The 122,099-nt window shown below is 44.2% G+C and overlaps 2 protein-coding genes across 6 annotated transcripts; one reads left to right on the plus strand and one right to left on the minus strand.

Moving 5' to 3' along the window:
* Positions 1-23,325: 23,325 nt before the first annotated feature.
* On the minus strand, positions 23,326-44,802 carry pih1d1 (PIH1 domain containing 1). Of its 4 annotated transcripts, none has more exons than XM_052043021.1 (12): positions 44,754-44,802; positions 43,044-43,110; positions 39,930-40,089; positions 37,429-37,495; positions 34,907-35,092; positions 34,496-34,557; positions 32,389-32,470; positions 28,675-28,771; positions 27,891-27,941; positions 27,294-27,384; positions 24,233-24,376; positions 23,326-23,851 (listed from the first exon to the last, which is right to left on the minus strand). In XM_052043021.1, exons 3-12 carry the CDS (start codon positions 40,008-40,010, stop codon positions 23,816-23,818), a joined length of 897 nt encoding a protein of 298 aa, XP_051898981.1. In that variant the 5' UTR covers positions 40,011-40,089; positions 43,044-43,110; positions 44,754-44,802; the 3' UTR covers positions 23,326-23,815. The 4 variants fall into 4 exon arrangements, with proteins under 4 accessions (XP_051898981.1, XP_051898980.1, XP_051898983.1 ...); XM_052043020.1 differs by lacking the exon at positions 44,754-44,802 and adding an exon at positions 43,233-43,343; XM_052043023.1 differs by lacking the exons at positions 27,891-27,941; positions 44,754-44,802 and adding an exon at positions 43,233-43,346.
* On the plus strand, positions 43,281-95,322 carry LOC127585506 (aldehyde dehydrogenase family 16 member A1-like). Of its 2 annotated transcripts, XM_052043017.1 has the most exons (17): positions 43,281-43,485; positions 45,655-45,757; positions 47,346-47,472; positions 48,507-48,685; positions 54,010-54,087; positions 59,679-59,863; positions 61,147-61,299; positions 63,064-63,261; positions 64,019-64,117; positions 67,494-67,630; positions 67,836-67,941; positions 68,813-68,973; positions 69,066-69,233; positions 71,022-71,226; positions 77,226-77,411; positions 82,148-82,273; positions 92,101-95,322. In XM_052043017.1, exons 1-17 carry the CDS (start codon positions 43,390-43,392, stop codon positions 92,272-92,274), a joined length of 2,481 nt encoding a protein of 826 aa, XP_051898977.1. In that variant the 5' UTR covers positions 43,281-43,389; the 3' UTR covers positions 92,275-95,322. The 2 variants fall into 2 exon arrangements, with proteins under 2 accessions (XP_051898977.1, XP_051898979.1); XM_052043019.1 differs by lacking the exons at positions 43,281-43,485; positions 47,346-47,472 and adding an exon at positions 45,141-45,261.
* The last annotated feature ends 26,777 nt before the right edge of the window (positions 95,323-122,099 follow it).

Consider the following 122,099-nt stretch of genomic DNA (forward strand, 5'->3'; position numbering starts at 1 on the left):
ATCCTGTAACAATCCCATTCTTATTGTCCTCACTTTCCCATTAACTGCCCCGGAGTCCACCACTCGCCCATACATTGGGGATGATTTACAGCAGCCAATTAACCCATCAATCCGCACATGTTTGGGATGTGGGAGGAAACTGGGGGAAACGTACGCGGTCACAGGGAGAACGTGCAAACTCCACACAGACAGCGCCCAAGGTCAGGATTGAACCTAGGTCCCTGGTGCTGTGAGACTGCGGCTCTACCCGCTGTGCCACTATGTTGGGCTTAATGCCCCTGTAAGTTGCCCCTGATGTAGGTGGGTGGTAACAATGATGGGGAGAATAGGTTACAGGGGAAATTAGTAGGGGAATGGGATTGCTCTGTGAGCCAGCATAGACCTGATGGGCCAAATAGCCTCCTCTTATGTCTTAAGCAAATATGAACTTTGCAGAGGCAGTTAATACTCGACCCTCATACACATGTGGCACTGGATATAGGAATGTATGGGGCATACAAATGGTACCTTGACAGAGATATCAATTAGGTCAATCTGTAGGTAAATGCTCGATGATGAAATGATAAAATTAGATACAAATTGGAAGCAAATCGATTTATATGTAAATGTTTAGTGAGATCAGTAGAAATAACTGAATAGTTGTTAGAAATATGGGTGGAATAAACACAGAGAACAACAGGTAGATGGACAGAGGTGGTTTCTATTTATGTACATGTTACTTTAGTGAGACTTTTCACCCTGCATTGTAAAGACTTGCTTGATTCCTTCCAGTCCTGAGTTCATTCAGTTGCCAGTGAATGTCTGTGAGTGTGCGTGCTCCCTCAGCTGTGGCATTTCCCATTCGTGAAATCCGTCACCTGAGGTATCTGTCTTGGGAAGAGGTCTGTGTGGATGCATATTAATGAAACAGCCTAAGTATACCATGGGCCGCTCATGTGTTGAATGACAAGTGGGACCAGCCACCGGTCTCAAACCAGTCAGAACCCAACATTGTGAGAAGATTGGGAGTTGAGGAGACAACACCTCGTCCATACCCTTAGGCATTTTCGGTTCCATTTTCAGGATGGTCCAAGGCCGAGGAATTGGCTCAGGCCTGGGTTGAAGCAACAAATACCATCCCAGCACCTGAAGACAGAGGTGTAGGTATTACACGAGGTCAGTCTGCCAGGATTTCAGGTGCCAACTCTGAGTGGTGTGACCACCTTTACAAAATGGTGCAGCATTTTGTGCTGAAGCAGTGGAACCGGGGTGTTTGTGGTGATGCATGGGGGCTTGAGCAAACCTGAACCGTCTCCCCCTGAAGCTGAAAGTCAAAACTACTACAAATGCTGGAAAGATAAATTCCTTTTGTTCCCACCTTCTCTGCTGCCTGGACCAACTTGTTTCTCTTTCTCTCAGAGCTGGCGCAGGGTTCCTGACCCGTCACATAAACTATTACATTTGCTGCCTGACCTGCTGAGTTTGTCCAGCAGTTTGTCCAGTTTCTGTTTCTATATCATATTGACTCAGTTTTTATTGTTCTACATGAACCACACCCTTGCCGTTAATGGTATACAACTGTTTCATGAATGGGAAATGCCACAGCTGAGGGAGCATTTGGAGCAGGACCTTTGAAAAGAGGTGAGTCTCTGTGCCTGAGCTGCTGAGTTTCATCTTGCAAGAGTCTAACGAGGCACATTTACAAATTGTTACCAGTTGATTGGCTGATTAACAGCAGCAAATAAAGGTAAGGCAGGTATAAGCAGAGTGGCCATTGTGGGAGTGGACCAGTGTTGGAGAGGGGAGCTGAGGCTCTGGCTCAAGTGGCTTCAGTGAGACGAGGTGAAGGTGAATCACTGGTAAGTTCCTTCCTTTTTTGCTTTGGTGTTCCCTTTAGTGCCAGTAGTGAGAATGGCTCTGGGGTCAGTGGTGTGTTCAGCTTGTGAAATGTGGGAGTTCTGGGAGACATCCAGTCTCCCTGATAACTACATCTGCATGAGGTGCATCCAGCTGCAGCTCCTTACAGACCATGTTAGGGAACTGGACCTGCAGCTGGATGACCTTTGGCTCCTATGGGATAATGAGGAGTTCATAGACAAGAGCTATAGGGAGGCAGTCACTCTGAAGCTGCAGGAGGCAGGTATCTGGGTGACTGTCAGAAGGAAGGAGAATAAGCAGGTAGTGCAGAGAACCCCTGTGGCTGTTTCCATCAATAACAGGTATACTGCTTTGGATACTGTTGGGGGGAATGACCTACCAGGAGCAAGCTGCAGTGACCAGGTCTCTGGCACTGAGCCAGGTCATGTGGTGTAGCAGGGAAGGGTGGAGGTGAGTGGCAGTGATGGGGGATTCCATAGTAAGGGGGGCAGACAGGAGATTCTGTGGATGTGAAAGGGACTTCCGGATGGTATGTTTCCTCCTGGGTGCCAGTGTCAGGGATGTCTCGGATCGGGTCCACAGCATTCTGAAGGGGGAGGGTGAACAGCCAGAGGTCGTGGTACATATTGGTACCAATGACGTGGGTAGGAAAAGAGATGAGGCCCTGAAGAGGGACTAGAGCTAGGTAGGAAGCTGAAAAGCAGGAACTCAAGGGTAGTAATCTCTGGATTGCTGCCTGTGCCAGTGAGGGTAAGAATAGGATGATTTGACAGATGAATGTGTGGCTGAGGAATTGGGGCAGGGTTTCAGATTTGTTGATCATTGGGATCTCTTCTGGGGAAAGTATGACCTGGACAAAAGGGACCGGTTACACTTGAACTGGAGGAGGACCAACATTCTTGTGGGCAGGTTTGCTAGAACTGTTGGGGAGGGTTTAAGCTAGTTTGGCAGGGGGGTGGGAACCAGAGTGAAAGGTCAGAGGTTGGTGCATTTACTGTACAAGTAGATGCAGAGTGTAGAAAGGCTGAGGAAGGACAGGCAGTTGAAAGGGCAAAATTGTAGTCAGTTGGATGGGCTGAAGTGTCTATTTTAATGCAAGAAGTATCAGGAACAAGGCTGATGAACTTAGAGCGTGTGTAAGTACGTGGAACTATGACGTGGTGGCCATTAGAGACTTGGTCATCACAAGGACAGGACGGGCTGCTGGATATGCTGGAGTTTAGATGTTTCAAAAGGGACAGGGACGGAGGTAAAAGAGGTGGGGGAGTGGCTTTGCTGATCAGGGACAGTGTCACAGCTGTAGAAAGGGAGGATGTCCTGGTGGGATCGTCCACTGAGTCAGTGTGAGTGGCAGTCAGAAATGGTCACTCTATTGGGAGTATTCTACAGACACCCCCCCCCACCCCCAGTAGCAGCAGAGACACTGAGGAGCAGATCAGGAGGCAGATTTTGGAAAGGTGCAAAAATAACAGTGTTGTTGTCGTGGGTGATTTCAACTTCTCTAATATTGATTGGCACCTCCTTAGTGTAAAGGGGATAGATGGGGCAGAGCTTGTTAGGAGTATCCAGGAAGGATTCCTGACACAGTATGTGGACAGGCCGACTAGAGGACAGGCCATACTGGACCTGGTACTAGGCAATGAGCCTGATCAGGTTTCGGGCTCATGAGCCTGTTTGAGTTCTTTGAGGATGTGACAAAGCACATTGAAGGTAGAGCAGTGGATGTGGTGCATGGATTTTAGTAAGGCATTTGATAAGGTTCCTCATGGAAGGCTCATTCAGAAAGTCAGGAGGCATGTGACCCAGGAAAACTTGGCTGTGTGGATTCAGAATTGGCTTGCCCATAGAAGACAAGAGGGTGGTGGGAGATGGAGCATATTCTGCCTGGAGGTCGGTGACCAGTGGTGTTCTGCAGGATCTGTTCTGGGACCCCTGCTCTTTGTGATTTTTATAAATGACTTGGATGGGGATGTGGAAGGGTGGGTTAGTAAGTTTGCTGATAATACAAGGTTGGTGGTGTTGTGGATAGTGTAGAAGGTTGCTGTACATTACAACAGGACGTTGATAGGATGCAAACCTGGGCTGAGAAGTGGCAGATGGAGTTCAACTCAAAAGTGTGAAGTGATACACTTCAGGAGATTGAATTTGAAGGCAGAATACAAGGTTAATGGCAGGACTCTTAGCAGTGTGGAGGAACAGAGGGATCTTGGGGTCCACGTCCATAGATCCCTCAAGGTTCCCGTGCAGGTTGATAGGGTTGTTAAGAAGGTGTAAGGTGTGTTGGCCTTCATTAGTCGGGGTATTGTTCAAAAGCCACGAGGTAACATTGCTGCTCTATAGAACTCTGGTCAGACCTTAGAGTATTGTGTTCAGTTCTGGTCACCTCATTATAGGAAGGATGTGGAAGCTTTAGAGGGTGCAGAGGAGATTTACCAGGATGCTGCCTGGATTGGACAGCATAGCTTATGAGGATAGGTTGAGTGAGCTTGGGCTTCTCTCTTTGAAGAGAAGGAGGATGCGAGGTGACTTGCTAGAGGTGCACAAGATGATGAGGCATAGATTGAGTGGACAGTCAGAGACTTTTTCCTGGGGCTATTACAAGGGGACATAATTTTAAGGTGATTGGAGGAAGGTATAAGGGATGTCAGGGGTAAGTTTTTTTTAAACAGTGGTGGGTGCGTGGAATGCACTGCTGGCAGAGGTTGTGGGGGCAGATACATTAGGGACATTTAAAAGATTCTTAGATAACCTTCCATTTCTCTATCATTCATGTGGCTATCTGGGAGGGAAGGGTTAGATAGATCTTAGAGCAGGATAAAATGTCAGCACAACATCGTGGGCTGAAGGCATTACTGTGCTGTTATGTTCTACAACAGACCAAGAAGCTAAATGTGCTGATACCTGCCCCCATGAGGCCAGTTTGACTCATCCTATCACTGACATTCCCACATTCTACACATCCTACCCCCACCTCTCCTACTGAACACTAACTGGCATCTTTCTCTGCCAGTTCTAGTGAAGGGACCTGAAATATTAACTGTTTCTCTTTCCACAGAAGCTGTCTGACCTGTTGGGTTTTCTACAATTTTCTGCTTTTGTCTGGGATTTTCAGCATCTGCATTTTTTTGATCACTGGACAGCCTCTTACTGAATTTTGCCCTGACAAGGGCAAACAAAATTGTGAGCTCAGTGTTTCACCTTCCTTCCACTGCTCCCTACTGATCTCTGCATTACCGGTCTGCTTTGCTGCTTACGGGGAACAAACGAAAGTGCAGGGGCGGTGTTTGAGATGACTTTGCCTGTTTTAGCCTCAATGTTTTCAAGGTCACACAGGATGCTGGGAGTTGTGCAGTCACATTACTCTGCAGAGCTTAAGTGCTCTTCAGACACCTCCCTTGAGACTCTAGATTTAGAATCTGTGGCGGATCCAATTTTGCACTGATCCAGTAAGGTGTCACATTTCCCAGGATTTTTTTTAACATTTTGTGTGGTTCTGCTTCCCTTCTCTCCTATAACTGCAGTCAGTCATGTACTGAATCCCTGGAAGGCTGCAGTGTAACTGACACGGGCTTAATGATGACTGAGTATTGATGTGATAATGTTACAGGAATATCAGTTTCACTGGAATGGCCAACATATTAACAGGCAATGAATATTAGGGATTTGCTTTGTTAATTCAGAGGGAGGTGAATTAGGAGATCCCATTAGGGCTGAGTTAAAGTGCACTTATGTTGGAAATCAAATGTCTGCTACACTCAAAATCAATATTTATGGAACATTTTGATATTAAGCATTATATAGATGGTGGAATGAGTTACAACATTAAGCTTTCGTCTATGATACAACCAGATAACTGCCCTAAATACATTTTTTTGTAACAGGAAAAATATCAGACAATTTCCAGAGCTAACCCAGCTCCTTCCCAATCCAATGTCTTGCCAGAAACACCTCCAATAATTTATCGAGCCCCTGTTTTCCCTCTGCATCAGTGAAGCTCCTCGGTAACTGATCTTGCTGCTCACATTACCCTTGTATGTGGGCGTGTCCCACCCACAGCTACTGGCTCCCTGGAAAGTCATTTTATTCCTTCTCTCACCTGATCCTTCCACTATCACAAGGAATCCAATAGGAGGATCACCGAGAGTCTGACAGGAATTCACAACTAGCTGCTTCATCTGAAGGGAGGTGAGAACGTGGACCTCACTCCCACATGGAATGGATGAACTGAGTAGTTTAATGTGTTTAAGGGGAGGCTGGAGGTGAAGGGAATAGAGGATTGTGTTGAATGATTTGGTTGAGGAAAGATGGAAGGAGGATTGAGAAGAGCATAAAGGCCAGCACAGACTGGTTGGGCCAAATGGCCTTTGCTGTATATCCGCTGTGTTATCAACAGTTGCCCCATGGTAGACAACCAGTGACCTCCCTGAGTCGCACGGCTAGGTTGGCAATAGACACTATGGCTCAGTTGGAAACCATTCCTCCAACCTTTGCAGCCGGCGTGATTTCTCCTGAGACGTGAGCAGGTAACCTTGGCTGCTGCTCCCGGAGAGGGAGGCACGGAGGGACTGCAACACTTGTCTGTGGTCTCCCTACAGATGAGATGTTAAACTGACACCCCATCTCCCTTCCCAGGTGGACAGTAAAAATCCCGCAACACAAAATGAAGAACAGTAAGAGTTTCTTTCATGGCCCAGCCAACAGCTGACATGTCTTCAGTCACTGGTGTTTGTGGGAGCTTGCTGTGCCCGAATCGGTTGCCACTACATTTCCTACATTACAACAGTGACTACACTTCAAAAATTGTCTGTGGAACATTTTGGCATTATCCAGAGGATCTGAATGGCTCTATAGAAATGAAAGTTATTGCTCTGATATTTAGAGGAATCTCTTGCAGATAGGTGTGGTGATGTCCTGCACATGGGCCATCATGGTTGGTTGTGGGACAAGGCTGGTAAGGAGGCCAAATTATCCAAACTTCCACAGTGAAGCAGAGTTACCGTGTCTGGACACCAAATAATCGGGGATTTTCACAGCTGCTAGAAGTGCTGATGTGGTGCCCCCTCCACCCTCCCAGTCTTTGGGAAGAGGGGACAGCTACAGTTGGAAAAGCTGTGTTGGGAAAAAGTGACAGAGAAAAAGGGTGATGAGGGGTCTTTGATCTGGAGTGTTACCTGTTTTGTTTCCCACAGATGCTGCCTGACCTGTCATGGAATCACAGAAATGGCCCTTTGGTCCATCTCATCCATGCTGGCCATGATATCCATCCATGCTGATCCATTTCCCTGCATTAGGCCCCCATCCCTCTACACTTTTCCTATCTAAGTACCTATCCAAATGCCTTTTTGGATGTTGTAACTGTACCCTCCTCTCCCACCTCCTCTGGCAGCTTGTTTCTCCCCCCCCCCCCCACCACCCGTGTGGAAAAACCTGTCCCTTGGATCTCCTTTACATCTCTCCCCTCTCTTAAACCCGTGCCCTCTAGTCCCAGACTCTCCTGTCGTGGGAAAAAGACTGACTCTCAATCCCATCTCTGCCCCTCATAATTTTATAAAGCTCCACAAGGTCACCCCTCAGCCTCCTCCATTCCAGTGAGGATAGACCCAGCCTGTCCAATAACAACATCCCTCCACTGCAGGCAACATCCTGGTGAATCTCTTCACACTTTCTCTGTTGCTGCCACATCCTGTCATGTGGTGCCCAGGACTGTCCACGATACTTGAAGTGCCGTCTACCCAAAGCTTTGTACAGTTGCAACGTGACATCCCAACTCTTATACTCAGCCACTCAACTGATGAAGACAAGTGCTGAATGCCTTCTTCACTACCCTATCCACCTATGTCACCACTTTCAGGGAGCTGTGGACTTGTACTCCAAGGACCCTCTGTACATCAACGCTCCTATGGTCCCTGTCTATGTCCTACCAGAATCTGACTTTCCAAAGTGCATTACCTCACTTGTCTGGATTAGATTCCATCTGTCACTGTTCTGTCCAACTTTCCAGCTGATGTGTCCCACTGTATCCTTAGACAACCTTCACTATCTATGACTCCACCAATTTTCACGTAATCTACAAATTTACTGATCAGACCACCTACATTCTCATCCAAGTCATACGTACACCACAAACAGCAAAGGTCCCAGCACCAGTGAGTTGGGAGATTCTGTGCTGCTTTCACTGGGTTTCCACACGCTCCTGTCGTACAGACTTGAAGTTTCAACGTCTGCTGACACTCCTTCCTCCATGCTGACTGGTCCACGGGCCAGTTTTTTTCTGAGCAGACTTTAAGGCATTTTCTTTCTTTGGGGGGGAAAACTCTTGTCATGATGGAGCCTGGAGAAGAATGCCAGGTTCTGGTGTCAGCCAGAGAAAATGAAGGTGACAAAAGGGAGATAAGATAGAGGGGGAGAGAAAAGGGAGATTGTTCTGACAAGGGGTCACAGACCCAAACATTAGATATTTATCTCTCCACAGATGCTGCCTGCCCTGCTGAGTTTCTAGTGTTTTCTATTTTTGTTTCAGATTTCCAGCATCTGCTGTTACCTTGATTTTCAGATTTTTAAGGCTATTTGGCCATTGTGTAGGGCCCAACTGAGGCCTCATTCAAACATGTTTATTTTTTAGATTTCTTTAGTGACATGTACATCAAAACACAGTGAAATGCATCTTTTGCGTAGTGTTCTGGGGGCAGCCGCAAGTGTTGCCACTTTTCCAGCACCAACATAGCGCGCCCACAACTTCCTAACCCGTACCGTCTTTGGAATGTGGAGGAAACCGGAGCACCCGGAGGAAACCCACGAAGTCCACAGGGAAACGTACAAACTCTTTACAGACAGTGGCAAGGAATTGACCCAAGTTGTTGGTGCTGTAGTAGCATTACACTAACCACTACACTACTGTGCATGATGTCTGTGATAGTTCAGGTATACATCTTGTCACTGACTATTGTACCTGGGATTGTGTCTGGTGGCGGGTAAGTCTGTGATGAGACCTTGGTGCAATAAGTGTAGACTGAAGTGGTCCTTGAACTTGGTGTCCAATGCTTATGTGCAGTGCAGGGACTAACAATGAAACACTCCATTGAACAGTGTTGGACAGGAGTGAACTGTTCCTTGACGGTTCTGTTTGGTAACTTATGAAGCACAAGTATTGTCCTTGGGGAGTTCAACTGGGGGAGTATGTCTTGTACTGCCAACCCGTGCCACAGGCACAAATTACACATTTACCGAATGGTTTTCAGGCGCCATCCACAGGAGACAAAAGGGATTGCAGATGCTGGAATCTGGAGCAACACACAATCTGCTGGAGGGAACTCAGCGGGTCGAGCAGCGTCTGTGTGTCGCGGTGGGGTGGGGGCGAGGAAGTGTTGACGTTTCAGGTCAACATTCTGCAGCAGGACACTCCAGCAGATTTCTCCTAGATAATAAGTATAGGAGTAGAATTGTCAATCAGACCATGTGGGTCTGCTCACATCAACTCAACCAAACCCATTCTCCTGTCTTCTCCCTGTAACTCTTAACCCCCTCACCAATCAAGAACTGTTCATCTCTGCCTTAAATACAACCCAATGACTTGGTCTCCACAGCCCTCTGTGGCAACAAATTCCACAGATTCACCACCCTCTGGCTGAAGAAAATTCCTCCTCAATCTCTGTTCTAAAAGAGATGTCCCTTTATTCTGAGGCTGTGCCCGGCTGGTCCTAGAATCTCCCACTGATGGAAACATCCTCTCCACGTCCACTCTATTCCAGGCCTTTCAGTATCTGGTAGGTTTCAATGAGATCTCCCTGCAGCTCTGAATCCCTCCCTGAACCCTGCCTCCCACTTCTCTCTCTTCTCTTCCCCCCCCCCCCCCCCCAGTGAAATGCAGGGCTGAGGTCTTGGATGCTAAAGACGTGATCACCACTATTGGAACAAAGCGAGTGAGGGGTAAATAAGGGCCCAGAATTGGAGCTGGAACATTTGGAGGCCTGAAGGGCAAGAGGTTACAGCAATAGGGCAGGACAAAGGACATGGAGAGGTTGGGTGGGAATTTCAGTCAGGCAGAATAATCGTGGCATTACCACACCTCAATGAAGTGCAGGTCCCCTTCTCTCTATCCTCCATTCCTGCAGTCCTTTCAAGACACTTGCTCTCCTCCAACTCTGGCCCTCAGCACATCTCTGATTTTGATTGTTCCATTGCTGGCAGCTGTGTTTTAGCTTCTGAGAACCTCCAAGTTTTTGTCATTAAACCCCCTTGTCTCCCTTTCCTCCCCTGGGGGACATCTCCAAACCCAAAAGCAATAAACCACAGATGCTAGAAAACTGGAACAGAAAATGATGAAAGATCACAGGCCTGAAACATTAATTTCTCACCTCTCTCATTCTCCACAGATGCTGTCTGACCAGCTGAGTACTTAGTGCTTTCAGTTTTTATTTCAGCATCTGCAGCTTTTGAATCTGGCTTCTCCACTCCTGGTTCCTCCAGCCTGAAGACCTGTTTCTTTAATTGTCCCATGACCAACTCGCTCACCTTGCTCGGTAACTCCTTGTTGTTTAATCCTTCCTGTCTTTCACCCTTTCACACAACTCCCTTCTTTCACTGCAGCTTAAACTTCACATAGTTTTGGTGAAACTAAAATGTTAAAACCCTGTTTTCCTCAAGATGCTGCCTGACCTTCTGGAAGTTTTCAGCATTTTCTGTTTTTATTCCTTTAAATTTACCACCATCTGATCTTTTGCATCAGAGCTTTTTGTTTGATACACTTCCCTGGAGCACTGGGGGATCGGTTTTATTGACGAAGGTCACAATATACAAGTTGTTGCTTTTATTCTTTCAACAACTGGTATGTTTAGCATTGGAAGATGGTAAATTTAAAGGAAGAAAAGCAAGCTGTGTTGCTTTTCTGAGATGCACTTTGGGGCAGTGAGATATGAACTCTGATTCTGTGCACTGTGAGCTCCATACACCGGGCGTGTGAGTTAGCAGCTCGATCAACCAGTATCCTGCAGGAAGGGTAAAACAGCCTTAAACCAGTAACTCCAGGCAACACTTCTGTTTTCATCGAACTCCTGCTCCTGATGATGGGATGAGTGCAGGAGGACCAGAGAGGCTTGGCTGCGTAGAGGAGGCCCTGCAGCCCATCATGCGTATCCTGGACATGCTCTACAACTTGCTCTGCAAAGACTCTGACTAGAGAAGAACAAGAAACAGGAGAAGAGGGAGGCCATTCAGCAAGATCATGGCTGCTTTCCTGCCTCAACACCATTTTCCTTCTCTGTGACATATCCAGCAATGTTAGTTTTGAATGCAGTCATTGCCTGAACATCCAAAGTGGAGAATTCCAAAGGTTCACCACCCCTTGGCTGAAGAAATTGCACCTCATTTCCCTCCTAAATGGCTCCTCAGCCAGGGGAAGCATCCTCCTGTACCTACCCTGTCCATCCCTCTGAGAATTTTACCCATTCCATTGAGGTCACCTCTCATTCTTCTATATTCTAAAGAGTCAAGGCTTAGCTGGCTCAATTACCCCTTGTGACAGACCTACCATCTTGGAAACCGGTCCTGTGAATCCTCACTGCACTCCCTCCCTAGCAAGTTTAATTTTTTTTTGGATAAGAAGACCTGATTGAACAAATACTCCAGCTATGTTCTCACCAAGGTCCTGTACACTTGCAGTGAACATACCTGTACAACTGCCTTTTGAAAGTTTTTAACAGATCTAATTCTACTGCCATCTCGGGTTGTGCAGTTCAGACCCCAACAGCCTCTGACTGGAAGACATTCCTCATTTTTTTAAAAATCCTTTTGGCAATATTTTAAATCCATAACCCCTGGTTACAATCCTCATGCCAACAGAACAGATTCCTCCCTCCTTGCCCTATAAAGACTTCATTTGGAATATCTGTGGTAGGTAGGATCATGGAATAGAATCAGAGTTTTACAGGACATTCAGTTCACTGTGGACGTAGGAGCTGGCAGATGTGGAACCTGAAGCAGAAAGCAAGCTGCTGGAGGAACTCCACAGGTTGAGCAGCATCTGTTGGGGGGGGGGGGGGGAAGGAATTGTTGACTTTTCAAAACCAAAGATGAGTTTATTGTCAAATGCACATATGTGTGTGCACAGGTGCAATGAAAAACTTCCTTGCAGCATCACAGGCACATAGCATCAGATGAGCTGCAGTCACAAGAGAAACATAAATTATACATTTCTTTTACAAGAAATAACACAATTAGAACAAAGTCCTGGTGGTGTGGGACTTCAGGCTTCTGTACCTCCTGTGCCAGCATTGGTGCAGGGTCTTGACCCAAAACAATTCCTCTCCCCCCACAGATGCTGCTTGACCTGCTGAGTTCCCCAGCAGATTGTTTTTTCCTTCAATCTACTGTACCTGTGCCGTCTCCATATAACACAATTCAGGCAGTCCCATTTCCTCGCTCATTCCCCATTGTCCTGCATTTACCTTCAAACCTTCATCCAATTCCCATTTGAAACTCACGGTTGAATCCCTGTCCATCACACTCTGGGGTCTCCCTTTCACCAGCTCTGCTCAAGGGAGAAACAGTCAGTTACCCCAACCTTTCCACATAACCAAGTCCTTTATCCTTGTTACTTTGCTCTGTACTCGCTCTGAGACCTAGATCTCCATCCATGAATGTGGTGTTCAGAGCTGGACACCATCTCGCACCAAACAAGAAGCTTGCAAAGGTTTCGTGTGAATGCTTTGTATTCAATGCTCCAGTTACAAAGCCTGTTTCCTCTCCTCTTTTCAAAGCCACAATCCAATCACCTCTAACTACGAAAATCAAAATAACTACAGATGCTGGAAACACTCAGCAAGTCAGGCAGCATCTGTGGGAAGAGAAACGGTTGACTTCTGAGTTCTGATGAAGAGTCTTTGGCCTTTGACTTCATGAAGTAGGCTTCATGATGGGTGAATGACATACTCCTGCTTCTGTTCCTTCAGTTCACAAGCTGGGATCGAGGGCTATGTTTGGACACTGCCCAATAGATGAGGAAGGGTCAAAGATGAGTAGGAACTCTGGCTGGTTCCTCCCACCCACCTATTGCTCAATCAGACACACTGTGACCAATAGCAGAATGGTGTTCAAACTGAAACATTGACTCTTCCCAGATGCTGTCTCACCTGCCGTATAGGCTAACTTTGGACTGTGACTCCAAAGCTGTCAGTCTCAAATTATTATTCATGTTTTGGTACAACTTGGTAGCTTCACCAGTTGAGTAATTATAAGGCCAGGCAGCAGAATCTGGGATTGTTCTTGTAGTAAAAACTGTTGCGGAGAGATTTACTAGATGCACAAGATCATCACTGTTTTAGATTCTTTAGGACAGAGAGAAACTGTTCCCATTAGTAAGTGGTTCAAGGACCAGTGGGTATAGCTAAAAAAATTGGACAAATGGGAAAACTTCCAATTTTCCGTAGGAAGTGTTTATAATCCGGAACTCTCTGCCTATAGAGGTGGTGGACACTGAATCAGGCAGGACCTTCAAAGGGGAATTGGGTAGTACTGACAGACTATGTGCAGGGTTGGGGACGTGAGCGATTCTATATGCATCAGAATAAACAGTGTGCGCCAGTGGGTTATCTCACTCTGGACAACACCAGAACTCAATCCAGTCCTTTCCTTATGCAAGTTTTAAAGCTTCAACGATTTGCATTTATTTTAGTTTCTTGAATGTCAGAAAATGTCCCAAGATGTTTGTCAGATACATTATTAGATAAAGCTGGATGCTGAGCCACATATGGAGGTATGCAGACAGGTGACCAAAACTGGGTGAAATGAGTACATTTCGTTCACTGACACAAAGGGGAGGTAGTTGATGGCAATGGGTAAGGGGTGGGAAAATGAGACTGATGGAGTTACTCTATTAGGAGCTGGAGTTGACTTGGTGGGCTGAATGGCCTCCTTCTGTGCCATAACAATTCTACTGTCCCATAACCTGTTTTATTCTCTCTAGATTTATTTTGCCTGATGGTGTTGGTGTCTGGAGTTCAGGCTGTGGCCAGTGCAGTGATAACCTCACCTTCAGGACCCATCATCTATCCCCACACACCAACAATTCCACTCAGTGAACTGTTTGACCGTGCTGCTGATATCTCCCACCAGATCCTCACCGACTCTGCAAATATATACAATGAATTTGTGAGTATATTTATATTGATCACAAAGTACTGTTTACAACATACCCAACAATCAAGTGCGTAGAGTGAGCAAGAGACTTGGCAGGGGTGCACATATGGATCATAGGGGATCGAGCCCTGGCAGAAGTTTTCAATATCCTGCAAAGAGTTTGAGAAGTTAAAAAAACAAAGATTATTGGTGTGTGGTGACAGATAAGCCCTGGGTGAGGATTCCAGTGAGAAATACAACTGCAAACTCAGAAGTATTTGATTGAGAATCAATGATGTGATCATTGAGAAAGAGGTCAACGTTGACAGTTGGTACTTTTTCTCCAGTAAAATATCCTGAGGTGTTTCACAAGAGTTGACTTAAATGTAGCGGTTACCGTAACGCTATTACAGCGCCAGTGACCTGGGTTCAATTCCCGCCGCTGTCTGTAAGGTGTTGGTAAGTTCTCTGTGTCTGCGTGGGTTTCCTCCGGGTGCTCCGGTTTCCTCCCACATTCCAAAGACATACAGGTTAGGAGTTGTGGGCATGCTATGTTGGCGACGGAAGAGTGGCAACACTTGTGGGCTGCCCCCAGCAATTCTCAGTAATGCAAAAAAAGACGCACTTCACTGTGTTTCAATGTACACGTGACTGATAAATAAACAACATCTTACGTAACATTGATATTGTGCCAAAGAGCCGGAGACTAGGGGAGATGGCCAGAAGCTTGGTCAAATAGAAACAGAAAATGCTGGAATCAGGGCTGGAAATATCTGTGGAAAGAGAAATGGGTAACTTTTGAGACTGAGGACCATTTATAAATGTTTTCTATTGTTTTCAGTTTCCAGCATCCGCAGTTTCTTTTGATTTTCAGCTTGGTTACACAGGTAGGATATAAGGAACAAGCTCAGTGAGATGGAAAGGCAAGGCATGGAGAAGAAATTCCTGAACTAGGGAATTGAACAGCTGAAGGCACAGCCACCAATGGCAATAGATCAGGATTCCACAAGAGGCCAGAAATGGATTTCTGAAGGAGGTGAAGAGGTAGGGAGCTCACAGGCAGTTGGGAATATAAATTTCACGCTAAGACCATCATTGGAATATGAAACATCACCAGCAGTTGAAGCTGAATCCAGCATGATATTTAAAAGAATTGGATAAACATTGAAGCATATTAATGGGTCCAAGGAAAATGCAAAGAAATAGGGAATTAACATGGGACATGTAAAGTGTTTCACTGCTGAGTGAACAGGAAATCTATACTTATACTGACACTTGCCCACCCACAACTCCCACCCTGCACCACAAACTTAGCCGTAAACCCCGAACCCAGCGCTGTGAATGCAATAAAAAATTCTATAATCAGTAACTTACTTGTTGCATCCATTCTCTGTGTCATTGACGGTACCAGCCCCCTCCACATCCCCCTTCCATTTCCAACCACCCAAACACCCCTCCTCTCTCCCCTCCCACATCACCAACCAGCTCCTTGACGGTGTCAAATGCAGCAATGGAGAATCCAATTCTACAGACTAAACAATATTTTTTTGGTGTAGAAAAGTTAATTTAGGAAATTTGGAAATAAACCCCGATTTAAAAGAAAATTGAGCTAATTAAAAAAAAAATGGAGCAGTCAGTAGATCTGCTGCCTCACAGCTCCAGTGACCCTGACCCTGACCTCTGGTGCTATCTGTGTGGAGTGCACATTCTCTCTGTGACCTGGCTCCCTCCAGGTGCTCTGGTTTCCTTCCACATCCCGATTTCGTGTAAGTTGATAGGTTAATTGGCCCCCGTAAATTGCCCCTAAGTGTTGTTTGTTGGATTGTGGGGAGAACAAAATAGGATTAGTGTAGGACTGGTATAAATGGGTGCTTGATGGAGAGTGCAGACACAATGGGCTGAAGGGCCTGTACTACATGATTCTATGACTTTAAAATTCTCAACTAGACAGAGCGTAACTACAATTGCCACACTGTTGAGAAACCAGAATGAAACTGCAAAGTTTAAATCAGACAATGTAAGCACGTGTCTGCTGTGGGATCGGTTGGAAGCATTCATATCTCTGAGGCAGTAGACGAATGGATCAGTCCCCACTCCAGAGATATGATCTTATAATCCAAGTTGACAGAGCAGTTCTAAAGGGAGCTTCTCAAACAGGCCCTGGGAGACTGCGGGGGACTTGCTCCCACCTGTTCTGTGGTGGCTGATGAAGCTCACTGGGGACTTGCAGGCTCTGCCCGGTGAGGCAGGAGGTGCTTGACGGAGCAGGTGGAATGGGGGAGTGCCCTTTCCTGCCACTTCACTGGGCTCTTGACTCAGTGGAGATGCTCCTCCATTTGGTTCAGTCATGGATTCCCATGAATCAGTGAGGATGTTGCAAATTTTCAGGTAGGCTTTGATAACACTCATGAAGCACTTTTTTTCTGTCCTGGTAATCTCTTGTTTTATGAAACATTACAAGGAGTGCTCCAGTCCTGGCTGTGGATCAATTGTCAGACCAATGACCTGCTTGTCTTGTTATTTGGATGTTAAAAATTCCAGGGCATGGATTTCTAATCTGGCCAATATATATCATAGAACGTAGAACAGTCCAGCAGGGGACAGGCCATTCAGCCCACAATGGTATATCGATGTTGATGCCAATTTATTCTGAATGCCCTTCTCCTGTGTATCATCCACATTCCTCCACTCCCTTCCAGCAAACTATTATTTGGTTATTATACTGGCTGCAGAACTGGTGGTATGTGTTTCAGATTAACCTGTGACTGAACTTTAAAAGTATATTCAGAAATTGCAAGTCTTTCCTTCGGTTTGTAAGCACTGACAATTAAATGCAATTCCAGTGTGAAAAAGGTTGTGAGGAGGTACAGGCTGTCAGGGAAGAGTCGTTTATAGATTAATGGTTTAGAAATTCTTTCTCTCTCCCCCAGACCCAGCATTACATGCAAGGGGAACAGCCCTTATTCAGAGCTTTCAACACCTGCCACATTGCCTCTGTGGTGACTCCCCGCAACAGGCATGAAGCATCACAAACTCGCGTGAGTATTTCTCCAGAAACGGAACTTGCAGGTTCTTTGAACTTGGATTTCTCACGGCTCCGAGCATGTGGCACATGTCACGGGTTGGCTGTTAGGACCAGGAATCGATCCCAGCGGTGAACAGGAATGGAATATAGGCAACCCCCACGTTACAGCTACTCGAGTGACGGAAGTTCACCCTTACAGAACTCACAAATCACTACCCAAGAATTTGAGACACTGAATAAAATTCATTCTCATGAGGGAGAAAAATAAATAACACATTTATTTTCTACTCTCGTTTCTTGAGGCATGCACAGATGACGCAGATCACGATACGGACTGTTTCCTTGGAACACAACTCCTCCTGTAACGTGGGCGCTGCCTGTGCAGCACAGCTGGGCCCATCTGCATCTGTCTGTACTCAATTGATACAGTGACATGAATTACCTGTGTCCTGGCATTTTGATGGCAAAAGCCTGGATACGACAAACCAAAGAACTTCCCCTGTGGTTTCAGCTCTGCAGTTTCCTTGGTCAGTTTCTCAGGGGGTCCACTGTGGAAGGGTAAGGCAGGGCTGAGACCTATTCTAGCCCTGCTACTTCCAGCTCATCCTCCCCCCCCCCCCCCCCCCCCCCACCCCCTTTCCCTTTTACCAACATGCAAAGTTCGATGATGTGACTTGGGTTTCTTACAACTCCCACCACCCAGTGACCTAAACCTGCCGGGCGGCAGTTTGAAAGCCTCCATTGGCCTCTGTGGCTAATATATCTTTCCAAGGCCCCTACATTGTGGAATACTGGTGGGATATTTGACAATGTAATCACTGAAGAGGTGATTTCTTTCCTCATCTTTAGGGCCAAGGTCAGTCTTACAGCACATGGAATCGAAAAGATGTAAAATTTGCAAAAGTTATGTATTTTTTAATTTCTAACGTTCTGTGTTTGACTTTAAGACTGAGGACCTCCTGAACATTGTAATTTCTATTCTACGCGCCTAGCCAGACCCTCTACAGTACGTGAACGCTAAATTCAGTGACGTGCAAGGGACCTCCGGCATCATATTGCCTCAGATAGTTGAGGTCACCAAGCAAATAAATCAACTCGCCAAAGGACTGAATAAGATAAACAAGCAGGTACAGTCACAGTGATGTGGTTTAAGGAAAAGATGATTAAAAACAGCACCTTCTGTGACCTTATGACTTTCCAAATGCTCTAAAACCAATAAAAAGATTTTCAGCTGCATTCTGTTGCTGCCAATTTGCACACAGGACGTTCCTGCAAACAAACTGTGGTAACTGACAGATAATTTAGTCCTTTTATAGAGCTATAACGGCACAGAATCCATGCTAACCATCAATCACTCATCTACAATACTCCCAATGGCCAGCACTTTGTCCGTAGCCTTCTCTGCCTTTGCAGTTCGGGTGCTCATCTGACTACTTCCTGCACATTGTGCCACCGCCCAGTCAGCGTGTTCCTGGTTCCATCCTCCCTTGGTGAAACAAGTCCAGCTCAGATCCTCACTGAACCTATTTTCATTTGATGGCCCTGGGCCTGTACTTGCTGGAGTTTAGAAGAATGAGGGGGGAATTTCATTGAAATCTACCAAATATTGAAAGGCCTGGATACAGTGGACATGGAGAGGATGTTTCCAGTAGTGGGAGAGTCTAGGACCAGAGGGCACTGCCACAGGATAAAAGGACATCCCTTTAGAACAGAGATGAGGAGGAATTTCTTTAGCCAGAGGGTGATGAATCTGTGGAATTTACTGCCACAGACGGTTGTGGAGGCCAAGTCATTGGGTGTATTTAAAGCGGAGGTTGATAGGTTCTTAATTAGTAAGGGTTTCAAAGGTTATGGGGAGAAGGCCGGAGAATGGGGTTGAGAGGGAAAAATAAAAATAGATCAGCCATGATTGAATGGCGGAGCAGACTCGATGGACTGGCCTAATTCTGCTCCTATGTCTTATGGTCTTATTTTCCTCTGTCCCCCAACCCTGAAACTTTTAGATGTGGGATAAGTATTAGCCAAAAGACATTTGAATAACTTTGAAAATGTCTCTTTGCAACACTTACTTCCAGTGAAGAGTGCATACTTGATATAATGTCTCATCGGAAAGGCAGCACCTCTGACAGTGTAGCCCTCTGTAGCACAGCTGGTAGATATGCCTTACTGCTCCAGCAACCTGGGTTCAACCCAGACCTGGGTTGCTGGCTCTCTGGGTGGAGGGTGCATATTCCCCCTCACCACATGGATCTCCCCAGTTTCCTCCCACACCCTAAAGATGTGTGGATTGGCAGGTTAATTGGCTGCTGTAAATTGCCCCTAGTGTGTAGGTGAGTGGTAGAATCTGGGGGGAGCAGATGGGAATGTGGGGAGAATAAAATGGGATCAGTGCAAGAGGAATGTTAGTGGATGCTTTGTATCCATTCTGGTGTCTTTCAAATCCCAGTGGCGTCATGGAGGGAGCAAACAGCAAACAACACCCCACCGTCCACTGTAATCTGAGCTGTTCTGGCTGTTAGTTCATAGTACAGCAGGAGACCATTTAGTCCATTGTAACAGTCCCAGCTCTCTGCTAGAACAATCCAGGACTAATCCTAACATCCTGAGCACTCCGTGATGCAAATGTCATCTGTGGTCAGGAGGTCAGTGCTGAGTCATTGGCCCATATTGCATGAAAGCAGCCCCCTCAGCCCACCAAGTCTGCACTGACAATCAAGCACTGTCACAGGGAGAACATGCAGTTCCACAGCAGACATCAGTATTGAACCTGAATCAATGGAGCCATGAGGCAGTAGGGCTAACCATTGCACTGCTCCTGAGTGCAGGGTAATTACCCATTTACCAATGAATTGCTTCTTGGTTCTACCACAGGTTGGGCAGCCCATTGGAGATGACCAGACATCACAATGGGAACAACCTTCGGCTGAGGATATGGATGGGATAATAGTGCAGCTGCACGACATCCTGTTCTGCTTCAGTTGTAACATGGACAAAATTTACACCTTCCTTAACTGCAGGTATTCGCCAAGTGCAAGATGCTAAAAAGCTAATTTGTGATCAGTACTGGAATTCTCATCCTACACTTGCAATAGTACCAGTTACAAATTTAACAACACAGATATGTGAAAAATTATGGATGGTTTGTTTAGTTAGTTCAGTCAATTTCCTCGACAAAGGGCTAAAGGGTAACTTCTGATGCCGATTGATGCAATATCCTCACCCCCCGCCCTCGGTCAGTTAGCTGCAGATTTTCACGCAGCAGAATCCGCACATTACCAACAGACAATATTCAATGTTCTGGTGTTAAATTGTTTTGGCCCTACCAGGTCTCTCAGTAATGACCTACCCTTTGACAGCTCACTCTCCACGGTCAGAGTATCAGATATTCTGTCCTCGATTATACACCTTGGCAATCTCCTAATCACAGAAACCAAGTCTATGACGTCTTTCTTCCCCTCCTTCACTTTTATAGTGGAGTATCATGTGCCATTTTCCACACCAACAGAAAACTGAATGGATGTCTTATGAGACAGGAGAGATGTATGCAGTGGAGGCTCCTAGGGAATCAGTACTTGGACCATTACCTTTCTTGTAATGGTGACCTCGACTTGGGTTGAATGAGTGTTACACCAGTCAGGACACAGTAACTGATTGATGCCACAGTTTTAAAAGCCTGCTGAAATTTCAATACAAGATATTCCCTAGCTGGTCCCACTCTCCTCACTGGAGCTGCCTACTCTATTCCCATCAGTATGTGGTCACTAGTTAACTTACTGATATTCCAGAGGCCTGACTAACAATTCAGAAACCCGAATTCCAATCACACCACAACAGCTGCAGAATTGAAATTAATAATGTGGAATTTGAAGAAAGTTAAAACACCAACCAGTCTTAGTAGCGACTACCATGAAAAAGACTAGATGGTTGCAAAAGCCCACCCAGGTCTCCATTGTCTGTCAGGGAGGACACCTGCCATCCTTGCCTGGTCTGTACTCCAGCCCCATCTCCACGTGTTGATTACTAAACCACAGAAACTCATGGTTGTTGGAGTCTCTTATGGCCACCCATCAGGATTTACCCTTTACTGATGCACTTTTAATCATAATCTGATTATGCTCAAGTTTATATTTTTAAGCTTTTATTCAACAATGCATCTATGGTGAAAAGGATGAAAATAAAATTTTGATGAAGCCAAATCTTCACTTGGGCTAAATCTTTAACCCAACCCACCTCGGTGCAGGTGATGCATTGTTACACTGCAGTTTGTTCACCTACTGTGTAACTCAGTGTGTGTGGATTTGAGAGCCATCACACATGGCAGCACAAAGATCAGGCCACCATTTCATTACAACAGTGGGGATGGGGTGTGCAGTGTTGTTGGAGACACCAAAGTTCCTATGGAGATTAAACCAAGGTCCAGCCTGCTTTAGCTGATGAATGTAAAACAGATCACAATGCTACTATCAAAGGGGAACTGTGATCATGACCTCCCTCCAGCAACACCACAAGATAACTCATTTATTTTCAACTGCCTCAGTTAATGACACTTCAAACATACATCTGCAGATGGAGACACAAGAGACTGCAGATGCTGGAACCTGGAGCGATGCACAAAGCGCTGGAGCAACTGTGGGTCAGGCAGGGAATGGACAGTTCCATGTTTCAAAAGCCATTTCCCTCCATAGATGCTGCCTGACCTGCTGAGTTCCTACGTTTTGTGTGATACATCTGCAGAGTAAGGGTCACTGTGTAAACCGTGCCCACCACTGAAATTCATGGTGGAAGTTTATTTTTCCATCCTATGATTTTCAGTCCATTTTAATTCCTCTTCAGGCTGTGCTGAAACTCTGCGCACAGACTTTCTCCGGTACCAAACCACGAGCATCAGACCTCTTCCTTGGCCTCCTGGCAAAGTAATGAATGGGCAGAACTCAGGACAGTACATCAGGGACTGGGAATAAATAAACCCAATGAATCAGCAGATGGTGCTGGCTTCAGGTACTCATGTGCTGGTGCTTAATATCTGGTTGGTTGTCTGAAAACCTGCATACCCAACTGTAAGGAGGTCTAGTTCATTCTCTCAGTTTCAGATCGTTCTATCTCAGTCCATGAACTTCCAATCACCTCATCCAAATTGAACAATGCAAGTCCCTTCGCAGTGAAGGGAGAGAGGAAACTTGCATTTATATAGCTTCTATCACAAGTGTCCCAGGATGTTTTGTTGCCAATGAAGCGCTGTCACTATTGTAATATAGGAATCCTGGCAGCTATTCATGCACACATTGAGGTCCCATGGACAATTATGTGGAAACGATGATTATTTACTTTTACTGATGATGAATAAGGGATTAACATTGGTCAGGAAACTGGAGGAAACCCTCTGGTCTTCTCTCAAAGAGTGACCTGGGATCTGTCTACATCTACTGGAAGAACAGGTGGGGCTTCAGCCTGACATCTCAGCTGAAAGGCCAGTGCAGCACATCCTCAGTACTGCAATAGTGTGCCAGACAAGAATGAAAATCAAAGAAACTGAGAATGCTGGAGACACTTAGTAGGTCGGACAATATCTGTGGAGAGAGACAGTCAACGTTTCAGGTCTCACACCTTTCATCAGAACTGGGATCTGACCTCAGGCTTGAAACAATAACTGCTTCTCTCTCCACACTCTGCCTGACCTGCTGAGTTCCCAGCATTTACTGTTTTTATTTCCCAGCCTAGTTTGTTGTGTTTGTCCGTGCAGTGGGTTTTCAACCCACAACCTTTCGACTGAAAGCCCCGAGTTCTCCCCACTGGAGCTGCAGCTGACATAACCTAACTGCTAATCATAACCAGCCCTTGATAAGAACACAAAAACAAGCTAACATCTAACTTACAAACCGTTGACCATTTAGCTGACAACACACTACACAGTTTACCAGCAGTTGAGATCCTTCATCTGAGTCCACTTCCCTCCATAGATGCTGCCTGACCCACTGAGTTCCTCCAGCATCTTGTGTGTTGCTTCAGATTCCAGCATCTGCAGCCTCTTGTGTCTCCACTCTACAGTCTAGTTTCTGTAACACCTTTATATGCAGACGATAAGCCTCAGAGAAGGATGGTGAAACCAAAAACTAGCATGTGCTTCACTCAGAGTCCTTGATAAACTTGCCCACAAGTTCACTCGCCCATTAGATTGATTGACAGAGCAAGCACAAACTTTGGCTGAACAATAAAACATTCTCTAATCCCTTACCAGTTACTAAGAAAAAACCATGAACACTATGAATGAAAGTTAAACCAGAACATCTTTTCCTACAAATAAGCACACAGCAAAAGTTTTTCATGTGGCCTTTTATCAAAATGTAGGACTCCAATGAACAGGCTCTGCTTAAAACCACGTCCTTGCTACAAAAGCAGGCAAGCCCGCTGTGCATTTGAACAATTAGCCAACATCTTGACTCTGAATCATTTATTATGAATGCAATGACAATAACACAGCACTGAGCACAGCCAATCAGCCCTCTGCTGTGAAATAGCTGACCAGCTCTGACAGTTAATATCTCCTGTATACGTAGGCCACACACCAGATGGTGGTCTGAGGCCATGGCTTGGGACAAGGGATGTAATAAAGGGCAATAACTCACTGGATCCAGGCCTGAATTTAATAAACCTATTTTAAAACGCAATTATGACAATGCAAAAATAATATGAAGTGAATGCCATGTCATTAGACTGGAAAGTGACACAACAGAAGTGCAGTGATGGTGAGCACATGGGAATGGAGAACAAGTCCTGGTTGTCTGCTCTTCATGAGTACTGCCGGTCCTGGAAGCATTCACGGTCTTAGGCAGGCTGCACCGGCATCGTTATAGTCAGAACCTGCCAAGAATGGTAGAGAAATTAATCTCTAGACTGGAACTTCATGCCTTTGTGATCATATATCTCTAGACTGGAACTTTATGTCTTTGTGGTCCTGTAAATTGTACCATATACTATGCACTAGAAGGAACAATTCACTCCTGACCGATAGTGCTTGTGTCTCTGCTAGGACATGTACATTGGAAGCAGACACCCAGGAACAGAAAATGAACCTTTCCTAACCAACACCACATCTTGCTTATGTCAGTGCTGTTTCTTGCTCGTGTATTTCAAACATAGAAAACTGTATTTTGATAGCCAACCCACATTTTTTGTGCGTGTTACAATCACTTGACTGTCAGTGTGACTGGAACTCTGCCCAAGTGATAGACTTTGCCTTACCCTGGTATTTCTGTTGAACTGAGAACCGCTTTCCTCTGGGGTTATGTTGTATGGGATGTAAATGTCGAGGTGATAAAGGTCTGGCCTGGCCCACAACACAATTCGGTCCTCTCCCAGGTCAAGCAGTAATGATCCTACTGAATCCTGCAACACAGAGAGATTTTACAGTTACGGAATTGTACAACACTGGAGCATTTTGCTTGTTGGTCTGTGGTGGCTCTTCAGAAGAGCCATCTGATTTGTCCCCATCTCAGCAGGTCAGGCAGAATCAGAGAGGTTAGCAGAGCCAACCTTTCAGGTAGATGAGCCTTCATCAGTATTGGGAACAGTTTGGGACTAAAACAAAACTTCTACATTGCAGAGAAAGTGGGGAAGGAGGCAGAGAACCTGTGGGGTGGTGGAGGTAGGTCCTAAAGACTTCTTTAGATTCTGCATCCAACACCCTAACAGGCAGTGCCTTCCAAATCCTAAACACTTGTTGCATAAGCAGCTTTTCCTTACGTAGCCGGTGTGTTTTGGCATTTACTTCCAACGTCCTCTGGTTACTGACCCTTCATCCACCTAGACCGTTTCTCTACCCAAACCCTTCACAACTGTAGAGACTACTTCTCTTCAAGGACATAAATATACAGTGCAGGTCATCTTTGCTTTTCCTTCCTCTCCTGAAAGTGTCAACTCTCACTGGGATACAGCTTCATGGGCATCAGTCACTTTTCAGTACTTAACTGGGAATTCCTCAGATTAAGGAGGTGTTGATGAGGCTCTATGGGGCACTGGTGAGACCTCATTTGAAATACTGTATGCAGTTTTGGGCCCCTTATCTTAGAAAGGATGTACTGATGTTGGAGGAGGTTCAGAGAAGATTTATGAGGATGATTCCCAGAATGCAAGGGCTTACATACGAGGAGTGTTTGTCGGCTCTTGGACTGTATTCATTGGAGTATAGAAGAATGAGAGGGGACCTCATAGAAACATTTCGAATATTGAAAGGATTGGACAGAGTAGATGCAGCTAAGTTGTTTCCCCTGATGGGTGAGTCCAGGACAAGAGGGCACAGTTTTAGAATAAGAGGGTACCCATTTAAAACAGAGATGAGAAGAAATTTCTTTAGCCAGAGGGTCGTGAATTTATGGAATTCTTTGCCACATACAGCTGTAGAGGCCCAATCATTGGGGGTGTTTAAGGAAGAGATTGATAGGTATCTAATTAGTCAGGGTATCAAAGGATATGGGGAAAAGGCAGGGAATTGGGGCTAGATGAGAGAATAGTTTAGCTCACGGTGAAGTGGCAGAGCAGACTCGATGGGCCAAATGGCCTACTTCTGTCCTTTCGTCTTGTGATCTTATGATATGTGTGCGTCATCCTTGAATATTACTTGACTATTAACAACTTGGATGACAGTATAGGTGTCATGATTAGTAAGTTTGTGGATGACACCAAAATTGGTGGCAAAGTGGACAGTGAAGAAGGTTGTCTAAGGTTAAAACAAGATCTAGATCAACTGGGAAATGGGCAAAGGAATGGCAGATGGAATTTAACTCAGACAAGTGCAAAATTTGGGATGTTAAACCAAGGCAGGACTTGCACAGTAAATGGTAGGGCCCTGGGGAGTGTTGTAGAAACAGAGGGATTTAGGGGTATGTACAAAGTTCCCTGAAAGTGGCAACACAGGTGAAGAGGGGGTATGGCACATTTGCTTTCTTTGGTTGGGGCACTCAGTACAAGAATTGGGATGTCATGTTACAGCTGCACAAGACTTTGGTGAGACTGCACCTGGAGTAGTGTGTGTAGTTCTGGTCACCATACTATAGGAAGGACATGACTAAGCTAGAGAGTGTGCACAAAACATTCACAAGTTGCCGGAACTGTTTCCCTGGAGTGTAGGAGGCTGAGGGGTGACCTTACAGAGGTTTATAAAACCATGAAGAGCATAGATAAGGAGGATGGTCATAGACTTCTTCCCAGGGTAGGGGAGTCTAAAACTAGAGGGCATAGGTTTAAGGTGAGAGGAGAAAGATTTAAAGGGAATCTGAGAGAGGGAGGTAGGTACATGAAATGAGCTACCGGAGGAAGTGGTTGAGGCAGGAACAACTCCGACATTTAAAATCATTTGGACAGGTACATGAACAGGGAAGGTTTAGGGAGCTAGGGATCAAACAGAGGAAAAACGGAAAAGCTCAGCTAGGCAACTAGGTCAGCATGAATGAGTTGGGCTGAAGGGCCTATTTCCGTGCTGTGTAACTCCATGACGTGTATCTTAGGTGAGTCAATGCTATCTTTTCCAGTCATACTTACCCTCACTAGCAGTGACGATAAATGGGAGCGTGGCTTAAGCAATGCAGGCAGATGGGTCTGGACCCCAAGTTTTCACCTGGACCCCAGTACCTCTGATAATGCAGCACTCCCTCACACTGAAGTAGAACATCTGTCTCAACTGATTAAACTGTGGTGTGGGTTCTTGAACCAACTGGCAATGGTAGTGTAGTGGTTAGTGTAACGCTATTACAGCGTCAGTGACCCGATTTCAATTCCGGCCACTGTCCGTAAGGAGTTTGTACGTTCTCCCCATGTCTGGGTGGGTTTCCTCCGGGTGCTCCGGTTTCCTCCCACATTCCATGACGTACGGGTTAGGAAGTTGTGGGCATGCTATGTTGGCACCGGAAGCGTGGCGACACTTGCGGGCTGCCCCCAGAACACTCTACGCAAAAGATGTATTTCACTGTGTGTTTCGATGTACATGTGACTAATAAAGATATCTCTATCTTAAGTAAGTTTTTCACTGCACCCGTGCACACACGTACTTGCGTATATGACAATAAACTTGACTTTGAACCTGTAACTTTCAGACTCAGACACGCGATTGTTCCTAACAAACACACATCACTAACTGGATGCAAGTGTTTTATGTGGGCAGAAGAGTCTATGCAGAATTGGCTCTTCACCAGCAAAGCTGATTTGTATAATCATTAGCTTTATTCTCACAATCTTCATCTTGGCCATGAAGTGCCTGAGTATCCCTCACCACCTCCAAAGTGCAGCAATCGGGAAACCTAATACTAACCACTTTTGGCAAGGAAATTTCTGCTATCAGAAAGCTGGGGTGTTGGTCTGCAGGCTCAGCCACTATCGTGTATTCCGGTTCCATGCAAGTACTGCCAGAACAGAGAGAAGTTCGTTAATGATTATACCAGAACACACATTCCTCACAGACATTCCAACCATGCTTACATGAAAACAAATCTCCAAATCCCAATGGAAGCTTTGGTACCTAGTGGCATTTCAATTACTTACTTCTAGTGTAAATTCACACAGCATGGAAACAGGCCCTTCAGCCCATCGTGTCTATACCAAACATCAACTACCCATTTACAATAATCCGACACTAGTTCCATCTTACTCTCCCTCACATCCCCCCAGATTCTACCACCCACCTACCCACTCTCAGCAATTTGCAGCTACCAACCTGCACAGCTTTATGATGTGGGAGAAAACTGAAGCACTTTGGGGAAACTCATGCAGTCGCAGGGAGAACCTGCAAACTCCACAGAGGCAGCATCCGAGGTCAGGATTGAACCCTGGTTGCTGGAACTGTGAGGTGGCAGTTCACCTGACAAGCAAACACAGTCTCCTACTCTGAAGAAACACAAATTAACCTTACCTTTCTACTTCTGATACAAGAGGCTTTGTGCAGCTTCCTGGGGACAAAGTGCTGGTGAAATAAAATAAGATGGCTTGTGTTTACCGGTTACACTGAGCTGGATTTTGATGCTATGTTTTTTAATCTTGATGGAAAAACAGAATATGCAGCAGTTGTAACCAAATTGTACAACCTTACCAATGGCTACTACTTTTCTCTGTACACTGTACACTGTCAGGTTATGGGGAAAGGGGGAAAGAGGGAGAGAGGGAGGGAGGAACCAACAAAAGCAAAATGGCCTTTTCTGTACTCTTATGATTTGCACAGAACAGTAAAATTCCCAAAATCCGCTAAATGACTGTTTGGAAATCCTGACAGTTTGGCATCTAGTTCACCCGGAGCTGATTCTCACAGTCCCTTTAAATTATCGGGGTGCCTATTCACGTTTCCACCATCCCCATGACACCTCTGAAACACCTGGGCCCCTTTTCCATTCTCCCCTTGACACACCAGGACCCCTGTTCCCATGCCCCCTACAGCACACCAGGTTCACTGGAAATGTTATTATGCTATTGCATAACATCTTAAAAAAAACTGAATTTAAAGTGTGTTGGTGTATTAATTGGAACAAGATCCAAGAGTCCAGAAAATCTGTCAGTACAGCATCACAAGCTTTACTGAAAGTTACTAAGTTTTATTGCACCGTGCTGTTTAATAATGTTATGCTAATGACAAGTGTTGAATCAAAAATTTGCTAAAGATGTGAAGGCTGCTATTGACACTGAGTTTTTTCTTTGTGCATTACCTGGATTTCAGTTCCTGGATGACAGGTTTTGATTTTGTTCTAATGTTCTGTTCTGTTACAGATCCCAGAAATTTCCTGTTTTTCAACATTCGCCATTCTAGAAAGAAACAAAAATGTTAGCAACTATAATAACCTGGTGGGAACATCTTTTACCACTGGACTCTGAGGTTAGACACAGATAATAAAGATCCCCACTGTCTGATGAAGATTGGATAGTACATTGGCTTAAGCACCAAGTTCAGATTCAGTTTTATAGGAACTGGAAATATGCCATTTCTTCCTTCAGTTGGTTAGACTGGAGTTCAGCCAGATGAAACAAGGTAGGTCACCAACACAGAGCACTAGTTTCACAAGTCTCCATTATCTGCAGACAAAGAGCAGTTGAAAGCAGCTGGGAGTGATTGTTTCTTGCTTCCACCTTGAATTATTTCAACCTAGGTCAACTTTGAAAAAGATTGAAAATGGCTTGCGTCTGCAAAGATGCAAAGTACAAATTTCCAGAGAAAGGGGGTGAGGGAGGTAATGGGGAAAATGTACCCATTTTGATGGCTGCATCAAGCTGTGTGTAGACTCTGGGTATGAAAAAAAATAAATGTCACTGTCGATCGAGATTCTATCCACCTGGTGTTACAAAGAATGGGCCTGATCATGATGCTGGGGAACATTCTGTTCAGTTGGGCGGTACCGTAGCTACATGTCCCTCATTGAAAAGTTTGTGCAAGAGAACACCTTTAAACACATCAGATCAGGCAGTGATCTGCACAATGTTCTTGGGTCAAATAGGAGAGTGTATGCTGCTGGGTGGGTTCCTGTGCAAACTGTCAGTCATTTGGCACAATGCTTCATTACCAGAACTTTCAAACAATCTCCAAGATTTCGCATGGCTCTTGACAAGATCCTTTATGCATAACCAAATTTTCAGTGGCACTGCACAATCTTTGAGGTGCCTGTGGTGGGGTTGAGACTGTCATCCATCTCCTTCTGGAAAGAGTGTTTGTCAAGAAGGCCTAGAAAGAGATCTGTGACTTTGCTGAGGTCCACCCCAAACAGCTGCTTAATTTGGACTTATGTGGGCTGTTCCCCGGTACACACAGAGACAGATATCAACCGTTTCCAGGTGATGAAAGATGTGCTTTGGTTAACCCTAAACTGCACTTCCAGTGCAAGGAGCTGTATGCTGAAGGCTACATACCAAGGGAAGTACTGAAGTTGGTGCAGCCACTGCAGAGGCTCAATGGGGAAAGGCCACTGTTGAAGAACCTGCTGTTATTGCACATCAAGAAGCTGGAACCTGTGTTAAAGTCCTTTAGACTTTTGGGTCATGGAACATGTGCAAAAAAAGAACTGATGTAATCTGTTCTTTTAGAGAGCTGGTGTAATCTAAACCTTGTAACCAAATGGAATGAAACATCTTGTGCTAAGAATGACAATCCATGAATTATCATTCATAGCACAAGATGGGGGGGTAGGGGACAATGAGGAAGGCTGTCAAAGCTTGCAGCGTGATCTTGACCAGCTGGGAAAATGGGCTGACACATAGCAACGTGGAATTTAATGCAGACAAGTGTGAGGTGTTGCACTTTGGGAGGACAAATCAGGGTAGGACTTACACAGAGAATGATAGGGCTCTGAGGTGTGCGGTAGAACAGAGGGACCTGGGAATACAGATCCATGGTTCCTTGAAAGTGGCGTCACAGGTAGGTAGGGTCGTAAAGAGAGCTTTTGGCATTTTGGCCTTCATAAATCAGGGCATTGAATACCGGAGTCGGATGTTAAGTTGGAGTTGTACGTTGGTGAGGCCGAATTTGGAGTATTGTGTGCAGTTCTGGTCACCTACCTACAGGAAAGATATCAATAAGCTTGAAAGAGTGCAGAGAAAATTTACAAGGATGTTGCCAGGACTTGAGGACCTGAGTGATAGGGAAAGGTTGAGTAGCTTAGGACTTTATTCCCTGGAGCGCAGGAGAATGTAGTGAGATCTTATAGATGTATACAAAATTATGAGGGGTATAGATAGGGTGAATGCATGCAGGCTTTTTCCCCGAGATCATAGGTTAGGGTGAAAGGTGAAATATTTGGGTGGCACGGTAGTGCACCCATTAGCGTAACGTTATTACAGCGCTAGCAAGATCATAGGTTAGGGTGAAAGGTGAAATATTTGGGTGGCACGGTAGTGCACCCATTAGCGTAACGTTATTACAGCGCTAGCGATCAGGGTTCAGTTCCAGCCACTGTCTGTAAGGAGTTTCTATGTTCTCCCCATGACTGCGTGGGTTTCCTCTGGTGCTCGTTTCCTCCCACATTCTAAAGGCGTACTTGTTAGTAGGCTAACATGGGTGTAATTGGGCGGCGCGGGCTTGTTGGGCCGGAAGGGCCTGTTACTGTGCTGTATAAATAAAGTTTTTTAATTTAAGGGGAATCTGAGGGGGAGCTTCTTCACTCAGTGGGTGGTGCAAGTGTGGAACGAGCTGCCAGCAGAAGTGGTAGATGTGGGTTCAATTGTAACATTTAAGAGAGGTTTGGATGGGTACACGGCTGGGAGGGGTTTGGAGGAATATGGTCCAGATGCAGGTAGATGAGACTAGGCAGGAGATCAGGTCAGTATGGAGTAGATGGGCCAAAGGGCCTGTTTCTGTGATGTAGTACCATGACTCTAATGTAATGTATTATATATTTACAGATTTTATGAATGGAGTTTATCCTTGTGGGAAAAAAATTGATTGAATAACCTGAGGAATGTCACACTTTAGTTATGAAGCTCCAGCAAAATGGTCACAGTAACCATCAATAGTGGATCAGCAAGTGAGGATTCATTTGAGGTTGGACCAGCAAGGAATATTAGTAAAAACCTCAAACACTGTCTATAAATTCGGCAGTGACAACACTGTTGTTGACAGAATCTCAGATGGCGATGAGGTGGTGTATAGGAGTGAGATAGATCAGCTGGCTGAGTGGTGTCGCAACAACAACCTTGCACTCAACATCAGCAAAACCAAGTAATTGATTGTGGACTTCAGGAAGGGGAAATCAGGAGAACACATACCAGTCCTCATTGTGGGGTCAGCAGTGGAAAGGGTGAGCAGCTTCAAGTTGCTGGGCGTCAACATCTCAGAGGATCTATCCTGGGCCCAACACATTGACGCAATCACGAAGAAGGCACTCCAGCGGCTCTACTTCGTTAGGAGTTTGAGGAGATTTGGTAAGTCACCAAAGACTCTTGCAAATTTCTACAGATGTATGGTGGAGAGCATTCTGACTGGTTGCACCACCGTTTGGTAAGGAGGATCCAATGTGCAGGATTGAAAGAGGCTGCAGAGGATTGTAGACTCAGCCAGCTCCATCACAGGGGCAACCCTCCCCACCATCGAGGACATCTTCAAGAGGCGATGCCTCAAGAAGGCGGCATCCATCATTAAGGACCCTCATCATCTGGAACACGCCTTCTTTGCATTACTACCATCGGGGAGGAGGTACAGGAACCTGAAGACCCACACTCAATGTTTCAGGAACAGCTTCTTCCCCTCTGCCACAGATTTCTGAACGGTCCATGAACCCATGAACATTACCTCATTATTTCTTTTTTTGCACTATTTTGTAACATATAGTAACTTTTATGTCTTGCACTGTACTGCTGTCGCAAAGCAACAAATTTCATGACATATGTCAGTGATAATAAACCTGATTCTGATCTTAAGGACAATCTAAAAAACCCACCTCTGGAAAGCTCCAAGTTATACTTGTTCTCTAATCCTTCAAATCCGATAGTCATAAAAAACTCCATGAAGAGTTTATTGTTCTGTATTAAAAAAAGTATCAAAGTTAATATTAAATTTCTTGTTCTATATTAAAAGACTTGCATTTATATAATGCTTTTCAAGAATTCAGGACATCCTAGCGTGCTTTACAGTCAATGAAGAACTTCTCTGCTTGCAGCATAGGAAAAATGGTAGCTACTCTGCACACAACAGGTTCCCACAAAGAGCAAAGCGATTACGGCCAGATAATCTGTTAGTTCAGGGATAACCACTGAGCAAGACATCAGAGGAGCTCCCCTGAAGGATTTTGCTATGTGATCTTTAAATGAGAGAGTAGGTAGATCTTGTCTCATTTGAAACTACCATGGCATACTTCACAAGTATTTCAATAGTAGCCAAGGATATTTGAATGCCTTGATATTTATGAAAAGTGCAATATAAATGAAACCTCTTATTTACCTTTCTCAGTATGTGTGTGCATTGATAAATCCCAAAATTAACCACTTCTTAATGAATCGCATCATCCATGCGGGACACTAGGCAAGTAAAAAATTCCCACCTAAGGGTTACAGTGTGCAATGGGAGGATCTAGTGTGTTGTCTGAAAGATGCATCTCACTGGTGAAACAGGCTGGTTAATCATGAAGACTAACATCTAAACTCACGTGATTGCACTATTTTCAAAATTGTGACTGACATCTCGTGGTGTTGCTGATAGCATGTCGGATCACAATGACAAGTGTACTGCGGGATGTATTGTTTGGCTGCAATGATACATTGATATTAAAGCACAGCACTCTGATGGATTCAAGCACTAAGCTTGAAGTCAGCCTGTTTAATTGCCGTTTGGTGGAGGAGGTTTGCATTTAGAAGATGTGTGTAAATTTGCAGCTCCAAGTGTGGAAAAGAGAGTCTCATTTCTTTGCTCTTGTCATGTTGCAGCTTGATGAATGCTCTGCAAACTATTGTGCAGATTTGCTTCAGGCGCAAACTATTGTGCAGATTTGCTTCAGGCGCAAACTATAAACTGTGCCTTCAGCTGCCCCTGGAACCTCACAGCCCTTAAAACCTAGCTCTCTGACCCAAACTTTCGTTTTCCCATGTGGAATGGTGTCAAACTTTGTCTGCCAATTTGTTCTGTGAACACCCTTGACAACTTCAAGGTGCTGTGAAAGTATAGCTTTTGCTGCTGACTTCTTCTTAATAAACCTTTTCATTTGTTATTTTGTTTATCATAATGCCAGTGAGTCAGTACTATATACATTGATGATCCAAGGTAGTCAAGAAGGGTGCTATATGAGGTTGGGTTATGTATACAGTCATTAGATTAGATTAGTTTAGTTTATTGTCATATACACCAGGGTGCAATGAAATTCCTTGCTCCGCGAAGCTCAGAGTAAATGTCGTACATGGTAATAACAAATACAACAATAAACACAATGATGAGCGCAGAACAGCAGAATGGTGCCAAGATTGCAGTGCAAACTGAAGCAGTGCAAACGGAAGTGCTGAAGTGACAATAATGGAATAATAATAGAGGTAGAACTAAGAGTACAGGAATATGGCAACACCACCGGGAAGGGACGTGAAAGAGCTGATTGGTTCAGAAGTCTGATAGCAGTGGGGAAGAAACTGTTTTTAAATTGACAGGTTCTCCTCTCCAAAGGACAAAGGTTATGCATTTGGGCTTTATGAGGGTCCCCAGTGGGATTTTACAACAGATTCATATAGAGAATCAATCTGTGTCAGTCAATGCGTTGGTCGTGGGGAAACAGAAATAACAGCAGCACATCCCAATAAATGCAGGGTTATTATTCCAGAAAACTGCAGTCAGTTAAGGATGGCGATATATAAATTCTCAGCCACTTACAGCAGTGAGTACACCAAGCTTGATTGACAATGAAATTTCCACTCTGGCAAGCTCTTGTGTTGAAATATGTGCAGCTATTCATAAATTGTGATGAACTTTGACCTCTGCGCTACTGCTTCAGCAGAATAATCATTACCCACGCATCAGTAAACTGCAAGCAATTGTGATACCTGTAAATGTGAATTATTATACCTTACCTGAATTTTGTTGTAAAACTTAGAATTGATAACTATGTCATATGCAGTACATCCATTACCACCTGTAAAATAAAAACAATTTATATCACACACAGCAGTTTCTTTCCTGATGTTATGCTGGCACACTCCTCCACTGTAATAGCTGCCCACTAGCACCGTGGCAAAGCTTATCGCGCAAGGTTAGATCAGGGCTGGCCACTGAGGCAAAAATACATCACTCTCCAGGTCCAATCTTGCCCTTGCCTGAAGGTGACAGTGAACTCAGCACAAACCAAGGGTTGACTCTGAAGTTTCCTTGAGCCGCAGATTGTGGCCACACTAAATGGCCGTATCCTACTAGCTGCTGAACGGAGAGGAGAGCGTTTGATCAACATCAACTTACTCCTCCTGTCCTATTGCACAAATACCTACTGTTGTCAACTTCAGCATGAGGTTCACCAAGGCTCATGGGAATCCTATATCCTGAAGGATCTTCTGATTCCAACAAGGTCACCAGGTCCTCTTCAGAGAGATCTGGTGGAGGCGGGATTTGATCGGATTTGCAAACGTTAATGAAAACCTTCTCACTGCTTCTTGTCTTTGTCTTCACACAGAATCCTGTGAAAAGGGATTTATTTTGTAAATTCATTTCATCAGTGCAAGCCACCTTCATGAAAAGGTTTCCCTCTACTACTGGCAACTGATTGAATTCCCAGCTCTAGAATTCCCTCCTCCTTTAAACCTACCTCATTCGCCAAGCTTTTCATCAGCCATTTTAAATAGCTCGGTGTCAAACACTGCCTGATGATGCATCTGTTGCTTGTTTTACTACATTAGTACCAGGTAAGTTGTGGTTGTTGTAGGTGAAACATACAGCTAGCCATAGGAAGTCTTTCTGCAGAAGCATTTAGCTGAGGGGAGGCAATGTTCTACCAATCCCATCTTTTCCATGAATCATCAGTGATTTCCACTGACAAGCGCACATGCACTGATGTTGGATGGCGTTAGTGGTATTGGTTCGTTCATGTAGAACATTCCCTTGGGCAAGATATCAGACAATACCCTTAGGTTGACCCTGGTTCGCTGGATTGCAGCATATCCTCCTAAATTAGGAAATTTAAGAGAATGCTCCAGAGACTGTAGCACAAATTTAGGTTTATATTCTAGTGCAGTACTAACAAAGTGTTGCATTGTCCAAGGCAGTACCTTTGAGGTGAGTGATTAACCTGTGCCCCTTTTTTTATGCGTGGTTGTAACACCATTACTTAGAGGAGCAAAAAGATTTTGCCTCAGTATCCCGTCCAACAGTTATCAAGGACCAGCATCACAAAAAACAGATTGTGTTATCACATTGTTGCTTATGAAGATGGCTGTGTACAAATTGGCTGTTGTGTTCCTTTATGGGACACATTTTAAAAAGCCTCACTCCATTGGATTTATGGGCACATCCAAAAATAGTGAATGTTTTGCATAGACCCAAGTTATCTTTCTTTTAATCAGTGTGCATGGAGCAAGAACTGAGCAAAGTGGGGTATCATTGGGAAAAGTCAAGAGAAACTTGAGGGCATGAAATATCACCCAGAATGGACTGGAATCTCTGACACGATGACTTCCCCATTCCTGACTGCAACAGAACCTTGCAAAACTCCAAGATAGAGGTCTGTTTCCACATGCCTGATGAACGCTGGTTAGGGAGGGATCTTAACTCTACCCTCATTCTATAAATGAAATTCTCATGCAAGTAAGAGCAGCAGCAGCCCACAATGCCCTCATGTCCATTAAATAGTACACACTAATACAATAGCCAAAACCAAGGGCAAACAATGGTGATGAGATTCATTAATATTAGATAACACTTGAGCAGCAGGCACAGCTACAGACAGCATATATATCCTTTTGAAAAAAGTCTTCCAGGAATCCAACTTGCAAGTTAAAAAGTGTTATTTCAAAAGATCAGCTGTTACCCTTTTTGTGATCTCCACATTCAATCAGACTAACTTTGCCTTATGTTATAATGTTCCATTCTTCTGAGATTAGAAAGAATTTAGCAACCCAGGTTTTCAATTAATTCCGAATTAAGAACTAGCTGATTACTTTTGGTGAGAAGGGTTAAAACCAACAATATATTTTCAAATAGTTGTCACAACTATAAGACACACAGCTGCCAATTTGCATACAGCAATATCTCACAGTTACAGTATTACTTCAATAATCTGCAATCTGATTTTTTTTTGGAAATTTTGATGGTTCAGCAACTGGCTCACCTAGTTCCAGTTCTTGAGCTCCCTTCCTGAGCTCCATTTAAACTTGCAGGGACCCGATTCCCATGCCCCCCCCCCCTTTAAATTGACGAGGCTCCCAATTCCCTTGCTCCCTCTACATTACTGGGGCCTTGTTTCCCTTGCTTCCTTTACATTGACTGGAGGCCTGTTTCCTGTGTTCCCTTTAAACTTACCAGGGGCCCAGATTCCCCGAGCTCCTTTTAGCCTCACCTAGTTCGCTGGGAAAAATCATACTACTACTTTGCAACAGCTGAATAAAAGAATGAATTAAAAGCGTGTTGGTGTTTACATCACAGTGATATTCAAAAGTCTGAAAAATCCACCAGTTCGGCGCCAACCAAGTCTCGAGGATGCTGGATTCTCAGAGTTTTACTGTATATGATGATGACAGAAAATTTGATCCCCAGTAATTTCCACATAAACATTGGCCAGAACACCAGGGACAACCTCCCTACTTCAGAATGATACAGGATCTTTATTGTCCACAAGAGAAAAGAAACTGTGCCTATATCTTTGTGTACATCTCTGGAGTGAGACTGCAGTCCACAACTATTTGCCACAGAAGTGACAGTGATTAGCCACTGATTACTTTTCTATTTGTTCGTATAGTAGGTTAACAAGGTTAAGTGCAGTGCACATGCCAAATCTGTGGATTTGTTTTATGATCCTTACCTGGCTGTGGTCTGATCTGCTTAGATTCCTGTGTTGTTGGAAGTTTGCTCTGCATCTCTTTTGCAGCCTACAGGGGAAAGAGAAAGCCAATAAACAAATGCATTGCAGCAAATAATAACAGAAACACAGAACGTCTTTAATTAAATATGGCACAGACTAATACAAGGGCTGAACTTGCATGTCTACTTTTAGGATTGCCTAGGGCGCCGTTGTTAATGTATTCGTTTTTTCCTTTCATTTCATTGTAAGCAAAGTCTCCTCTTTAAAAGAGATTCTAGTTACATTTCCAATATCTTGCAAAAGTGGCCACAAGTGTAAACTTCAAGAGTGAAGTAATGCAAATTCGTTAATGTAAGTAAAAATCCATGGCGTTATTTTGAAGACTATTTTAGAATGGATGGAGGAATATGTTCCTCTGGTACCTTACAAAACATTAACCTTTGACCACATCACCAAAAACAAAATGTTGCCATTAATATATTGCTGCTTTTGTCAGCTTTCTGTTCAAAAATTGCTTACTGTGTTTCTGTGTATTACAGCAATGCATTCACTTCGAAAATACTTCATCATCTGTAAAAGTATTTTGGTGTAAAGAGATCTTAGATATCTTTAAATGATAACAGTAGATTTTAGAGACAACTTTTATTAAAATAATAAAATAAGCCCTATATCAAAAGTTTTCAAAGTCTTTTATTATAGAAATAATTCAAGGCACAAGATATTGAAAGTGGCTACACAGGTAGACAGGGTGGTTAAGAAGGCTTATGGAATGCTTGCATTTATTAATCGGGGTATTGAGTATAGGGGTCAAGAAGTTATGATGCTTCTCTATAGAACTCTGGTTAGGCCGCATTTAGAATATTGCGTGCAATTCTGGTCACCTCACTACAGGAAGGATGTCGAGGCTTTAGAGAGGGTGCAGAGGAGGTTTACTAGGATGCTGCCTGGATTAGAGGGCATGTGCTTTCAGGAAAGGCTGGACAAACTTGGGCTCTTTTCTCTGGAGCGGCGGAGGCTGAGGGGTGATCTGTTCGAAGTGTATAAAATTATGTGGGGCATAGATAGGATGAGCAAACGATATCTTTTTCCCATTATTGAGCAATCCAACGACAGAGGGCATGCATTTACGGTGAGAGGGGGTAGGTTCAGAACAGATGTGAGGGGTACTTTTTTTTTACTGAGCAAGTGGTGGATGCCTGGAATGCGTTGCCTGATAAGGCGGTGGAGGCAAATTCATTGGGGACTTTTAAGGGGGGTTTGGATGGGCACACAAATGAGAGGAAAATAGAGGGATATGGGCATTCTGTAGGTAGGAGGGAATAGCTATGTCGGCACAACATTGTAGGCCGAAGGGCCTGTTCTGTGCTGAACTGTTCTATATTATATCTGACCCAGAAAGATCTTCAGCCCAAAACATTAACTTTGTTTCTCTCTCTACAGATGCTGTCTGACCCATTAAGTGTTTCCCATGTTTCCTAACTTATTTCAGATTTCCAGCATCTGCAGATTTTTTTGCTTTGAGATTTTACATCTGTTTTATTAAACCTACAATTTAGAGTCATCATGTGTTAACCTGCTTAAGGATAACATCACTTGGCACATCTTAAACCATTTTTGCATTCTTACTGGCTAGTTGTTACTGCATTAAAATCACATGAAAGTTTGAAATCCAGAACTAAAGTTCTTAGAACTGAGTAGGATAACTGAGAATATGGAAAACAATGGAAATCTGAAACAGAAACTAACAAAAAAATTGGAAGGAGGGAGAAAAATGCATTTAAACATCTCTTCTTCCAGTCAAAAACCCAGACTAACGTGTATTTCCAAGAAAAACTCCAATGATTTGCTATCCCATTGTTCTTAAATCCTGATGGTTCAGCATCTGGCTCCCTAGTTCCCACTTACACACCAGGTCCCCAGTTCCCACACTTCCTCTGGCACACCAGGGCCCCAGTTCCCATGCTCCCACTGACACATCAGGTCCCCAGTTCCCACGCTCCCATTGACACACTGGGACCCCAGTTCCCATGCTCCCATTGACACACTGGGACCCCAGTTCCCACACTCCCATTGACACACTGGGACTCCAGTTCCCACACTCCCATTGACACACTGGGACTCCAGTTCCCACACTCCCATTGACATACTGGGACTCCAGTTCCCACACTCCCATTGACATACTGGGATTCCAGTTCCCACACTCCCATTGGCATACCGGGCCCCTGGTTCTGGCGCTATCTTGAAACACACCTATTTCTCATGCTCCTTTTAAACCTGCCAGGTTTACTGGAAAATTTATTATACTAGTGGGTAACATCTAAAACAAAATGTGAATTACAAGTGTGTTTGAATATTAATTGAAATAACATCCAATAGTTTGAAAAATCTGCCAGTCTGGCACTACTGAAGTCCCAGGCTTGCCAAATTAATGGAGTTTGCTGTACATGGCCAAAGATGGCACTCTGCACAAGGTTGTGGGTAAGATGGGTCACCATGCTTACCTGGAATAGCAATTGTTCGTACAGTGCATCCTCTTCCTGCATCTCAGCTGAAAGCAGGCTTTTGTCTGTCGTCACTGCCATGGTCCAACTCGCAGAGCATGCAAGCTCCAGGAAGAACTCTCAATAATTGCCCAATGCGTGAGTATCAAACCCAATAAGACTGTCAATGTTTATAGGAAAAAGCACACATAAATAAAAGTTTGATGATCCTCTAGTTTGTATCCATGATGCATTACTCTTTTCTATTGAGAGTTGCGTCTTTGCTCAATGTACAATGCAAAAACAATGGACAGCAAGGAAGCGCTACTGTAACTGGTTCATCTGCTGGTGTTGCTAATGGCTCAGTATGATGTTTTTCTATTACAGTGTTAGCTTTTCTACTCTGATTATTTAGTATCCCTCTGCTTTGTTGTGGAATGTATCCCTGGATTAGCAGCTGCTCATAAATTCTGGAGAAGATGCCCTTGTAGATCAACAGTAGCTCAGAAAACACAGTAGCCTTTTATTTAAAATCATTTCAATAACTAAAATGGTCCAATACTGCAGTGATCTGGTTGCTGTCTCAAGAAGTTATGTAGTAATTAGGCAGGTTTGGATGACATACATCTAAATTAATGTGGATGATATTTATGCTGTTTAATAGACATTCTTCAACCTTTACTCATGTACCCTGTATAAAATCATAATACAGTGAAAGGGAAGATCAATGGCACAGCATAGTTTGTCGAGCAGAAAAACCTTGTAGTCCACCACCACAACATACAATTGCTTCAGTAACAGAGATTTTTGCCTTCACATACCCCCAGAAATAGGCTGAGCAATTCTTGTATCGTGAATTTTTTGATGTCACCTTTAAATTTAACCTTACTGATGTTAACCCTTTGCTAATTGGTTTTAATATTCCAGATCTACTTTTTCTATGCTGTTAAAATACATATTTGTGTAGGACTACTTCTTATTTAAGTTCATTTCTTTAGTTTTTTTCCCCAGATCATTCAATTCTACAAAACTCCTCAATGATCCAAGGTAAGAAACTGAGCATGGAAATTGCTGGTACAACCCATAGGGAACCAGTTCATTGATTATTAGCTTTTAAAATACTTTCATAAATCTTATTTCAAACATTCAATGTTTTTATTTTTGAGCCCTTCCTGGCTCTCTGAAAGCATGCAAACCTTCTTCATACATAGTCCTTCAGTGTTGACAATGACTTGCTTTCAGTTTTGTTGGCTCAAAGGTGGCTGCTGAGGCCAATGCAAGTCTACAGCAGAGCCAGAAAGTGCTTGATGGTGTGGGCAAGTGGGTAGTTTGGTGGTCCTTCCATTGTTTATACTAGGCTTCTATGCGTTCTCAAAGGGATGAAGAGTTCTCAACGCCACTGAGAATGTTACTTCACCACTTTGAGTGGTCATAGGTCAGAGATTTGTACAAATGAATAGGAATGTTATATATTTTTTGGATAAAGCTTTGAGAGCGTCTTTGAATTGTTTCCACTGTCCACTTGATAAACTCTTATCATGATGGAGTTTGGAATAGACTATCTGTTTTGAGAGTCTAGTGTTGGCGTGGGAGAGAATGCTGACATTGGTTTGCTTATCCTTCCAGTGGTTTTGGAAGATTTTGCAGAGGCAGCATAGGTAGCACCTCTCCAGAGTTTTGAGGTGCCTTCTGTAGGAAGCCTATAGAGCAGGAACACACAGGAGGGTAGGGATTAGTGATGCCTGCTAGACCATGAGCTTTCTTCTGGGGTTTCAGACCTCTTTTGTCAGATAGCCAAAGGCTGTGCAGACACGCTGAAGGTAATTTCATCATTTATGTCTGACTTCATTGCAAGGTGGCTTCTGAGATACAGGCTGTCGTCCATACTTCTAGAGTCTCATTATCATCAAACAGCAATGTTGTATAGAAGGGGCAGGTTGGCAGAGGGCCTTTATTTTACAGATGTTATGCACAAGGCCCGTTCTGTCATATCCTTCAGTAAGTGAGGCTATCCTCTAAATGTTGCATACACATGCATTGAGTGCATACTGTGGCTTGATGACTTGAACTTTGGTAACAATGGTTTTGGAGTGGAGGGGATATGGGTTGAGGGGTTTCTCGCTTGTCTTGTAGATCAGCTCCACTGCAAAAGGGACCTCCTTGGAGGGGAGGTATAGCATTACCATGCACAGGACTGAGAAAGGTGAGTGATGATGCAGCCTGACATAGCACCAATCTTCACTCGGCTTGGGTCTGCAGTAGGTCTGTTGGTGAGGACCATGGCTTGCTTGTCATCGTGTAACAGTCACCATAAAGAGGCTAATTTCTGTGGGCAGCCAAACTTAAGAAAGATGCTCCAATAGACCCTCTGGACCAATGGAGTCAAAAGCTTTCCTCAGATCAAAAAAGGCTACGTTGATGCTGCTGCACGTATTTACCAAGAAGTTGGCAGCATCTGCTCCTCACAGCACCCACTTATGATATCACCTGCAGCATCCACTCATTGCACCAGCCAGTTAGCAGGCAGCAGCCTGGGACAACCTGTACCCAGTCATGGCATGCAGCAAGCAGGCAACACCCAGTAAATGGGCAGCACACACTCTCCACACTATGAGCAAGCAGGTAGCACCCAGTATGCGGGCAGCACCCACTCTCCACACTAAGAGTGAGCAGGTAGCACCCAGTAAATGGGCAGCACCCACCCTTCACACCAAGAGTGAGCAGGCAGTACCCATTCAAGTCGGCTTCCCTGTCTTGTATAATTTATATTCTGTGTATTGTCTGTACTTACGTGCCTGCCACGCTGCTGCTGCAAGTTGTTCATTGTACCTGTACCTCACTGTACGTGCACACATGACAATAAGCTTGACGATACCAACCAGTGACCGGCCAGCACCCAATATATGGGCAGCACCCACATTTCACACCACCCAGTGAACATTCAGCACCCAATGAGTGCACTGCGTCCACCCAATGCACACAGTGAGCAGGCAGCACCCAGTGTGTACCCTGCACCCACCCAGTGACCGGGCAGCACCTCCCTTTCTGCTCCAGTGAACACCCCTCCCCTCCCCTCCCCTCCCCTCCCCTCCCCTCCCCTCCGCCCACAAAGCCGCTCCAACCGCCGGGACTCACCTGCCGCTCCTTCTCCTTGGCCCGGTTGCTATGAGCATCGCCCCATCTGCTCCCCGAGCAACAAACTCTAAAAATAAAAGGCCGATTAAAAAAAAATCAAATCTAACAAACCAGTCGTGCAAAGTATTTACTCTTCTTGCATCATAAGAATAAACCTATAACCAGAACAATAAAATTCAGAAAAATTACCAATCACTTAACGAGTCAGATCTCTAAATTAAACGGAACGAACTAAACGGGTGCTTTGCTCTTCTGTTGGCGGAAGAGTGTCGGATCGGGAGGTGGTCCCGTTGACCTTCTTCCGGTGGATGATTGGCGGGGGTCGCCCTAGCGACGGGGAGGTGTGATGGCTGCCAGCGCCGCGCCGCACAAGCCGAGTGTCGGTGACATTTTCAGTGACATGAGCTACGGAGCGGCCCGCGAGAGTCCCTGCAACGTGCAGGTCAGGCCGGGCGGCTCTCCATCCGCGATAGCCCGGGGCGGGGGGTGGGCTGCTCCTGGACAGGCCCGGGTCCGGCCTTCGGGCCGCTCCTGGTCACGTGGGGCCTGTGCCGGGGGGAGGGGGGGAGAAACGGGTGTTTGGGGGGGGGGGGTGAGAGATGGAGGGAGTGGGGGGTGGTTGAGAGAGACAGGAGAGAGGGTGGGGAGGGGGAGGGGGATGGAGAGAGAGAGACCGGGGAAGAGAGACAGTTTGGGGGGGGTGGGGGGTAGAGAGAGATAGAGAGAGAGAGAGACAGTGGGGGGGGGGGGGTGGAGAGAGAGAGACCGGGGGAGAGAGATGGGGTGGGGAGGAGAGAGAGATGGGGGGGGGGGGTAGTGCGTCCAGAAGAGGGAGATTGGGGGGGTGGGTCAGCATTCGTGGAGGGGAGGGAGGGAGGCGAACAGGGGAGAAAAGATAGACCAAGTGGGGGAGAGACGGGGAGAATTGGCAGCGGGGGGGGGGGGAGGGGTGGGAGAGTCAGGGAGGGATGGGGGGAAGGGAGGGAGGGGTAGTCTGGGAGGGGAGGGGGACCAAGCTGGGGGAGGGGTGGGAGAGTCAGGGAGGGATGGGGGGAAGGGAGGGAGGGGTAGTCTGGGAGGGGAGGGGGACCAAGCTGGGGGAGGGATGGGGAGATGTGGTGTGGGGGGGGGGGAGAGTGGTACTGGGGGGTAATGGGCAGGTGGACAAAGTAGGGATGGGGGAATCAGGGGACGGACAGAGGGAGAGGGCAGGTATGGGGGGGGGGGGGTGGGGGTGGGGGTGCAGAGGTTCCTGACCAGAGCACACGGGATGATGTGGTGCCAATAGCAACAGAAACTGCCGCACTCTGGGACTCTGCTGGGACAGAGCTGCAGTGTCAGGGCAGTGGCACTCCCCTGGGGCTGGTAGCCAGCTTCACATCCCTACTAGCCCTCTGTTCCTGTCTCCATGCAACTCTACTAGTACTCATTTCTCCAAGCCCCTGCACTACCCCTGTATCTGAAGTCATTCAGTCTCCTTTCCTCCACCCCCCACACTTCCATTCTCAGTGGGAGAGGGGGTATGGGGGGGGGGAGTGGGTATTAGAGCCCTGCCCTGGAGTTTAATCTCCACCCTGCCTTAACTCAAGGATCCAACTGTTTGACCACCCATTCTTGAGGACATTTCTGTTCCACTACAGTCAGTCAACCCTCTCGTGTGGTCTATTTGTACACTGGTTCACACTGTGAAATACCCTCCATTTATCTTACCCTATTCCCTCCCTCCATTCCTCAACTTCTCTCTAAAGACTTCCAGACCCATTCTCTTCAACCCTGCACGGCTGAGCCTCAGTTTTTGCTTTGCCATAAATTATTCTCTCTCTTGCCCTCCTCAATCCAGGTTATCCCATTAGTGGGGCGTCTTGCCCATTTTGCCCAAATTCTGTGAATAATATGTGAGTGGTGGATATGTGTACACAAATTGTGTAAACAAAATCGATCTTCACTACAGCAACATATCTGAAAGACCTGATTGACAAGGGAAGTTACTCAATCATCCCAATTCAGGGAATAACCTCGTCATAGTGACCTTGTTGTTTTAACTGATAATCCCTGATCAAGAGGGACCAATCACTAAGCAAATTGAAACGGTTTCATCGGGCACAATAAACCTCATGGAGGAAGAAAGTTATCTGTTCACTTTCTTTTTGCATCTCTGTTCATTTGTTAAAATAGCAAATCCTAGATTTTGGAATAACAGTTCCTGATTGTGGAGCTAGTATGTTGGATTTCCAAGAAGTGTACTTGCTTCTTCTGTTTTTTTTAAACTAAGACATGTCACTGTTCTAGTGGTCCGGTACATACATAGAGCGTGATCCTATGTGGCACAGCGTATTATAGATCATTATGACCCACTCCTTGCCTGGAGGTGGTGGACTTCCCAGTGAGGCATAAGGGAGTGGAAAGTGACCAACTTCACATCCATTCTGACACTACTTACTAATTCCTGTTGGAAGTGTGCGCATGTGCTTGCCAGTTGTAATTGCCACTTGGGTGAGGTGCAGTCGATGGCCCTGGGTGATGTAGAACAAGGTTTGGTTTCTAAGTAAGAGGACCCAATATTGGAGGCAAAGGAAACATCATTTCAGTAATTCTTGTTTTGTTCTATCAGGCTTGGCTGGATTATCACAAGCGGTGCTTTGGTCACTATATTGGAGGCAAATGGGTGAAGCCTGAAAACAGACAGTTCTATGTGACCAAAAATCCAGCTACTGGTAAGAAATGCATGTTTTTTCAATGTGGAAGTTCCGTCTTTTCTTGTTGCTGAAGACTATAAAAGAATATTCACTATCAGTTTCTTTCCTCCCACCTATCAGTCCCTACTGTCTTGGGTCTGTGAATCTGCAGGGGCTTGGAATTTCTTTGCTTCACAATGCTCAGTCCTTTCATTTGCACCGTTTTCTCCTTTTCTTCACATCTGGTGGAACTTGGCTCCTGTGCATGCATGTGGTAAAAGAGAATGGTTCACTTCCATTTGCCAGTGTGTAGCTCAAAGATGCCTTTGCATTGGTTTTAATAGGTTCACAAAACAGTAAAGACTCTTGATGTGAGCTCTCCTATGTGGGTAAAAGGGGAACAATGCAATGTCGTTAAAGCTGGTTTGAGAGTCAGCTCTTTCATATGGAATCATACGGTTATTCTTGGATTAGTAGACAGTAAGGAATGTGGTGATAATGTATTCTGCTTAGTAAAAAGTACAAAATGGATCGTGACTGCATTAGAAAATTGTGTGTTTAAAGCCCTATCCTAGTACGTGAGTACAATTCAGACAAACCTCCCAGTGCAGTACTGAAGAAGAGCTATGCTTTCTCTCATAATAGCTGTTATACGGATGAAGGCATGGGTGATGGTTAATGGGATCTTGCTGCAGGTGAACTAAAATTAATGTAAGGTAGAAGATGAGAGCCCAGCAAGAAGAGTAATAAAGTGGTTGATCCAGCAGGGAACAAAGGGCTGGTTAAGGTTTCAGCAACATAACCAGTGATTGAGTGAGGATCTTGAAAGAGCTGTCAGCATTGAATGAAGGAAACTGTCCTGTTGCTGGGTAAGTGTAGGACAAGGGTCTAGCATGTCAGGAGAAAAGTTGGGGAAACACATTGTCACATCATTCCAAGTGTGAAACACTCTCCACAAAGAAAAGCTGTAGCTCTGTTTATCATTTTAAATCTGAGACGGCAGATTTGTTGGGCATCTGTAGAAAGAGAAACAGAGTTCAAGTTTCACATCTGACGAAGGGTCTTCGACATGAAGTCTTAAATTTGTTTCTCATTCACAGATGCTGCCTGACCAGTATTTTTGTTTTTAGGCCATGTGTTTAAGGTTAGAGGAGGGAAGTTCAAAGGAAATGTGCAGAGCAAGTTTTTTTTAACAGAAAGTGGTGGGTGCCTGGACTGTGCTGTGGGGGGTGGTAGTGGAGGTAGATATGATAGAGGTTCTTAGGCACATGAATGTGCAGAGAATGGAGAGATATGGATATTGTGCAGGCAGAAAGGATTAGTTTAGTTAGGTATTTAATTACGTTTAATTAGTTTTGACACAACATCATGAGCCAAAGGGCCTGTTCCTGTGCTGTAATGTTCTGTGTTCTATTTCAGATTTCTAACGTCTGCAGTTTTTTGCTGTTCATTTACTGGAAGCTTTTTGCTAGCCTGGGGTACTAAGGGATTACAGGTAGACAGAATGAATTGGGATAGAGATGGGCTGTGAGTGTTAGAACAGCCTTGAGTGGGTAAAAGGCCTTGTTGGCATGTTGCGAGCTGTCTGAGGCATCAGTTGTTACTGAAAGTATTTTATTTCTCTCAGGGGAAACTCTGGCCACCACCATAGAAGGCGAGGAAGCGGATGTAGAACTAGCAGTAAATACAGCAAAGCGAGCGTTTGAAGTTTGGAGCAAGCTTCCGTGTCATGTGAGAGCAAGGCATCTGTACAGGTAGTGTAAATTGCTCAGTAGATTAATAATCATTGCAAGGGCTCCGTCTGAAGTGGGTTTGAGGAATTTCACACTGTCCTTGGCACACCATTGCCACTCAACCATTTTACTAAATGCCAATCATATGAAGCAGCTGTCTGTTCCAGCTGGTTTGTCAAATAACAAGAGGTGCCAACTGACAGGCAAAGGTGCTTTACTTAGCCTTAGTTTAACAAGTTGTTAGTGGAGCATTCACATTAGTTGTTGAAACTCTGTTAATTGTGCTAAGTTACTGATTGAACTGATGATCCTGTGTCTGCCCATAACCAATCAACGGTTACAGTAAACTTGTGAACTATTGCAAGTACATTTGGTATTTAGTGTACTTGCCATTGTGCAGTCAGACCCACGGTTCCAGTCACAGTTCTGAAATGCAATCCCTAACACATTCCCCAGTAGTACAATCCTCCATGAGTTGACACAAGTAGAGGATGCAAGCTGAAAATATAATGCATGTGACACTGAGGGCAAATGGTTTCTGAGGCATAGTTTGTTCTTTCCATTCATGCATTGTCCATAATAATGCTGTTTTTATATTGCAGCTCTGACCAATTAAGATTCTTACTGATAAATCTGTCGTTGATAAGGACATTTCAGTTACCATACTTAATTAAATTGGCTGAGCCCATTCCAGTTGCAAACTATCCAGTGCATCCACTGGCTATCAGATATGAAGAGACTTTATTGAATGGGACTGTTTGGAATGTGTTTGACAAAGATGGCCTTGTATCTAATGTAATGGGTTAGAAAGGCCACTTGTATGGGTGTTCTGCAGCCACCAATTCCCCAAGCCCTGGAACTATTTTGTAAACCTCCCAACCTGTCTACTACACTTCCTTTAAGACATTTCTAAAAATCCTATCCCTTTTGATCAAGCTTTTGATCTGCCCAAATATCTCTGTGGTTTGGTATCAGTTTGCTTTGTAAGCATCTTGGAGTATTTTACTGGATTTAAAAATGTTATATAAATATGTCATTATTGTTTCATTTGGCAGCATTGCAAGAAATATTCAGAAGCATCAGAGGCTGTTGAGTGTATTGGAGAGTTTGGACAATGGGAAGCCAATTCGTGAGTCTCGAGACTGTGATGTCCCACTGGTGGTACGACACTTGTATCACCATGCTGGCTGGGCACAGCTAATGAATGTTGAAATGAAGAACTGGAAGCCAGTAGGTTGGTACGAGCTCATCAACAAATGGAGACCACTTAGATTAGTCGCACACTGTCTCTGTATCAGAGGACTATGAACCTAGAACAGTAAAGCGAGGCCCTTCGGTCCAAAATGTCTGTGCTAAGCTAAACTAAATCTCTTCAGCCTGCACATGATCCATATCCCTCCATTCCCTGCATATACATATGTCTATCTAAAAGCTTCTTAAACACCACTATTGTATCTTCTTTCATTACCTCCCCTGGCAGCCTGTCATAAGCACCCGCCACTCCCAGTGTAAATTATCTTGCCCCACACAATTGCTTTGAACTTCCCACTCTCACTTAAATGCATGTTCTGTGGTATTTGACATTTCTACCCTGAGAAAAAGATCCTTTATTTCTGCTCTATCTGTGCCTCTCATGATTTTATAAATTTTTAGGTTTCCCCTTGGCCTCTGATGCTTCAGAGAAAACAACCCAAGTTTGTCTAGCCTTTCCTTATTGCTTATACTCTCTAATCCAGACAGCATTCTGGTAAGCCTCTTCTGTATCCACATCCTTCCCATAATGGGGCAACCAGAATTGTACATAATATTCCAAGTGTGCCCTAACCAAGGTTTTATACAGCTGCAACATGACTTCCTGACTCTTGTACTCAATGCCCCGACCAATAAAGGCAAGCATGCCGTACGCCGCCTTTACCCCATCAGCCTGCGTGGCCACTTTCACGGAACTATGGAGTTGGACCCCAAAACATCTCTGTACATTAATGCTATTAAGGGTCCTGTGTACTGTCCCCTTGCATTTGACCTCCCAAAGTGTAACACTTCACATTTGCCTGGATTAAATTCCGTCTGCCATTTCTCTTCCCATATCTGTAACTGATCGATATCCTGCTTTATCATTTGGCAACCTGTGGATTCTTATTTTGTTGAATGTCTCCATGGAAGGTGAGGTCTGCATCGTGTCTGTCCCTAATTTCCCTTAAGAAGGTTGTGGTGATCTACCTTGAACCCCGAAAGTCCTTCTGGTAAAGGTATAGAATGGGAAGTTCCAAGATTTGGATCCAGTGACAAAGATGGAACTATCATACTGTATATTTCCAAGGTTGGGCTGGTGTGAGGCATGGAGGCAGATTTGCAAATGGTCACGTTCCCATGCACCTGCTATCCTTATCCTCCTCGGGGATAGAGGTGGTAGATTTGGGAGGTGCTAGATTAGTCTTGGGGCATAACTGCAGTGCATCTTGTAGTCATGATGGTGGAGGGAGTGAATGCTGGTGGGACTGTGTGCCAACAAGTAGACTGCTTTCTCCAGTATTCAATTCCCAGACCAGGAACTTTAGTATAAAAATCTGGGCTGACATTTCAGTACAGGACTACATTTGGATCAGTCTAATACATGGCACAAGGATGCACATATTCAGCTAAATTTGGCGATAAGTTTTCAGTACCTATTAGAGCAGCCAAAGAGAGGCTGATGCGGGCATTTAAAACTGACGCACACATGGTCTGCATGCACTCCTGGGTATACCTTATGAGCTTTGCTTTAATTAACAAGGATCTCGCTGTCAGAGGTGTTATCAAGTGAAGCATGAAACCAAAGTCTCATCTCCCTTCTCAAGTCAGAATCAAAATCAGGTTTATCACTAACTTAAATGATGTGAAAGTTGTTTAGTAGCAGTAGCGGTACAGTGCAAAATTGTTAAAAAAAAGGAATAATGAAGTAGTGTTCATGGTAGAAAGCAGAAAGACAAGATCACATTTCAAAAGCATCGTGGTTCTTCCCTGTGCCCTGGCCAATATTTGGGTCTCTCAACATCACCAGAACAGTTATCGCCGTTAACACGTTGTTTGTGGGAGCTTGCTGTGTGTAAATTGTCTGCACTGCTTCTTGTGTTACAGCGTTAGCATTGGGTGCATGGACATTTCAAGGTAAAATTGCTACAAAAAAGCAAGTTCTTCCTTCTTAACTCCGTGTGTCACCTCACTACAGGAAGGATGTGGAGGCTTTAGAGAGGGTGCAGAGGAGGTTTACTAGGATGCTGCCGGGATTAGAGGGCATGTGCTATCAGGAGAGGCTGGACAAACTTGGGCTATTTTCTCTGGAGGGGCGGAGGCTGAGGGGTGATCTGTTGGACGTGTATAAAATTATTGAGGGGCATAGATAGGGTGGACAAGCAATATCTTTTTCCCATTGTTGAGAAATCCAATACCTGAGGGCATGCATTTAAGAAGGGGTAGGTTCAGAACAGATGTGAGGGGTATGTTTTTTACTGAGAGAGTGGTGGATGCCTAGAATGTGCTGCCTGATAGGGTGGTGGAGGCAAATTCACTGGGGGCTTTTAAGAGGGGCTTGGATGAGCACATGAATGAGAGGAAAATAGAGGGATATGGGCATTCTGTAGGTAGGAGGGAATAGCTATGTCGGCACAACATTGTGGGCCGAAGGGCCTGTGCTGTACTGTTCTATGTTCTAAGTTCTATGTATCTAGTCATAATACAGAAAGAACTGTGGTTCATTTACTAGTAGGTTTCTTTGCTTAATATTGAATTTTGCCACCAGATGGAGCCAGCAGCCCAGAAGTGACGGCAGGGAGAACAGCTTGGAAGTGTTCACTAGAATCTGGCTGCTAAGCCCCAAAAATGCACTTCAGTGAGACTGAAAACTGGCACAAACTTATTCCGAGTCTTCATCTGTTGCTTGTACTTTGCACACATATGTTTTTTTAATTTATCTTTTTTGGGATCTGGGCATGACTGCCAGGTTCCAGCATTTATTGCCAATGCTAAGGTAACCCTGAACAGAATGCTGGCTGACCTACTGACTTCCTCCAGCATCTTGTTCGTTGCTCTAGATTCCCGCATCTGCAGTCTCTTGTGACGCCATTTCTGATTTTATTTCTGATTTCCAACATCTGTATTTGTAAGACTTTAGGGCAATAGGGAGCAACTTTCTGAGCAACACCACAAACGGGGACAAGATTTCTTTTCAGGCAAAACTGCTGATTTACTTTGGTTCAGACTTGCATTTGGGTACATGGACTACAGTTTGCATTTGTGTAATGTAAGAAATGGTGATGTAAGAAACTGGTTGATTTGGTTAGGATTTATGTTCATTGTTGTTTGTGATTTCAATGCAAGATTGTTATCTGAAATCTTTATCTGTTGCTTGTGTCTTGTGCACATATGCTTTTTTTAAATTTATTTTCTTTTTTGGGATCTGGGCATTACTGGCAAGTGCCAGCATTCATTGCCCGTGCCAAGTTAACCTTGAACAGAATGCATTTAAGAGCTGATCACAATGATGGCTCTGGATTCACATGTGTAGGCCAAGCTGTACGAGGGTAGCAAGATACCTCTCCAAAGAACATTAGCAAACCAGATAGGTTTTGGTAACAATCCAGTACCATTGTGGTCATCATTACTAATGACTAGCTTTTGTTTTTAAATTCCAAATAATTAAGTTGCCACGGTGTAGTTTGAATCAGGGTGTCTGAATTATTACTCCAGGCTGTTGGATTACTAGGTTAATATATTAATGACTGTGCTGCTGCTGTAACCCAACTGTTTTAATTTCTTGCTGCCTCATAGAAAATAAGTTGTATCAGGCACTGCATGTTGCCATAGACAATAAGAACTTGGTAAAGGCAAGGTGGTAATTTGAGATGCAGCTGGGAGAGCAGAACCAAAACAAAATTGGGATTTGTGTTACAGTTGCTTCAGAAAAGGCTGAAATGCAGACCCTGGGCAGTCCACTAGCAGACTTTTTCATTGGATAAATTTTTGCAACATTTCCTCTCCCCTGCAGATGCTGGCTTTTGCTCAGCGTAATCTAACTGCCACTATGTGCAAGTCGATCTGCACTGTAATAAATCAGACAAGAGCAGAACCAAAGAACATACGATTAAAACTTTATTAGTTTAATGCTAGTGGGAGTGGGGGATACAGAGAAAGAGTAAACAGTGTAACCCGAGCTCTGTACTGATCCCACTCGGTTATCAGCCAGTCAGTGTCCCTATTATTTATACCCACTTCCTAGGAAACCTTCGTGGGAAGTTAAATTTACTAAGGCAGTTGGTTACAGCAACTGACTGGATAATCTACAAATATTACAAAAGACAAACACCCAAAAAGTAAAGGTACAAACATTATAAAAATAAACCGCATTAGAAAAAAAAGTTCATTTACACATTGCTTTGTTTCTCACCAACATTTGCAAACTTGTAGCCTTGACTATAGTCACCCCACGGTTGAAGCAATATCATGACACGGGAAGAATAGCGCACACCATTAACCCTTACATTGCCAGTCGTTAACCCTTACGTTTCCAGTTATCTTTTACAACTAGGCAAACGCTGCATCTTATTGAGGGAATCATTCTTCATATTCTCAAGCAGAAGTACAGCAGACTGTGGCATGGTTCTTTCATCACATCTTGGTCGGCATGGGCGAGTTGGGCCAAAGGGCCTGTTACCATGCTGTATGACTCTATGACTGTTCAAGCATGTAGTTAAAAGGGGCATCACAAATAGGAGAGGTGTTCCCCGTTGCCTGAGATTTCGTTTTCCACTTGATCACCTAAACAATCCTGGAAAAGATGCTGTTTGGGTTAAAGGCTGGATAGGAAAGGTTTAGAGGGATTTGGGCCAAACGCGGGCAAATGGGACTAGCTTAGATGAGAATCCTGGTTGGCATGGACCAGTTGTGCTGAATGACTCTAGGAAAGCTCTCTCTCCACTGCCCCTGTCTGGGTTAAATCCCCTTTGTGTCCTCCTGAACTAGGTATGGCACGATCTTAGGTGCAACATTAATCCCCCTTTACACTTGTCCATTAAGTACCTTGAGGGCAGGTACAGCAGAGGTTAGATGCTGTAAAGTGCTCTCCATCACAGTCCCATCAACCAGCTTGGCTAATTCTTGTGTTGAGTCCATCTTCATTAGTGTATGCCCAAATGTGAGTGCCATTTTCTTCAATTCCCACACTAACATCACTGGTGGCAGCCCTGACTGATAGTTCAGTGCCAAATTTAGCTAAATAAATACATCTTGTTATTTACTGTGAGTTGGGACTGCTCCAAATTCATTGCACATTTAACAAACTAAACAACATTTTTACATGAAATTATCTTGAGTTTGAGCCAGTTGAAAGATCAGACTCTTGGCTTGTGCAGGATTCTAATCCACTGTGGCAATACTCTGTGGAATACTGTACTGTAAGGTCCTGAAAGGCATCCAAAATTATGAGCTATACTTAAAATGTTGTGTTTCTTGTGTCTTTTTGTAATGATGAATCCTGTCTATTTTGTTAAACATCATAACATATAAATTCATTTCCCTCTTCAGGAGTTGTTGCTGCAATTGTTCCCTGGAACTTCCCTTTAATGTTGCTGACCTGGAAGATTTGTCCAGCTCTGGCTATGGGTAAGACATTGGCTATACCAACACAAGTTGGAATGTCATTGAGTTCAAGGTTGCAGAGGGCTTTATCTGAATAAGACAAGGCAAGACAAGACGAAACTGGAGAAAACTGTAGACCTCAGCTGGAGTACTGTGTGAAGTTCTGGTCACCACACTAGAGGGAAGATGTGGGAGTGATGGAGAGGGTGCAGAGGAGGTTCACCAGGAGGTTGCCTGGGATGGAACGTTTGTTTATCAAGATGGGCTTGAGAGATGAGCTCTGTTGTCTCTGGAGTGGAGGAAGTGTGAAGGAACTGGAGCACTTGAAAGATACCCATGTTACAGGGAGAACATGCAAACTCCACACACACAGTACAGGAGGTCAGGATTGAACCCTGTGCTGTTAGTGTGGGTTTCCAAACGGGTGCTCCATTTTCTTCATGGGTCTGAGAATGTGTAGGTCGGTGGGTTAATTGGCTGCTGTAAATTGCCCCTTGTGTGAAGATGAGTGGTAGAACCTGGGGGGAATAATTTTTTAAATTGGTAATTGATTTATTATTGTCATATGTACTGAGATACAGTGGAAAAACTTTGTTTTGTGTGCCATTCATATTGATCATTCCAAACATCAGTACAGCAAGGTAGTACAAAGGGAAAAGTGATAATGGAATGCAGAATAAAGTGTTACAGTTACAGAGAAAATGCAGCGCAGGCAGACAATAAGGTGCAAGAGCCATGACGTGGTAGACTGAAAGATCAAGAGTTCATCTTTTCATCTTAATCGTACAAGAGGTGTGTTCAAGAGCGAGATAGAAGCTGTCCTTGAGCCTGGTGGTACATTGTACCTTCTGCCTGATTTTGGGGGGGGGGGGGGGGGGGGTTGTCAGGAGAAGAGAGAATCCCTGGGGTGGGAGGGGTCTTTAATTATGCTGGCTGCTTTCCTGAGACAGCGGGAAGTATGGACAAAGTCGATGGAAGGGAGGCTGGTTTTCATGTTAGATTGGGCTGTGTCCACAACTCTTCGCAATTTCTTGCAGTTGCCATACTAAGCCATGATGCATCTGGCTAGGACGTTTTCCATGGTGCATCTATAAAGATTGTTGAGGGGATGCGCCAAATTTCCTTAACTTTCTGAGGAAGTAGAGTTACTGGTGTGCTTTCTTGGCCATAGTTTCTATGTGGTTGGACCAGGACAAGCTATTGGTGACATTTACACCTAGGAACTTGAAGCTCTCAATCATCTCCACCACAGCATCATTGATACATACAGGGGTGTGTGCTCTGCCCTGCTTCCTGAAGTCAATGACCAGCTCTTTAGTTTTGCTGACATTTGGGGAAAGGTTGCTGTCTTGACACTATGTCACTCGTCTCTCTGTCTCCTTCCTGTACTCCATGTCATTATTGGTTGAGATCCAGCCTATTATGGTGGTGTCATCTGTGACCTTGTAGATGGAGTTAGAGCAGAATCAGGCCATGCAGCCCTGATTGTATAGGAAATAAAGTAGGGGGCTGAGGATGCAGCCTTCGGGGGAGAATAAAATGCTTTAGGGAAGAATTAGTGTAAAAATGGGTGGTTGCTGTCAGCAGAGACTCAATGGGATGAAGGACCTCCGTGTTGTATCCCTTTGTGACTCTACATAGAAATTTGGTCCCTTTATTCCCGAATGAATGTTCATGGGAAGGTTCATGGGCTAGTAAAGGCAAACCATAGCACCACACACTGAGACAATCTCTGTTCACCTCTGGATATTTAAGGCATCTGTTTTTATTTCTGATACCCAACATCTGTATTTGTAAGCCATTAGGGCAATAGGGTGCAAATTCCTGAGCAACACCATAAATGGAGACAATTTCTTCTGAGGCAAAACTGCTTATTTACTTTGGTCAGACGTACATTTGAGCTCATAGACTACAGTTTGCATCTGTGTTACTTGGTAGTGTAAGAAATGGGTTGGTTTGGTTAGCATTTATGTTATTGTTTGTTATTTCAATGCTGGATTGTTATCTGAAATCTTTGTTCTCTGGGGTCGTTATAATAATCATGTTTGCTCTTCTAAACTGATGAGATAAGGAGCAACTGAGGTTAGTGCATTTTTAACTGGAAGAAAAACGTCTTTTTACAAATGTTTAGAATCCTGAATTCTCACCAACAACACACTCCAGGTATTCACAAGAATTTACAAACAACTCTCGTCTCCATCGCTAGACGCTGAAATCCCCCAGTGAGTGAAGTTCCCCATTGCTCAAAGTCAAAGGAGCCTAAAGGTAGCCAGAGGCTGCACAAAGTGTACAAGATAGAAGACTATCTTGCATCTCAGTCTCCGTGCAAACCTTGTAGCAACTAGATTTGGACAGATTACAAGGCATGGGTCTGAAACTTCAGCTCCGAGAGATTTTGTGGGGGGGGGGAGGGGGGGCAACATGAGAAATTTTATTTAGGCTGAAGGTAGTTATAATCTGGAGCAAAAAGCAAACTGTGGGAGAAACTTGGTGGGTCAAGCAGCGTCTGTGAAGGCAAAGGGATGGTCGACAATTCAAGCTGTAACCTTGCTTCAGGTCACAACTTCGGTGTAGAGTAGACCACATTGTGGACACCAATGCAGTACACTGTCGACTGCCCATTTCCCTCCACAGATGCTGCCTGACCCGCTGAGTTCCTCCAGCATTTTGTGTGTTGATGCAGTGCACTAAATTGGAAGAATTGCAATTGAATCGCTGCTTCATCTGGAAGTGGTGTAGGGGTCTGGAAGATGGTGGGAAGGAAAGAGGTTAAAAAGGTAGGTGTTGTATCTCCCATAGTTGAATGTGAAAAGTGTGTGAGAAGAGGAGTAGCTGGTGGAGATGGAGGAGACAGCAAGGGGAAACAGTTCCTGTGGAAGGGGAGGGGAAGATGTGTCAGCTGGTGGAATCCCATTGGAGGTGCTGGAAATTATGGAGGATGTTCTGTTGAATGTGGAGGTTGGTGAGGTGGAAGACAAGGGAACACTATCCCTGTTTTGAGAGATGTGTGGAAATAGAGGAGATGCATTCGAAAGCCCCATCAACCACGAGAGAGGGAAAGCCACAGTTAAGGAAAAAGGAAGGCATGTTAAAGGCGCTGGTGTGGAAGGTTTAGTCATTGGAGCAGGTGAGACAAAAAAACCAGAAGAATAGAATGGAGTCCTTGCTGGAAGCAGGATAGGAATAGATGTAGGTGAGATGACTGTGAGAATCGATGGGATTATAATGGATTTGGTAGCTTGCAATCACCTGAGATGGAGATAACGATGTCATGAAAGGGAAGGGAGGGGGAGAGGAATTCTGGATACAGAAGGGCCACACAGTAAGGATTCCAAGCCAAAGAAATGGGTATGGAGGCAATGGAAGAAGACCAGTGTCATGATGGGCTGTGCTCAGTAAGATGGGGATGCAAGAGAATGAAGCTGAAATCTCTGCTAAGGATTGATTCCCTCTGATTCCAACTGATCAGTCCTCACCAGAGGACAGTTTCATTCCCCTTTGTCCTTACCTGCCTTTTTTTACATCCATTCTTCCAGCCAACCAGGAGTCCAAATAGCCTTTCCAAGTGAAGCACCAATTCACCTGTACTTCTTGCAATTTAATGAATTGCGTTAGGTGCTCACGATGTGGTTCGTCTGCGCTGGAGAACCCAAATGCAGACAACTGCTTCGCAGAACACCTGTGCTCAGCAGGCAGTGGAGCTGACTCTGAGTCTCTAGTCACCTCTCACTTTAATTCTCTGTCCCACCTTCACTCTGACTTCTCTCTCTCCAACCTCCCTTATTGCTCTAGTGATGCCCAGACTAAACTTGAGGAACAACACTAACATTTTGACGTTACAACTCTCAGGACTTAATATTGAATTTAGCAATTTTGGGTCATTTTTCTTCCCCAACAGATGTAGCAGGACCTTTGTTTCAATTTGTTATGTTTCAGTTTGTTTCTGAATCATTTTGTTCTAACTGCCATTTGTAAAGTAATTGTTACCTTGACAACTGTGGTTTGCGCCCTGAGGCAGACATTCCCTCTTCTCTCCACCTCTCCCCCTTTGCATTTTAAAAACTTCTCGCATTTCCAGTTTGGTTAAGGGCACTTGAGCTGAAATAATGACCATTCTTTCCCAACTGATGCTACTTGACCTGCTGAGTGCTTTCCAGCATTCTCTTTTTGTTTTGGATTTCCAGCATCTGCATGTTTTTGCTCCAAAAAATGTTCTCGTGATGTCCATAGGATAAAGGAGCAAAATTAGGCCATTCGGCCCATTGAGTCTGCCATTCAATCATCGCTGATTTTTTTTTCAGCCCCATTTTCCCATCTTCTCCCCATGACCATTAACCCTCCTACCGATCAAGAAACTATCAATCTTCGCCTTAAATCCACCCATTCATGCCTGCCTTAGTGACACTCCTGACCAACATTTATCCCTTACCAATAAAATTCAAATAGGATAATTTTTCTCTACTGTTGGGGAACTTTCTCAGTGGAAATTGACGGCCGTGAATTCTTAGAACTGTGGATAAATTATTTTTTATTTTAATCAGTTGTAAATCACTTTGTGAGCTGGATATTAAAGGAATGTGGGGGGGGGGGGGACAGGAAAATGGTGTTTGAGGGAGAAGATCTGCTATAAGCTTGTTGAATGGCGGAGCAGGCTTGAGCGGACAAACACTTTTGTGTTCCTATCCTGAAGTTGTGAAAAATATAAACGTATCCTCTACTCAAGGACAGCTTCTACCCCTCTGTTATTGGACTCTTGAATGGACCTCTCATGCGCTAAAAGATGAACTGGTGATCTCGCAATCTACCTTGTCATGGCCCTTGCACTTTCTCTGTGACATTACATTCTGCATTCTTTTTTCTTTTTACTGTTAGAGTCAAGTTTATTGTCATATGCACAGGTACGTGTATGCACAGTTGTAGCAACATCACAGGCACATAGCATCATATAAGCAGCATTCACAAGAAAAGCATAAATTAAACATGAATTATACAGAATTTTTACAAGAAAGAACACAATTAGAACAAAAGAAAGGTCTATTTTAGTACAAAGTGGTCACAGTGTTGCTAAACTGTAGTGATTTGGGTTGTGCCGGTTGGTTCAAGAACCAAATGGTTGAAGGGAAGTAGCTGTTCCTGAACCTGGTGGTGTGGGACTTCAGGCTTCTGTACCTCCTGCCCGATGGGAGCTGTGAGGAGATGGCACGGCTCGGATGGTGGGGATCTTTGATGATGGATGTTGCCTTGAGGCAGCATGTTAACTCAATGTAGAGTTGTAGAGCAATACAGTGTGTAATTATGTATGAAATGATTTTTCTGGATGGAGTGTAAAACAAAAGCTTTTCACTGTATCTCAGTGCACGTGACAATAATAAACCAATTTAGTTCAATTTCTTTTTGGCATCTGAAGACTAACAGAGTTACATCATCAATATAACCTCCTCCAGTCCATCCAAACCTCAAGAGCTGCAACTGCTGGATTAATATGTCTATAATGTGGTTTAAAAATTGAGATACTTGACCATGGATGTCAGTTTACAGGTGTTTTAGCTGATGCTGAAAGGTAGCATTGGTTCCTTAAGTGCCCATGTTTGGTCTGATTGGCCTGTATTCTGCAGGTAACACTGTGGTGTTGAAGCCAGCCACCTACACGAGACTCACTGCCCTGCTGTTTGCAGAGATCTGCACAGAAGCTGGGCTCCCTCCCGGTGTCCTCAATGTGGTGACAGGCAATGGAGCATTTGGCAGCAAGCTGGCAACACACCAGGATGTGGACAAGGTCGCCTTCACAGGCTCTACTGAGGTACCGCAGCAGACAAATTCTCATATACATTTCCCTTAAATCTGTTCAGAATGATTTTTTGCTATTTTGTGCTTTAAATCACCCCTGTTGAGTCACAGAACAATACAGCATGGATATAGGCCCGACCAGTCCATGCCGACCACGTTGTCCACCCAGCTAGTCCCAATTTCCTGCGTTCAGCCTGTGCCCTGCCCCTCCATGTACCTATCCAAGTGTTTCTTAAACGTTACTATTGTACCTGCCTCAACCACTTCCTCTGGCAGCTCGTTCCATATGCTCGCCATCCTCTGCGTGGAAAAAGTTGCCCTTCGGGTCTCTTTTAAATCTTTCCCCCTCACCCTAAACCTCTGCCCCCTAGGTTTGGACTCCCCTACCCTGGGGAAAAGACTGTTACCATTCACCTTATCTATGCCTCTCATAATTTTAAGCACTTCTATAATCTAGTCCTTGTGGATGGTAACCCCATGCAGTCTGTGGCTTTTATTGTCTGATGAGATTTTGCCTCCTTACAGCACATTGTATAACTGGCACGTATCCAAAACCTAATGATACACGTGGCAAATGGACTTCAATACTGGAGGTTGTAAAGGGCTGATCCTTTACAAAGCACAGAATTATTGACTGCTGTTGGCCTTTGAGGTGTACACGTGAACCTGACTGCTATCCAGCGATAACCACTAGAAAGCAGGAGATTTTCACGCCAGAATAAGCCCACCTTTCACAGTTGAATATCGCCATGAATGATCTCATTAGGTTCCTCAAGTGACGGACAAGCATTCGTGCAACGCATCAGAGAACTGTCAGCATTCATAAAGTTAGAAATCATTAGCTTTAGAAAGGGAGAGGATAACATTGTCAGAGAAGTTAGTTGGGTGATGAGGTGCAGGTGGTACATATCGATGACAAAACATAAGAGCAACAAACAGTCTGCTGGAGGAACTCAGCAGGTCAAGCAGTATCTGTGGGGAGAGAGGAATTGTCAATGTTTCGGGTCGAGACACTGCGAGTGGAGAGGGGAGATGGTTGGTATAAAGAGAGGGAGTGGTGAGACAGGAGCTTGAGGTGATTGGTGGACTGAGGAGTGGTACAAGCTGACAGGCAGGTTGTGCTAGGTAGGGGAGGGGAGTGAGGGTGGAGTTGACAATTGACGTCGACAACTCCTTTCCCCCCTCAGATGCTGCTCAACCCACTGTTCTTCCAGCAGATTGTTTATTGGTCCCGATCCCAACATCTGCATCTCTTGTGTCTCCGATGAAACATAAGACTTGTAATGTGCTCCACAGGTGGGACGTCTCCTCCGCCGAGCTACAGCCGGCACTGGAAAGAAGTTGTCACTGGAACTTGGTGGGAAGTCTCCCTTTATTGTGTTCGACACTGCCGATCTGGATAGTGTGGTGGAAGGCCTGGTTGATGCCATCTGGTTCAACCAAGGACAGGTGAGTGGTGGTGAGAGTTCAGACCATGCAGTTAATGCACCCTGTTTGCTAAGGATGAGCTCCAGACCCCAAGCATCATGAACCAGAGAGGATCTGCCTGCAGAGACCACTTCCTACATTTAGTGGAATTGAGATTATTTTATTTGGCAGTAATGAACTTTCCTTAAGATTTAACAGATTGTGGTGATAATGTTTAAAGGGATTTTAACCAAGATGGCAGTCCATTCGTAGTCACAGAGAGAGACGACATGGAAATAGGCTCCTCGTCCCTCGGAGTCCACATCAGCCACCCATTTACACTGAACCTATCTTGATCTCATTTTGTTTTATTCTCCCCACATTCTCTTCAGCTCCCCTACCCTCACAGTCCCCTCCACACAACTTACAGCGGCCATTTGAGATGCCTTGAGCACCCGGTGGAAGCCTACACGGTCACAGGGAGAAGGTGCAAACTCCACACAGACAGCACCAGGGGTCAGGATTGAATTTGGGTCTTTGGTGCTGCAAGGCAGTGGTTCTACTGTGCTGCCCATGAATCACACTGGCCTCATTTCTTTGGGCTAGGTTGCTAGAGAAACCAGTTCCTGACCATCATTCAGTGTCCCTTCTGAAAGTGCAATTGTGAGATTGTGTTTGATTAAGCCTGGCTAAAATTCAGCCAGTAGCCCAGTCTTTGTGTTCCAGTAACCTTAATGTCTCGGTTTGTGTATAAATTATGGGCTAGGTATGAGTATTGGGGTGAGTCCATTGGCGTTGAGATTTTAATAATACTATATTATTGTCCTCTACGTTGTCCTCTCCCTCCGCACCTCCCCAACTCGCCCTTCTCTCTTGTCCACTCCTGTCTCTTTTATCTTCCTCTCCTCCACCTACTCTTTCTGTCACAGAGGCTACTACTGCCCAGCAGCTGGAGGCAGAACCAGATACCACTACTCAGTCCTGGACATCGGGCCAGATCAGTTTGGTCTTGGCTTCATTTGAAGTTAATGTAGGCTGTTGGGCGTGACTGAGGGGTGACGGCACCATGCTCAGCAGTGGCAGAGGGGAACTGAGAGTCCAGTAGTAGAGGGCAAGGGGCCATAAATGAATAATGGAAGGTATTGTGAAACATTTCTTAAATAAACACAGACTTTTTTCCCTATTAGCATATGCGATTAGAAGCTAAGAAATGCAAAAGCAGAATGCAGGATATCAAAAATTCAAATAGAACAGCTGGAAATGCTTAACAGGTCAGGCAATATCTCTGAAGAAAAACTGATGTTGATATACATTTGAGTTGATTCCATGTGTTAATAACAACTAATGTGCAGCTGTAGTTACTTTTGAAATGCTCCTGCTGAGAATAGTTAACTTGGCACAAACAAGGAACTAAACTCAATATCAACTGTGTGGCCTTGTCCCAGGTGATGGCATTAGACTCTGGTTCATGAAGGGAAATATGTTTATAATCACTTGCTGCCACTGTACATCATTTACAGGAGCTGACAATGACGGTCTCTCTGTGGTCAGTTTCACAATGATGGCTAGTATTCTAAATGGACATACTGTACCACAGTGATACGACCGTTGAAGTTGGGTTAGCTGCATGAGTGGAGTCAATCAAAGGGAGCTTTATTTTGCAATGCTAGGCTTGTCCCACCAAACTCTGAAGAAAATAAGAGTATCATTCATCATCCCTCATAAAGATTTTCATTTGTCGCGGGTGATGAATAACCAGAGACTTGCCAGAATAGTGCAGCACCGATGGTGTTCCTTCTGTTGTAGGTGTGCAGCGCAGGCTCCAGGCTCCTGATGCAGGAATCGATTGCTCAGGAACTCACTAACCGACTGATGCAGCGCATGCAGTGTCTACGGGTGGGTGACAGCCTGGATAAGGGCGTTGACATGGGCGCACTGGTGGATGAATCTCGGAAGAAGACAATCACAGAGTATGTAGAGGAGGCAAGGAGTGAAGGAGCAGAGGTAAGAACTTAAAAGGCATCCATTCCTTAACTTCCCTGTTCTTCAAAGTTGTTATCCCTGGCCAATATTTAACCCTTAATCAACATTTCTGCCCGAGACCTCAAGAAACTGCAGAGAGTTGTGGACACAGCTCAACACTTCACGGAAACCAGTCTCCCATCGGTAAAGCAGCCAGCATAAACCCACCCACCCTGGTCATTCTCTCTTCCCCCTCCCATCGGACAGGAGATACAAAAACCTGAAAGCACGTACCACCAGCCTCAAGGACGACTTCTATCTTGCTGTTATAAGACTATTGAACGGTCCCTAGACTTTTGGCCTCATGATCTACCTCATTATGGCCTTGCACCTTATTGTCTGCCTCACTGCACTTTCTATGTAACCACTTTAATACTGCTTTCCCTTGTACTATCTCGATGTACTGATGTGATGAAATGATCCGTATCGATGACATGCAAAACAAAGTTTTTCACTGTACCTTGGTACACGTGACAATAATAAATCAATTTACCAATTTAATTTACCATTACTGGAAAAGAAGCCCAGTCTAAGTGCATTACCTTATCATTTTGGGTACTTGCTATATGCAAATCAGTTGCCCTATTTTCCTGCATTCTAAGGATATCTCACTGACAGGAAAGCACTTTCGAGACATCCTAGGATTTTCAAAGGCATTTTAAAGATGTATATTTTTCTTTGGATTTTTATGGAGCCTCAAAGGCGAGTTTGCACACTCTCTCACACATTCTCATTTTAGGTATTTCAGGTGTCTGAAGGAATGCCGCAGAAAGGTCTCTTCTACCCACCCACCCTCATCACCAATGTGAACACAGTCTCCCGTGTGGTTCGTGAAGAGGTAATTGGAATCTTCCTTAAAAATAGTTTTATTTTGTTGAGCGAAATAATTTATTGCAAACCTTCTCTTTAATATCCTTCAATTTGTATAACTGTGATACATTAGCTGAAATGCACTACATTTAGCCCAGCCTGTTGCTCCTTGCTGTTCTGTATTCTGACTCGCTCTCTTTCTGATGTTGATTCAATTGTACCTTAAAATAAATGTCTCTCGTTATGCCAGCAAGTGACTTGCAAGCCCAAAATTGCATCACATACCACAGACAGCAGCTGGTCAGTGTGAAAGGGAGGCACAATTGTCTGCAAAGCTAACTGGTAGACGTTACAACAAGGTACAATAAGTAATTAGGAAGGAAACTGATATGCTGGCCTTTATTGCGCGAGGATATGAAATGGAGAGAAAGATGACTTTAATTATATAGGTCCTGGCGAGAACATACCTGGAAAATTCTCTTCCGATCAAGTCTCCCTTCTTATAGAAAGATATACTAATAATAGAGGGAGTGCAATGAAAGTTCATCACACTGATTCCTGGAACTGGTGGGGAATTTAGCAGACTGGGCCTCCAGTATATTCTCTAGAATTAGGAAAAATGAGAGGTGAGTTTATTGAAATATGCAAAACATCGATGGGGCTTGTTTAACATCTCGTCCAAAGGTTGGGTGGCACAGCTGGTAGAGCTGCTGCCTCTTAACTCCAGAGACCCAAGTTCAATGCTAACTCCAGGCTTCTGTCTGTGTGGAGTATGTACCTTCTCCCTGAGACTGTGTGGGTTCCCCTCAGGTGCTCTGGTTACTCCCATGTCCCAAAGACGTGTGGGATTGTCAGTTAACTGACCATTGTAAGTTGTCCCTAGTGTTATGAGTGGTAGCATCTGGGAGGAGGTTGATAGGAAAATGGCAAGAATAACAAATAGGATTAATGCAAATGGTGTTTAATGGTCAGTGTGGACTCGGTGGGTTGAAAGACCTGTTTCTATGCTGTGTATTTCTCTGGTTCTAAGGTTCCCGTAGGGCTTAACAGGGCAGATGTGAAGGTGATGTTCCCCTACCTGAGTGTCTGGGACCAGAAGATAATTCTAAAGTAAGGGTCAGCCAGTTCAGACCAAAAGAAACTTCTTCACCCAGAGGACAGTCGATCTCTGGAATATGTTTGTGGGCCCTCAGTCACTGAGTTTATTCAAGATGAGTATTGGAACATTTTGGATAATAAAAAAAATAGAAGCACAAATGGGTTAATACTTGAAAGTGGAGCTGATGTAAAAGATCAAGGGTGATCTTAATGAGGGGCTGAAAGGCCTACTCTTTTTATATATGTTTGTATGAAAGAGTCTGGGATTTTGTACTTCCTCTCCTCCCCCTGAAATAATTCCTCCATGGAGTAGCAAACCTACATTCATAATGCTGGGTAATAATGGAAGGGTGTTTAGAGCCAGAGGGAGATACAGCTCGGAGTCCATGCCGACCATCAACCACTCAGTTACACTAATCCTATGTTCATCCCTTTTTTGTTTATGGTTCTCCCCACATTCCCTTTAACTCCCCCAGATTCTGCTATTCACTGACACACTACGGACAATTTACAACAGCCAACATCTTTGCAACGTAGGAGGGATCTGGAGCTCCTGCAGGAAGCCCATGTGGTCACAGGGAGAATGTGCAAATTCCACATTGTGCCAGAGGTCAGGATTGAACCTGAGACACTGGAACTATGAGGAGGCAGCTCTACTATTTATGTCACTCTGCCTCCCTGGTTGATTATAGGAGTTACACAAGTTAATCTTATCCATTCCTCATTTGGTCTTCCTGAGGCATGTTAACTTGTCACAAAGAAGATTTGTAGTTTGGAATTGTTTGTGTCCTGTGATTGAGTTCTAAACATTTGGATATACCTGGTTTAAAAAAAAAGGAAATTAATGATGAATATTGAAGGGTGAGTAGAAAATGAACCTACCTATACACTCATGACTGCGTGGCCAGATTGTGCTCTAACTCCATCTACAAGTTTGCAGATGATACCACTGTAGTGGGCCATATCTCAAATAGTTATGAGTCAGAGTACAGTAAGGAGATCACAAGATAAGGGAGCAGAAGCAGGCCATTCGGCCCATCGAGTCTGCTCCAAGGAAAGGGAAATAGAAATGAGAAATGGGGAATGGGGGAAGAAGAAGAAGAAAAAAAACTATTCTAATCCCAATTACTGGCCTTATCCCCATATCCCTAGATATCCTGACTATTTAGATATCTATCTATCTCCTCCTTGAACTAGCTTCCACTGCTGTACGTGGCAAGGAGTTCCACAAATTCACCACCCTCTAGCTAAAGATAGAGAGCTTAGTGACTTGGTGTCATGGCAACAACCTTTCCCTCAATGTCAGCAGAACAGAAGAGTTGGTCATTGACTTCAGGAACAGGGGCGATGCACATGCTCTTGTCTACAACAATGGTGCTGATGTCAAGAGGGTTGAGAGCTTCAAATTCCTAGGAGTGAGCATCACCAATAGCCTGTCCTGGTACAACCACAAAGACATCATGGCCAAGAAAGCTCACCAGCACCTCTAAATCCTCAGGAGACTAAAGAAATTTGGTATGTCCTCTTTGACACTCACCGATTTTTATCGATGTAATATTGAAAGTATCCTATCAGGATGCATCATGACTTGGTATGGCAGCTGCTCTGCCTGGGACCGCTAGAAACTGTAGAGAGTTGTGGACACAGCTCAGCACATCACTGAAAGCAGCCTCCTTACCATGGACTTTGTGTACACTTCTCACTGCCTCGCTAAAGCAGCCAACATAATCAAAGGCCCCACCCACCCTCGACATTCTCTCTTCTCCCCTCTCCCATCAGGCAGAAGGCACAAAAGCCTGAAATCACATACCGCCGGGCTCAAGGACAGCTTCTATCCCACGGTGATAAGACTATTGAATGGTTCCCTAGTATGCTAAGATAGACTCTTAACCTCACAATCTACCTTGTTAATGACCTTGCACCCTATTGTCTGCCTGCACTGCACCTTCTCTGTAACTGTAACACTGCATTCTGTCATTGTTTTACCTTGTACTACCTCGATGCACTGTGTAATGAATTTATCTGAATGAACAGTATGCAAGACAAGTTTTTCACTGTACCTCGGTACATGTGACAATATTAGAATTGGAATTGGTTTATTAAAAGGGAGGGTGATGAGGATGTTCATCAGCGGGGAGGTGCAAATGGTTGAAGGAACAGCATGTGAAGCTTAAGCCAATCATTTGAACCAGCAAGTTATTTTAGTTATTGACAGAATAATCCTTGCTTTAAACTAGTGGGTATATCAGTGTTGTGGATCACACCTGTTGCTGAATTTAAAGAATGATTACCCCTTAATTCTTTAGATATTTGGACCAGTTTTGGTAGCCATGACATTCCGCACTGCAAAGGAGGCTATAACTCTGGCAAACAACTCTTCGTATGGACTTGCGGGCAGCATATGGACTGAAAATCTACCGTTGGCACTGGAGGTGGCGATGAGGTGACACAATATGCTTTTGCAGTTGGTTGATGATTTCCTCTGTAGTATCCTTTGCTTCATTCTCTCTCACTCTCTATATCTCCCTCCAAACCTCTCTGCTTCCTTTTACTCCTTGGTTTTCCCACTTTCTGCATTCCTTTGTGTGGATAACTCTGGACCCATTTGTTGTTGATATTCCTGATTTATTGACGGACACTCTCTTTAGTTTGAAGGCTGGAGCAGTCTGGGTGAATGGGCACAACATGTTTGATGCTGCAGCTGGATTCGGTGGTTATAAAGAGAGCGGCTTTGGACGAGACGGAGGGAAAGAGGTCAGTCTTGGAATACTAATGAAGTTGATGTGGAGCTTAAAGGCCACAGTTCCGTGCAAGCATGGATGACTTATTATAAATGTTTTTATTCCTATTGACTGTATTTGGACTAAAGTACAGTAAGTGTTCTCAGCACACAAAAGTCAAGTTGCAAAACAGAGGTTGAAAATTTGATAGCTGCTGGGGGTGGAAAGTGGAAAAGAAGGGGCAGGGGGGAGGTAAAAAAAAATTGCTAGTCTCTTGATCGCAAAAGGAAACGAGGAGGAACATGAAAACTCAGGAGATGTGTTGCCATCCTGCATTGAAAACATTACTGTCCAGATTCTGCAGGTAAGGGACTGCATTGCTGCCAAACCTAAGAATCTGCCTGTGAAGATTTAGTAAGCTTTGTAGTAGCGATTATCCAAGGTTCTCAAACGTTTAAGTCTTGCAGCATCTGAGGGATATTTGTGTCATGCAGGGGCTTTGAGTTTATCATGTATATTAAGTAGACCAAGAAAGTCAAAGTGGAGTTTATTGTCACATGCACAAGTCCATGTGTGCACAGGTGTAATGAAAAACTTACCTGCAAGCAGCATCACAGGCACAGAGCATCACATAAGCAGCATTCACAAGAAGAACATAAATTATACACAATTCTTACAAGGAAGAACACAATTAGAACAAAGAAAACAGACCATTTTAGTGCACAGTGGTCATTGTGTTGCTAAACTGCAGTGATTAGGGTTTTTGCCAGTCAATAGTGTTAATTAGTTTTGAATCCATACTAGTGTATGGAATCCATACCCGATGCGCACCTCCATGAGTTGTTACTTGGTCTGGACATTCACAGTTGCCCTTTGACCCTCCCGTACCCTGCTCTCCTATCCAGGGCTTGTATGAGTATGTGAGGCCTGCTTGGGAGGAACGACCCAACCCAAAGCCAGGAGAGGTCAAATACAAAACGTTTGCAGCTGTGCATGGAGCAGATCTTCCACCAATCCCAGGACAGGTAGCACAGCCCACGCTACTCCAAACTGATGCTGTTCCAAGGTACGATAATGTGCAATTTGTGCCACTAAGTCCTATAAACCCAACTGCCTTCAAATACTCAGGTGACTCACTGCTGTTCTGTTTGTCTGCAGTGTTGACCGTACGTATAAAGTATACTATGGAGGTGCCCAGAAGAGGCCTTACAGCATGTACTCGCGCCCCATTTTTGACCACAAGGGCAAGGCCGTGGCTTATGTCGGTGATTGCAACAGGAAAGATGTTCGAAATGCAGTGGAGGCAGCTCATGCAGCAGCTCCAGGGTGAGTGGTAATGACAGTTCCACTATGAAATAAATCCACACTTTGCTACTGCCAAGAAAGCTCACCAGTACCTCCTACTTCCTCAGGAGGATAAAGAAATTTGGCATGTCCCCTTTGACACTCACCAATTTTTATCGATTAGAAAAATAGGGGGCTATGTGGGAGGGAAGGGTTAGATAGCTCTTAGAGCAGGATAAAATGTCAGCACGACATTGTGGGCTGAAGGGCCTGTACTGTGCTGTAGTGTTCTATCTTCTATAGAAAGTTGTGGACACTGCTCAACACATCACAGAAACCAGCCTCCCCTCTATGGATTCTTGTCTATACTTCTCACTGCCTCAATAAAGCAACTAGCATGATCAAAGACCCCCACCCACCCCAGATATTCTCTTTTCTCCCCCCTCCCATCGGGCAAAAGATACAAAAGCCTGAAAGCACATTCCACCAAGATCAAGGACAGCTTCTATCCCACTGTTATAAGATCATTGAACGGTTCCCTAGTACGATAAGATGGACGCTTGACCTCACAATCTACCTCGTTATGTCCTTGCACCTCATTGTCTGCCTGCACTGCACTTCTTCTGTAACTGTAACGCTTTATTCTGCATTCTGTTATTGTTTTACTTTGTACAACTTTGATGCACGGTGCAATGAATTGATCTGTATGAACGGTATGCAAGACAAGTTTTTCAGTACATGTGTCAATAATATTCCAATTCAGTTGATCTCCTTTATCTTTATTGGGGTGATAGAGCGAAAAAGTTGGCCACCCTTTGGGTGAGGTCAGTCTCCAGTGTGAGTAGATACAAGGCAAGAGGTAGGTAAAGCAGATTCCAGAGTGCAGCAGGCACTGGAAGAATGACCTTGAGTTCTGAGGTCTACCTTGGCAACTTTATGAGAATTCACTGAAGACTTTAATAGGTGACATTTGAAGTACAGAGTGGGCTTCCCCAGAAAAGAAGAATTGGAGCATCTCTGAAATGCAAGGAAACGCTTTTACGTAATGGTGGAAGTTTGGAGCTGGTGGGAGTTGATGACAATGTCGTCAGAATAAAGGGACTAGGATAAATGTATGATCAGTGTATATGAGTGGTTGGTGGGGTGCAGGACCTGGTTCTGTGCTGCATTTCTCTATAACTTGCTTCCCTAATGGTAATTGCTACTAGATCAGTTCTTAATAAGAGTGAAATTAAGGAATATGGAAGAAGGCAGAACTAGTAATTGGTTTATTATTGTCATCTGTACTGAGATGCAGTGAAAAGCTTTGTTTTGCGTGCCATCCATACAGATCATTCCAAACATAAGTACATTGAGGTAACACAGAAGGGAAAACAATAACAGAATGCAGAATAAAGTGTTACAGCTGCAGAGAAAATGCAGTGCAGGCAGACAATGAGGTGCAAGAGCCATGACGTGGTAGATTGAGAAATTGAGTTCACTTTTATCATATAAGAGGTCTGTTCAGGAGTCTTGTAACAGAAGGATAGAAGCTGTCTTTGAGCCTAGTGGTACGTGTTCTCAATCTTTTGTATCTTCTGCCTGATGGGAGGGGCGAGAAGAAAGAATGTCTGGGGTGGGAAGTTTCTTTAATTATGTTGGCTAAGCTTATAAGTCAGTCAGGATCATACTAAGTAATAAATCAACAGTGGTCTTCTCACATTAGGTGCCGCAGTGATTTGGATTAATTGGAATCATGCTGTTACTGCTGAAAATGGTCAACAATAAATTTAATGAGAATCTAAAGAAAGCAAGGCTGGAGAGTGAAAGACTTCTGACTTGTCTTTTCAGCTGGGGGAAACGAGCTGCCCACAACAGGGCTCAGATCATCTACTACTTGGCTGAGAACCTGGAGTTGCGCCGGGAAGAGATGTCTCAAGGACTGAGTTCCCTGACTGGTGTCACTATCGAGGAAGCCAGAGATGAAGTAGATGCCTGCATTGAGAGACTTTTCTACTGGGGTGCCTATTGTGACAAGTATGGGGGCACCGTCCAGGTGGGAAAACCGACAAAATGTTGTGTGCCTTCCATTTTGGGAAGAATAAAGCAGTTTTTCATGTTTCCTTACAGCATGGGAGACCATTTGCCCATCGAGTCTATGCCAGCACACAGTGCAATCCAGTTTCCCCCATTAATTTTCTTTGTAACTTATTCTCCCACATTCCCATCAACCCTTCCCTAGGTTTTACTACTCACCTGCACACTAGTGGCCAGTGTGACTTTGGGATGTGGTGGGTAACCAGAGCACCTGTGGGGAAGCCCATGTGGTCATGTGGAGAACATACAAACCACTTAGATAGCTCCGAAGGTCAGCATGGAACCCGGGTCACTGAGCTGTGAAACTCCACTGTGCTACCTGCAGTGGTGCAGTCAATGAATGTGCTTCACCCCTCCAACAATGTTCAAGACACCAGTGATTATATTTCCAAGTCAGGGTATTGTGCAGTTTGGGGAATGTGCATGCAGTGGTGTTCTCAGACGCATCCTGCTCTTCTCTTCTTTGGTGGTAAATGTTGCACGTTTGGGAGGTGCTGCCAGAATGGCCTAGGCAAGTAATTGCAGTTCATTTTGTAGATGTTACACACTGCAGTTACTGCACTGGTGGTGTAGAGCATGAATGTTTACAGTGGTGGATGGGGTACTAATCAAGATGGTTACTTGATCCAAAATAATGTCGAGATGTTGGAGCTGCATTCTTCCAGGCAAGTAGTGAATATTCCACTGAATTGTTGATGTGTGCCTTGTGGATGTTAGAAAGGCTTTGGGGTGTCAAAAAGAGCATTGGTCTCCACAGGGTACTCAGCCTCTGACTGCTCACATAAACACCAGTTACTGCTTGGCCCTGTTGAGTCTCTGGTGAATGTTGACCCCCAGCATGTTGATGAAGCAGATGCAGATGCTTAGACTCTCTCTTGTTGGAAATGGTTTTGTGACCTGAATGTTAATTATTACTTATCACCCCCTGCCTGAATGTTGTGTAGGTCTCATTGCATGCAGGTATGCATTGGTTTATTTTCTGAGGTGTTGCAAATATTTCTTTCATCACAAGTATCCCCACTTCTGACTTTATGTTGGAAAGAACCTCACTGATGAAGCAGCTGAAGATGCCCTGAGGAACCCCTGCAGTGATGTGCTTGGAATGACTGAGCCCCAACAGCCACCACCATCTTCCTTTCTGTGAGGTACAACTCCAGTCATTGGATTGTTGGCTCCTGATGCCCATTGACTTCAGGTTTACCAGGGCTCCTTAATGCTGCACTCAGTCAAATGCTGCCTTGATACCAAGGGTAGTCACTCTCTCTTCACCTGCAGAATTTAGCTCTTTGGTCCATGTTTGGATGGAGGCTGTGATGGGGTGTGCCATTGACTGAGGAATAATTCACATGTCAGGATTTACCTTTGAGGAATGAATGTGAGAAATCAAAGCAGAAAGAGCCCTTATAACTTCTCTACCCAACTAATATTGTACACTTCAAGTACCATCCTGCCTTATCCTATATCTATTGGTTCCCTTAGTGCCCAGAAGTCTGCCTACCTCATTCATAATTGAAATTGATATCTGAACTTTTGCAGCATCTAAGGAAGAAACTTTTATATTTGCTGTGTTCAAGTAAAGAAAGTTTTCCTCATGTCAGTCCAAAATGACCGATGTCTTATCCTGGGACTGTGCTTCACAATTTATAGTATAAATTTGAAAATCACAGGAAACAAAATCTTGTTGTTATCTTGTCAAGATTGCAAGGTGCATCATAAGAAGCCAAGTCCTGGATCTTGCTGCATCCATTTCTCATTTTATTGATTAAGATAGACATGGAGAGGTCCATTTTTGAGTGAGGCCCAATACAAGCTAGGGGAACAGCGCCCATCTTTTTTTTGTAGATTCTAGACTTGATACTAAATTTTACAACGTTAGGTAACTTGATTTCTCTGTGATGTGAACTCACTCTCTCTGTGAGTGGAGGACCTGCCCAGCCTGACCTGCCAGGCTTGTGCTCCTACTCTGCATTTCACAACTCTGACTTTCTTTTCTGTTCTGTTGTCCATTTTCTCGCACTCTAACTGCTCCCATTCCCTCACTGGTCAGGTGACTTTGTTTATAGCTTATCCATGGTTACCTGCTTTTGTCCAATCAAAGAAATCCCTCTTTTCCTCCTCTCCCCCCCCCCCCCACCCCCCTCTTCAGCTTCACAAGCTTCTTTGGTCTCCTTCCCAGTTCTGACAAAGGGTCTTCAACCTGAAATGTCGGCTCTATTTCTCTTCCCACAGACGCTGCCTGACCTGCTGACTATTTCCAGCATTTTCTGTTTTAGATTTCCAGTATCTGCAGTTTTGATTTTCACTACTTGTTAGCTGCCACTGAAATGAGCTTTGTCTTGAAAATCCAAGTTAAAGATCTGGTGATTGTTTAGATGATGATGAGGCATATGACTCCAGCCTGTGCCACCAAATATTCTTTGGATTTTTCTTTCGATGTGCATTTTTCCAAGAATCCTCATAGATCTGGGGACACGGGTAGACAGGGTGGTGAAGAAGGTGTATGGCACACTTGCTTTTATTGGACGGGGCATTGAGTACAAAAGTTGGGACTTCATGTTACAGCTGTTCAAGACATTGGTGAGATCACACTCGGAGTATTGTGTGGAGTTCGGGTTGCCGTGCTCTAGGAAGGATGTGAATCAGTGAGAGGGTGCAGAAAAGATTCACAAGAATGTTGCTCGCACTGGAGGGATTGAGTTATAAGGAGAAAATGGATAGATAGTCTGGGACCATCTTCCCTGGAGTGAAGGAGGCTGAGGGGTGACCGTATAGAGGTTTATAAAATGAGGGGCCCAGATAAGGTGGGTGGTCACAGTCTGTTTTCCAGAGTGGGGGAATCCAAAACTAGAGTGCATAGGTTTAAGGTGATAGGTCACCTTTAAATCTTTCCCCTAAGGGACAACTTTTGCCTCTGCGCAGAGGGTGGTGGGTATATGGAACAAGCTGCCAGAGGAAGTGGTAGAAGTGGGTACAATTACATCATTTGAAATACATTCGGACAGGTACATGGATAGGAAAAGTTTAGAGGGATACGGGGCTAATCAGGAAGACATCTTGGTCAGCATGAAGAATTTGGGCCGAAGGGCCTGTTCGCCTTGCTGGATGACTCTGTGACAAAGACCATGACTCCAAATCACAATTTATAAATTATTGTTTTGGCTCCAGTTGTGTTAATTCTATCCAGTTCTGCATATCATACTTTGTAATGGCCTTGGTGTGATTGAGAGATTTGCTCAAATTGTGCCAGGGATAATTAGTTGAACTACAAAAGTAGAGAAACTGTGTTTTTTTTTTGTGCAAAACAATTGTTGTGACTTGTTGAGTAGTGGAAGTGACTGGATTCCTGTACTCAGAATTGGCATACACCAGTTGGGCCAAATGGTCACTCCCTGTGTGGTAACAGTTCTACAATCCAACTTTTATTTCTTAATATTAAAAGAAGATTTAATGTGTTTAGAAGTACGGGAGAGAGAAAAACTTTCCAGGGGCAGGAGGGGTGGAAACCAGAGGATCCAGATACGAGATGGGAAGTGTTTGTTTTAGTCTAGGATTTATTATAATCTAGTAATGTCCTTCCTCGAAGGGCAGTGGAAGCAGATTCAATAGTCTCCTAAACTGGAAAAAGATAACTTCTTTGGCCTCCCTCAGGGGCGAGGGTGACTTGCTTCCACTCTGATTCTGAAATGGGGGGGGCGGCGGGGTGAGCTCGAGGTGGGGTCCACAAGTGGGACAATGATAGGGTGGGTGGGTGAATGATACATTAGGTGTGTGTTTCCACCGCTGTCTTCTCCGAGCTTCCACTTCTCCCCAACAGAGAAGCTAGAGATTCTCTTTGCTGTTCTGATGATGTTCCATTTTGAGCGGGTTCATGGGCCAGCGGTTTCCATGAAGTTGTTCTGTGGTTACCCTCCCGCTAATCTGCTACAACAGAGCTCGGCGTAGAATATCCAGCTCAGGACTTTAGTGCCAAGCATGTGGATGGAATGGCTTGCACTAGAACAGGCTAGGTGTAATTAAAGCCCCAATTGCTGCGTATTTTGGCTAAGGACAGAACCTTTGGAGAACAAACAATCTGCTGGAGGAACTCGGTGGGTCAAGCAGCATCTGTGGGGTGGGGGGGAAGAATTGTTGACGTTTCAGATTGAAGCCATGCATCAGCAGTGCAGATGCTGCTCTACCCACAGAGTTCCTCCAGCAGATTTTGGTGCTCCAGATTCCAATATCTGCAGTCTCTGGTGTCTCCTTGATGTTCGTTTGCTTAACCTGCCTGTGGATTTTGCGGATCTTTTGGAGATGATGTTGGTGGGATTTTTCCAGTGCTTTGAGATGCCTGCTGTGGGTAGTCTGTCTCTGAAGTGTACACGATGGTGTGGATCACTGCTGTGAGCTTTATGCTGTGTAATTTGCAGCCACTCTTTTCCTCAGATGCCAATAATCTGTGCTGCCACACTGGATACAGTTGTCAAGGAGTCATTGAGAAACACACCATGGAAATGGGCCTTTCAGCCCACTGAGTCCATGCCAACCATCAAGCTCCCAATTTTTCACTAATCCTACCCCATTTCATTCTCCCCACATACCATTGTCTTTTTCCCCCACCCCAGAATCCACCACTAATAAGAAACACAAGGCAATTTGTAGTGGCCACTTAACCTACAAACCTGCACAGTTTTGGTGGAAGCTGGAGCACCCGGAAGAAACCCGTGCAGTTCTAGGGAGAGTGTGCCAACTGCACATGCAGACAGCACCCGAGGTGTGAGGCAGTGGCTCCACTAGCTGTGCCATTGTGCTATCCTTAAGAACGATTGCCTTGTAAGGGATTGAACACTGGTCATGGATTCGTACAGCACGGAAACTGGCCCTTTAGCCCAACCCATCCATGCTGACTTAGATGCCCTAAGCTCATCCCATTTGCCTCCCATTGGCCCATGTCCCTCTATCCTTTCCTATCCACGTATCTGTCCACGTGCCTTTTAAATATTGTTATTGCACCTGCCTTAACCACTTCCTCTGGCAGCTCGTTCCATATACTGACCACCCTCTGACTGGAAAAAGTTGCCCCTCAGGTTCCTATCAAATCTCTCCCCTCTTACCTTAAACCTATGCCCTCTGGTTTTGAATGACTGTGTGCATTCACCCTATGTATGCCCCACCATGATAAGCAAGGATACAAACCAACAATCTGCCGGAGGAACTCACTGGGTCAAGCAAGATCTGTAGTGAGGGGAGGGAATTGTCCACATTTTGGGTCGAATCCCTGCATCTCACCCTGACGAGAAACATTGACATTTTGTACCCCCTTCCCCCACAGATGTGGCTTGACCCACTGAGTTCTTCCAGCAGGTTGTTTATTCCAGCATCTACAGTTTCTTCTGTCTCTAAGGATACCACTATACTGGTGAGATTGTGAATTTTGTCAGCAGTGTTTGAGAGGTGGCTCCTGAAATATGGAGTGACGTAGGTTTTCCACATCTGGTCAAGATGAGGTTGTGCGTCAGTGGCTAATGAATAGAGAGCCTTTGTTTGGTGAATGCTTACTCTAGGGCTCGTTCTCTTGTAAGCTTCAGTGAATGAGACAGTGACTCAGAGGGGAAAACTTGCAGTTGAATGATGAATGCAGGTGGAAACCATGGCTAGTTCTCGGAATTAACTGACAGGTGAAATCACCTTTAAAGCTGCATCATTCTATGGCTGATATATCTAGATAAGAATTATTTCATTGTTTTTAGTTTTTCAGAAGCTAGGCCTTTGTATGAGAGTTTGTGAACTTCCAGTTCACTCACCATCATTGAGTTATCATTATGGTACAAACTTCCTCTGTTTGCTGGGGTTAGTTACCGGCCTGTTTTATTGTCTGTCTTTTCAATGCAGTAAGAGTTTTCTGACATATTTAAGGTTCAGCAATAGAATGGCTAAGTGGTATTGACAATGAAACATATTTTCCTTTCTTTTTTTCAGGAAACCCAGCTTTATGGGGCCACGATCATGGTTCGAGAGCCTGTAGGTGTGATAGCCATTGCATGCCCCGATGAGAACCCTCTGCTCAGCTTTGTGAGTCTTTTTGCCCCAGCAATTGTTCGAGGGAATGTGGTCGTCATTGTCCCCAGTGAGAGGTATCCTCTGCCAGCCTTGGAACTCTATCAGGTACAGACAAGTGGACCCACTTTGGTTTGTGTTACAATAATTGCACTGGTGTGCAGCCACTGACACACTTCTAGAATTTCTCAGTGCCTCAATTCACCTACAGTGAAACTCCGATGATCCGACATCTGTGTTCAGAGAACATGTTGGTTTGGCATCTGGCTTCAGAGCGTGAGTGAGATGTACAGCCAGAGCTAGGAACTGAGTGCTTGTGTATTCCCTGGGTTCACTGGGTGGTTTATTATATTACTGTAAAACAAGTGTAAAATAAAAGTGTATTTGGGTATACAATAGTCCAGAAACTCTGCTAGCCTGGCACCACTGAAGTCCCAAGAGTGCTGTTGGAATTTTACTGTATAATGCTGCAGAGACTAGGAATGTAATGGGTTCCATTTCTTAAGAGTTGCAGTAATTCGTCCAAGCTGGGTCACCGTTGACACTCTAGCCCTTGATTTGGTAGAATAATTGTTGCTGACTGCTGTCTAGGACCCCATGTTAGAAAGTTCAGGTAGCAATTAGTAGTGAGGACAGGAGTGAGTTCAGATCCAATAGCTTCACTTTCAGAAAGCTTGCTGTCAGAGTGCATGTGTGGACTGAATATTTGCCCTGGGCACTCGTGGTGCAGTATCTCACGGTGCCTCCTTCATGAAGTGAGAGCTGTAAAAAGTGATCTCTCTGGGTTTAGTTATAGGTTAGCCCTTTCAGTGAAAGCTTTGCATAAATCATGCTTTTTGACTCGCACGCAATGTTGTATCAGGGACACCAAGGTACAGGTGCTCATTGGTAAGATGTTTGTTGTGTAACATTGATGCACTACTTCATAACTTGATTTGGATCACCTACCATGAAGTAGAGCTGCTTGTTGTTTTGCTCTGTCCACAGTGAAATTCTCATTTGCAAGAGGTTAAATATGTGAATTTTACGTGTCATCAACTTCGTACAATGTCTGATCATTTTGTGTCATCAGCTTCGTACAGTGTCTGATCTGTGGGCTCATGGATACCAATTATACAAATAGATTCCTGTTCTCTATTTGTGTGCAGGACATTGTATTAAATGCATTGCTTAATACCATGACACTTAATCAGTGTATGTTCCAGTGATTGAATAGATGGGTGTGAGGAACATTGCTACGTCTTGAAGCCAGCACCAGTACATGGAGGCATGGCTTGTTAAGGTTCATGAAGAACCATCTGCAGAATGAGATTTATGGTCATAGACTGCAAGGGCTGCCTCCACATGCTCAGTGCTGCCAATTAATTTATGGATTCAACACCTGGCAATAACTATTGCATCCATTTCCATTTTCCATTAAATTGTAATTTTATACAGAGCATGTCTATGCCTGTCAAAACAAGAGCTACCCAGCCTAATCCCATCTTCCAGCGCCAGGTCCACAGCCCTGTGGATGACAGCACCTTGACAGCATATCCAAACACTGTTGAATTGTGAGGAGGGTTTCTTCCGGTATCATCTCTTCCAACCGTGAGTTCCAAACTCCCAGCATCCTTTTGAGTGAAATAATTTTTTTTTCTCTCATTTCCCTTTGAATCCTTGAGCTAATTACTTTAAATTACTCAGGGAAGTACAGGCTGATGAGCCTGACTCCAGTTGTAGGGAAGTTACTGGGGGGAATTCTATGGGACAAGATCTACCATCACTTGGATAGTCAAGGCCTATTCAGAATAGTCAGCATGGTTTTGTGTGTGGGAGGTCATGTCTGATGAATCCTCTGGAGTTTTTTGAAGAGGTAACTAACGGGATAGAGGAAGGGGATGGACTTTAGTAAGGCCTTTGACAAGGGCCTGCATGACAGGCTGATCCGGAAGGTTAGGTTGCGTGGGATTCAGGAGGAGCTAGCGAGGTGGATTCGGAATTGGCTCGATGATAGGAAGCAGAGGGTGATGGTTGAAGGTCAATTCTCTGACTGGAGGCCTGTAACTAGTGGGGTGCCCCAGGGGTCAGTGTTGGGACCTCTGCTATTCATTATTTATGTAAATGATTTGGATATGAATGTACATGGCACGATTAGCAAGTTTGCTCATGATAATAAATTAGGGGGATTTGTTGGTAGTGGAACAGGTTACAATAAATTGCAAAGAAATCTTGATCAGTTAGAGAGATGGGCTGAGGAATGACAAATAGATTTCAACTTAGATAAGTGTGAGGTGATGCACTTTGGACAGTCAAACCAGGGGAGGACTTGTACAGTGAATGGCAGGGTACTGACGAGTGTTGTGGAACATTCCTGAGGGACCTGGGCATACAAGTGCACAGCTCACTGAAAATGGCCGCGCAAGTAGACAGGGTGGTGAAGAAGGCGTTTAGCACACTGGCCTTCAGTCAGGGCATCGAGTTTAGGAGTAGGGACACTGTGTTGCAGTTTTATAAGTCGTTGGTGAGGCCACACGGGGTATTGTGTACAGTTTTGGTCGCCCTGTTATAGGAAAGACATTGTCAAGCTGGAGAGGGTGCAGAAGAGATTTACGAGGATTCTACGTGGACTGGAGGGCCTGAGTTATAGGGAGAGGTTGGCCACGCTGGATCTTCATTCCTTGGAGAGTAGGAGAATGAGGGCTGACCTCATAGAAGTTCATAAAACTGTGAGGGGTCTGGATAAGGTGGACGATCATTGTCTTTTCCCCAGGGTTGGGGAGTCCAAAACTTAAAGGGCACAGATACAAGATAAGAGGGGAGAGATTTAAAAGAGACCTGAGAGGTAACTTCTTTACACAGAGGGTGGTGAGGACCTGGAATGAGCTGCCAGAGGAAGTGGTTGAGGTGGGTACAATTGCAACATTTAAGAGGCATTTGGATAGGTCCATGGAGGGAGGGGCTTGGAGGGTTATGGGCCAAATGAGGGCAACTGGGACTAGCAGGGAGGATGCTGTGGTCGGCATGGACCAGTTGGGCCGAAGGGCCTGTTTCCGTGCTGAATTATTCTATGACTCAAAATCTTCGTTCCCTGGCTTTTGACTTTTTTTAAAGAGAAATAGGTCCTTGCTATTTATCAAGGCCTCTCATAATGTTGTGCACCTTGATTAAGTCTCCCCTCAGCTGCCTCTATCACAAAGTAAACAACCCTAACAAATCCAATAGTTCTTCCAGCTACAATTTTCCAGTCCTGACATCTTCTTAAATCTTCTCTGCACTTCTCCAGTGCACCACATCTTTCCTACAATGTAGTGACCAGAACTTTGGCCTAGGTAATGTGGAATACAGTTTTAGCATAACCTCCCTGCTCTGTATTCTGGGGCTCTGCCTTGTTAAGCATCTGTTGACCTGTTCTACATTTAAGAATCAGCGGAAGCTCTACACCATTCAATATCCTGTCATTTATTCTATATACCCGTGCCTTGGTGCACTTCCCCAGTGCATTACCTTGTGCTTCTCTGGATTAAATCGCACTTGTCATTTTTCTACCCAATTGACCAGGTCATTGATATGTTCCTGCAGTCTAAAGTTTTGCTCCTCACCATTAATTGCGGGTTAGTTCATTGTCGGAAAGAAACGTATTACACATTGCAGCTGTATTCTGGCTAGAGTTAATCTAATGATCAGTGGTTAAATACTGATGTGCTGTTGCTCTTTGATGACTTAAGAGGTAGTTTTAAAAAACCAAGCTGTCATATGCCAGAGTCGTGCGATAGAGAAACAGGTCCTTTGACTCATCGGGTCTGTACCGTCCATTGTCTATACTAGTCTCATTTACCTGCACTGAGTCAGTAGGCTTGGTGATTCGAGTGCTCGTCTAGATACTTCTGAAATGTTGTGAAACTCTCTGCCTCCATCACTACCTCAGGCACTGTGTTCCAAACTCAGCACCCTCTGGGTCCCTTCCAAACATCCTACCTCTCAACTTGGACTCGTGCCCTCTTAGATACCTCCACCTTGGTTATCTACCCTATCCCCCTAATAATTTTATATACCTCCAAGTCACTTCAAACCTACAAATCAGCCTTCAAAAATATTCTAATGTAGATTCGTATCTTGGTAATGTTTTAGAGGAAGCACCATTCCTCCAAATCCACAGCCACAATTTTGTATTTGGAAATTGTCAATAGTTATCAGAAAATGTCTTTTCATTTCACATGATGCAACTGTATGAGTTGCTGGTGAGACCACACTTGGAGTGTTGTGTGCCGTTCTGGTTGCCCCAGCTATAGGAAGGATGTCATTAAACTGGAGGGTGCCAAAAAGGTTTACAAGGATGTTACTGGGACTGGAGGGCTTGAGTTGTAAGGAGGGATTCAATAGGCTGGGACGGTTTTCCCTGGAGCGTTGGGGGCTGATGGGTGATCTTATAGCGGTTTATAAAATTATGAGAGGCGTAGATAAGGTGGATGGCCACAGTCTTTTTCCCAGAGTAGGAGAGTCTCAAACTAGTGGATATAGATTTAAGATGAGAGGGGAAAGATTTAAAAGGGGCCTAAGGGGCGGCAACTTCACACAGAGGGTGGTGGGTATATGGAACAAGCTGCCGGAGGAAGTGGTAGAGGTGGGTACACTTACAACGTTTAAGACATTTGGACAGATACATGGATTGGAAAGGTTTAGAGGAATGTGGGCCAAATGTAGGCTAATGGAACCAGCTCGGATAAACACCTTGGTCAGTGTGGATGAGTTGGTCCAAAGGGTCTGTTTCCGTGCTGTATAACTCTGACTCTATGTCTCTTGTGATCTTTGTGGAAAAACTTGCTATGTCAGGCCAGCTTACATGAGCTTTTTTCCTTGTGCAGGTCTTCGAAACCTCCGATCTTCCTGCTGGTGTTGTAAATGTTTTGACTGGGTCACGAGATCATCTGACCAAATTCTTGGTTGAGCATCAAGATGTCCAAGCCATGTGGTACTTTGGTTCTGCAAAGGTAATTGCTGCTTTTCACAGGGAAGTGTGCGGCCCCCTGCTCTGGGAATGGCCAAGCTGCTGGCTCGCACAGAGTAGAGAGGCTGAGAGAGGGAACCAAAATGACCTGCTGTTGTGGCTTTAGTTTCACAGGGAAAAATACACACAAGATGAAGCAAAAAGCGAGTTCGAAGTTAGAATCTAATATTTGGGATTCTCGAGGTACCTGGCACCATCACCTGCATTCTCTTGCCAAGGCACTTCCTGTATTAGAGTTAAGAAACAAAAGTGGGAATCAGCAGAGTCAGCCAGCACATGGGAAAGGAATCTGGTGCAAGTTATGGTACTAGCAGTAGAGTCAAACCACAGAACAGTACAGCACAATACAGGCCCTTCGGCCCACAATGTTGTGCCGACCTTTAAACCTCGCCTAAGACTATCTAACCCCTTCCTCCCACATATCCCTCTATTTTAAATTCCTCCATATGCTTATCTAGCAATATCTTGAATTTGACCAATGTACCTGCCTCCATCACCGCCCCAGGCAGCGCATTCCATGCCCCAACCACTCTCTGGGTAAAAAAAAACCAAGGAGAAGGGCAAAGTTGTGGAATGTGAATATAGGTGTATGAAACTATGAAGGGCATAGATAGGGTGAATTCAGTCTTTTTCCCAGGGAAGGGGAATCAAAAACTAGAGGTCATAGGTTTAAGGTGAGAGGGGAAAGATTTAAAAAGGGACCCGAGGGATAACTTCCTCACCCAGAGGGTGGTCTGTATATGGAACGAGCTGTCGGAGGAAGTGGTTGAGGCAGGTACAATAATAACATTTAAGATATATGGACAGGTACGTGGATAGGAATATAGAGGGATATAGGCCAAATGTGGGCAAATGCAACTAGCTAAGATGGACATCTTGGTCAGCATGGACAAGTTGGGCTGAAGGGTCTATTTCCATGCTGTATTCCTCTATGACTATGATTCTGAAGGTAGCCTTGGTGGCAGTCTGTAACAAGGGTATGTACAAGTCGAACTGAGGGAAGGGAGGATTCTGACCATTTTATGGAGGTGGAAATAGATGGTCTCAGTGTGGATAACTGATTGGGAAATCATTTAGGAGTCAAATGGTTGCAAACACCTAGTTTCAGCCATAAGGTTGCAGTAGAAAAGAGAAATCCAAAGGCCTGACCCTAATCAAATGTTTTTTTTATCGTTTCTCTATGGTACGAAGTTATCAGGAAGTTGAAGGCTATGGTCTAGTTGAGATGTTAGCTTGTCTCTATAACATTAACAACCCCAGCAGCAGGTTTTAATCTGGCATCTAACTGAAGGGTTCAGATTGTATTGTAAACCAGCAGCAAATTACTTTTTTTTAAGCTTAATATGTACTATGGACTTTGAAAAGACCTTAACGTTTCTTCTACCTTATTTACATAACGGCTTTCAACTTTTACATTCAGGTTTTAAAATTTTATTTTGAACGTGCCTTGAGTGAAACAGAAACTGCAACTTGCATATGTGAAGAAGACAATGCAATTTCCTCTATGAAATCTGCAAATTATGAGGCTATAAGGCTAGAACTTGAGAGTGTAAATTGAAATGACATTTTTGAAGGGAAATATACTATGGAGATGTGGTCGATGTTCAGGGATCTCTTGCAGGATGTTAGGGATAAATTTGTCCCCGTGAGGCAGAGAAAGAATGGCAGGGTGAAGGAACCATGGGTGACAAGAGAGGTGGAACAACTAGTTAGGAAGAAGAAGGCAGCATGCATAAGGTGTAAGCAGCAAGGATCAGATAGGGCTCATGAGGAATATAGAGTAGCAAGGAAGGAACTTAAGAAGGGGCTGAGGAAAGCAAGAAGGGGACATGAAAAGGCTATGGTGAGTAGGGTTAAGGAGAATCCCAAGGCTTTTTTCACGTACGTGAAGAGCAGAAGGATGATGAGCAAAGGTAGAACCGATTAGAGACAAAGGTGGGAAGGTGTGCCTGGAAGCTGTGGAAGTGGGTGAGATCCTCAATGAATACTTCTCTTCAGTATTCACCAAAGAGAGGGGTCTTGATGACACTGAGGACAGTGTTGGTAAGGTTAATGTTCTAGAGCATGTAGATATCAAGAGAGAGGATGTGTTGGAGCTGTTAGAAAATATTAGGACAGATAAGTCCCTGAGGCCTGATGGAATATTCCCTAGGCTGCTCCACGAGGCGAGGGAGGAGATTGCTGAACCGTTGGCTAGGATCTTTGAGTCCTCGTTGTCCATGGGAATGGTGCCGGAGGATCGAAGGGTGGCAAATGTTGTCCCCTTATTCAAAAAAGGCTGTAGGGATAGTCCAGGGAATTACAGACCAGTGAGCCTTACATCTGTGGTGGGCAAGCTGTTGGAAAGGATTCTAAGAGAGAGGTTCTATGAGCATTTAGAGAATCACGGACTGATTAGGGTCAGCCAGCATGGCTTTATGAAGGGAAAACCATGTCTCACAAGCTTGATAGGGTTCTTTGAGGACCTGACCAGGCAGATTGAGGGTAGTGCAGTTTGATAAGGTTCCACATGGTAGGCTTCTTCAGAAGATCAGAGGGCATGGGATCCAGAGAGGCTTGGTCGTGTGGATTCAGAATTGGCTTACCTGTAGAAAGCAGAGGGTTGTGGTGGAGGGAGTGCATTCAGATTGGAGGGCTGTGACTAGTGGTGTCCCACAAGGATTGGTTCTGGGACCTCTACTTTTCGTGATATTTAGTAATGACTTGGATGAGGGGGTAGAAGGGTGGGTTAGCAAGTTTGCAGATGACACAAAGGTCGGTGGTGTTGTGGATAGTGTGGAGGGCTGTCGAAGCTTGCTGAGGGATAGTGATAGGATGCAGAGCTGGGCTGACAAGTGGCAGATGGAGTTCAATCCAGAGACATGTGAGGTGGTACACTTTGGAAGGACAAACTCCAAGGCGGAGTACAAGGTTAATGGCAGGATTCTGGGTAGTGTGGAGGAGCAGAGGGATCTGGGGGTTCATATCCACAGATCACTGAAAGTTGCCTCGCAGGTGGATAGGGTAGTTAAGAAAGCTTATGGGATGTTAGCTTTCATAAGTCGTGGGATCGAGTTTAAGAGCCGCGAGGTAATGATGCAGCTCTATAAAACTCTGGTTAGACCACACTTGGGAGTACTGTGTCTAGTTCTGGTCACCTCATTATAGGAAGGATGTGGAAGCATTGGAAAGTGTGCAGAGGAGATCTACCAGGATGCTGCCTGGATTGGAGAGTATGGATTATGAGGAGAGACTAAGAGAGCTAGGGCTTTACCCTTTGGAGAGAAGGAGGATGAGGGGAGACATGATAGAGGTATACAAAATATTAAGAGGAATAGATAGAGTAGACAGCCAGCGCCTCTTTCCCAGGGCACCAATGCTCAATACAAGAGGGCATGGCTTTAAAGTAATGGGTGGGAAGTTCAAGGGAGAGATCGGGGGAGGCTTTTCACCCAGAGAGTGGTTGGTGCATGGAATGTGCTGCCTGGGGTAGTGGTGGAGGCAGATACGTTGGTCAAGTTCAAGAGATTGTTTGTTAGGTAAGCATATGGAGGAATTTAAAATGGAGGGGATTATGTGGGAGGAAGGGGTTAGATAGTCTTAGGCATGGTTTAAAGGTCAGCACAACATGTGGGCCAAAGGGCCTGTATTGTGCTGTATGGTTCTATGGTTTTTTGTGTTTGTATTAGCCATGATGCTAAGCTGGTGCTTGAAGCACAAACTAACTGCAGGTAGTTTGAGCTGCATTGTGAGGGTGAATGAAGGGGCAATATGCAGACTCTGCAATTACAGTGCAGCATATCAAATGGGCCCAGTTTACATTTTGCTGTTTGCCAAAATGCAAGTCTAGAGGTCCCGTTTAAAATTCTATGGTTACACATAACTGCAGGTCCCTTCTAGGTCTTTCAAGGTCCATGCGATGTCATCCTCCAATGGTTATTGGAGAGAGTGCTGGTGATGAGGGCTTAGCCCATTGGAGACTTCGTGATTTCAGCAAGGGGATTTGATTTCAAAATGTGTTTTTTCACTGGATGAGCAAAAACTGTGAATTTGTCATTTGAACAGATCACTGTTTGAACAGAACCCTGATCAGAATTTCTATACAGTTATTCAGGATGTTTTTTTTTATCTAGAGTTGGCTGTGATATACTTGGATTTTATTGATCTTCTACTATCTCATGATTTAAGATCCTTATTTTTTCACTATCAGTATATTGTAACTATTGGAGCCTCTGTGTTAAAGTCTGGACCTTTCACAGTGCAGAAATTGGATCTTTACAGTTTGTACGTACAGGGGCTCATTGACTCATTGACCCATTAACCCAGAATGAGAGAGCAGGGGTTTGATGAAATTTGGCCTAGTTTAGGAAAGGCTTGAATGTGTACGGTTTGGTAGATTGTACTCGGGCTTTTGATTTTCAATTAATTTCTTTGATGTTTTCTCACTATTACCAAAATAGATGCTGACCTCAATTTATTTCAGTCCAGTGGTTGTGTGGTGGGATTGATTAAACCTGATATTGGAAATGCTAGGTATTTTCCCATGATGGTGTACTGACCATTTGTTGCAGTCACTGTTTCCATCCAGGGGAGGCTGTGGGATAAAGTCAGTATCTTCTAAGGTATTTCCTATTTCCTTCTGAACCTTAAATCTGTAGAGGAGTGAGAGATAACTAGGAGGTGGCAATGAATATTCATGACATTTGTTTCCATTTAAAAGTAAAGCACTATATTTTAAGTTCTTAATGCTGCTGCTAAATTCTACTCCCAATGCTTTGGATATGAAGAGATGTAAGGGTGTGTTAGACTATTGACTTGTACTCAGACTGTTTCCATAGTGGAAAGATCTATTTGAGCTTTCAAAGAAGGCATTTATTCAAACTACAGCAAACTAAACTTTGCACAATAGACAAGTGGAAGTCATGCATCAGTCTTTCCAGTAGTTAACAGATTTATCATTCGGTTCAAGCCCTAACAGGGAGTGGTGGGCGGGAGGTATTTACTTAGAAAACCTTACTGCAGGAGAAAGCAGGATCAACCTTGAGAGTTGCTAATGTTATTCTGAAATGTGTGCACAGTGCCAGAACGTACTGTACCTCATTCTGTTTATCAGCTAGCCTAATAGAATATTAATTGATTCACCAGTGGCTTAGGAATGCATTGGTGGGGATGTGAGGGTGCAGGAAGAAGTGTTAGAGCAACTGGACCAGCTAATTAGATCGATTTACTAATACTCACTGACTTCCCACTGCCCACTGTATAGGGTTAGCTAGGATCACCTGGCTCCAGATAAGCCCTGGATCAAACTTGGACCAAACGGCTAAATTCCAGAGATGTGAGAGTGAGTGCCCTTGACGTCAAGGCAGCTCTGACTGAGAATGGTGTCAAAGCGACACGGTAAAATTGAAGTCATTGGGCATTAAATGGAAAACACTCCAGTGACTGGAGTCGTACCCCGCTTAAAGGAAGTTGATTGTCAGATATCAATCATCTCAGAACCAGGACATCAATGCAGGAGTTTCCTGGACAGTGACCTAGGCCTGACCATCTTCAGCTGTTTCATCAAAGGCATCACCATTTCTGACCTACCTAAGGTAAGATGTTCAGGGAATGCACAATATTCAATGCACTTACCACACCCTAGCAAGTCAGCATGCAGCAAGACCACCACAACGTTCAGATGTGGACTGGTGTGACAAATAACATCCATGCCACAGAAGTGTTGCGCAACAGCCATCTCTAACACAGGAAGGTCTAGCCATTTACCCTTGACATTCAATGGTATTGCCATCACTGATTCACCCCACCATCAATATTCCTGGATGTCACTGACCACAAACTCAACTGGACTAACTAAATAAATACTTGGCTACAAGGACAGGTCAGAGGCTGGGTATCCTATGGGGACTGATGTACTTCCTGAGATCCCAAAGTCTTTCCACCAACAATAGGCAGAAGTTAGAGCATGATGGCATACTCTCCACTGACCTGGATGAGTAACAACTCAAGAAGCTCAAAACCATCCAGAACAAAGTAGATACTTGATTCACACCCCAAACGTGTATTCTCTCCTCTGATACAAATTGACTGCAGTATATCCTGTCGATGAAATGTGACGCAGTTACGCCCAGGCTATTCCAACAGCACCTTCCAAACCTGTGACCTCTTCCACCAAGAAGGTCAACAGGTTCATGGGAGTGCCATCACCTGCGGGTTCCCCTCCAGGTCACACACCATCCTGACCTGGAAATATGTTGCCGATAATTTGTTGTCACTGGGTCCCAATCCTGGAGCTTCTTCCCCAACCACAGGGAGTACCTTCACCAGAAGGTCTGCAGCAGTTTGAGAAGGAGGCTCACTACCAGCATCCTGGGTAATCAAGGATGGGCAATAAATGCTGGTGTTTTCAGATCCTGGAAAAAAACACGAATTAAAGAAAGAAACAATAAATCCTGGAAAAAGTTGGCGATGTTCAGTCTTGGAAGTGCTGAAACATCTAGTGTCTTGAATCCTAGAATGCTAAGAAAAGTTGAGGGGGTGGGGGGACTTCAGCAGATGATGTGACTGCAATCTTTAAATATTCTTCGAAATGAAAGTTACATCGGAATTAAAATCAACTTCTGTATTAAAATCAGTTGTAGCAGTTAAAATTAAGTTGTATTAAAATCACTTCTGTCCAAATAGGGAAGAGTAGCAGTGCTACTACAGGACAGTGGGCTAATCTTTTAGAGGTTGTTAGAGAAAATAATTAATATTCACAGACAAGGCTGTGAAACAAGATGTGTGAAAGTAAAATGCCATCAGATAGCACTCCATTCATTTGGTGAGAAAGTAATGTCTATATTGAAAGGTAATGCTTATGATCGTGAATGAAAGAGTTCTATCAAAGGAGTAATGAAGATATTACTTCTACAATGTTATATTGTATGAGTCTTAATGAAATAGTTATCTAACAGAAAAGGTAAAGCACTGCCTTGAAAAGGCTGATCATTTAGGAATGAACCTGTTGGGTAGTTGGGTCCAATTTATAATGTAAACTACAGCCATACAACAGTTGAATCTTGAAGATCAGTTCAGATCTCAAAGGTTTTGGGTGCCTGAGAGCTCGGTGCTCCACACTTGTGACATTTTTGGTCTAATCTTGATGGTTCCCCAATCACTCTTGCACCTTTCACAATGAACATAGAAAGAAGAGTACAGCACAGGAACAGGCCCTTTGGCCCACACTGATGTACCAAACTAATTAAACTAGTAATTAAAAGCCTACTGCCTGCACAAGTCTTCATCTCTCATTCTCTGCACATCCATGTGCCTATCTAAGAGACTTTTGAACACCTCAATTGTATCTGCCTCCACTACCATCCCTGGCAACATATTCCAGGCACCCACCACTCTGTTCAAAAAAAAACTCCTTTGAACTTGCCCCCTCTCACATTAAAGCTATGCCCTCCAGTATCTGACATTTTGACCCTGGGATTAAGATACCGGCCGTCTACCCTATCTATGCCTCTCATAGTCTTATAAACTACTATCAGGTTTCCCCTCAGCCTTCACTGCTCCAGAGAAAAATACTGCCCCATTCTTGCAAGAGGGGTGGACTGCTCTGTATTTATCTGTAAACAGCAGCTCATCTTGTAAGTCATGGGCGTCACTACTTCATGAATGCATAGGCTGGCCAGCATGTATGCCAAGCTCACAGAAACTCCACAAGGTGAAGGAGCTCTTTTACTCTTCATGGTTGTGGCAGGACATGGGGTGAGCTCCTGGCTCTAATTCAGTGAGTTCTGCACCATCTCCAGGACCTAATGAGTCAGCCAGTGTGCTCTCTGTTTAACATCTCGCTGAAAGGCACTACCTCCAGCACCCCCTCAGCTCCACTCAAATGTCAGCAGGTTTGGTAGACGCGTGCAAGATCGTGATGGCTTTAACTAGGTTAAATGGAAGCTGTTCTCATTGGCAGATGGTTTAAGGGCCTGAGCCATGCAGTTAAACATTTGGGCAATGGATACAAAAGGGATGTGAAGAAAATCTTTTTCTTCTCAGTAGTTATGATCTGGAACTTGCTACCTAAAGTGTGGCGAAAATGGACTCAGTCAATGCTTTTGCAAGGGGATTGGATTGGCTCTTGAGAAAGAACGTGCAGGGCTGTGGAAGAAGTGCGGAGGAATGGGACTGACAGGATTACTTTATGAGGAACTCTTACGGGGTGTAAGGTTGCCTCTCGTGCTCCAACAATTCAGACTGAATGAATTATGTAAAAGTATCTGACCCTGAATGAACTAAAGCAAACTGGCAGCTAACGAGTGCAACTTGCTTCCCATCAAGAACTGCTTATTCATTGACTACAGGAATCATCTCTGTTGGGGAGAACATGCTGGTCCCTTTTTTCCCTCCACAGTAAAAGCCATTGAAGGATGATGCGTTTTTTTATACTGTTGGAAGGTTTGAAGATCTAACTTGTGCCTGTGTTCATTTTACTTCTGAACTTGGTATTACCTCAGTTCTCTTGTGGTATTTTTGAACTTGCATGAGGTGATGTCTGATCCCGTGTACCTACTACAAGTAATTTGTGTAATTCCCCTATTTAATGTTGACTCAGTGCCCAAATTCATTTTCCTGCTGCAATGTAGGTCAGCACTGAGACTTGCAGCGTTTAACCTCTGCAAGGCACCAACTCGCAGCAAGTTCACCACAAGGGCTGGCTGGTATCACTGAAGAGATTTCACTTGTCCTTGACAAGGATGTGGATGTGGCTGGTGAATGAGATTGCCTAAACTGGGGTCGCTCTCTTCAGAATCGAGATGGCTATGGGGAGATTTAATTAAAAGCATACAAAGTTACTAGAAGTCTAGATAGAGTAAATAAGAAAGACATCTTTCCCTGAGCAGAGACGGCAATAACTAGGGCATACAGGTTACCATAGAACAGTACAGCTCAGGAACAAGCCCTTCAGCCCACAACTTCTGTGCTAAACATGATTCCAAATGAAACTAAATCTCTTCTGCCTGCACATGATCCATATCTCCATTCCCTGCCTATTTATATGTCTATTTCATAGCCTCTTAAATACTGCTATCATATCTGTTTCCACCACTGCTTCTGGCAGCCTGTTCCACTCTCTGTGTAAAATAAAACCAAAAATTGCCCCACACATCTCCTTTAAACTCTTCCCCCTCTCACCTTAAGTGCATGTCTTCTAGTACTTGACATTTGTAACCTGGGAAAAAGATTCTTGACTACCCTATCTATGCCTCTCATCATCAGATAAACTTCTATCAGCCTCCAACACTCCAAAGAAAACGATCCAAGTCTGTCCAACCTCTCCTTATAGCACCTGCCCTCTAACCCAGGCAGCATCCTGGTGAACCTCTCCTGCACCCTCTAAAGGTAATTGGTTGAAGGATTAAAGAGGAGTTGAGGAAAGTTTTATCTTCACCCAAGGATGACTAGAACTCCAGACCTTGCTGTCTGGGTGGGTATAGTGGAGGCAGAAACTTCCATGGCATTTAAAGAGCATTTGTTCTTCCTGGTGTCCTGGCTATCACCTATCCATCAACCCAATAGCTCATTACTCCTTGTAGGAATTTGCATGCAAATCAGTAGTGGCATTTCATATATTAAAACAAAAAGTGCCTTTTAAAGAACTGTATTGACTTGAGTTTTTTTTCAGCTTTCTATGAGTGAATAATGTGAAGCAAATGCGAAGCTGTTCTGGCTTAATCCATATCGCCAAGCTGGTCTTGGTAGCACCCAGCATGGTGTTGTGTGCCCCATCACTTTCACTTTTATATGCAGAAACAAATTCACGCCTGTTTTTGTGATCTCCTATAGGGGTCAAAGTTTGTTGAGTGGTCATCAGCTGAAAACTTGAAGCGGACCTGGGTGAACTATGGGATCCAGCGTATCTGGTGCAATTCCCGACAGGGGGCAGGAGAAGAGTTCCTTTATCATGCTACGCAATGTAAGAACATCTGGATCCCAATGGGGGAAATCTTTGCCAACTAGAGCCAGTTTGTCTAGGGCTAACAGACTGGCAACCCAACCTGTCCAGAGTGTAACTATTCCTTTACATATTGATCAATGAATGATTTCCAGCACCTGAGTTTTTTTTCTAGCTAAATTTACATACCCTCCCAATTGTAATGTGAATGCTTTGGTTAGATATAGAACACCGATCTGGCCTGTACTTGGATACACTGGCAGGGTGTTTGATGTCCAGAAAATAATACAAGTGCTCCACCAACAGCTGTTGGTCAAAGCAAGGGCAAAACACTCATAGCATTTATTCATCTTTAGAATTCCACAAATTGAGGTTCAGTAATGTGGCACAATGTAAACGGTTTATTTGTTTGAAAATTATTGTTCCAACCTTTCAAGATTGGACTGTTTCTACCTTATTTCTGTGTGCAATTCACTGGAATTCTATAACGAGCTGAACACTTAAGCACACCTAGGTTTTTGCCCTCTTTCTTTCCACCTGCTCACTATCCTCTAACTGGAGTTAGTTCCTTCACCTATGAAATGAGTTTATTGAGAGCTCCTTTTCTATTTCCCAATAACCAAACACGATCCCTCAAACTAAAGGAGGGAGCTTGGTCAACAATTTCAAGGAGTTGTCCCATTCTCTGTGCGCTACCTTTCTCATGTGGGAACCTTCCTTTTATTCATGTTCCAGTGACCATTACTGAATGAAAACCTTTCTTCACTAATAAAATCAACCTTTTCCAGGAATGGAAAATTGCAATCAAGGTTGTTAACTGTGCTTACCACAGATTTGCCTTGCACCATGGGTGCTAAGCACAATAACACCACACTCTTTATTGGTGCCACCATATTCTGGTACTACAATGACCACCTGTAGCCACCATTCATGCTTGGGCAGATATTTTCTTTGGGAATCTGTAATTGTTTTAAAATGAATTGCATATTTTAACCTTTTGAACAAAAGTCAAACAGGAAGTAGCCTTGTTGAATGCTTCTAATAAGTTCACTACGGCTTACTGCAGTTTACATTTATACGTTATGGAGCCGTTTGAATCGAGTCCAAAATGATGGGGACCACACCCTTCTCTCTTTGATGCCTTTTTAAGTGTTTAACAAAAACATTAAGACGGATTTCCTTGTAAGTTAGGTCCTCTGCACACAACTGCCTCCGATTTCGGTGCTAAATTTGACCTTTCTTGCATAGGTGAGAAATGGAAATGTCAAGTTACTTTGTAATTCCAAGTGATGTTTGATGAACAGTTTGAGTTTTTAGTTGCTGCTTGCTGTTTTCAGAAAATTGTAATTAAAATTTCTCTTAAGGTTTGTTAATATGAGAAACTGATCAAAGATGATGAAGGTTGTTGAATGTAATGAAATCTTTATTTACAAAAACTCTGGGTCTTGTGCATATTTTCTGTCTCATACACCAGACAATGGTGGCAGATTTCGGGGATCAGCTCAACTGTTCTGTAAGGCAGTAAAATGCAAGTGGAAATCCAGTGAGCCAGTCCCCAAAGTAAACAGAGGTATACTTGTTTAGATTCTTATCAATATTTAATTGGTTCACACAAGATTGTTTACTTATGCAGATTTATAATAAATGTAGGTCTAAAGCTTTCATGTTTGGAAACGGGTGTAAACATAACGAGTAGTTGCCAAGTGCCGTCAGTCAAAAAGGAACAGCAATTCAGTCACTTGAGACTTCAAGCTGCCTTTATCTGTTGGCACTACGGTAATGTATCGCAAGAGATGTATTGTTCCTCAAGGAAATTGTATACCCTACCTCTATATATTCGATTTCATGCATTCTGCAAAGCCCTGCTCCATCTCTCTCACCCTGTCACACAGCACAGAAACAGACCCTTGGGACCCACTCATCCCCATTGACGAAGGCACTTGTCTGAGCCAGTCCCATTTGCCTGCATTTGGCCCACGTCCCTCTAAATCTTTTTTCTCCATGTATCTGTCTAAACATCATCTAAGAGTTGTAACTGTACCTGCCTCTACCACTTCCTCAGGCAGCTTGTTCCATAAACCAACCACACTCTGTGTGGAAAAAACTTGCCCCTTAGGCCACCTTTAAATCCTTCCGAAGTTGTAGACATGCTATGTTGGCACCAGAAATGTGGCGACATTTGCGGGCTGCCCCCAGAACAGTCTATGCAAAAGATGTACATCAAAACACATAGTGAAATACATGTGACTAATAAAGATATCTTATCATCCTACTTAAACCTATGCCTCTCTAGTTTTAGACTTTGCAACCCTGGGGACAAAGGACTGTGACCATTCACCTAATCTAAGCCCTTCAACTTCCTCTGCTCCAGGGAAAACCGTCCCAACCTCTCCAGTCTCTCCCTATAACTCAAGCCCTCCAGTCCCAGCAACATCCTTGTGAATCTTTTCTGAAACCTCTTTAGTTTATTCACATCCTTCCTGTAATGTTGCAACCAGAGCTGCAGATAATGCTCCAAATGTTGTCTCAAAAATGTACAGCTGTAATATGACGTCCCAGCTTTTGTACTCAAAGCCCCGACCGATGAAGGCAAGTGTCACTATTTTCAGGGAACTATGTACTTGTGCCCCAAGGTGTTTTCCCTGCTATTCATTGTGTATCTCCTGCCCTGTTTTAACATCCCAAAATGCATCACTTTGTACTTGTCTGAGTTAAATTCCATCTGGCATTGCTTTGCCCACTTTCCCAGTTAATCTGGATTCTGTTGTAACAGTGGACAACCTTCTTCACTCTGCACAATTTTAGTGTCATCTGCAAACTTGCTAACAGTGCCACCTACATTCTTATCCAAGTTGTCAATACAGATGATAAACAGCAGCGGACCCAGCACTGATCCCTGCAGCGCAGCACACCACTAGTCACAGGCCTCCAATCTGAATAACAACCCTCCACTACCACCCTCTGTCTCCTTCCACTGAGCCAGTTTTGTATCCTGATCTGGTGTGTTTATACTGCCACAAATGTACACAAGTATTAAAACATTTACGCTGTATACTAAGCCTACTCAAACTGTCTATGTAGTTAAATTTTTAAAAATAAATTATTGCTGCCTTGTTCCGTGTACTGAAACTTTTGGAATTTCCCTAGCGAGGACTCAATATTTCTTTGCCAACAACACAATCCTCTTCTGCTGTTTATTAAAACTGAGCTAGTGGGAGAAGAGCTAATATATAACATTCCATTTCTTCATGCCCTGAACTAATCTTTAGTCACGTAATGTGAATATGTGACCAGGGTCCTCCTGCTCATTCCAATCACTGGTTTAACAACACAGCTTGTGAGAAGCTTTGTTACTGTGTATAGGCTTTTCATTTTATTTCAAGTCCTCAGGAAGTACCAAAGTAGTTTTGAAGTGTAGTGGCTGTCGTTAGAAACTAAGTTGTTGCTTTTGGCATTTCATTCTCATTACCTAATAGCTCGGCCACTTTACACTCGCCTGTTTGTTCTCTATGATTTTTGAGGTGTTAATTTGTTTTGAGTTGTCTAACCCGTTTTTCTTCCCCATTTAGATGTCATAATCTTTACAGAGACAGTTGTTGTCTCCCACAGTTTTAAAAGTTCATTTTCTTATTGTGCATCTAGAATTGCCTGCTTTACTGTGGAGCTCTTTGTTTTAAGCCAAGGCACTAAAATTTGGGCACTTGCTCTTATTTGTGAAGGTGATGCTTGTAAATAGTGCAGCAACCCAGTATATAGCAGCTATTCCAGGTCAGTAGGCAGAGGAAAAGATTAAAGAATGTGTTTAAAACCACCATAAAGTTGCAGTATTCTCCACTTGAGAGCCCCAGACTCCCCCACTGCTCCAAGTGGGAGAGGATTATTTAGGGTGGCATTGAGATCCTTAAGTCAATGCATAGGGAGCAGACAGAACCCAGTGGAAGGAGTGCACCACTTTGCAAACGATCTACCCACTCATCCACCCTGTCAGGCACCTCCTGTTCCTTCTGTGCAAGTGTCTAATTCCAACATTGGCCTCAACAGTCACCTCGGAACTGGTAAAACCAAGTCATCCTTGATCCCAAGAGAGAGCCTGAGAGGAAGACACTTGCATTAAACTCACTTGATAAAGAGTGATGGACAGGGATTTGGTTGTCAGTTGAGAAGATATATTGCTATGCTGTGTTTGCTTCACCAAGTGTAAGTTTTTGGTTTCATTCATCCCCTAATTGTAATGGTTTTCCTTACTGTGAAGGTTCAAGATTATTTGCAGATAATCCCTCTGACCTGAGAGTCACCTAAGACCATAAGACGTAGGAGCAGGATTAGGCCATTCAGCCCATCGAGTTTGCTCCGCCATTCAATCATGGTTGATTTGTATTTCTCTCTCGACCCCTTTCTCCTGCCTTCTGCCCATAACCTTTGATGCCCTCACTAGTCAAGAACCCATCAACCTCTGCTTTAAATATCCCCAATGACTTGGCCTCCACAGCCGTCTGTGGCAATGAATTCCACAGATTCACCTCCCTCTGGCTATAGAAATTCCTCTTCATCTCTGTTCTAAAGGGACATCCTTTTATTCTGAGGCTGTGCCCTCTGGTCCTAGACTCTCCCACTCCTGCAAACATTCTCTCCACATCCACTCTATCCAGGCCTTTCAATATTCGGTAGGTTTCAATGAGATTTTCCCATCCTTCTAAACTCCAGTGAGTACAGGCCCAGAGACATCAAACACCTCGTATGTTAACCCTTTCATTCCTGGGATCATTCTCATAAATCTCTGAACCCTCTCCAATGCCACCACATCCATCCTTAGGCCCAAAACTGCTCACTTTGTTTCACAGATGGTAGATTGTTGATCTCAAATGGCAACTTCCTCTCTGTAAGATGCTGAGGTATTAACCAGAAGACCATCTGCCCTCAGTTGGGTGTAAAACATTCCACAATGAGTTATTGGGAGAGGTTAGATAGGCTAAAACTTTTTTTCCTTCGAGCATAGGAGACAGAGTTGTACATGCCATGCCTGAAGTTCCTAATAAATTTTGCCCTTCTCACCTTAAACCTCTGTTCTTGATTCCCCAACTCTGGGGGGAAGAGGGAGAGAGAGACTCTGAGTCCATCCACCCTATTTATGTCCCTCACGATTTTATACACCTCTATAACGTCACCCCTCAGTCTCCTATCCTTAAAGAATAAAGTCCCAGCCTGCCCAACCTCTCCCGGTAACTCAGTCCTTCAAGTCCTGGCAACATCCTTGTGAATTTTTTCTTCATTTTTTCCAGTTTAATAACATCTTTCCTACAGCAGGGCGACCAGATTTGAACACAATACTCCAAGTGCAGCCTTACCAGCGTCCTGTACAACCGCACCATGACCTGCCAAATTTTATACTTGGTGCCCTGACTGATGAAGGCCAGTGTGCCAAAAGCCGCCTTCACCACCCTGCCTACCTGTGACTCCACTTTAAGGGAACCATGTACTCCCAAGGTCCCTGAGCTGTGCTTGGTGTTCTGGCAAATATTTATCCTTCAACCAATATCATGAAAAAAAGACAATGAGCCTGTTGTTTATTTTGTAACTTTATTGGATCTTGCAGTGTGGGTTTCCAACATTACAACCGCATCTCAAAAGTACTTCATCAGTTGTGAAGTTCTTTAGATTTGAGGTTGTGAAGAGCACTACCATAATCTTTTGTCACATTAGCTTAAACTGGAAAAGCTCCACAGTCCTATTCCTCCCACTTTTAGTGAAGCACCTGTTTTAGTGTCATCAGCAAGCTTACTAACCATGCCTTGTACATTCTCATCCAAATGATTTATATAGAGGTCAAACAACAACGGACCCAGCACTGACCCCTGAGGAACACCACTAGTCACAGGCCTTCAGCCCATAAAACAAACTTCACCCTCTGCTTCCTACTATCAAGCCATTATTATATCCACTTAGTTCACTTCCCAGGCCCTAAAAAGGTTTATTGCTAACCTCAGCTTTTTAGCATAGCAGCATGACCTGTCCAAAGGTCAAGAAGTGGTTGTTCATTAAGCTAAAATCCCTTTTGCAAAAACTGCAGAAATGGTCCACGGCTCGAGATGTTTGTTGTTTGCAAAGTTAAACTTCCAACCAGTATTCTCTGCTCAGTCTCTTAAAGTAAAGAAGAGAACAAGTTTACTGAATTAAGCCCTCCAGTCACCTGGCCTGAAAATGTGGTTGAAAAAACACATGTCAATGATGTCAACTCAGTGAAAAAACAGTATAAATGTTAGAAAGCAGTCAGGGTAGGGGGAATGACGGAGAGAAAGGGTTACAGAAAGAAGACCTAGAATTCATTCCTCACCCTTTGGTTTTTCTGACAGACGGCTTGTTTCGTCTGCAACTTGTTGGTATGACTTTTTAGCTTGTAAGGATTGTACTTGTGTTTGGGGATCTTTTAAGTTACAAGTCATTAAGAATTACTTATTAGAGTTAAACGTGTCTCACTTAAAATAAACTGTGTTTAAGCTGCTTCATTAGCTGGAAATATCTTCTCCTTGGTTGGGAGGAGGGACCCACTGCTCAAAATAGTGATTATTGACAGCTGGACCTTTCTGTAAAGACTAAAGTAGTGAAGAAAACTAGTTCTTGAAGTGTAGGTTGATACAGTATAATCTCCCTATGGTGAAGGTACTCGTAGATGCTTATGCCAGACAGAACGTAAAGTCTTGACTTAAGTTTAGAGCTCTCGGACGGTACACTCGATATCATCACGAGGGGATCCAGGGAGAGCTAGCTAACCTTCCATGTGGGACCTTGTCAAATGCATTGCTAACATTTATATAGAGAATGTCACCACTACCCTTCCCTCATCAAACCTCTTGGTTACCTCTTCAAAACGAAACCTAATGGATTTGTGAGACAGGATTTCCCATGCACAAAGCCATGCTCACTATCCCTAATCAGATCTTGTCTATCCAAATGCTGTAGACTCCTGTCCTCTAGAACCCCTCTAGTAACTTGCCCACCCACTGATGTCAGACTCACTGGTCTGTAGTTCACTGGCTTGTCTCTGCTGCCTTTCTTAAATCATGGATTTCTGCTTCCCTACACTTCATCTTCACCACAAATGATTCTATTGACTGAACTGAACTCTGCTCATTCTACTGCCCCTGTGCCCACTTCTGTGCTCACAAACTATCTCATTAGTTTCTCCAGTATTCTCCAATACAACTAATTTCATTTCTGTGTAGCAGCCCTCCTTCATTGCCTCGCATATTCTAACATGCCCTCGGCAAGATTTTCTATTGATGTCCTTTGATGAGTGACCTACCTGGTCTGGCACCAGGAGGAAAGTGCTACTTGACACAGGTCTGTGCTGTGGATTAGATCGGGTATGATCATTGTGGAATTTTACTACACAAAAGAGTCTTTGAGCAAGTTGTCTCTTTGTTGAGTCAGAAACAATTATTTCAGCTAATTCTACTTGCCAGCACTCTGTCAGCAGCCTTGTGCTGCACATCTTGACACTTCAGTGATAAATCTGGAATAAGAGGCCACTTATTTACCTGAGTTTAAGCTCTCTGAATTTAAATTTCCTGGCTACTGAAATCAGCATTGAAATCAATTGTCTGTGCCTCTGGAAGCTAATGTAATAATTTAACCATAATATGTCCCCATGCCCACTTTTCTTATCTGAAATTTCAATTACCTGTTCAAGAGCTCCTACTCTTGACTCTTTTCTGTTTTTATAAATCTTTTCCCACTGCCTGGTTATATGAAATGTATTCTTGTTAAACCACCTACTTAACCTTTAAACACATTGCACAGGAAGATAACAATAGAAGCTCTGCCCTGTTCCTGACCACCTTTAAGTAATGTCATAGATAATTGTTCACCTCATCACTGCTTTCCTGCATGACTCCTAATCCCTTGTTTCCTTTCTTGTAGATTAAACACCATTTAGGGTTTGGTAATACCAATATAATGAGCCATTATTCAGTGGAGAAAGCTCTCGATAAGAGTCTCTGCTAATTGGAACGTGCTGGTTCTTATACAGGGTTAGTGACTGATAACTGGCAGCCATATGGCCAATATGGGTATCACTAATGGACAAGTGATTGCTTTAGTCTGCACCCCTTGTCCTTTCCTGATGTTCTCAATACTTGGCCTTAAGATTAATAGTTTTTTGTTCATTTATCAATCTCATTTTCCTAAACTTCATGTGTATTTGAACACTTTGGCCTTGCTTCACCATTATCTTGTAGTTGTCAAGGCAATAAAACCATTGACATTCCTGTGCCAACTTTTCCTGCTAACTACTGAATAGCCAGCACTGATCTTTGGACTCTCAAATCCCTTTCTTTTGGTCAAGTGTCCCATCAAGGTTGAGTTTATTGCCATCTGCACAAGTCCATGTACACACGGGTGCAATGAAAAACTTAGCATCACAGGCACATAGCATCAGATAAGCAGCATTCACAGGAAAAACATAAGTTGTACACGATTTTTACAAGAAAGAACACAATTAGAACAAGAAAAAAACAATCTATTTCAGTGTAAAGTGGTCACAGTGTTGCTATACGGTAGTATTAGAGTTGTGAAGGTTGGTTCAAGAACTGAATGGTTGAAGGGAAGCAGCTGTTCCTGTACCTGGTGGTGTGGGCCTCCTGCCCCATGGTAGCTGCGAGAAGATGGCAAGGCCCGGATGGTGGGGATCTTTGATGATGGATGTTGCCTTCTTGAGGCAGTGCCTCTATAGATACTACTGATGGTGGGGAGAGATGTGCCCGTGATGTATTGGGCAGAGTCCATTACACTCTGCAGCTTCTTACGTTCCTGCACATTCAAATTGCCTTACCAGACCATGATGCAACCAGTCAGGACCCCTCCAACAGTACACCTGTAGAAGTTTGTTGGAATGTTCAGTGAAAATCCAAACCTCCTATGAAAGTAAAGATGCTGGCGCACCTTCCTTATGATTGCATCTCTGTGCTGGGCCCAGGACAGGTCATCCGATATGTTAACACCCAGGAATTTAAAGCTGCTGTCTCCACGGCTGATTCCCCCAATGTAGACAGAAACATGTTCACATTCCTTCCCCTTCCTGAAGTCAACAATCAGCTCTTTAGTTTTACTGATGCAGAGTGAGAGGTGGTTGTTGCAGCACCACTCAACCAGGTGTCCTATCTTGCTCCTGTACACTGATTCATCACCACCTATGATTCATCCAGCAACAGTGGTGGCGTTGATGAATTTGTACATGGCATTGGAGCTGTGCTTAGTCACACCATTGTGTGTATAGAGAGTAGAGCAGGGGCTAAGCACACAGCCTTGAGGTGCACCTGTGTTGGTCAGTGAGGAGGAGATGATGTTACCAATCCTCACTGACTGAGGTCTGCCGATGAGGAAGTTGAGTATCCAGTTGCAGAGGGAGGTACAGAGGCCCAGGTCATGAAGCTTGATGTTGAGTTTGGATGGGGTGATTGTGTTGCATAGAACAGTACAGTACAGGAACAGGCTGTGGACTTGGACCCCAAGATCCCTCTGTACATCAATGCTCCCGAGGATCTTGCCATTTATTGTACATGTTCCTCATTCATTTGACCTCACAAAGTGCAGCACCATCTGCCATTTCTCTGCCCAGATTTCCAACTCACCTACATCCTGCTGTATCCTTTTACAACCTTCCTCACTATCCACAACTGCAATTTTCATGTTGTCTGCAAACTTACTGATCAGACCATCTATGTTTTCATACAAATCATAGGGGTCCCAGCACTGATCTTTGTGGAACACCACTGATCACAGACCTCTTGTCAGGAAAAAACTCCTCTACCACTATCCTCTGTCTTCAATGGCCAAGCCAATCTTCAATCCAATTTGGTTAATCTTCTGCACCAGCCTACCATGAGGGACCTTGTCAAATGGTTTACTAAAGTCCATTTGACATCATCCACTGTCTCACTCTCGTGAATCATCTTTATCACTTACTCAAACCATTAATAACCTTCCTATCATTACTGACACCCACCGCTCAGTACAGCCCATTCATGACAAATCACCACTGAGTACAGCCCATTCATGACCAATTTGTAAACAAAAAGAGGGCTGTGCATTCAGAAGGAGACAAAATAATCAGCTAACTTTGTTTCAAAAAGATGTAAAACTTTCTGGAGTAAAACAGCTAAAAGCTACACTCAGGCAATGCATTTCTGATTTCTGGCATTATGTTAGTTTTAAAACATAATTGGTGTCACTATCGATAATACAGTGCTGTATAAATCGATGTGGCTACAAGTATAATTACCCTTAAAGTAAATTGCTCCAGTATCTTGCAATGTCTCATAAGTACCAACTGGTAATGCAGGTATATTTATTGTGCCAGTCAACAAGCTATGCGACAGTGGAGGGCTTCAGGTGGACAGAATTCTTCCCTGCAAGGGTATCCACATTCATTTCCAATGGGAACTGAAGTTAACAGAACAAAAATGGAAAATGCTGGAAGTACTAAACAGGTCAGAGAGCATCTAGGGAGAGAGAACAGAGTGATTGACCTGAAAAGTTTAACCTTGTTCTTTTCTCCACAGATGCTGCCTGAGCTGCTGTGTGTTTCCAGCACTTTTTGTTTTCATTTCAGACTTCCAGCATCTGCAGTATTTTGCCTTTGGATCAAGCAGAAAATTTGGTTAAGGTGGCGTTCTGGATACAGGCCTTTGTTTACATGATATCATTGCACCGGTGAAGATGCAGAGAAGGGTTCGAGGATGTCTGATCACCCCATTACAGGAAGGATGTGGAGGCATTAGAGAGGGTACAGATGAGGTTCACTAGGATGCTGCCTGGATTAGAGAACATGAGCTATAAGGAGAGGTTGGACAAACTTGGGTTGTTTTCTCTAGAGCGGCGGAGGCTGAGGGGAGACCTGATGGAAGTTTATAAGATTATGAGAGGCATAGACAGAGTAGACACCCGGTATCTTTTTCCCAGGGTTGAAATGTCTAATACTAGAGGGCATGCATTTAAATGAGAAGGAGTAAGTTCAGAGGAGATGTGCGGACAAGTTTTTTTTACACAGAGAGTGGTGGGTGCCTGGAATGTGCTGCCAGGGGTGGGGCTGGAGGCAGATACAATAAAGGTGTTTAAGAGGGTCTTAGATAGGCACATGGATGTGCAGAGACTGGAGGGATATGGACATTGTGTAGGCAGAAGGGATTAATTTTTTATATATTTATAAATATTTATAAAAAGTAATTACTAAATTAATTAGTTCAGCACAACATTGTGGATCAAAGGGCCTGTTCCTGTGCTATACTGTTCTACGTTCTATGATGTTGTCAGGGCTGGAGAACTACGGCAATGAGAGGACAACTAGGCTGCAAAGGAAACAGCAGAGATTTAATTAAATCTGCAAAATTATGAAAGGCACAAACATATGAGCAGGAAAAGCCTACGGAGTTAGTTAATTGGTAGAATTTGCGGATTGAGGAAAACTTTTAGCCAGGATGGACACAATAGGCAGAACAACCTCCTTCCCCCTTCTCTCCACCTCCCTTCTTTCCATCCCAACTCCTCTCCAGCCCTCCCCTTCTCTACATCTCTCCCTTCTCTCCATCCTTCCCCGTTTGCTCCATCCCTCCCTTTCCATCATTCTCTTCTCTCTGGAAGTGTTTCCACCGTTCTGTGATTCTATTTCAGATTTCTAACATCTACGGTTTATTCGCCAGTCAGTAAGCAGAGTTCATCCCACAGATTTAACTTTGGATCAGATCAAAGCTTGGCAGTCCTGCCACATTACCGTGGACTGTGGTGGACAATTAAACAGCTGACAGGAGGATTCACTCATTTCTAACAACTGGTAGAACCGAATGACCACAGAACTAGGTGGGACTGTGAGTTGTGAGAACACAGAGAGGCTCCACGGCGATTGGAAAAGTTAAATGAGTAGGTACATACATGGTAGATGCAGTGTAATGTGGATAAAGGTGAGGGTATCCACTGCAGTAGGAAACAACAAAAGACAAATATTATTTAAGTGATAAATTGGGGAACAATGATGACAGAAGGTTTTGGGTGACTTTCTACACCAGTCCCTGCAAGTAAATGTGCAGATACAGCAAGCAATGAGGAAGGGAAGTGATTTGATGGCCTTCATTGCAAGGGGTTTTGAATACAGGAGCAGGGATGCCTTGCTACAATGATGAAGGGCCTTGGTGAGAATGCACCTGGAGTACTGTGTGCCGTTTTGATCTCCTTACCTAAGAGATAGAGAGGGAGGGCAGTGAATGTTCTCCAGTGATCCTTGGGATGGTGGGATTGTCGTACGGAGGATGAATGGATTGACTAAGTCTCGAGTTTTAAAGAATGAGAGGGGATCTCAATGAAACATGCAATCTTCTGACAGGGCTAGAGTGGATGGATCTCGGGAGGTTATTTCTCAGGCTGGGGGCGGGTGGTAGTCTAGAATAAGGGGTAAGGGTAAGACATTCAGGACTGTGACTGAAGGAAATATCCTCGCTCAGAGAGTGGTGAACGTGGAGTTCTCCATTATAAAAGGCTCTAAATATATATTTAAATACATTCAGCCTCCACAATTAAGAAGGGGACTTTTAGATTTCTAGGCACAAAGATATCAAGGGGTATGAGGAGAGATATTAAGACAGAGGATCGCCATGGTCACAGAGAACGGTGGAGCAGGTTCACATGGACAATTGACTTACTCCTGCTCCAGTTTTATGTTTCTGGGTTTGCGAACAGGTCAGAAGTCTGACTGCAGAACAGTGACAGGGAAAAGAAATAGAGTGTGTTTAAAGTGCTTGGAGCTAAAACATTTATTGTTTCCCAAGTAAAGTAATGGTAACAGGTCAAAATGCAGAGGATGGAAATTCTACTTGGAAAGTCAATCCGGCAATTTGTCAAAGTGAGCAGGCATAAGTCAGCGGCCTAATGGAATGCTCTCCTGTCAGCCACATGGCTGACTCTCCAACAACCAAGAAACCTGATATAATTGTTGACAAAGCAGCTCACTTGATTGGAATCCCATCTGCCAGTCCCTGCACCACGGCTGCATTGTGTACTCACTGCAAAATGTGTAGCACTTAAGCACCCATAATGTTGCCTGACCCTCTATCCCCTAGAGAAACATCCCTCCCCACCATCGGGAGTATCTACAGGAGGCGCAGCCTCAAGAAGGCAACGTCCATCATCAAAAATCCCCACCATCCGAGCCATGCCATCTTCTCGCAGCTCCCATCAGGTAGGAGGTACAGAAGCCTGAAGTCCCACACCACCAGGTTCAGGAACAGCTACTTCCCTTTAACCATTCAGTCTTGAACCAACCAGCACATCCCTAATCACTACAGTTTAGCGACACTGTGACCACTTTGATCACTTTGAACTAAAATGGACTTTGTATTTTTTTGTTCTAATTGTGTTCTTTCTTGGAAAAATTGTGTATAATTTGTTTAATTTATATTTTTCTTGTGAATGCTGCTTACAGTATATGACGCTATGTGCCCGTGATGCTACTGCAAGTTTTTCATTGCATCTGTGCACATGTGCATGTGACAATTAATTTCACTTTGACCTGATAAAACCAACACCTCCAATATTCTTCCCCCCCAAAACAAAATATTTTTCCACTGAGAAAAATAACACTATTCCTTCACTGTTGCCGGACCTGAGTCCTGGACTCCCTACACAACACCACTGTGAGGCGAATGTTCGCCACACAGCTGAAGAAAGCAGTTCGTTGCCGCTTTCTGAAGGGAAATCAGGAGCAGGCAATAAATCCTGGTCTGGATAGGAGGTCAGCAAATGAATAAAACAAAGTTAATGAGTTAGATCTTGCAATGACTGGTGAGTTTTCTGAACTTCATGGTCGTCCACCATGAGGAGTTAATCTTTTCCAGCATGATTCCACGCCGGATCTTTGATTGGCAGGGCTCTTCCAACTGGAACTGGCTTGCCCCACCACTTATGCAGAAAGTGGTAAGGGGCTCTTGGGGCCAAATGGTGTCTGTTCTCTTGACGGCTGTTTGATGCTGTGAAAAGTTGCCATGAGGTGTCGTTACTACAGGCGAGAACCAAGGTGCACTTTATGTTGTTGAACTATGAGGCCATACTATGGTTTGTAGTTACCAAAGAAAGAATGGGGAGAAGGAATGGAACTTGATCTCTGACCCAAATTGTTGATCGGGAGAGGTGCGATGAGGTGGATGGGGGGAGTTAAAGTGATGGCCAGCTAGAAACTGCCAGGTTCCCACAGAGCTCTAACCTGCTGCTCTCTCCGTTCTACTACAACAACTTAACTCCTGTCTCCTGGGACCAAGAGGCCCCTCACTGCTGGTAGGTAGTGGGTCACCTGGTAAACGGTCAAGGGTCCAATGATGTCAGAGTCTTAACTTAAGAGTACAAGCCATGCACCTGTTTAAAATTCTGGAGAGAGAAACTTCCCGTTCTCAGAAAGCCGAGGACCAGAAATCCAATGTGTGTGGCAAGGAGCCACAGGTCAGGTGAGGAGGGCATGTCCACAGATCGAGAAATCTCCATCTGAAATTCACTGCTGAAAATAATTTGGGAGGAGATTCAATTCTGGCTTTTCAAATGAGCTTGGATAAGTACATATTAGAAGGAAGCTACTTTGGCCTTTTGCGTCTGTGGTGGCTCACAGAACAATCCCATTCTCCCACTAATTTTCTCTGTAACTTTATCTCCACATTCCCATAAACAGCCCTCAGATTCTACCACATACCAAGACCAGAGGAAATTTTCAATTTTACATATTAGAAGGAAGCTACTTTGGCCTTTTGCGTCTGTGGTGGCTCACAGAACAATCCCATTCTCCCACTAATTTTCTCTGTAACTTTATCTCCACATTCCCATAAACAGCCCTCAGATTCTACCACATACCAAGACCAGAGGAAATTTTCAATAGCCAACTAAACTACCCACCAGCATGCCTTTGGGATGCAGTCACAGGGGTCATATTCATAGAGTCATACAGTGTTGAAACAGGCCCACTGAGTCTGCACCAAACATCATCCACCCACTTACACCAATCTGACACTAATTCCATTTTACTCTCCCCACATTTACATCGACTCCCCCCAGATTCTACCGCTCACCTATAGGGGGCAATTTACAGTGGCAAATCAACCTACCAATCTGTACGTCTTTGGGATGTGGGAGGAAACTGGAACACCCAGAAGAAACCCATAAAGTCACAGGGAAAACATGCAATCTCCACATAGCACTGAACCCAGGTTGCTGGAGCTGTGAGGCAGCAGTTCTACCATGGCCCTTGAGGGAGAAACTAATCGCAGAGAGCTGGTAAAGAGCTGAAGAAAGGGAATCACCGAATTGCTCATGCTGTGAGCTTGCACAAGTTTGCTGGGCCATATAGCTTCCTTCAAAGTCATTATGATTCTGTGAAAAACCTCATGACATCAACTGTGGCCACAGTGCACTTTCGGTAGTATTTACTCCTGGCTTTCAAGGCGTCTGGAGGTTTCGTAACACTTTCCAGATTCTGGAGTCAGTGCTGTAATGTAGGAGAAGCAAGCTCCCAGAAGTGATAATGTAAGGCCCAGTTCCAAGGCTTCAGAACTGTCAGCAACGTGAGAGAAATCAAAGTATTTTAACAATGTCAACATTACAATCCACTTCCAGATAAACTTTTATGGCCCATGTATTTTGTCCCCTGCTTTTCAAGTCTTTCAAGTTATTAATTTTTTGAAAGTGAAATGCCTTGCAAAAGTTCAATGTTTAATCCTCGAGAGTTATTTGTGGTTTTTAAAATTGTTTTCATGACAATTTTATCATACTTGCTGTGCTGAAGTCAGCATGTTACCTAACTCATTGTGACAGATTCGAGCACTGTCTGCTATCAGAACAACAAGGTGCTGTGCTGAGCTGAGCTCACTGTGGGACTGGACTCCTGTCCTGGGCTGTAACCCCAGGGTACAGAAACCCGGGTACTCAATGCCCTCCAGTATTTGACATTTCCACTGACACTGACTGTCTACCCTATCCATGTCACTCATAATTTTGTAAATTTCTAACTTGTCTCCAGAGTCAAACCTGGTCCATACTCGGAAAGGACAGCAAATTTCTTGCCCTGGAGGACCTTAGTGAATGAGATGTGGTTTTCAGTGCAAATCCAGTAGCCATTACTGAGTAATTATTTTGTTCTTCCCGTTCTAAATTATTAACTGAATATAAATAGTGGGATTTGAACTCTGTTCTCTAGATCACTGTATCATCATCACACTCAGTTAAGGGCAAAGGCCCTGCACTTCTGAAGCTTGCCAACATAACCAGCTCAGCCACAGACTGTCATCAATGTCCACTTAGAGAGCCCCATTCGTTACTCTCTGTCCCCTCTCAAGCACATCTCAAATTATGCCAATGCAGTGCCTGTGGGTTTTTTTGCCAGAAAGATAAGATAGAGCTAGAACACAAAAGTCCTTTTTTGAAGGCAGCCGTGGTCATCAGGTGCAGCAGGTAATTTGGAGGACACTTGTGTTGGAGTTTGTATTTGAGTTCAAGAGGAAAGGAGCCAGAATGCAATTGCATGGAATCACAGTGAGACCACGCCTAAATTATTGTGTACAATTCTTTTATCTAAAGAAAAATGTACTCGCCATAGTGAGAGTGCAGCAAGAACTCATTGGACTAGTTCATGGGATAATGGTCTGTCAGATGGGAGAGATTTCCCTCCCTCCCACCCTGGTCATTCTCCCTTCTGCCACCTCCCGTCAGGCAGGAGGTACAAAAACCCGAGAACACGTACCGCCAGGCTCAAGATCAGCTTCTACCCCGCTGTTATTAGACTCCTGAATGGACCTCTTAGATGCTGAAGAAGAATTCTTGATCTCTCAAACTACCTTGCCATGGCCCTTGCACTTTATTTGCCTACCTGCACTGCACTTTCTCTGTAACTGTAACACTGTATTCTGCATTCTGTTTTTTTTTTCCTTTTGTACTACCTCAATGTTTGGAATGATCTGTGTGGATGGCATGCAAAGAAAAGCTTTTCACTGTACCTCAGTACGTGGCAATAATAAACCAATTACCAATTAGTCCAAGTCACTGTTGTCCAGAGTTTAGAAAAATGCAAGGTAACTTCATTGAGATTTACAAAACCCATGGAAGACTTGACAAGATAGATGCATGAAACTGGTCATGAGATTTCAAGAAATGAATAGATTTTTAGATATTAACGGAACTGATGTGTTTTCACAGCAAGTTCAACATTACTCCAATACGATCCACTACTTCATCTGCATTATCTTTCTGAAGAGGTCAAATTGATAGTTTAATCAGCTATGATTTGTGAATGTAACCAGTGCAAAATGATAAAAAGCAAAGAACATAATTTGGAAAACGTGAGGTGATCCAGTTTAATTGATAATGTAGAAGTATTTTTTTTGTGATGAGAGATTGCCAGGTGTATGTGTTCAGATGGACTTGGGTGTCCTTGTACATATATCACTGTATGGTTACAGCAAGCAATTCAAAAGACAAATGGTCTGTTAGCTATTGTGGCAAGATTTTTTGGGTACATGGGTAAATATGTCTTCCTGAAATTAAACAGAACTCCTGGAATATTGTGTACAGGTCTTGTCTCCCAAACTAAGGAAACTACTTGTGATAGGAGGCAAGCTTTTTTCCTCCTTGCCCTTGACTCATCCTCCAGTGGATCTGCTCTCACCCCCACCCCCCTGCGCCTGCCTATCACTGCCTCTTACCTGCATCTACCTAACACCGTCTTGTGCCCACTCCGCCTCCCTCGTTTGTCCACCTATCACTGCTCTGCTTTTCCCTCCAAATATTGGGCTTCCCCTTTTCCTGTTGTCAGTCCTGAAGGAGGGTCCTGACCCGAAACGTTGACCGCCTGCTTTTCTCCACAGATGCTGCCTGGCCTGCTGAGTTCCTCCAGCATCATCGTGTTTTTCATCTAGATTCCAGCATCTGCAGTCCTTTGTTTCTCTAGTTTTACCAGATTGATTCCTGAGGTGTGGAGTTTGTCCTATGAGTAGTGAGTGAGCAGACAATCTATACCCTATAATGTTTATATGATTTCACTGAATTACAGAGTTTGATGGGGTCGCTGCAGGGGTGATGTTTCCTATGGCTGGATCTAGACATATGGAATGACATAAGGAGAGGTTTCTTGTCAAGCCAAAGTCAAGTTTATTGTCAGATGCACAAATATGTGTGTGCACAGGTGCAATGTAAAACTTACTTGCAACAGCATCACAGGCACATGGCATCAGAGACACAACATTCACAAGAAAAACATAAATTAAACATAAATTATACAGAATTTTGCAAGGAAGAACACGATTAGAACAAAAAAACAAAGTCAATTTTAGTGCAAAGTGGTCATAGTGTTGCTGTACTGAGGCAGTGATTAGGGTTATTACGGTTGGTTCAAGAACCGAATGGTTGAAGGGAAGTAGCTGTTCCTGAACCTGGTGGTGTGGGACTTCAGGCTTCTGTACCTCCTGCCTGATGGGAGCTGCGAGAAGATGGCACGGCCCGGATGGTGGGGGTCTTTGATGATGGATGTTGCTTTCTTGAGGCTTCTTCACTCTGAGGGTAATGAATCTTTGGAATTCTCTCCCAGAGAGCCATGGATCTGAGTCATTGATTGCATTCAAACCAGAGACTGATAGAAAATCAGAGGAATCAAGAGGCGTGGTAATGGTTGGAATATGGAGCTGAGGAATATGTTCAGCCATCACGCCATTGAATGGTGGAGCAGACTCAAGGGACCAAATGACCTCTCAATCCTTCCATTCCTAGGTGGAATACTTCTCAGGTTGTCCCTCGGGATCAATGATGACTTCCTTCCACTCCAGTTTTACGAGTCCAGAGGTTGGTAATGAGGCCAAGGTGGAAACAGCTGCCCTTCCACAGTGGGGCAGGAGGTTGTTGTTGGGCTGGGTGGGCAGATAGTTTGTGAAATGGTTCTTCTTCTGTTGCTTCACAACGTCGCTGGTTGCCCCGAAGATGTGGCCTTGAGATTCTCAATGCCACCCCTGAATGGTTACAGGTGGCAGCTTTCTAAAAGTCACACACAGCAGAGGAGACAGAAGGAGTGGAGCTGAGCACCTAGACCAAGCTCCGAAATGCATTAGCTGTGATTGTAGAACCTGACACCAAGCTTGTACAGCCTTGGCTAGTGGCACACAGACCATGAAATCACCATTGTGGCATAGGTCAGTTGATGCACAGCAAGATCCCACAACATGATAGCGCACAGGTGGTCTGTTTTTGTGATGTCCATTGGGGGCAGGGACAGGATAAACGATGGTCCTCTGCTCTTCTTCAAAACCGCATCTGTGAGACCGGATCCCAACATTATTGCAGTAGTCTGCCAGCCTGGGTCTTTTGTCTGCTAACCTTTGAAGTGGGACGTCCTCACTCAGAGGCAAGCTACTCCTGACTGAGCCACAGCTGATCTTACTCAGTCTTTACATATGTTACACCAATTCTTCCATCACCTCATCGTGCAGAAGTGGAACGGCTGTGGTGTGTACTCGTTACAGTACAGGCCCAGTGGCTGGATTTCTGGGCTGTTGATGCAGAGAGGTGAGTAGTTGGGATGGGGGCTGCGGGGGTGGGGGGGGCATGGGGTCAAGTTCAAATAATTAAATCTGGATTCCCTTCAATGAAAAACTGATCTCTCTAACAGTGAACACAAAACCAGCAGATTGGTGTAAACACAACTCTCGTCCCCTAATGTCCGCATCCAGTCTGCCCTGGTTGTGACTCCAGACCCAATAAGGTTGTTGACTCTTATTCTGATACTGGGCACTGTCTGTGTGGAGTTTGCATGTTCTTCCTGTGATCACATGGGTTTCCCCCAAGTGCTTCGGTTTCCTCCCACATCCCAATGATAAGTTGATTCAGCAGAGGGCCAATTAGCAACAGACAATAAATGCAGTACATCCTTCGAACAGATTTAACGGGAGTTCATTGCCCATTGGCTCTGTGAAGGTGGCAGTGGTTTTTTCCCTGAACTCTCTGGACAGCAGGGTGGCATGCTGGTTGTTGCTGCTCACGGCGCCAGAGACCTGGGTTTGATCCTGACCTCAGCTACTGTCTGTGTGGAGTTTGCATGTTTGCCCTATGACCCTATGGGTTTCCCCTGGGTGTCTGGTTTCATCCCATGTCCCAATGATGTGCTAGTAAGTTAACTGGCTGCTGTAAAGTACCCTTTAGTGTGTGCTAATGAAGAATCAATCAAAGGGATGTTGACAAGAATGCGTAAGAGGCAGTAAATTGCAGAGGTACAGAGAGCTAGGGGGAATGGGATTGATGGGATTGTTTCCTTGAGACACACAAGAGACTGCAGATGCTGGAATCTGGAGCAACACACAAAAAGCTGGAGGAACTTAACGGGTCAGGCAGCATCTACAGAGGGAGATGGAGGTCGACGTTTTGGGTTGAGACCCTTCATCTGGACTGGAACCCAAGCGGTCCCAGGGAGAATGTACAAACTCTGCACAGACAGCATCCAAGACCAGAATAAGAGTCAACCACATTATTGGGTCTGGAGTCACATCTAGGCCAGACTGTCTAAGGGCATTAGGGGACATTAGGGGACTAGGTTGGTTCTGCAGAGAGTTGTGGACACAGCTCAGCACATCACAGAAACCAGCTTCCCCTCCATGGACTCTACACTTCCCACTGCCTTGGTAAAGCAGCCAAGATAATCAAACACCCCACCCACCCCGGACATTCTCCCTTCTCCCCCCTCCCATCGGGCAGAAGATACAAAAGCCTGAAAGCACGTACCACCAGGCTCAAGGACAGCTTCTATCCCGCTGTTATAAGACTATTGAACGGGCCCCTAAGATGGACTCTTGACCTCACAATCTACGTCATCATGGCCTTGCACCTTATTGCCTGCCTGCACTGCACTTTCTGTGTAACTGTAACACTTTATTCTGCATTCTGTTGTTGTTTTCCCTTGTACTACCTTGATGCACGATGTGATGAAATGATCTATATGAATGGCATGCAGAACAAAGTTTTTCACTTTACCTCTGTACATGTGACAATAATAAACCAATTAGCCAATTTTCCAGGTGAAGGGTCTCAACCCAAAACATCGACAGTTCATTTCCCTCCATAGATGCTGCCTGACCTGCTGAATTCCTCCAGGTTTTTGTGTGTTGCTTCCATGAGTGCTGGCATGGACCCAACAGGCAGAATGGCCTCCTTCTGTATCATTATAGGTACAGGATTACAGTGCATGTGGTGACGTGTTATTAGGAAGGAATGCGGAGACGATGAAGGAACAGTGACTTATGTTCAAGTTAGAACAGTGTGTGTGACGTTGGATGGAACTTGGTGATAATGTGATTTTCAGAAGGTTCATGATGCCAAAGCCCATCCTTGCCAAGAAAATAGATGTTGACCACGTTATGGTGGGAACAGTGCTGTAAGTAGCCAGTTGGCTTCAATGGCATTAGACTGTGGACTGGAATCTTTGCTGTCTACAGGATGTCTCTGTGGCAATCAACCAACATATTAGAGTTTAATGTTTCCTGTTCCAAGAATCACAGTGTTTAGAATTTGCAAGTTTATTCATGCTAAGAAAATCAGCTTAACTCTGTTTTGGCCAAGCATCTCTGTGTGGTGTCGAAATTAGCACTGATGTGAATGATCAGAGTGTATGTTTTATATCGGCACCCGCAGTCCTAAATAACTTCAGGTAAGTTCCACATCATTCAGAACCTGGTGTCTAGACCTATTAGCACATGGACATCACCCAACCCACATTAGTTTTGGAGTCATTTTGTACTGAAAGAAGCTACATGGCCCATTCTGCCTGTGCCGGCTCTTTGTTAGATTAATCTCAGTCCTTATTTGTTTCTCCTAGTCCCGTGAAGATTTTCCTTTCAAATATTTCTGTCGAGAATAGGTGATGTTTTTGCTCTGAGAACTTCTGTGGCTATAAAACATGTTGAAATTTGCCTCTGAAATTAATTCTAAATATCAACTTGGGATAAATTTCTAATTAACTATCTTTACATCCATGTTTTTGACAAATTGTAGAGGGACACAAGTGCATGTGTTTTATGTTATGGTGGAGCCTGTGCACATGCCTGTAGTCTGGTGTTCTGTAGTTTATTTAAATGATTATCGTGTGGATCTGTGCCCTGACTAGTCCTTACACCTTGCACACATCTGTGCCCATTTTTATCCTGACCAATATCGGCACTGCCATTACTGCAGGGTTGTCAGCATCCCCTTCCCTTGTGAAGACAGATGCAAAGTCCAAAAGCAAAATACTGGGCGTGCTGGAAATCTGAAATAAAAACAGAAAATGCTGGAAATACTCAGCCGGTCATCTGTGGAGAGTGTTGATGGCCTTCATGTAAAGTAAGAGATAAAGCAGAAACATTTTAAGAAAGAGAGGAGAAACAGGGAGAACGAGAGGGAAGCTCTCTGGTAAGGTGGTGGCAAAAGGGACCTGTTCCTCCAGGCTCTGGTTCTCTCTTTCATCCCCACTGAGCCTACTTCCCTTCTCACAGCAGCAGCTTCTACAACCACAGGAGATACATCACCTGTTCTTTTACCTCCTCCCTTCCCCGTCCAGGGACCCAAACACCCGGAAGGATTAATGCCTCCCTGAGAGTGGATGGGGAGGGGATTCACCCAGAAAATGTGAATGGGTGAATCCTGGGAGTAAATGGGGAGTTTTCACTCAGGGGGTTTATTCTGGACAGATTTGGTAGTGTTACGTATAATCTGGATGTATACATGGTGAGAATGTTTGATCGCTTGGCACTAAAATGGACTTTTTTTGCTCTAATTGTGTTCTTTCTTGTAAAACGTGTGTAATTTATGTTTAATGTATGTTTTTCTTGTGAATGCTGCTTATATGATGCGATGTGCTGTAAGTAAGTTTTTCATTGCACCTGTGCACGCATGGACTCGGGCATCTGACAGTATGACTTTGACCTTGACTTTGAAGATTGGATCTTTTAGACTTTGGTATTTTCTGGTGTTTAATGTATTGATGTTCTACAGAGAACTGTACAGAAAAATAATTTGTAGTTTTCTTCTGGCCAAGTGATGATGTCTGTGCATCTGATCTCAGCCTAGACTCGGTAAATCGCTAGCTTTCATTAATCTTTTCTTGAATCTTTCTTCAAGATGGGCACCACCTATCTGTTTATTTCGATCAATCTCTATCTCAACTTCAGATGTATTTGGGGTGATGATTTACTTTAGTTGTTTAGTCTTTAGATTTTTGGTTGTTCACTTGGTTTTGAAATCCTTTATGTTTGCATTTGATTATCTCCTTGATTTCATTGTAATTCTCAACAAACCAGTCCTGGTTCTTCTTTGTAGAGAAGCCAAGAGTCGCTTTACAGGTACTAATTATAGTAGACCTCAAGCTAGCCCAGAAAGTGGAGGATTCTTGGCACCTTATGGCTGAGAAGTGACAGATTGCCTGTGAGGTGTTGTCTGAGAAAAGTTACCTCGCTGAGGTCCTTCAGAGCTTCATCATTGATATTCTTGTGACAGTGCTTCTGTTACTGCTGACAATTTGAGGCCAGTTCGATGGAATGGATTAGGCAGTGGTCAGTCTGGCAGCTATCGGTGCCTGTCACAGTGTGGCTGATGTGAACTCACTCGAATGATGATATACGTAATTAATCAGTGCCTTGATCAGTGCTGTTACTATGTTGTCTTGTGTCTGAGCCACTAATAATTCAAGATATTTGTTATGACAAGGCCTTGCTCCAGCATTTCATCAACAGAAGGACCCCATTGGATATTGTCTTCCCTGCCAGAGGATTGCGTTCCTTCCTACCACGTGGAAGATCAGTTTGTCGCCCTTTGCGATGTTGACCAGGACTTTTTCAAGGTCAGAGTCAAAGTCTTTGTCTTTATCCAAAGCTTCAAGGATTTGGGATATGTGCATGTGGTTCTGTGTCAGAGTGAGCTCAGGGTCATAGTGCATTTGCTAATTCAGCAGGGAGAGTCGTTAAGAAGGCAGATTAGCTCAATGTTGATGGTGAAGGTCACTCTGTGAAGGGGTTCCTCTTCTAGAAGATGTGTAACCATTGTCTTGTTCTTTGAACTTGAAATATTTGGTCCTGGATTGAAGCTTCACCTTTTATCAAGGGGAAAGAAACAGCTTTACGGACAGCTGAAGGCAGAGGTCCAGCAAAAAAAACCTGGGCCCGTAGTGTGGATGGTGAATGCAGAGAGGTGAGGAGGCTCAGCAACTCACAGACTGCCGTGATGTGCATGGGTTCTTCAGCAATGGAAAAGCCATTGTCGATCCAGATAGACACGGTCCCAACCCACTGAGAGCCAAGAAAAACGAGTGAACTCGTCAGAGGTAGTTAGCACCCACTGGAAGGAACATTTCACCACCACAACTCTCTCCTTGATGTGAGGGCTCCCATCCCACAACAGCCTGTCCAGGCCAACCTTGCTGTCACTCCTAACTAACTAATCATAAGAAGGCCATATCCCAATTCAATAACAACAAGGTCTCATGAGCAGTCAGCATCCCTCTGATCCCTAACCCTCAATTCACAGCCTTATCAGCCACTGGGAAGAGGAGCATATACCAGATGCTGTAATCATGACCATCTTCAAGAACATAGAACATAGAACATTACTGCACAGTACAGGCCCTTCAGCCCACGATCTTTGCCGACATTTTACCCTGCTCTAAGATCTATCTAACCCTTCCCTCCCACATAGCCCCCCATTTCTCCATCATTCATGTGGCTATCCAAGAGTTTCTTAAACGTCCCTAATGTATCTGCCCCCACAACCTCTGCTGGCAGTGCGTTCCACGCACCCACCACCCTCTGTGTAAACAACCTACCCCTGACATCCCCCTTATACCTTCCTCCAATCACCTTAAACTTGTGTCCCCTCGTGTTAGCCATTTCCGCCCTGGGAAAAAGTCTCCGAGTGCCCACTCGATCTATGCCTCTTATCATCTTGTGCACCTCTATCAACTCACCTTTCATCCTCCTTCTCTCCAAAGAGAAAAGCCCGAGCTCGCTCAACCTATCCTCATAAGATATGCTCTCCAATCCAGGTAAATCCTGACAGATTCTGCTGTGGTAACTAGAGAGAAGCCTCCCCAAGGTCCTCCACAGGGAAGGTTATCGCCAGGGATCTCCTCAGCTGTGTCTTCTTTGTGGCCAAACAGCTGCCTCCCAATCATGGAGTGGATGCTGAGTATCCTGAGGCACAATGGGCAGAATCTTCATCAGAATCAGAATCAGGTTTATTATCACTGACTTATATGACATGAAATGTGTTGTTTTGCAGCAGCAGGACGGTGCAAAGACAAAATTACTATAAATTTCAAAAATAAATAAATAGTAAAAAACAAAAAGGAATAACAAGGTGGTGTTCATGGGTTGATGGACCGTTCAGGAATCTGATGGCAGAGGGGAGGAAGCTGTTCCTGAATCGTTGAGTGTGGGTCTTCAGGCTCCTGTACCTCCTCTCCGATGGTAGTAACGAGAAGAGGGCATGTCCTGGATGGTGAGGATCCTGAGTGATGGATGTCGCCTCTTGAAGATGTCCTCGATGGTGGGGGGGGGTTGTGCCGGTGATGGAGCAGGTGACAACTCCAAGGAAAATGCAGGGAACAGCAGCAGCCACTATTCACGGTCCTCTTCAACCTCACCAAAACCTTTAACTCCATCAGTTGGCAGTGACTGTGGAACAGCCTTCCCAAATTTGGCTGCCACAGAAATTTATCTGCACCTTGCCCTTACTCCACAGGTGCATGGATGCACTGATACTGACCAGAGCCTGTCTCCATGCTGCATGAGCCACTGTATAATAAAACCTGCTGTGGTGGATACATCAACTGTCCCTCTGCAAATTTCACTATCAATTATTTTTAAACCAGGGCTTTTTATTAAGATTCATAGTATACTTTTCTTATGAACCAAACCTTGTGAAGGCAGGATGCTTCTCGATAAGACTGTGGTTCATGAGCAAAGCATCTCAGCTGATTACATCGGTATGTCAGCAAACGCATACCTCAAGAATCCTGTTGTAACATGGTGCACCTATTATCCAGAGTGCTAAGCACTGTTTGGTTCTTGAGGAATGCACGCTTGCTTGTTAAATGCGGTCTACAAACTTCATTTTTAGACAGCAGAGAGATAGCCTAAAAAGATAACATGACAAGCGTGATACTGATTGAAATGATAACACAGGATGACGGCTGAAGGAAACTAAGTCAATGTCTTTTCACTCGTACTAAGTTGTCCGTTGTAAACTGAGATCTAAATCCTGTTCCAGCAGAGTGCAAAATCCTGCAGGTGCTGGAAACCTGAGATAAAGCAGTGGATGCTAGAAATGCTCAGTGGGTGTGGCTGTGATTGCAAGGTTAGGTGGAGCCTTTCTTCACACAGTTATCCTCTGCCACATAGGAATCTTTGGGCTCAACCAACACATTTAAGAACATAAGGAATAGAAGCAAGAGGTGGCCATTCAGGTCTTTATGTCTACTTCACCATTCTGTAAGGACATGACTGATTTTTTTTATCTTAATGCCTTTTTCCTGCATTAACTCCTTATCGCCTGATTGCTTAATACCCAAAATATGTCAACTGTTGTTGTGAAAATACTCAACAAATGATCCTCCACAGCCCTCCAGGTAGACAGTTCCAAAGATCCAGGTGAAGAAATGTCCCCAAATGTCCATCCCATTATTTTGAGATTGGACAGCTCAGCTAGGGCAAATATTAACTCAGCATTTAACCTGTCAAGTCCAGTAAGAATTTGACAAGTTTCAACGAGATCACCTCTCATTCTCCTAAAGTGAATGTCCTCTCTATCCGCCTGGCAAACTACCACCCCCTCACTGCTCCTCCACCCAGGAATGAATCCAGTGATTTTCCATCACATAACCACCATCACCAGTGTAACCAGTGACAAGATCTGTTCTCAGTTCAGTCTCACTAAGGCCCTATATAATTGGATCAAGTTGTCTTGCAACAAAGGTCAATCTTTCCAAATGTTGCTGTAGCCAGATGTGAACCGTCAGTGATCTGGGTACATGAACGCCAAGGTCCCTCTGAACACCAACACCTTTCACTTTCACAACTTTCATAAAATATTTCCCCTTTTTTTCTACTAAATTGAGTGACCTTGAGTTTTACAACATTTGTACAAGACATTGGTGAGGCTGCACCTGGAGCATTGTGTACAGTTCTGGTTGCCCTGTTTTAAGAAAGGCATTATTAAACTGGAAAGAGTGCAGAGATTTATAAGGACATTACCAGGACTTGAGGGCCTGAGTTATGTGGAGATGTTGGGCAGGCTAGGACTTTATTCCTTGGACCGTAGGAGATTGAGGGGTCACCTTATTGAGGTGTATAAATCCATGAGGGACATCGATAAGGTAAATGCATGCAGTCTTTTACCAGGGAATGGGAATCAAGAACCAGAGGACATAGGTCTAAGGTGAGAGAAAAGATCAAAAAGGAACCTGAGGGGCAACTTCTTCATGCAGACGGTGGTGCATTTATGGAATAAGCTGCCAGAGGAAATGGTTAATAACAACCTTTAAAAGACACTTGGTCAGGTACATAAATAAGAAAGTTTAGTGGGATATGGGCAAAACACAGGCAAATGCCCATCTAGCTTAGATAGGCATCTTGGTCGGCATGGACCAGTTGGGCCGAAAGGCCTGTTTCTGTGCTGTATGATTCTATGACTCTATGACTCAATTATATTCATGTTCATGCCATTCACCTAGCCTTGTCCATATCCCCCGCAACCATCTTTGGATATATTACACTTGATCCCTTCATCCAAACCATTTATATAGACTGTGAACAGCTGGGGTCCAGCACTGACCCCTGCAGTCCCACTGGTCACAGCCTCCCAACATGAAAATAAACTTTTATTGCCTTTTGTGCATAAAGGACTAATAGAACATAAAATCCGTTTAGTGAATATTTGTAGATCGAATAGTGGGAAATTGTTCCGGACACTTTCATGCCTGATTCATGCCAGTGCGGCTGGTGTTTGCCCAGTGATAGTGATGTGGATAATGATGTCCTGGGCCATACAGTGAACATTCCCTCCACTGATGCAGTGACTGGAGTTGTAAGAGGAAACCTACAGAGGTCTGTTTACTAACAGAAGAACCACAAGTTCGTTCTGCATGGCTCAGAACTAAGACGATAATTACAGAGACACGTTATGCCCTTGTGACCTGCCTGCAGCATCTCCCAGCTTCACTTTGCAATGGCCAGCACTGTGTTAGATAGTTACACAGAGCACAGAACTGTACAGCACAGGAACAGGCCCTTTGGCCCACAATGTCTGTGCCAAACTAATTAAACTAGTAATTAAATGCCTAACTAAACTAGTCCCTTCTGCCTGCACCTGATCCACATCCCTCCATTCTCTGCATATTCATGTGCTTATCTAAGAGCCTCTTAACACCTCTGTCGTATCTGCCTCCACCACCACCCCTGGCAGCTTATTCCAGGCACCCACCACACTCTGTAAAAGACTTTCCCCGCACATCTCCTTTGAACTTACCCCCTCTCACCTTAAATGCATGTCCTCTGGTATTAGCTATTTAAACCCTGTGAAAAAGATATCAGCGATCTACACAGAATCCACTCATAATTTTATAAACTTCTATCAGGTCTCCCCTCAGCCTCTGCCACTCCAGAGAAAACAACTCAGGTTTGTCCAACCTCTCCTTATAGCTCATGCCCTCTAATCCAGGCAGCATCCTGGTAAACTTCTTCTGCACCCTCTCTAAAGACTCCACATCCTTCCTGTAATGGGGTGACCAAAACTGAATGCAATATTCCAGATACAGCTTAACCAGAGTTTTATAAAGCTGCAACATAACTTCCTGACTCTTGAACTCCAAGCCTTGACTAATAAAGGCAAGTGTGCCGTACGCCTTCTTTACCACCCTATCAACCTATGTGGCCACTTTCAGGGAGATATGGATTTGAACCCCAAGATCACTCTGTACATCAACACTGTTAAGGATCCTGCCCTTCATAGACCATAGTGCATCATTTAGCCCCTGGAGTAAGCAATCACTGGTCGCTCAATCAGCCCAAACTTCACAGTAGCTCAGGTCAGTTCATCATGTGGGGAGCAGTGTGACCCTACACACTCCCTCACCTCCTTTGCATCCTGTCCCACCTCTGTACTGTGACTGCCATAGGAAGACTTCTTGAACGCAGTGGCCACTGTGGGATTGACATGATGACTGGGGGCTCTGTGGAGAGGTCCTGACACATACTGCACCTGATTCATGCCCCAAATTCCACAGTCTACTTCACACATATTGTTAGCCAGTTTTGCCAATACGTAGAGGGAAGTGTCAGTGCGTGTTCACACTTCACCCAGCACAACACTCCCTAGGAGAGAATGGATGCCAACGTCTACACAAATATTGAGTCCAATAATTCCAAGTAATCAGTATTCCTGGCACAGTTATTTCAGAGTTCCAGCATTTGCTTCTTTCCATTGACAATTTCAGGTAATTAGATCTGATGGAAATATATAAAATCATGAAAGTTCCAGGCGGAGTAGAAAAAGAAAAACTGTTCCGATTGCAGAAGGTTCAAAAACCAGAGAAGATACAATGGAGACAACTGAGAAAGGATCCATGAGTTACGTCAGGTAAGATGTTTCCATGTAGTGAGTGGTTAATGTCTGGAAAACATTACCAGCTGCTTCATGATGCAGATTCAAAAGGGAACCGGATCCAGTTGGCACTTGATTGTCTTACATAGAACAGTACAGCACAATACAGGCCCTTCGGCCCACAATGTTGTGCAGGCCTTTAAACCTTGCCTAAGACTATCTAACCCCTTCCTCCCACATATCCCTCTATTTTAAATTCCTCCATATGCTTATC

The sequence above is a fragment of the Pristis pectinata genome, chromosome 33 (assembly GCF_009764475.1).
Source record: "Pristis pectinata isolate sPriPec2 chromosome 33, sPriPec2.1.pri, whole genome shotgun sequence".
Taxonomy (NCBI): Eukaryota; Metazoa; Chordata; class Chondrichthyes; order Rhinopristiformes; family Pristidae; genus Pristis; species Pristis pectinata.

What these genes read in the sequence shown, in the direction of transcription:
- pih1d1 (XM_052043021.1), bottom strand. Translation starts at nt 40,010, where the DNA reads ATGGCAGTGACGACAGACAAAAGCCTGCTTTCAGCTGAGATGCAGGAA. An exon ending in AGTTTTACAACAAAATTCAG is followed by an intron (nt 32,471 to 34,495) that starts GTAAGGTATAAT and finishes TTTTTAATACAG; the next exon opens with AACAATAAACTCTTCATGGA. An exon ending in AAATTTCCTTGCCAAAAGTG is followed by an intron (nt 24,377 to 27,293) that starts GTTAGTATTAGG and finishes TCTGTGTTGCAG; the next exon opens with GATTCAGTAGGATCATTACT.
- LOC127585506 (XM_052043017.1), top strand. Translation starts at nt 43,390, where the DNA reads ATGGCTGCCAGCGCCGCGCCGCACAAGCCGAGTGTCGGTGACATTTTC. An exon ending in GACCAAAAATCCAGCTACTG is followed by an intron (nt 45,758 to 47,345) that starts GTAAGAAATGCA and finishes TATTTCTCTCAG; the next exon opens with GGGAAACTCTGGCCACCACC. An exon ending in GCTCATGCAGCAGCTCCAGG is followed by an intron (nt 69,234 to 71,021) that starts GTGAGTGGTAAT and finishes TTGTCTTTTCAG; the next exon opens with CTGGGGGAAACGAGCTGCCC.